The sequence below is a fragment of the Neolamprologus brichardi genome, chromosome 7 (assembly GCF_056152115.1).
Source record: "Neolamprologus brichardi isolate AB-2024 chromosome 7, ASM5615211v1, whole genome shotgun sequence".
Classification (NCBI taxonomy): Eukaryota; Metazoa; Chordata; class Actinopteri; order Cichliformes; family Cichlidae; genus Neolamprologus; species Neolamprologus brichardi.
In genome coordinates, this window is record NC_142110.1 from 10743212 (window position 1) to 10887390 (window position 144179).

The window sequence follows — 144179 nt, forward strand, 5'->3', positions numbered from 1 at the left end:
AAACACTGAAAACAAATTAATTGAGACCAAATGCCACATCCACATCATGCATTTAAGAGTCTGAGTCATACTATGTGTGTATCTTCGGGCTTGCCTCTTTCCTCTAGTAAATAGCTGTTTTAGCTGTTTCCTACATTTTTGCCACCTATAAATATCAGGCACTCTTCAAATCAACGCCACACCGTTGTCTAAATTGGGGCTTTACTTATCAAAGGGGACTAGATGGGAGGTGAACCTTCAGCGCTATCGGGGTCACTGTGCTTCAGTTGCACCCAATGAACAAACACAGTGACAAGTTGTGTATATTAGTCACTGTCAGAAATGACCCAAAGTGTGAGTTGGAACACTAGTGCTTTTTCCAGATGTGTTGTTCATTGTGGAAGAACTATCAGTTAACCTGTTAACCTGCTCTATATCACACTGACTGCTCCAAAAGACACTGTCGGTAATTTGTGTCAAAAGCTCCTGTTAATCCATCTGTCGATGTCACTGAGTTTACATTGCTCCCTAACTGATTAATAACAGTTAGCAGTCGTTTGGCCCACTATGAGACAAATTCCAGAGATATGCAGTGTAGGCTGACATATTGTGTTGACATTTTACGCGCACACCTACGTACAGAAACATGGCAGGCAGCGTCAAAACCTTGGAAAAATAAAAATGGGGTTAACATTAAAGCAATACTTTGGAATTTTCAGTGTCTTATCCAGCTAGATGAGGAGATTCATGGAGAAATTCCAAAGTTACCACCGACAGCTGGTTTTCTAAGCTTACCACAAAGACTTAAAAATGTGGAAAATGCTACAGTGGCTCTATCCAGTGTGACAAAATCTCACTGAACACATCTTATCTTATTTGCTTTAAGTGTTCAAAAGTACAAGCATAATATAAACACATTTTCAGGGATTTTGTTATGGTATTACACATATCTTTTCAAAAATCAGTCTTCCTAAAAGGCTAGTCTTTTAACTTCAGCTTGCGCCTGTCTGTAACCAAAGAAGAAAACACACAGTTTTAACAGACTAATAAAGTTTTACAGAAATACTCACAAATAAAAAATAAACTCCCTCATGCTATAAATCCATTAATAAGTTTCAGGCTGACGCCACCGTGTCAGTACTGCCAGTAAGTTTTGTGTCAGCGTGGCTGTTTCTCCACCAGCTTTGTTTGTCACTTCATCTGTCCATAATTACTGGACTTACAATTCCACAAGATCCGCTTTTGCCCTTAGAAGAGGACAGGAGATAAACACCGGACTTTTTAAAGTCACTCATTTCTGCACTTTATGTTAACTGACAAACACTTTTACTGGAACAAAACACACTTGTTATGGGTCACATATTTTTGAGCCACCAGTGTACACTCATCAGCATCATCTCACACAACCAGTAAGAACTATAAGGTGGAGGAAAAAATCTCTTCCCTTGACCACTAATTGGATAGTGTGGCAACAGAACAAAACAGAAGTGTTATTTTCACATGTTCACCACATGAAAACTTTAGCTAGTAGTTAAATTTAGACAAGAAAACATCACAAAGTTCACACCTGCATTTGAAGCGTCCGTAATTGACGCCACAATTTGTTTTCCCATCAGATTCTGACACAATCAATAAATTCAAATAATACAAAACCCCCCAGCCCAACAGTTTAATGGACTTCAGGAATGTGAGCTTAATGTGAGTCACATCTAGGGCATGCCCATTGTCTTACTCTGTTCCGTGCATGACTTAACAAGATAAAATATAGACTTTTGTTAAAACACAAAGATTGATTTCTTTTTTCACAGCACAAGATCAAAAATTAGTTTTTTAACTGTGAAGGAAAATTTATCCCTAAGTTTTACTGGTAAATGTATGACTAAAACCTTGATGCAACCATGAGTGAATTTTGCATACAAAGTCTGAAATAAAGTGTTCGGCCATTAATAAAGGAGCAACATTTGATCACTGACAGTCTTGTGTGAACTCCTTTCCAGGCTAAATTAAAAATTTAAGCAAGACAATTAAAGCCACTAAACATAAAAGAGAAAATATTCCACGGAACAATAGGCATAACATTATGCCTGAGGTTGCTATTTGTGTTGACTAAGTGATGGGTTATGCAGGGAGAGGAATAAGCGCTGGAATATTTTTGAGTGCACTTCAGAAAAAAGACTCAGATCTGTTATGTTTCTGATATATTCTCTTCAGGTTCAGTTGCTTTCATATGAAGAGACAGATATTTTTATTCTCCTTTTAAGTTTCTTGCCAGAATGACACAGCGCTGAACCCACCGTCCCACTTATGGATAATGTTTTGCAGGCGTTTGAGCTAAAGCTAACTTATGCACACTTCAATCAGTTACAGATTAGAAGTGTGCAAGGGAGCAGCCAGGCAACAGTCAAACACATAGCAGGGTACCTATACATTTTTCTCTGGATAAATTAACCTCTTGCTCCTTGGCGCACCCTCAAACCATCTCAGGGTCAGCTAAGGTCAAGCTATGGGCCTCATTCCCCCACTGTCTAATCCTATCTCATCATCAGCTTTCATGCTTTTATTTTTATTAACTTTTTTCAGCCTGGTTTCTAGTGTTTCTTAACAGCATTTCCTTTCAAGCCTCTGCAGATTTTTCTTCTTCTTTTTCTTACCCCTTTTTTTTGTTGTTGTTAAAAATACACCACATTTTTACACTCGCAACAGTACAAACTCTGTAATACCCACAAACATTTTTGCCAGTAATGCCATTTTAAAACAATAAAAGCACTGTCTGGAACTACATTACACAGAATTACACAGAGTACAGATACACTGATTTGCTGGAGTTTGTATGTCATGCTTACAAACAGGCTCAGTATAATGTACCGTCCCTAGTGACAGTTATTCTTGTGTGATTGCAGGTTTAGATGATTACTTTATGAGTCAAGTGTGAATGCTAAAGGAAGAAAAAGACATGACTCTCCTTTTATTTACTTTATTTGTAAGCTGTTGTCTGATTTGAGTTTTATGCTTTTGAGCCATCCAAATCATGAAGGTAATCCACTGCTTACAATGTCATTCAAATTTACTAAACCAATAAAACATCTCAAAATATTTGTTTTATGTCATGGCAGCTTAGCTAGCATAGATTGTTGTGTTTGTACACCCGCATGATGCGTGCTTCTTTTATTTATAGATGAATATAAATGAATTAAAATATATTTTGCTTTGAGGTTATATCTGTATATGAACCTAAACACTTATTATGTATAAATAGTAACTTGGTATGTATGTGCTAAAATAAACAGTATATAAACACCGTGATATAAGGTCAATATATGGGAAGATCATGATGCCTGTTTCTCAAGAGTTCCATAGATGTAAGAAGACTCCAAAATGAGCATTCTGTGCAATAACCATAATTACAACATTAGAGCAGGTCTTTTCCACATAGGAAATGAGCTAAAGGTCTTGTCATATCTCCAGTTTAATTTTTTGTGCCAAGCTGTCACTCATAGCAGAAAGGCCCCCAAGATTCCTGCCAACTTTATAGAGCACTACCAGGCACCACTGTTGCTAAGCTGCCACAGCTGTCACAGCTAGAAACTATGTCCTCTATTTTACCCCAGGCAACGGATATGTCCCTACATGCTTACAAAATCCAACACCCTCCCATATCTTCATCGAGAGAAGCAGACTCTACATGGTGACAGAAAAACCTGATCATGTTACAGAGCACTATCCATCGATGATCTAGTAACTCCCCACCCTCAACCCAACCTGCAAACGGAAGATTTATGGAAAATACCATCCCACTCAAATTTTCACTTCCAAGTGTGCTATTCCCAGCAGTAGGGTTACAAAGTCTTTGACTCCACAAATAAGTAACAGAGGGAAAGCAATAGATTATCACCTCACTCAGAGAGCACCTTGTACTGAAGTGACAGAACTGAGGTATGTCAAACTGATGCAGCCTGTCTAATAGGCAGGATACTGTCAGGGGCCATCATTTGGTTGAGTAAATGTGAGACATGCTGTGGTTGAGTGGTTTTGGCTGCACTGATGCTTTGGTAATGCGGCTCTCTCCACAGATCCCAACTATGCAGAATATCTTTGCCTTATATTCAGTTCGGTTTTTGAAAATAAATTGCAGGGAGCCTCTGTGTGGTTAGGCTTATGATTTGCAAATACTGACAAGCATGCATTTATGCTTAAGCTAACTGAATCTTCTGCTTTTGGAAATGTTAATCTTCCAGATAGACCAAGGTGTTGTATTTTGAAGTGATCCAGAACAGACCAGCTGGAAAGCACCTGTGATCCATACAAGTTTTTACATGTCTCCAGCTGCTGGGTGTAGTGAAGCATCAGTCTAGCAGATTGTAATAAGTGCAAAATAAGCACTCTCTGGTGCATTTTAGTTTTCCCACGAGTCCAGATTGGAGAGAATACAGTTGGCAGTAAAAACTGATGTCTGTCTTACAAAGAGTATAATATTTTCTGCAACATGTGCTCTTACCTGTGCATTCAGCTGTATGCCAGGTGACTGCTAATCTGTTTTTTATGGGAAAAATCAGTTTCAGATGATTATAGCTATTATACATGATTATAGCTAGCTTGCTATCTCATTTCTATAATACATATGCATTTCTTCTCTGGAATATTCTTTTGAAGTTCAAAAGCATCGTCAGTGCAGTAAAAATAGCAGCAAGAAAGTTTTTAACTTCTCTCTGTTTTCTTTATTCTTGCTCTGTGACTTTGTCACTTCTATGTCAGTTTTTCCACTGAGTTTAGTAGTCCTTTGTGTGAGTGTCAGGGGTGTTTTCACTCAACCATGGCCTTGGCTGCGAGTCAGAGGGAGTTTCTGTTTTCCACTGGACTGGAATGGTGGAAAGATGTCTCTCATCAGCCACTGGAGGGCAGTCACGTGCTGTATAACCACAATAGCAGAAGCAATTATATCAAGGCTCTTTGGCCATTTTTGAAAGCGCTTCTTGATCCCTTTGCTGAATCTGTGATAACATGACCAAATGGAACAATATAAGTTCAAATGTGATTGAAATACGGAAAGAGCATGTAAGAGCAGGCCATAGTAATACTCCCTTTGAAGTGTCTGCTTGAAACTCCCGTGGCCTCAGCTGAATTGACTGCAGAGGTCAAGGTCATAACAGAGGTGGGACATACACCAACCGACCTTTGACCTCAGGCCAAAGGTGTCACCAGATGCTCAAAAGTGATAAAACAAGTCTGCTGTGTTTCAAAAAGCAGCTTCAGGACCAAAAATGTATGTAAACACCTTTATGACTACAGTAAATGCTTTACAATCATATAGAAGAGAATTTTTTTTCCATTTATAAAAATTGTTTTATAAATGGAAAAAAATTCCATTTATTTTTTATATATACATATTGATGTGCTGTGATAAAATAACCACCAGAGGGCGGTAGTACAACACACTTAATATTTTGCGGCAGGCTACGCTGTCACACCCTCCACGGGTGAGTTTTGGTAACTTTTTTTTTTCTCCTCCTCATTTTTTTCCTTTTTATAATTTTTGTCTGAATTGCATATGTCAAAAGTCCAAGTTCAAACGTTTGCAGCTCACGTCGGCATGCAAATACAACAGCTAGGCTTCAGTTAGTGACTGTAGGGGTCTAATGTTTTATTCACAGCACATCACCCATCAAGGTTTTAATATCAACTTACAGTAACTCTACTGCCTGAGGCACACAAGAGTACACAGCTTCACTTTTTTCAATACACACCATAAGAGGCACTTGGGCTGTCTTTTTAAGCAACATTGATTTTTAATATTTCTTATGTTAATTACTTCAGCTATAAATCATTAATTAGTCAGTTTTGTATGTACCATACAGCAGTTCTTGTCTGCACAGAGAAAAGACAAGTACACCATTAAATGAATCCCAATATTAAGGATACGTTACATGGGGGAATAAAAGTTTTCCTCATTACTATGCAGATGTACCAAAAAGGTATTTTAAGATCTAATCTGATCATCTACACTACACGAGCTCGCTATATACCATGCAAGCAGCAGGGCATAGTATATTAAAACAGATTTAATGAAGCTAGCACTTTATGAAAAGACATTTATTAGATCAGTAGAATACATCACCATCACCATCATCATGCCAAAAAGCAGCAAGAGCAGCACTTCATTTCCTCAGAGCCACTCCATGTGCACTACAGGTCCCCCACATTTTCTCTTTATAATCATGATCTTATCATATATGCACAATCACAACTGGTGTTTAACTTGATTTGTGAGCCTCACATTTCTTGAGGCTGGCCCCAGCTGTTTCTCATCTTCCTCTGTCTTGGCTTCCAAAAGCAGATGAAGCTCACAAACACACAATGTTATCTGGCATACTAATGTGCTGCAGAGTTGAATTGGTTACTGTTGTTCACTGGTCTGTGGCCATTTCAATCCATAGAGATTATGTTTAGTTCTTGTTTTATATCAAGTATACAATTTAGAGTCCTAACAGAAATAGTATGTACAGCTTTCAAATAATAACTACTGTCCACTAGATAAGCAAACAATTGAACTCTACAACATCAGACTGGTTATCAATGCCATATTAAAACAGCAACACTACAATAGCACTGACATGCACTAGCACATACTGTCATATTTCTCAAACATATACCATAGTATTTATATTTACATGGTGTTCACAGCTACATTCCAGGTTTGTGTTTGCGTGGATATTGTTTAACATCATATTCAGAAAAAAGACTGTCACTGCTCTGTGAAGAATATGGATATGAGTCAATAAAAGGGAAAAAATAAAAGTATAGATACTGGCTTATTGCTCAGTACATTTGATATGTAATGCATTTGACACTGAACAAAACTTGTGATACTGTACTTCCAGTCCTACTGCAGACAATACAGTCATTTGATTAGATTGGTCCTGCAAATCAACTTAATCAAACCAAATATTAACCTCCAAGAAGCCTCCTGCACATGAAAAAAAGGAAACACACAATGTACAGAACTGTTTATCAATAAATACACAAGTAAAGGAGACAAAGTGTACACAAGGTATAATTAAATAAATATGGAAGAACTCAGAATGAGATTTGGCATACTGAAACGATAGAGTTGGCAGCCATCCATATACTGTGAACTGACACTTAACTTTAAATGTTGAGGCTAGAAGGAATCTGATAACTACAAAAAAAACAAAAACAAAAACACAACAGAACAAGTCTTTGTTTTGGAAGCTTATCTAGGGGTAGGACACAGACATGTACAAAACCTTGTTTACAACAGCTTTTGACAGATATTTTTTTAAAAATAAATTTCTACACGGGAAAGCAACATGAAGCAACTTGATAACTACAAGCATTCCCTTTCAGATGAGCAGATGTTACAGAATACAGTATTTACACATTTTAGTTACTTAATTCGTTTTTTTTTTTTTTTTTTTAATGAATGATAAATGCTCCTCTGGATTTCTTGCAGTGTTCGGGCATCGTGTCCTTTTGATGAGCTTCATGTTGTTGTTGTTGTTGTTGATGATGAGTCTTTTAATTTTCAAGACTTTATTTGTATAATCTCAGCTACTTTTGTTTCGTATTTCTGCAGCAGAAATTATCGGGTGTTTATCTGCACTGACAGTTAAAAGCATACCATGTAACTGCCACTGTCAGATCCACCTCCACAAGAGTCTTTAAGGTGGATATGTCACTCTGCAGTATTTAGACCACATGAGCCAACTAAGATAACATGCTCCAATGGTCTTGCGTGATACAACATCCTGATTCCTGCAGTCCTCCATACTGGTGAACTGTAAACATGGCTTCCCACGCACAGAACACTCCAGCTGACACTTCAGGGTAGTATCTACTTTTTGAGGTTTAACTTTTCTAGTTTCATTCATTGTGGAAGAAATCTGTGTCTCAGAACAGAGGATAAAAACAGGATGAGTTTACTGAATGAGAACTGAGTGTGGTTAAAAGTCTGTGCTAACAGTCAAGGTTTGTAAGTCACACACTGCGGGGAGCCCTCTCCAGTTCATGGGTCCTGCGGTTGCGACCCTTTTGCCTCTCTTGCAGGTGTTTCCACTTGGCTGCCAGCCCTTGAGCGTGCATGTGGTTGCGAGGAGTCATCGCAGTCTTCTGCTGCTGTTGCTGATGTAGTTGCACTTTCTGCACCAAGTGAGATTTTTGCCTCTTGTGCTTCCTCTCCCGTTTCCAAACTTGCTCACAGAACTCGTCCACACTATTTAGAGTTGGGTGATTGACCAAAGAGAGGAAGTCCCTGTACCACAGCCTTTGATTGGGAGTTTCTCTAGAAGAGGAAAATTCATGGGCAGGGGCACTAGCTGCTTCTTCATCACGATGCAGAAGATCTTCCAGACGCTCCGTGTCAATGACCTCTAAGTTAACTTTTAGAACTGTCTGCATGAAGCCGTGTTCCACTGCCTGGCACAGATAAATGCCTGAATCCTTCTTGTTAAGTGCGCGAATCAGGAGGCCCTGCTCGGTGTGGATAAAGCGCTCCTCTGATTTAATCTAAAGAGTGAAAGAATCAGTGATGAGAGAGGCAGAGTGAAGGACAAAGAGATAAAGGCAGAAAAAATGCATTCAGAATCTGAAATCTATTATCATATTATACTGTCCAAAAAAATCAACTATAGTATTTGATTAAAAAAAAAAAAAAGAGGTAGGCGACAGGTAAGTGATTCAAGGACAACCTGAGATAATAAGAAATATAACAGACACAGGTACTTCTACACCGATGCACTGCATGATTGCAATTATGCAATTAACATTCAACAATGGTCTAGTTTGGCAATATGTATTAAAATGCTGAGCAGGCCCAGTTGATTCTGAATTTGTATCAAGATATCAAGTAGATGTAGATACAATGTAAGTGATTTTGGAAAATAATTAGTTACTACGACACGGAGGGCTGGAGCCTCAGTCAGAAATTGCAGTCGATTTTTTGATAACCATAAAGCATTTCTGTAGGCGCAAAGTATTTGCAAAACGGTCAATACCTGCATCAGTTTTGGGGGTTTTCTTGGTTTGTTTTTTACAGTATAATAGGTTTTGGGGAAAATGCACATGGAGTATAGATTTGAGAAATCATCCGTGATGGAAAGGAATGAGTCCTTTACTATACAGTGACTATATGGTAAGTAGAGTTAACATCAAAACACCAAATACATTTTAAGAGAAGGATGTTCCATCCCTTTAACGTTCCAGTAGCCAAGGAATACCAGCACTGATTTGACAGCATAGGGTAGTTCAGTACTTTACTGAGTACTTAGATACTTAGTCTGGTTGTTTTATTGGGTTTTTTTTTTGTCACCTGTATTATGTGTTACCTAACGCAGTGTCTCTTTCTTTTCTTTATCTACTTTCTATCAAGACAAACTGTATCCGAGTCAAACTGATCCAAATGCAGTCTGAATCTATTTTTCTGAAATGAAACACATTATGTGTGCTGTGATGAAGCCCACCTCTTGTTTGTGGTCATCCGTTGTGGATTGATACTGCCAGTATGTCGTAGCTCTCTGGGACTTTGGACTACACTCCAGGAAAGTGCTGCTGTTCTCCACACCGTACACAGTTTTATCTTGGAGGGTTGACTGTCCATTTAACTCATCTGGGAAAGAAATGAATTTTGTTTAGGTATTGCAGGTTTTGGCTATGTGATGTATTTACAGACAATAAGTTAGAAATGTTAACTGAAGGTTATTCAGTTACTGCCATTCACAAAATGTTCTCCTTTCTCATCATGCTCAGTCACAAACAGCATATAAAGAGGCAGCAACAACAACAATGACATTTACTAGTCAATATCTGGGTTGTACATACAATTAAATATATACGCCACCATTTTTATTAAGGTTTTTTTTGTAGTGTCTGGTTAAACCTTGTCAACTTGGAAGCTTTTGCTAACATTTTCTTCTTTTGTCTATTTCAATTAAAGAAAGAGATGTATAATTAAGATAGTGAGTAAGTATAGTAGACCAGTCCTGCTTTTGGACTAAGTACAATTACAGTGCATTAGACTGAAGGGTTTGGCAACAGAAAGCAGACTTGGAGGATTCTTTAATGTGTTAATTACAAGCTTCACATCAACTGACCTTAATCTTTAAACCACCAGAAAACACATAAAACACGTAGATACGCCACCACACACATTCAACTCTACTATCTTCTCCACCCTTTTTGATCAGGTCAGGAAAGGCCAGTGTCATTTAAATCTGAAATACTTTGATTATAATTTGTTTTAGCACATTCTTTTGGATATTGAAATGTTATTGTCTACATTACAACATAAAATCTTAATTGAATGATATAAAACATATACATATATCAAAAAAATACCATGGTGTTGCAGATCTGAGCACTGTGTGAGTGGGTCTCCATTCCTGATATCTTGCCTCCTTGTTCTCCTGCAAAAACAAACAGACCAAAATTTTTTTATACACACACATATATATATAAACATTTTCCCAGGTCAAAAGGAGCAACGATTGCATGGGTGTGGGTGTGCTAAAGAAAATAGGCGTTCAGTCACTTTGTATGTGTGTGTGTGTGTGTGTATCTGAATGAGATTTGCAGAGATTTGCAGCTGTACTGGTGGCCAACACAAACAAATAAGCATCATTCAGCTTAAAGCTTAGCAGGAAAGCTTTAATTATAGGGTGTGTGACACAGGAATTCAAATTAATAAATCTTTCTAGCCTGTCATCTTTGTCGGTTTCACATGGAAAAGCAATAGAGTTTCATGTTTATTGTCAAGCATTACCATGAGAATATTTCAACCAACAGCAATTTAAGCAACTATGGAGACACCAAAGCAAACCGAAAAATAATTCACCTTTGTTTCCTCATGTTCCAACTCAAAGTTTTTATATTGGTGCTTAAAAAATATTAGAGTCGAATATAACACTTAGTACAGGATGCAGCTAGCATTTAAATCAATAAGCCCCATGAAGCTATGAGTGGGCGGCTGCACAAAAAGCACAACCACACAAGCGCACATCAATCAGTCCACATCTACTACGGCATAACCAAACCACCACCGAACCTACCTCACCCCTGGTTCACCCAGGCAGCCTCCAGACATCACTGACACTGGCTCTCATTTGCAGTCAACACATGAGGCAGTTTATATTTCTAGTTTTCTGCTAGAAACAGGATCCTGTACCTTCAGGGGATTTTGGCAAATACGCAAAGCCTGCACTAAAAGTGCACCCTAGCTCTAGTGCTGAATTGCGGCTACGTCCTCAGTCTATTCATATAATCAAGTTTTACCTCAAAGAAGTATAGACCGTAGATTTAACCAACACAATTTATTAAACAATCATGATTAAAACCCTAACAGGACAACACTTGTGTTTTAAAAAAGCAAGTTGCTCTAATATAATATGCTGTATTTATGTACATGCATGACAATATATAAAATGTTGTATGTGAATTGTGCTGTTGGAGCATCATTTCCATTGGGGCGAAAGTCAAGCAGGCCATTTACCAATCGGAAGGTCGTGAATGGATTCCTTGGCCACTCCAGTCTGCCTATTGAAGCATCCTTGGACCAGATACTGAACCCCGAGTGCCCCTGATGCATACATGTGACTGTGTATGTAAATGTTAAACAAAGCTCTTAATTATGGAAAAGAGTGTGTGTGATTGGGTGGATGAGGCTAGTAAAAAGCACTTTGAGTTCCCAGTTAGAGTACAAAAGTGCTATATAAGTACCAGTCCAGGCCATTGTAGGCAAACCTAAACTTGCTCTGTGTCTTACAGATCTGATTAGCTGCAACGTAAAAGATCTCAAGCAGCTTCAACACACTGGCAACATGTTAAGTATGACTGTGAAATTCACTACCTCTTAGCCATGGGAAAGTATCTGGAGCATTCTGTGCCATCCCATGCACAATAAGGGTCTCTTGCCAAGCAGCATTCAGCACAAGCCTTCCCATAAACCTCACAACGATGCAGAGGCATCTGCGAAACCCCGATGTCTGAACCCAGGTAGAGTTGTTGCTGTAAACAGAAAAACATCAAATATTTGTTATTTTATGTCTTAGGAGCTTTAGTTTAGCTATTAAGTCTGGGTGGGCAGTGTGGGTTCATTAACTACTTTTGGCTCAGATGTTGTTTCTCAATAGAGCAAGAAAAGAAAGATAGATACATTTTACTACAATTATCAATTATCCTGCTCATTTTGTCTCATCCTGCAATTTCAGTTGACAACCCAACTGTTGCGACAAACCCAACAATCAAGATGTTTCTGTGGCAACATGCTGTTGTTTAAATTGCGCAGACAAGCACGTCTTTGTCTGTCTTTTTACCCTGAAGCAAGATGTGTCACCAATAAGAGAACGCTTTCTCAGGACGGTTTTTCAGACACACTTATATAAACAAGAGTCACTTGTTTGTCATGAATGCCTAAAATATGACAGCTGTGTAAAGCTTAATCACAAGCAGTACTTTAGTCTCTACCTGTTTTGTAGATAGTTCCATAGCTGTAATGGCTGCAGGCTCCTGTAAAATATAATAAAACAAAAATAATTAAAAACAAACAACAGATCTTTCTGATTGAATATTCTCCAAAACGAAATAATATGGGTGATAGGAAAATAACCTACTCTGAAAACGGTCATTTCTTCTAATAGGACTTCCTCTAAGTCATGCCAGGAGCCTCTAGGGATGGACACCACTTTCAGAATTGTTCCTGCATCTAGGATATAATGAAAGTACACATTTTAGGTTAATACTGCTTTGTAGTTCCAAGCGATTCCTTACTACAGTATGATAATGTTTAGTTATAAATGATATAAACTTTATACTTTTTATTTGTTTTACCTGTGCCTATGAACATGACATCGTAAAGGCCATCTTCTGCCTCGACTTTGTCCACCACTATCTGGGTGAACTGGTAGTCCACATCTGTTTTGACTATGATTGGTCGATTATTAATGGGGTAGACAGGGTTGAACATGGCTGGATGGCTTCTGGCAAACTGCACAACTTCATCGGGGAGGTCCTTTGTGGTGTCAAATCCACCAAATGTCTTGCTTGGGCACTGTGGGGGCAAATAAAGGTAACAGTGTCTGTTACATTGTTGGTTGTAAAGAAGCAAGAACTCACAAGCTTCAGTACATCCTCTTGTAAAGAGGATATTGTACTCACTGTGCCGGGTCGTGGATAGGGAACACGTCCCTGGAAGGGCACCCACTGATAGCTGGGCCCATCTCTGTGGGCGTACGGACCCAGGAACACTCTTCTGATGTCTGTCATGCTGTACATGCACACAGCTGAACCTTTGAAGATGTTGCTAATAGAAGAAAGAACGAGACAGAAAAACACATGTAATTTTGAAGTTACAAATCGTGTATTAAATGGACATGAACTACTAAAAACCATTTAACTACTTCAAATGAGCCACAGTACCTGGAAGTAGTGAATACTGCATATACAACTGGGCTCTTGGGATCTTTTGTGCTCATGAGAAAAACATCCTCTGAAAGCCAAAAGAAAAGGCAAGACGTAAAAAGATATTGTGCAAATATTTCAAATTAAGGAAATAATATGTGGAGGTTTGGGAGCGATCACTTACGTAATTCATCAAAGTGTGTGTCTATTCCATTATTCCCGGGCACAGAGCAAATAAGTCGAGCTTTCAAGAAGGTTGTCCATTTATTTACCAGACTCCTGTGACCTCCCAGGTCATTCTGTTGGACATGGCAAAGATTTTATTGTCTATGCTTAGTGATACTGTCATTTTCACTTTTTTAACACTGTTTAAAGCATACTAAAGACACAATACTAGCATTCATGTTATTATTATTATTATCATATTCAGTCTCTCTAATTCCTATTTTTTATTCAGTGAATGCACAGTAAACTCTCTGTACAAAATAAACTACCAAAAAAAATCTATAACATATTAAACAAGTCTAATAAGCATCCATGTTTGGGTTTTATATATATGCAATTCTAGATGCTGTACAAAAAGAGGACAGCACATATTGAACTGTTTGTTCCAGTGCACTTCTTAATAATATGCATCTCTGTGCCTTACAGGGTAGTGTTTGTCTTCATGAACATAGCACAAAAACACAGACGCACAAAGCTCTGGCTCATAAAAATGGATTTCACTTTGTGTTGATTTATGACAGTAAATTATAGTGTATCCAAGAAATGCATATGCTGGAGTTAATACCCCATTTTACATAATGGATGGCTTGTCTTGTGTTGAAGATAGCAGATTCTTGACATTCTAGATAATCAGGCAGTCATGAAGGAGGCATGATGTGCAGCTAAACAGGGGTTTGAGGCTGACATCGCTCACTGATCTGCAGTAAGCCTACTGAATTCCTGCTAAATGAATAAGAAATGGATTTAGGCTGTGAAATTTGATACGAGGCCAGTTCTTTAACATAACCATCCCCTGGAGCTAAAGGCCCAATAAGTGCCAGAGCTTGGCATTAGGATAACAGTGCTGCCATTGATGGTGTGTTTGCCTCTCAGGTTCTGGCGACATTTGACATTTCTCTCAGGTTTCTGTCTTCCGGGGCAGTTGTACCACGCAAAACAAAGCCCACTCTTCTCCAGGCTAAAAATAATCACAGATAACAGCTCCTGAAAGCTACCATTATGAAAGCCACTCAGACACCCGTCAAGTGTTTTTTCCAGATACAGGAGCTATTTCACATAATGCTGGTGTGAACGTGTGTGTGCCTTTGTCTCTCTGCTATTGTGTATATTGGGATTTTCCTTTGTAAAGGCCATCCTGCATGTCCTCTGTGTGCGTGCGTACTTTGCAGAGCTGTCCGACGCGAGCATGTGTGGCCTTTCCAGTATGCTCTCCGTCTATCGCATTTTCTCTGAAGAACAGGTAGATTTTGTCATCTTCTGGGTTGTCACTCTCTGAAATAAGATGAATGCCTAAAAACCTAGGATCTGCAAGCGACAAAGACACACACAAAGTCAATGTTAGTTTTTGTGTTTCTTAATCTGGAAAAAAACTGCTCTGTATCTAGTTTTAAACCAAGTGCTAGATACTGTGTGAGAGTTTAAAGATGCTGTGAAATAGCAGACATGTACTCAGGGACTTCCCTCTATAGAGCCTGAAAGGCAATAACAACACTTAATATTAAATTTCACAACTCCACTGGAGACAGGCCAGCTAAATGAATTATGTGCTTCTTGTTCTTTGTCTGGACTGCAATATTTTGAGCCATGAGCAGACAAGCTGCAGCACCTTAGCTGAAGCAGAGTATGATGAATTGGAATAATATTAACTGGTGAAAAACAGTAAGTAAAACCTACATATGAAAACTTGAGGTATGCCATTCCATCAACAGAGATGATAGTTCCAGTTATTATAGGTACTTCTTGTATATTTTTCTATATTTTTCTTATATATTAGAACTCAGGGTAGTTTAATTTGAAGTTGTTTTAAGGTCAAACCCCTTTTTTTATAGTACCAAACTGTGACAAATGTAAATCAGGTGATGATACATTGAGATCCATGTCCACGAGGAGATCAGTGACGAACTCTGATCATATCTATTGGAAGCTGAGCTCAAATCAAACAAAAACACAACTGAGATCAAAGAGTCAGCTTGCAAAATTAAAAACAAGGAAAGTACTGTATAATCAGAAGGGATTTTCCTCATCTCTCTCACCATTTAACCATCGGGAGTCATGCTGCTCTGTTCTGATTGGGTGATGCTTTCCAAGAGTGCGAAAGATGGCAAAGTCCCGCCCCATGAAATCAGCTGATGTTCCTGCATACAGTTCTCCATCTGAGATTAAGAGGAATAAACAGAGTTAGCTTAGTAATGTCAGATGAGAAAACAATCTTTAGGGATTTTTCCCCAATGATGCAGGCATAAAAGTCTGAGGGATTGTACAGGGGCTTAGCAGTATAGATAAACTTGGAGTCCTGAGAGAAAACAGACAGTGACAGATGTGATGAACATCAGGAGTGTGAAATTGACATTAACACCGTAGGCAGGGCTAAGAAGGGAGGAGAGAGAAGGATGAATGAATAGGTCAGAGGAGGAGGGACAGGACAGAGGTGTGAGATAGGAGGAGTACATAATAAAGCTGGTGAGAAAGGAAAGAGAAAAGGGAGCAGAGATTAGGGGTGATGGGCTGGAAAATGGCCATCTGCTAGGTTAAACACTCAGATGTAACGCAATGTGACTGGCAATGATTGGAGTAAGAGAGAAAAGGCATGCTCACAAGTTCCCTTGCCAAAAAAATTAGATTCTATGCAAAAAAAAAAACCTCAATAAAGTGTCACTGACCCCACACCCACTACTTAAATGATGTATAGTCACGGTGAAAAGAAGTTTACAATCGTGCCAATGAGGGGTTCCCAGTGTTTAAATACAAAGCTGGTCCACTTATAATGAATGAGAAGAATGGCTGTGTTCTGTTATTTGCTTTTACTTTGCACCCTATATATCTGCTGCAATGACAGAGCAAACCAGTGGGTGTATCTTAACTTACATGTTTTTATATGACCTCACTCTAACACACACAGACAGGCAGCGCAGGGTATCCGCTCTTAAACTCACCAATTAGCATGGATGCAGTGAGCAGCTTGGGATCATAGGGACTCTTCCCACGGCCATTTTCCACGTGGGGCTCAAGTCTGAAAACACTGTCCTGTACACAGTTGAACAGACAAGCACAGAATCTTCAGTATATCATCAAGTATCAGTTTTTGGAAAAAGTTTTGTCATGAAAAAATACACAGTAGTTTCCGTTTAAGTGAAAGTTTTCTGGGAAAGTCATTTTGCTGTCAGCATTTCACAACTTCCAGAACGGCAAAGCTAGAGAGACCACAGGATAGTATTTATGTTTTTTTTGTTTTTTAGTCCAAACTATTTTGGAAATATTGCGACACGATGCAAAAGTTGTTTTTGACAAATACTTGTGTGATAACGTTAGACACTGTAGATATAATATATAATATAAATGTTAGTCATTATGTAAAATAGGTGCAGTTTAAAATATTGAAGCCTTTTGAAATTTTTACAGAACGAGTATTAAAACAATAAATTTCATTTCTCTCTAACTCTGTGACACCAAAGGACGCCCTACAGAGGAATTTCATATTTTGTTCATGATTTCTACACACGAGATAAATGGATTTCCTGCATCTAATTATCTGTAAATAGCTGTTTAATGAATTGGAAATTCACATCAGTCAGACTCAGTGACATTTGGAGGAGAAAAGAGCACGCATTAGACTGATGCACTGGAAATTCGTCAGACTATGAAACCCTGCGTTTCCACCTCATTTTGCTGAATAAAAACCACTTTTTATGCACTTATATAATCATCTGTTAGAAAGACAATTCTCTAACCCTCATGGCCACTGAGAGCTTTAAATACTTATACTTGATATGTCAGGAAACTCAGCTTTTATATTCTAAGGGATTATGTGTTTGATAGAAATTGAAATTGGAAACTTCAATGGAGGTGTAGAGTGTGCCTGTACCTCTGATTTCTTGCCCACGTCCAGGTAGGAGCACACAGGGTGGAAGGCTCCTGTCCCACACACATAGACATGGGTCTGGTTGAATGGCTGCAGCACCTTCACAAAATTTGAGCATTCTCTCTGATGTAGCAAAGACAGAAAACAGTAAAATTATTATTTTTTAAAGTGTCATTCAGAACAGAGTGTCATTCAGAAAAATCCAGTGCCTGCATAAAAAAAAACTGGAGACAAAAACAGAGCAAAGCTTAAAGTAATCTGCTGTATTTCCCGAGAGAGTGACCCATAAACCCTACCAGTGTGCCGAGTAATAAATCTGGAAATAAAATTAAGAGCAAACTAAACACTGTCATCTGATTCTGGTTTTTTTTTATTACATACTGAACTCAAAAGTAGAAGAAAACAGTGTGTTGTTGTGTTGCACAACTGTATATGAAATATTGCATTGCTCTGCAGCCATATGCCACATTTCCTCGTGTTCTTGCAGCACATGCCTGAGCGAGCCTGACCTCAAATAAAGCTGAATGTGTCACCACATTTTCACAACAGAAAATATATATATATTAAAAAAAAGAATACTGCCACAAATTATGCATGACTAAGTTATCTGGTTATACTAGGTCATGAGCAGGAAGCACCACAGTTTTTTCTATGACCCTGACTGACCTGACATTCGCTGTGATAAACTCGTAACACTTGTGCTTATTAACTTGTACTTGTCTGTCACACATATAATAATAATAATAATGGATTGCATTTATATAGCGCTTTTCGAAACCCTCAAAGCGCTTTACAATTCCACTATTCATTCACTCTCACATTCACACACTGATGGAGGCAAACTACAGTTGTAGCCACAGCTGCCCTGGGGCAGACTGACAGAAGCGAGGCTGCCATATCGCGCCATCGGCCCCTCTGGCCAACACCAGTAGGCAGTAGGGTAAAGTGTCTTGCCCAAGGACACAACGACCGAGACTGTCCAAGCCGGGGCTCGAACCGGCAACCTTCCGGTTACAAGGTGAACTGCCAACTCTTTGAGCCACGATCGCCCACGATCAGACCATATCAGACCTTCCTACTTCTCGTTGACTCTCCGTTTCATCTTGTTTGTTTTGATTGCATTAAATAAGATTAGTGAACAGACTCTTCATCTCCCATTAATTCTTACTCTCCTCCAACTATATAACACAGAGACCACCCCTCAGGATACCCTATATATCCACGACATAATGTTTATAGAATAAAATAACACAAAAGACTTTAGTACACTTCAAATCAGCCACGCAGAAGGGCTGATGATCACTGGTACAGCTGATACACATCCAGCATTTCCATGATTTCACATTCCAGCCTTTTGCTTCCGGGCCCATTTAGAGATAAAATTCATAACATAGTTTACTGGGAGCAGGGGCACAGAGTTTCACCACATCACAAAAGCTATTCTAAAACTGCACTTGGCCAGACATGTAAATGTAAGAGGTACAGAGTTAAAAAAAAAAAAAAAAAGGCCCTGAATGTAAATGCCAGAACAACTTGGATTTGTTTAAGACCAGCTTTAGTCGGGAGCAAAATTTTAGAAAGTATTTTCATCCAGAGAAATCTATAATCTAAAATTATGAAATGTTGTGTTTTATCCACAACTATGCTACTGTAGGGTTCAATATATGGATAATGTGATTTATTGTATTGTTTCTGTGGTGGTGTATGTGCTAGTTTAAAAAAAAACAGTCCCACAGAAATTATATTAGTAATGTAATGGGATTGGGTGACACTAGTTTGTCTTATTTAAATTTGGCAAATTAGTAGTCTTTCAGCTTTAAAGGCCTCCCCTGAGGTTAGTCTGTCAAATATTAAAGCAGAAACAGAGAAAAAACAAAGGCCAATAACACTGGAACACTACTGTCTGTGATCCCTGAATATATGGAAGTAGTTATTAATAACAAAGAAATGTTATACCTAAAAGTACATTTTTATAGGCTAAAACAGATCATATCAGATGCTATACCAGATCTTTTAAGGAGGAGAGAAATTATTATGGTCTCAAATATGGCTCTGAGATTATTATCAGATCTATAGCGAGTCTTTGAGTTGTCCATATAACATATTGTCAACAAACTGCTATAAACAAACTGAAAAAAAGAAAAAAAAAATCTCATATAATCTATGATTAAAATGCCATATAAAAAGAGCCCATATAACCCCAGTGCAACTCCAAGGGTGATTTGCTTTGAGACCTGCAGAACTGCACATTTTTCATCGTATGAGAGAACAAAGACATTTGAAAAAATTAGTGGGAGTAGAGGGGCAAACCGCTGACACCCACTTAAAAGGTGGATGGTTTTAGCTCTTACCGAGAGATCTTTTCCTGCCCACTTGCATTCATCTCTTCTGGTGGAAGAAGCTGGCCAAGGGATCTGCAACATAAACACAGTTCCTGCACATGTTAGAAAAGAATTACCCCCACACAAAATCAATTTTACAGAGTCAGTCGAAAGAGGAACAGCTTGTGTGCATGGATGTGTATATATGAGAGTTGAAGGGGTCACATTGCGATTTGTTATCCACTTTGTTTCGGTTTATTCTATTATTCATCCAGGTGTGCAGAGAGCAGCTTACATGCCTGGCACAGTGTGTGATCGTGTGCAACAGCCCTGCTCTGAAATATTCATGAGGCACTTTTCGGTAGAAACAGAAAAGAGATTCCCAAGACACCTGCGCCCCTGCCTGGCACTCTGGATGGAGATGCACGGATACGAGCGAGGTAATAAGTCGGTCAGAAACAGCAAACACACATGGAGTCTGTCGCAGAATGCATGAAACCAGTCATGCAGTCTATAAATTATAGGCTTCAGCTACCTGTGCAAACTCTTTGCTGATATTGAGAAGATTAAAAGAGAAGATGTGGTCCTTGGCTCCAACTACTAGTCTTCCTTTCTCCTCATCCAACAGGAAGGTGTGGTAAGCCGAGCTGTTGGGTAGGCCTTCAAATGTCACAAGGTTGTTAGACTCCAACATGTCTGCAAAGAAAAAATGGAAAGAAAAGCAGGAATCAGCATAAAATATTCATCGAAATAAAGGGTTTGTGGATTTGTGTTGCATGAAAGTCAAATCCAATTCTCCAGATTAGTATATTTTTCTGAAATGCTATTAAATTTTCAGTATCTTTTTGCTTGACCACTTGTATGTCTTTCCATATCTTAAAATCTTGCTGCTAAATTGTAATGTTCCAGACATATACCTCTATTCCCCACAGCTACACTGAGCCAATTTAATCAAATGATATTGAGTTGTTCATGCTTGTATCACCTAAGACTGCTGTTTCCATTTTTATCAACCCCTTTTTTTTTCACTTTTTTATATGTTTTGATTTTTTACACAAATGTTATTGCTTCCCCTTTTCCTTCACAAATTGCTCTCATAACTAGAGACTATACAGCTTGGCCTAGCTGACAGATAGTTTAGAGCCTCTGCCAAGCCAAATTGAACTCGGCAGGTAAAGCCAAATCTGGGAGCCAATAATCAGACAGTCTGCGCTGAGAAGTGACCTTCACCAAAGCAGCCAAGCAGAACTTTGTACACTCACAGTGGAAAACTGTGGAGCATATAGTAATGTCATATTACTCTGCTAATATTTCATAAACCAAACTGCAAGACTACTCTAAACCACATAAACTATTAGCAGACTTTATTACAGGCTACAGCTCACGTTTTGGAACTTAATGCAATGGTCTGCCAAGTCTAGCAGCGACATTTGGTTTCCCAGCAGAAAGCCAGACTTGACACAAACACTGAGGATCTAATTACTGTAACGACCTCTAAAGGTGGCACTATGACTGTAGTATTGTAACACCTTTTGTGTAATCTGTGTAGATACACACACAAACACATGCACATATTAATTCTTTCTCCTTCTCACATTTTGTTCTCACCAACAAAGTCCAACCACACCATGGCCCCCCTCCCATTGACCACCTACACAAAAGGACAGAGAGTTATGGGAGCAGAGGAGAAATGGTGCCTTCCTCTCTCACTCTCTCTTGCTTTCTCATCCTCAGTGAGGCAAACAACAAAAAACTCTCATGAATGCTTTAGCAGGGAGAATGCCCCTTCTCTTAAGTGTGTCAGAACCCAAGAGAGTGAGAAGACACAAGCTAGAGGGAAACTGGTACGAGAAGAAAAACATCAAAGAATAGAGGGCATTACACTAAATGCTTTTAGGGTGTTTTTCTCACTCATAAATTCTAATTTTATTAAGATTTTTTAGGTTAAAACCTACATGGTCATGAATATCGTGCTATGGAATCTATACATTATTTACCATTCACCTACTCCAAGGCTACATGGGTTCATACAGTATGAAGTGTAAATTTAATGGAAACATTACCATATGTCTGAGATATTTGCCTAAATGCAAATTCAATCAATATTTTGTATCACAGAAGAAGCCAAATGGCTGACATTAAGGGGGTTTGGAGGGGTGGATTTATGGGTATACTCTTGATATGGGGGCAACAATATCTACATCACAAGAAAAATTGATTGGTTTGAAAAACTGACCGACACCCTTCCAGGCCGTACCCCAGTTGGGATAGGCTATCCACCAACATGTGCTGGATTATTAGAAGAAAATGAATGGACGAATGGTTTGAAGAATTTAAAATAGTGTTAAAAGGTGCTGAAAGACACCTGTGAAAAAGAAATGCTACAAACAGACAATCAAGTTGCCTGTTACATGAAGACTTACTGTACTTGTCCTTATGTGATTTTGGTTAATGTATCATGGCATCACACACACACACACATGGATGCGCACATGGACACACATGCAAATAACAGTACTCATTGGATGGTAATACAAATAGACTGACACCCTGTCATTATCACTGTCTCTGTAATTTAGTTTGTTTCCTGTTCCTTGATGCAAACTGTGAGAAATTTGGAAAAATCATAAATAATAATAAACTAATCTTTCACTCCACTCCCCACTCCACAGTCTTATTAAAACACATCTAACCTTGATCTAACAGTCACATGAGTTTCCATTAAATTATAGAGAACAGATATTTTCTGGTGCATAACCGACTGAATCTAAACCCAAATGACACAAAGCTTTAATACAAACCACTGTGTTCAACTTACAGTCATAATTATTTGTTAAATAAATGCTTATTGTTGCAGTTTGTGAAGCATATCTTTGTAAATTATTTGTTTTCTGTTGCAAGATTGATCTAGTTGCATTTTATTGAACATATTTTGAAATATTAGACATTTATTTCCTAAACATAGTTGGAAAGAAGACTAAAGTCATAAAAAAGTACAGTCGAGCCCGCTCTGTAGCCATGGTGAGCAACCATCAGCTGATCAACTGTAAACTCTGCACTGCACAATAACATCTGCCTGCTACCTCTGACCCTTTTTTACCTGTACCGTGGACACATTCGTGTGGGGGATAACAAAGACAAAGTCAAACCAGAAGATGAAGACTTACTCTAGTTCTCAAAGTAAAAAAGCACAAAAGGATGTCTGTGTTATTTGTCATTAATAATTAGCAGTAGCAGTAGGAAACCTACTCTTCACTTTTCCCTAAATCACATCACTGTTTGACAGCAAGGGGAATGGCATCACAATATCCACCCACCAGATACATACAGACACCCACACGCACACATCTTTGGTTTGTGGAAATTGTCTATGGGAGTCGTGTCCATAGCAACAGTCCATTCAACAGAGACTACAGCTAAGTTATTAAAAGCTAATCATCCAGAGACAGATACTCTGTGGGTATTGTGTGTGGATCTGTGTGTGTATGTGTGTTTATAGAGCATACTGTGCTGTGTGTTATTGGAAAGAAAAATGTGTTTACGAGCCACACCGGAGGCAGTAGCCTATACATGTCTGAACTGGTGTCCCCTCAGGTCAAATTTATGTATACATTAAACGGCACTTGTTTTTTTTGGGGGTTTTTTGTTTATTTTTGTTTTTTAATTCTTTCCTGTTTAGAGTTTGATACTGTGCTATACAAAAACAGGTTTGGATGCAGAACAATAGAACAGCAGAGAGAAAGAGACAGACACGCAAAAAGGAGAATGTGTGGCCTATAAGAGATTTTATGTTACAACTGATGGGTACATTAGCCCAAAAAATCCCCAAATTTCTTGTTTCTCCAGCAGTTTTCTACTTCCTCCTGCTCTCTCTTTTTCTTCCTTAACATTGCTTGGTAAAAGACAAATGTACTAACTATTCTCTTCTGGGTCAGGGACGGGGAGGGCAAAAGAATGAGTTAGGGATGGGGAGGGCAAAAGAATGAGTTAGGGAACTGGAAAGCAAGCAAGTAACAGACAAAGACACAAAGGGAGAGCGAGAGATGGAATAGATGCGAAAAATCAACAGTCCCATGTGAGACTGATAAAAATAAACTCTTTTACCCTACATTCTGTCCATCTTTCTCAACTGGAGGGCACGTAGAGTGTTATCTAAGTGCTTCCTAAGAAAAATACACTTCTTAATAATAACCCACACATGGCAGCATAACGGTTCAGTAGCTTCACTGATGTTCCTTACTCGCACGACTTGTTGTATTGTTGCACACTGTCAAATCCCAACATATCATATACACTCTCCAGGTGTATACAGTTACTGATTCACCTATGCCCAAGGGTAAAAAAAACAAAGCTTCAGTCAAGAAATTTGCTCAGTGTCAAGCAGAAATGAAGGCAGACACCTAGTCTTGCTTTATTGTTGTTGGCTGAAAGAAAAATGGTTTTGAACTTTTTCTTTTTTTGGCAATGAAGTTATTTATCAAACTTGACAAGAGTGATTTCTTCAGAGCTGAACAAAATCAAATGTTGTAATATGTTGTTTTTGTAGTTAGAACTTTGCAAAATTAAATTTAAACATTGTTTTTAAACATGAAAACAAATGCAATTCTGTAGAATGTAGCGTATTGTAGAAAAAAGAACATAATTTTAGTTCGATCCCATATTTTCAAATCCGACCTGGGTCACTTTCGTATGTGGTACTGAATCCGATACATATCTGATGTTTTAGAAAGCGACTGCTGTTTGAATGGTCAGGTCGCATTAAATCTGTCTTTTACGTCACTGTCACAACACAGACGCCAATTATCAGCGCCGGAGAAGCACCCGAGAAGACATCGCGAACGCTTCCTGGCCTTCCAGTGAAATTGTTAGAAAGACAACGTCGGAGAAACGTGAACATTTTATTTGTACTGTATAATCTGAAGATTCTGACAGAAATCTGCAACTATCCTTTGAAGCACCTTTCCTCTCTAAAACAGCAATAATGATCATTATTAGGCCATGTAAATAACAAAATAACTTTATAACTTAAAGCAAAATTGGGAAACGTAAAGTCCGAAACAAGTCTTTATATTAAGGGTCATCAGTCAAACAATACTGTTTGGTCTTGGTCTAAACAGTGCTAGTTGTGTGTGACGTCTTCTTTTGCGCATGCGGGTCGCTTTGAGGGTTCACACTAGAGCGCATTTGCTGTCGCATTTTATTTGTAGTGTGAACAAGCAGACAAAAAAATCAGATTTGATCAAAAAATCGGAATTGAGCATTAAGACCTGCAGTGTGAACGTAGCCTAAATTACCTGCCCAACATGTCTTGAAGTTCTCCGGAGGCCTGAGAATGAACTAATCATTTGATTCAGGTGTGTTGACACAGGGTGAAATCTAAAACCTGCAGGACACCGGCACTTGAGGCCTGGAGTTGCTTACCCCTGGTCTAGCTGATAAATGATTTAGTTTTGGAACTGCATCCAGAAGTATTGATTAAACAGAATTAGCAGCCACTAAACTGATTCTGTGACTCCCTTCATATCACTGGAATACTAAAACCCAATCTCTTAGTCCATTTTGGTTTCTGAGACTTTCAACACATGCCCAGTAAACTGAACGAGGTCCCTTTGGCTTGTCTTGGTCACCCAATTTGAGTTTTCTGCATGTTTTCTGTATATACAATTTAGAAATAAAAGGACCCCAAATTAGTAAAACATCAGCAACTTCAGACCCTCCATGTTCATACTGATAATTCCACACCCTTTTAAGATGGTAGTTACTTTGTAGCTCTATATCTCACTATACACACATGTAAGTCAGTAGACACAGGAAATTTTGCAAGCAGACATCTTCCAAGTGAATATTTCAGATATAGATTAAGTTAACTGAAACAGCTATTGTTTTGAAAGCACTTGGAGAAACGAATTTAAAAAAAATTTTAATGAACACTGCAGAATAAATCATCCAAATCCAGTTAGAACAGAATACTGAGAACATTCAACTGCATGTATGGGATACCTTCCATGGCCATTCAAGGCCAGTCAGAGTTTATGTTGTACACACCCCAAGAAACCCAACTCCACTCCGAAGATTCTTAACATGCTCATGGATTAAAGGCCTTTAGGAGAACTTCTCCATTCTCCAACTCTGATTAAAAGTCACACCACAGTGAAAACAAGAAAAACACCATTTGAAAAAAAAACAGATGAAGTATGAATGCTGAAGAGATATTTTGTGGTTAGTGAAACTAAATGGTTTCTAGTGTAGCATCATTTTTCAGTTCTTTGCTCCTTTTCTTTCTTGCTATCCAAAGCAGGACTTTGTTGTGCTCCTCTGAATGCATTTGCCTGTACGTGTGGCTGCAGATATGTGTATGTGCTTTTGTGCAAGCCGTTGGCTCAGCTAAAGAAAGGGGTGGACAGGTCGGGGGGGAAAAAAGAGTACTTTTGGCAGAACACCCACATTCTATAAAACTCAAGTACCTTCTTTTTTTCTTTCCCTGGACAGTAAACAACATGTGCTCTGCTGCTTGTGACCCATAAACTTGAGAGCCATATGTTTAATCCCTAAAGGGCCCATTTACCCAGAGGGTGTGAATCGATCTTACATCAATTCATGCCAAAGTATAACATATGTAAAACATTCATGGTGCTTTATGGTGTTGCCGGCACTGTAGGTCCATGGCCTTCTACTCCTACTTCTTCATCATCAACTAGTCACTTAGTTGTTGATACAGTTGGACCTCAGCTCATGTTTAGGTAGCCATGGGGTACCACTGTTATCTTTCCCCTGCTCCATTGCCCTTGTGCCCCTGAACCCTTGCTTTTAAAGATCTGTTGGAAGTTTCAGCAATGTGTATGTGTGTGTGTCTGTGTGTGTTGGGGTGGGGGTGGGTGGTAGGAATTGGTAGGTGTGTCTCAGAGTAATTAACTTTGTCCACTGGGGGGTTCATACTGTGGTGGGCCAAGCTGCTGTATAGCTACACCATTCCAAGATAAAACTTTCATTCTACATTCAAATGAATGAAGTCTGCAAGAAATCCCAAAACATGTGCCAATGTGAAACCTGCATAATCAGATGCATCTAATTTGACCATAAACAGATTCACCCCTTGTTCCCGGAGACCTGTAGGGGTCAGGTTTTCTTCAACTCACAGAGCAGTATCTCACTGATCTGACACTGCTTCCTCAGGACTGGACAACTTCTCAGACTGTTTAGGCAGGTATTGCTCTTTAATCACCACAGTGAACAACCTGATTTCCTCCACGAGTAAATGTACTTCACCTACACACGGGTAATACATAATTTATATTATGGCATACATTATTCATAATTCAATAATCCCATGTCACTTGCCTAATGGGACCTACAGTGGATAATGTTTAAATTTTTTCTGCAGTATTACAGGAGCAATGTTTCAACCACAGTGCAAGCATGAAAATTATACCTGCTCACTCTCCTATTATTAAGCCCATGCTAAGCACTAAATACAAAAGATAAAGCACTGACTCCTCATATGGGAGAGGTGCAAAATCCAAATTAGTACTAATAGAAATAATAATTATAGAGGTGACTGCAAAAAACAAGCTTGCCAGACTGCTACCTGAGGATCTAACTTGAAATAGAGATATCACCACATGGGCGTGTTACACCAGTCTGACAGCATGCGGTTTTAAATGACTGATACCCTCACAGGTATCATTTGCTATCTACAGATGGTCATGCATTTATGTGCGCAAGTGAGTGAGCATCGTTGCATGTGTGTGCATGTGTGAGTGTTTATGTATGTGCATACTTGTGTGTATAATTATGGATCCCCCAGTGCTGAGCGAGAAACATTTCTCTTTGGGAGAGCCATCTGCTGAAACAGACCTGCACCATTCATCCTTAGTATAATTGCCATGCAGGAGAGAATTGAGTGGGAAAATGACATTTAGGAAAAAAAGGAAGCAAGAGAAGGATAGATGAAGCTAGATGAATCAGTTGATCAAAACAAGGACAGAGAGGCAGAAAGAGAGAATGCATTCTCTAATAACCAGTTCATTTATGCATGTGCATTAGACTTGAGGACTTTTACTAACAAGCTGGCAAAGTTACCTTACCTAATTTTATCAAACTGTTTTCTTCGCTGGATTTATATTATATAATATTTTTTATACTCATTCCTATTTGTTAGTCTCAGCTGATTACTGAGTCAAGACAGAAATATTTTTAATGGTGCAAAGGCTTTCCATGACAACACCAGAGTTTCCTGGCTACAGGTAAATTAAACATAATTGGATATAAAAAACTCCAAATAGTATGAATGCAGGTCTGTAAAAAGACTGAAACCGTATAAAACTAATATGCACAACCCTCTTAAAGGCCAGAGCCTAAATCTGATAAGTCATAAAGTTTACAACCTTGTAAAGAATTTACACTTAATTGTACTTGTTGTTTAATTTATATATATAGCATTTTTAGAAGTAATCATAACTAAAGCCTTATACAGACATCTAGGGACTCACAGTTACTGAAACTTTCTATAGACACTTTTTCAGTCACTTGACCAGCACACTATACGTGCTGAAATGATTTGAACCTGCGTGAGAAGGAGGTAAGAGTCTAAGACATAAGAGCTACCTCAAAATATTTAAGGGCAAATCACTTAAAATAATAACATTTGAAGACAATAAAAACTCACAAACGCACCTTTATAGGAGAGTTTTAGCCGGGGAACGTTGTTCTTGGTCTGCTGGGCTCCGCTGCCCCCCGTATTGAGCAAAGCCACCCCACACAGCAGCATAATGCTGCCCCAGAAAAAGCCCATGATCCTGGGGCTATAGGGGCCAGAGAGTCCTTTAAATAGCAAACTCCAGTGCCGAAAGTCTCAGATCTGGTTTAAGTTCTGGTAAGAAGAAGAAAAAAATTGTTTTCCAATAATTGTGAAAAAATGCTGACGGGTCAGTCCAGGCTGGTTCACGGCAGGTCTCGTTCACTGCCAGATCCAAAACCCTTTCCTATTCCAGGGGTCAAAAGACAAAATTAGAGTCCAGCTCAGAACCTGCAAAGCAGAGTTGGGGGTTATGGGTCAGTGTTACTGCAAGTGAGCTTCCCACACCAATAAGTCAATGCTAAAGTTAACCAAAGTAGGCACACACTAAATGCTAGGAAGAGCAAGCAGGTATGACTGCCATACTTTTCTGCCCTGGTACCTGACCAGTATGTAACCCAGTGAAAACAGCCATCTGCATTATCTACCTCTACAGCTACCTTTAGCTAAAAAAAAGAAAAACAGTTCCACTTTGTTTCAACTGTTGCCGGATAATCATAATCTTTAGTGGCTTTCTCTTTTCCTGTCCACTGTGATCCTGTCTGCCACTCTACCTAAGACTCCTCTAAACTAGTTCAGCCCCACTCAGCGCAGCTCTGCCCTGTCCCCACAGCACAAGGCACACAGTGCAACTGAGAACAGCTGAGGCAGACAGCGCAGAGTGAGCGAGAGACAGCGAGAGAGGGAGTGAGAGAGAGAGAGAGAAGGAGAGAGATTGAGAAATAAGGGGAGTGTGGTGTAGGCGGGAGAAAGTGAAGAAAGCATGAGAGAAATGAAAACTGTGAGTTGGATAGTAGAGAAAAGGTTAGGGCAAGCCAAGAGGTTATGAAGAGTGAGAAAATAGCAAAACACAGCTGATTATTACAGTGCAGTGTTTTGAGCAAACTGCTTTGTGAGAATTTTTTGAAATGATTTTTTATGCTTTGTTCATTTTTAACTGCTGTATTTTTATACAGATAAGACTTTTAGATTAGAATAATATGGCATCTTCAACACTTTACAAAAATAAGCCCTGGTTCAATACAGGTGAGCGCAAAACTGTTTGTAGATCTATTACCCTTTTGGTCAAACATGGCGTTATTTATGCCCAAACTTACATTTCAGGTAATCCCTACCTCTTTTTATTTTACTTATATTGTCTTTTGCAAAAAGTCTGTACTTATATTTTTACAGTTATCACTCATGGATGTATGAATAAGTTGGGTTTTTTTGTTTGTTTCTTTTGTATAAATCAACCAAACCCTCTTGCATTGTTCTTGCTATCTTTTTCTGAGAATCTACAACATGTTAAAAAGCATTCGTTCATTTTACATACTTATATCCTCTTTACTTTGTGACTTATATCACAGAAGAAAACCACCTACATCATTTAACTGGATCATTTGTAATATGTAACATCATCAGCTTCAATTGAATCAAATGATTCAGTCTGATGATGAAGATCTGATTAGTGATGAAGATGTGATTGCAGTGTTTCCGTGTTTAGATAAAAACAATATCTATGAACAAACAGATACAGATACCTCGTATCACGTCAGTCTGATTGGTGATGTCACAACTCAGGTTTTACAAATAAAGAAGAGAAACCAAGAATCCAAATAAACATCAAGCTAAACTTTTTGACTTTCTTATAGAATAAAAAATGGAAAAAATACAAACCTTTGAAAAACCTATTGGTCCTAGGATGGAATCCAGGGATTTTACCGAGGTGGTAATAACCTTTGACACTATGAGCAAACATAGCGTCGCGGTCTTGGTGAAAAGCTGTTTATGTCCCCCAGAAACAATGCCTAATGTACATAAACACACTTTTCAAAAGAAAAATTTAAGGGCCAAATTAGCCATCTAAAATAGTTACTTCATTTATTGGTCACTCCATCAGAGACTGAAGGGGAGTTCCCTGTCTTTTCTTTCAAACCATCCCAAATGAGATGTCACTCTCAGTCTAAACAGCAGGCCCTCAGTGAGCTGATTCCTTCTCGTGGTGAATGATAATGACTTTGGTGGCAATAGTGTGGTTAAGACCTTTAACAGGCTGTATCCATCTGGATAAAGAGCCATCAGACAGTGGGAGGAGAGCTGAACTAATCCTGTAGTGAAGGGATGGGCCTCACGGTTATGCTAATGTAAGCTGTTCTCCAGTGAGAACACTAGAATCTATGGGGAACAAGTGTCACGCCAAAGCCTGTGCTTTGCAAACAGACTGGATTAGAAGCTGGAAGAGGCAGATTCTCTCTCTCTCTCTCTCTCTCTCTCTTTTCTACTGGGATTGGCAGTGTTGGTGTAGTAGTTTAATATTCCAAGGATCATGCAACCCAATCTGCCATAACTAAGACCAGAAAGAGCGATGGTTGGGGGTGAAATAGGAAGGAATGGCCCTCTTAGGAATTTTACTCCAACTTTAGGGGGCCATACTTCTCGCATGTTGATAAGATGAAGATTTTAGTGCATTTGATGGTTAATTCTTAAAAGAGTAACAGTAACTTTCTCATACAGTGTGCGTCATCAGCAGTGCTTTTTTTTAAAGCTCAAAGTTACTGAATATTTTTAAAATTCAGATGAATTCTCCCCAAAAATGGTCACGAAGACTTGAGAATTCCATGTTAAAGCTTCATCTTCCTCATCTTTTTCAATTCTCATACTTTCCACACATGTTCCCAAACATTAGCCCGTACCCTTGTCATTTCTTTATCTGTGTTGAAATGTTATTGAGCTTTATAGACTTGTTAAAAATCTAGCTATGATTGAAAAGTGCACTGAATAACACGGGTCCAATAAAAAGAGAGACTCGTCCTTGATAGGTTTATACACCCCAAAGGAGTTGTGTGCTTCAAGGAGAATGAGCCTGTTCTGAAGCACCACTTGTATTCAGTAAGACAGACGCTTTAGAGTACCCTGACCATCAGTTCATCAACTCATACGTGTGGGCACAGCAGGGGAGGGGGGACTTCTTTAACTTGTGGAGGGGCACTGGTATGTTTAGAATTGGGGCTGATGAGGGCTGTGAAGTGGGGACAGCAGTTGAAGAGATCTGTCAATACCCCTTTGAAAGCTGGACCCCCCCCAATCAGAATTCACTTCACCCTCTTCAAATAATGGACTTCCCTTCTCACCACACACCCCCGCCTACGCAGTACACCCCTAATCGTCACAAATTTCCACTTACAAAATGCTTTCCTCTTCGGCCTCTCTAGGCATGAACTCCCCCAGTCTCCCCAAGTGGACAAGAATATACATTAAGCATGAATGGACTCAGGAAAGAAGGGATGGGAAGAGTTTTTGATGGGTGTATAGGTGCAGTAGGGTGGAAGACATGAAAGCAAACCCACAAAAATCTCTTTCAATCACTTCCTTCATTCCTGTCTATTCATCGTTTCAGACCTCCACCCACTCTTCGAACCTGAGAGTGCATGATCCTAAAAGAAAGGATTTGGCTCAGCAAAATAAACCACAAGTAAAAGGCAACCACATCTGCCTCCCACCTATCCTTTAACAACCCTTTAACAACAACAGCCTGCACCCCTAGATCCATGCATCCAGCTTTATTCGAGACTCCCTTCACACCAGATGCAAGTAAGCAATATAAATGGGCAGCCTGCAAGGCATACATGAGATCCAGAATAAAGGAAGAAATCTTTTTAAAAGTATTTTTGCCAGTTAAAGTATTGATTTAGAAAAGGATTCCTTTGCCATTTGTTTTTCACATCTTTAAATTTTAACATAAGAAAATTAAAATGTATTTAATGACTGTCTTCTCGTGTTCCAAATGAAATGAGACAATGCAGTGATGCCGTTTACTCCACTGACATAGATATTGGGTTGCTGCCTTTTTCATGCATGATGTATTGAAACTGCGGTTATTGCAGACATAATACACACATACACAAACATGCAATGATGGAAGCCAGCTGTGTGGAGCTGCAGGTCTTGGTATGAAAGAAAAAGCTGATCCCAGTGCTCTGGAAGCTACTGGAATCAGTTCAGGTCCTCCCCAAAATTACCCGAGGGGCATCTTGGAGACAAGAAAAACACATACAGATCGAACCTCGGCTGAACACTAGTAGTATTATTTAAAACACAAGTTTTGACAGAGTACAATTGTACTTCAGTATATTTGTCACCACAAAAAGTTTTAAACATTTTCTTCTCTTTGACTCTTCCATGTAAGCAGACTCATGAGAGCATGGCATAAATAGACAGCGTACGCAATACACTATTTATGATGGAATAAACCACATGCTGTTGGTGACTGACTCTTTCTTAATAAAATATGGATGAAAAAATAAAGCAACAAAAACTCTGAGCTGGTGCTACTGTATGAATAAGTGACTGAAACGGTTTTGTCTTCATCCCTGTGATGACCACACCCTTTTTGTGGTGGCAGAGGCTCTACTATGTCACTTGTAGGGGATAAACAGCATTTGTGAGTGCAGCAATATTAAAAAAAAAAGATTTATGCATTTAAAAACTTGACAACAAATAACAAGAATTTAATCTCTAATTCATCTGAAACATTCAACATTCAGAAAAATATGACGAAAACACTAGAATGAAAACTTAAAATGTCTGTTTGGTTGTTTTTTAGTTAACAACAACATGAATTTATCATCATCCATCAATATTTCAGCCTTTAGGCCTACCTGCATGTCCACAGGGACAAAAACAAACAAACAAAAAAACCCACAGTCTTTTTCTAAATCACATGCACATACCCACCAATAATACACACATGGACTGGGGGCAGGGGCAGATCCAGAAAACTGGTTGCAGCTTTCAGATTGCACACCTAAAAGATAAAGTCACATTATTAAATTCTATTCATACAAAACTTCTGAAAGAAAGACAACGCTCTGTGAAAGAGAACTTTGAAATATACATTTCCACAATTAAATATGTTGCAATCAAAAAGACAGTGGTTGTATTTACGCTCAGAAGCAGTGCTTCCTGGATTCAGATAGTTTTTATTTGAGGAGATTTTTCGTTCATGTGTCTTGATTGGGTTGTTCGTCAAAAGCTGATGAAACTTACTGTTATTATTTGAGCTTCTTTAACCTCCACTTTGACTGCTGGGTCAAATTGACCCAAACAGTATCTGTGTAATATAAACATGCAGAGGGGGTTGCACATATGTGAAAGGAACTGCTTTTATTTTATTTATATAGCACCTTTCAAGACAGAATCACAAAGTGCTGCACATAAGATTACAAGTCATAAAAAGATTTAAAAAGAGAAAATAAAACAGGCATAAAATTAACCAAAAGCAGTTTTAAAAAGGTAAGTTTTGAGTTGTTTTTTAAAAACAGCTACTGAGTCCACAGTTCTTAATGCTTGGGGGAGAGAGTTCCACAGTGTCGGGGCCACAGTGGCAAAAGCTGTCACCCTTAGTCCTCCACTTAGTATTTTTTATAGCAAGTAAGCCCTGATCAGATGACCTCAAAGACCTGCTAGGGACATAGGGCTGTAGCAGATCAAAGATGTAGGCTGGTGCCAGTCCGTGCACAGCTCTAATTACCCTTATTAAGCCAACCAGAAGAAGTTTGATACTGAAAAAATACTTTGAAATATTTTTTTTTAGATTTTTAACATTTAAAATGGGTCAATTTGACCCGCATCATAACAGGAGGCTTAGTCTTGATTTTTTTAGTCAGCGGGTCAGTTTGACCCACACTGTAAAAAAAAAAACTGTAGATTTTACGGTAAAACGCTGGCAGCTGTGGTTGCCAGAAATCTACCGTAAAATTACGGGTGAAACATTTTCTTCTTTAACGGTAAGAAGGTATTGTTATTGTTGATTTTACGGTTAAAAATAGTGCTAGGGTCAATATTTTACTGTAGAAGAAAATGTTTTAACTTGAAGAAAAAATAATATTTTTCCCTAGAATTAACATGAAAATAACATATAAAATAAAGTTTGTGCCAGAAAACACAACATTTTTTCCCTGTAAAATTAACTATCAAAAAATAATAAAATACAATTTTATTCTGTAACCGTTTTTAGACTAGAGTGCTTTTAAGTGTTCTACTCTGTAAGCTTAATACACAAAACCATGATTTTATTCAAATTACTAAATGTAACACAAAAATGTCCACCTTAAATTTCCAAAAAAGTATTTTATTTAACATCTTTTATGTTTTGAACATCAAACATTTACATTTTTACTCAACAAATCACAAATAGTTACTAGTTATCTCCATGACAGTAACAGTGAGAAATCACAGAATATTTACAAGTTCTGTTCAAACTGTGCAAAACCAGTGCTGTAAGTTGAGCACACATTATACTTCACATTACCTTTAGCAGACAATTCAGACACCTTTAAGTGTTTTGGTGCTGTTCTCACTACATAAATGTCAGTACACATAGAATCTTGACTTTTCAAATTATCCAAATACAAATATAGAGAATTAAACATTTTTTCTATAATTGAAAGAAAATCTGAATTGAAGAAATTACAGGAACAAGTTTACACCCACATATTTTGCACACAGAACTGAGCAGTAAAGCTGAAAATGTACATCTTAAAACTGCATCAGGTAACAAACAAAAACTTTACACTTGTTTTGAGAAGTTCAACTGCAAATTTTTGGATAACTACAAAATGCCAGCAATGTACATGCAGCATACTTTTACACTATTGGAATAGAAATATCTTTAAAACTGGGAAAATTAAAATCCAAGAAACAAAATCGCAGGTTTACCACATTTTTATCAGATACATTTTTCAGATATAAAACAGTGAATCAAAAGTAGAGCATGTACTTTTACAAATTGTGTCTAGTAAAACTTCACATTGTTAAAAACTTCCCCACTCACAATCAGAAATGTAATAATTGTTTCAAAAACAGAACATCTGTAGAGTATGTAACATAGTATACCTTTATCACTTCGTCTCAAACAAGAGGGGTAGGACTAGATCCACTCATGGTCAGCAATGTCTGAGATGAGAGTGAGGACTCTGGAATTGACTGAAAACACTTTTTTCTTCTTGGATTCAACCTTGGTGCCTCTCTCAGGATTTATGGAAAAGAAACACCTTCATGAAAAAAGGGCAAGAGAGATTGAGGAAATTAACAACCTGAGGTGTGACATCAAATGGCCAAGTTTGAAAAGCACAAAAATAAATCCATAATAAAATAAATTTTACCGTTGAAGGAACTCCAGTGTTGATCGTAGTTCTACAGGGTAGTGTATGTTAAAGCACTAGTAACTGCCAAACATTAGGCAGATAGCAGAGGTGAAGGTTGTGATGCGGTCGTTGACAATCTTCTTGTCAATGCTCAACATGAATGTTTCAGCAGCGAAGCAGGAGGAACCTGAGAATTAAAACAACAACAACAATTTAAAAACTTTAATAACAAGAGCTTTAATGTCAGTCATATATACAAATACAGAGATACTTGTTACATGGATCATAGGATGAGTTATGTTACTAGTTGAACTTATATGGTTGTGTTATCCAGTGTATTAGTGTGGAAGCAACAGAACATGAAACTAAACAAGCCAAGAGTACAAAAACGTGGCAGTTACAACAGAAAAAAAAAAGTTGAATTTTGCTCTTTCGGCTTACCGCAAACAATGATGAAGGTTCTTAGTGGGAGAACCAGCTTCAGGCAATGTGGGTTTTCCAGAAAAAATTTGTTTGACACAAACACGTTACCATCACAACAGTCCCTGAGAACATCTGGTCTTGACATTATTAGGATCCACTGATATGAGACCTTGCCAAAAACTTGATTCCAGCATACCCTTCAAAATATTTAGCAGAGGAATATAATAGGCAAATCTCTCCATCCTGTTCTCGTCCCTGCCCAAAAACACTTTTCTGGGTTCAACATACTTGAACACATCTTTAAAGCACTGAACTCTTGAATAAGCAGTTCTCAGGGGCCCCGTGTGACAAGCTGAGAACAAGTCAGATTGTTTTACTGTGTCACAGATTTTTATAATGTCTTCATCTGAAACTGACATATCTTTTAGAAGTGACCTTAGTCTATTCAATGTATACATCTGTCCCAATTCATGTATATTTTGTATTTCTTCAACAATGGTTTGAATGGTAGATGCTGGCAGAAGATGCTGTACCTGTAGTTTAATGTAAAACATACATACATTTCTGAGATACAGGTCACTGAAATTAGACCCATCCATACCAGGGTATTCTATATCTGATACACTGGCACCTTCCTGTATGGTGGCACTTGTAGATGGACTCTCTGACTGAGTATCTTTGTTTAAACCACAAATCACATTTTCCAAACGTTTGTGTTTTCTAGACATATGGGAGGTAAGATTTTACAGAGAACACACTGAACCGATTCTCCACATATGCTGCAAAAATACATAGTCGATATGACACAGCTGCGAGGCTAGCTAACTTAAAGCTTCAGCCGGATGTCAAACAAGGCGGGAAAATCCAGGCCGCATTTAGACAAAGCATTCAAATATTGCTATACTAATTAGACAGTTTCCATTAATACACCCGTCTCCAAAACACGTCTCAAAACGCGCACTGCTGGTTTTGCAAGGCTCTTTTCAGCCTAATGTAGCTAACGCTAATGCTAGAAACGAGCTAAAGCTAACGTAAATTTATCATTTGCGCCTTCACTGCCTGCAACACAATGCTGTCGATAAATAAACCAAGTTGGATTATTTTCTTACCGTAGTAACTGAAGACGAGCTGTGGCAGACGTTAAATTAAAAAAATGAGAAACAAGTCCACGAAAATGAAGATAGCCTGCTGTCATAGTCCAAAGCAAAACGTGTGTGGAGCTGTACAGACATTATCTGTGGTGGAGCCTGATGCAGTGCGCTGATTGGCCCATTTGAAATCAGGCGCCTTGATGTGAAACGGCGCTCTAAACGTCAGGGGAAAATGCCTAGTTTTGGGAGGAGGTGCTTTTAAAATCTTTTTTCTTCATATGATAATTAACTATGAATAAATAGAACAGACAACAGATTATTATTTTAACACTTTTGGGATTATATGAATTTACTCAATAATATAGTATGTCTATCATTAGCTGTAGGTCTCTCAAGTTGTTGTTAGCTTTTACATTTTAAACTCATGGTTTATTGAGTTCAACAGAATATAGATTTAACAGCTACATCCCATATTCTTTACAAAAACTACATCCAAAAATTGCCCTAATACATTTCTAGTATAAAGATCTTGGGACATATGTACCTGTTATATTACAATTTGAGGAAGAATATGCTGTATTAAATGTGCTATGAATCAAGAATGGATTTAATGTAAAGTGCTTTGGGCTTCTTGAAAACCGCTATCTAATCCATTATTATTATTATTATTATGTGAAATTAATGCAAAAATCACAAAGTCATATTACAGCATGTATCCATTACCAGCACAACCATGCTTACAATCAGCAATTAAAACCTGTATTTTTTTCAATAACTAAATGTAAAAAAAATTGTGTTTGCCTGTTCTAAACTTTATTGGAATCTTCCGTTAAAAAAACTATGCAAGAGTGATTTACAGCAGGTTTATGTATTTTTTTCAGAGAAAAAATGTACATATTACGGTTTTTCCACATTTCTTTATTTACGGCAATTTCACATCAAATCAACAGTTTTAACCTGTTTTATAGTTAACAGGTTTTTCCTGTCGTATTTTTACTGTCTTTCACTGTTAAATATACGGATCTTTTTTACAGTGCAGAACAGAAGAGAAGTCACATGTTATCTATATCACTACATAAAAATAAAAAAATTAAAATTATTTAAAACAATTTTCTTTAAATAATCAATGCCATGTAAAACTATTGTGTTTTATATGTAGGTCTTTCCAACTTTAAAACTTTAAAAAAGTTTTAAAATGCATTTTTTATGAAAAACAAGTGAATTATCCTCATTGAACCATGATCTGTGAGAGGTAAAGAGCACCATTACACCAAATATTAATTGAAATAGTAATGGAGTTAATAGTGAGATATAAACAATGTTTATTCCGATTTTTTGGTTTCTGACACTTTCGGATAAGTAAACATGAGGAGGGTTAAAATATGCAGCAGAAGTCATTAACATATATTTGTGCCTAAAATCTTCTTATCATGATCTTTTGAGTGCACTATTACATTAAACATGCATAATGTAGTCACACAGAGAGCAGACAGTGATAAATGAATAGCAGCATGGTGTGTGATATTTGTGAGCAGGATTTTCGTGACTTCTTCACAAATAGCCTAGACGCATTTTAATGTAATGTGTTACTTTTTGATGACCCTGCTTTCAGGAGGTTAGAGTACAAGGGTTAGCACACTGCAGACTTATAGTTTTTGTTTTGTTTTGTTCATTTGATTATGTTTTTTTTGTTTTTTTGCTTGCTTTTCTTTAATATTTCAGCGTAAACACATTTTGAGGCATCAGCTTAAGTCAATTAATAGAAAATATTCTAATTTTTCTCATATGTGAGATGTTTAACGCTATAGCAATTCCAAGGTCCTTGGCAAGGCTGTGCAGCACCTCATGTCAAACAAGTTTCATTTTCTTGACAGTATTTATTACTCTTGGTCTTCCTTTTCTGTGATCTGTTATCATTGTGAATCAGCTTCATTTCTAAACTGTATTTCTCCCAGTGAAGCTTTTACAGCTGAGAGATAAAAAACAGACAAAACAGTGCAGCTTAAGTTATTCACCACTTCTGTTTTAGTTATCTATTAATGCATTAACTGGAGAATAATGTTAGTGTTATTGCTTAGGAAAAACATTATCATGCTCTATGATCCAGTAATACATTTTAAATATACTTAAATAAACTTGGGAACTGTAAACTGTTCTTCTACTGAGAATATCACTGATAATGATCAAAACTGATTCTGGTACACAAATACTGCCTTTCCTCTAATGAAAAATCCACTTTAAAACAACATATGTGTGACTTGAACACTCTTTATCACCAAAAAAACTACTGAGTGGAATGTCATGAATGACGAGGGAGAACAGGTCAAACCAAGAAGTCATTAAATTTCAGTTTGGATTCAGTCTCTCTATTGCAAAATAGAGAACTGTTCTTGGTGTAAGAGCTGTTTGTGTCCCCTACATGTGTGCCACAGAAAAAACAAAAAAAATCATACATTAGAAAGAAATATCCAAAAACGCAAGCTGAATTTAGGTTGCACAACGGCACAAAGGGTGAAATGAAAACACTAACCCACATCCCATTCTTGTTTCAAATTGATCTTTTAGGATTGGCACAATTTCTGATTGTTCTTAACCATTAGGCTACAATTTTAACACAGCTCTGGCCTGTTTCTATACAGCGCTAATGGTAATGTGGCCACATTAGCCGTGCATTATACTTATACGATAAATTCATGATGTTGTGTGAGCAGTAACCATCAACATAAATAGCAATCCACTGGATGTTCATTTTATTACATGCAGGACGAGCATGAAAACACTTGCAAAACATTTTGTGTGTGAGACATTTTTAGAGAAGCAGCTCTGTGCAGGTAATACTGGTGGGCTGAGAACCACCGGCATGGTAGCGTTTCTCATTCTAGGTGGTCAAATACTGCAAATACTGTAGGATGAAGTCTTGCAAAGATGTTTGCAAGGTGTCCTTTCGGTATAGTGCACTGACAAACAACCCATGTACGAGTCTATATTTGGAGGTTGTGAAAAAAGAAAGCGTAAATCCAAAACAAAGTCTACACTTTCTAGAAACATTATTACAGTATCTTGTGTTGTTTGAAATACTTTCCATAATTATTTCCTATCATTCATCACACTAATTATATATAAGGTTTGAAAGGTTGTGTTTTTGCAGATTTACTGTACCAAAAAAAAAAAAAAAACTCTTGAGCATAAAACACCCACATTTAAAAACCTGATGTGTCACATTCTTTTTCCTTCAGCAAATAAAGAAAGGAAGTAGGCTGGGAGAAAGAGCAGGAGAATGAGTTACAATGTCAGTGAATGTTTCTGTGCATTAGTATGGTGGAGACAGACAAGCTGATTCTCATCACTAGTGCGGTTTATTGACTTTACTCAGAAGGATAGTCATTTCAACATCACATGGCTCATGTCCTTGACACCGTTGCAAACTGAACTCCCATATGCACTTGAAGTTTTGCCTCTGGCACACTCCTGGTGTTTAACATACTGAACTTTATCTAGTTTATGGTATAGAAAGGGAAAATGAGGAAAGAGAAAAATAGCCATAAGGCCCCAAGTAATAGCCCCGCATGTAATGGTATACCTTCTGGAAGCAGACATAACAATAACCTCTTCCAAGCTAACATGTGACAAACCCAAACATTTTTCCACTCATTGTGGGTAGTACCAGTGGCAAAATGGTTAGTGAAACACATAAGAGCTACTGTTTCTCCTCCAACCTGCTGATACATTATTCTTAGCACATTTGCACAACTCTGCCAACTCACACAAAGTCTAGAAAAAATAATTAACAGTCAATATTCTCCAGTGGGTTTTATTCTCCATGAGGGAAAAACTCAGAAACTGTACTCTAGCTTCAACATGACAGCCAAATTCAGTCACCACTCAGTTACCATTATCATTGTGTGGTGAGGCTGAGACTTAGAGCTAAAGGTCAGATTTCATTAAAAGCCATTACTGAACAGGAGTATGCCTCTGCTAAATCTTTGGTGAAAAGGGAAGGGGGTCAACAACACATGTCACTCTGGGTTAAGTCTAACATCCATGTTTGTAGCTCCAGCAGTCTGAAGACAGAATCTCTCAACACTGAAGTCAAAACATTTGAAATATTTTAAAGTAAGCAGCAAACATTCTCCACTAATATGATCACTGCAAATCTGTCAAATAAATTATGCTCAAATAATAGACTGATGCTTATTGTCTGATGGAAAAATAACAACCCTTTTTTTTATTAAAAATGTACTGATTGTTAATGAGCGATTGGTTGTCAACATGTCATTTGTATGGATCCAAGTATCCAAGTACTTGTTACCAAGCAAACATTATATAGTTGCATTAACCTTGCTTTGTCTACATGTTGATGGTTTATGTAGTGCATTATACATTTTGATCAAAATGCCTTTGCAGTTGACCCCTCAATGTGCACATCAGCAGCATCATTTCTGAATTAGCTGACCTAGTCAACACTATCTCAGGGAGCAAGGCCCTTGATAGATCCATTTGGAGCATCTTCTTTAATGGAGCGCCTGGTATTATGCCGAGGTCAAACAAAATGGATCCGTGAACCTCCGTCCATCCACGCAGATTTATATTTTCAGTCAGAACCTTGACTCTGACATGAACTCAGTGTTTCTTGTTGGACGTAGAACCATTCAGCCCTTGAATACAATCAACCTTAAATCACTGAGGGTGACACAAGAAACAAGAAAGAAGAGAGAACAAAACATAGACACAAAAAAACCAAATAAAGAAATGAAATAAATACAACGCTGATCATTTGGTTTACTTGGTGTTAGAAGCTAAAATCAGCTTTATATTTGTCCAAAGAAAGAATAATCTGTCAAATCATCAGTTAGCACTGATTTCACCTGATTTGTGCAAAAAAAAGCATCCAATTACAAGCCTGGCTCAGTCAAGGACTCATTACTCTGAACATTGCCTACTACTCATACAATTATGAGTTGCTGTTTTGCCAGTGATGTAGAAAAGGCTTTTCCTCTAGCCCACACTGTCACTTTTTGCCACATCTTTCTGCCTCTGTCTTATCTCCCATTGCCTCAGACACCTTCTGGCATTTTATAACTCAGGTCAGAAGCTCAAAGCACCATTTTCAAACTAATTAGTCAAGAGGAAATTATGCCTCATTTTAACTTATGGCTGAATGACTGTCACCCTGCCCAGTCAGCCCAGGTAATGACTCTAAATGTGTCATGGCACAAGTCCTTTACCATTATTTATGCTTTATGATTAAAGGGAAAAGGATTCTTTGCCTAAAACAAATCCTGCATGTTTCTGTGCAAGACCTGCACCCACACTCTACATGCACTCTTTGTCCTAAATTTACCTTCATCCATTGATATTCTGTAGGACATACACCCTTCAACTTCTTCCAGCTGCAACAATATAATTTTAACTGGTTTCTCAACATCCTGCTTGTAAATAAGTTTTATGATGGGGCGAGCAATTAGAAAAAGGATTCCACTTTACGAATGCCTCCCCATAATCAGAGCCTTTCAGTTGTGTTATTATTTAACTGATGTAGATACTACACAAACTGTGTTTTTAACAGATCAAATTTCTGGTTAAAAAGGGGCTTTTTTTTTTTAAACGAATCCCCTGCAGACAAAAACAAGTCATTATGAATGGGTAGTGTGTTTAGTTTCACTTCTAAGTAGAAAGACAGCATTCCTGTAAGTTAATATAGTGCACTCACTGTCTAGCAAAAGCTTCTGCTCTTCATTACCTAAAGAGAACCTCTACAAAATGCAGGAAGGGAAGGGGGTATTATTGTATGACGCCCTTTGTTAAAGTATCAGTAACTACTGAGCTTGTCACAGTCAAGTGAGAAACAGTTTCTTGGAGGGAACAGGAAAAAAAAATCAATTTTTCAATCTTCGATTACAGCACTGATCACAAGCATTCTCTCTGTGCTGAAGCAAAATCAATGCTGGGAGAAGAGTACATTAGAGAAGAGGAGAGAGGAGAAAGTAAGATAAGCTTACAACATCCTCTTTTGCAAAAATATGCAAGGAAAGGGTCCAGCTGTCCAATTATGCTTCAACCCAGATACTCATGCCCAGGAAGGAACCCTTGGCCCTGCTTTCAGTACCCAGTGTATCACGCCACATTAGCCGGGCCCCAGTCTTTGCCAAGGCATCAAACACAACACAGCAACTACTCTCCAAGTCTAAAATCTCATTTAGCCACCCTTCCTTTCTCTAATCCCTTTATCTCATCCTCTTCCAAGCCTCATGTTGTTCTGCTTGGTTGCCTCATCATGGTTCCCATAGATGTATAGTTTTAAGTGGCCCATGGGTGAACAAAGATGAAGGCAACCACTGTTACAGTGAGCGAACACATTCTGGTAATAGTGCTGATTCCATACAAACACAAACAAAGACACCCAGCAAGCCATCCCAACATGCACAGTCACCCTAATTCTGCCTGTGCCCCTATGGCCCCTACATCCAGTGTATCTGCCTCACTGCCCATGATCACACAAGGTTGAAGCGCCCAGCCTAATGGCACAAAAGTGCATTTTTGTCCAACTGGCAAAAGTTGTATCAATGCAAGTTGTGTTCATTATTGTGGTAAAGTAAATAAATATGATACTGTGAGCATTGTAATGTGGTTTAAACGGTGGTTAATGAGCTTTTGTTTTCTTTGGATGGTCTGTACAGCATTCACTGTTTCAACATACCCTTCACCGGAAACAATACAGCCATCTTTATGTGCATGAACACTGCATAAAAGTTGGCAGTCTAGGATAAGTGAAATGCTTTCCTTTAATGCATCACAAGCTAATCCAGTGCCAATCATCCTACCACTGCTAATATTTTGCCTTGTTTGTTTAACATAATCAAATCGAGTGGGAAAAGGACACAGTGAACAAAGCATAATTGAGAACACAACATTAGCTTAATTGTTAACTTGTGCAATTAACCAAACACACATCAGTGAATTATCCTTGGCTCACCCTCTGTGAGCCATGTTGTTGCATAATATACTGTTTTGAGTTCGGACACAGGGGTAGATGAGAAAGTACAGCTGGGCTAAACAGGACATTATCCACAAATGAAAAAACAACAATGTTTTGAACAAGTCCTACACTTTTTTTTCTTCTATTCTCATTTTCCTTTTCTCTCTAAGGTGTTAGTGAAACTCTCTGAAATGACTGCTGTCACTCACACCTGCACAGACAGGATTACCCTAACCTTCTCCTTGAGTGTGCACTCCACGTGGAAGAAGGTGAGCAATATAAGAGGGAGGAGCGAAAATTAATGGCACGCTTAAGAAGGGTTCTCAAACCAAAGTGAAGCTCACCTCAGGACATCAGAGTCGTTAAAACAACGTGTCAATTTCCTTTCCTAAAAAAAGGACACTCCCTTAGGCCCCGTTTTCCACAACGACTGACAAAGGCATTGGCTAGGGAATCACATAGGGTCAAACATATTATAACTTAAAAGAGTCACATTAAGCTGAACTCAGCTGACACCATGTCTGCTGCTGAAAGAGAAATGAAATGCAGCGTTCTTTGGTTTAAAGAACATGCTTGCTTATCTATGGTAACAAGCAATTTTTTGGTGATTATTACATCGTCTTTGCAGGCAAATCCCACTGTACTGCCTCTTTTATACTAACCGAAACAATTTAACTATTGTTTAATTGTACTTATTTACATTTTTTTACTCAAAATGTTTTATCTGAATATTAATAATACACCTTATTCTCATTTGAACTGGTATTTTCTTATTGACTACGTTGCTCTACACAGCAGTTAGCAGGCTAGTAGACTAGCCTGCTAACTGCTAGCCATCATTTGTTCTAGAGACATCCTCGTCTTCTTCTTCCTCATCATCTTGGCTAGTGTCACTAATGTCATTGCTAATTACAAACAGCAAGTCAGACGCTGGTATTTCTGCAGTTCTGGAGAAGCCCGAAGATGCTGATCTGTCAAAGTACTGAGCTCAGCCAAAGAAACCAACTGCAAACTTCCTGCAAATGTCAATCTCCAAGATAAATGAGCTGGATGTCATTTTAATTTAGGAAGCATTCTGCAGTAAAAGCAGATAAGTCGGAGGCGATAGATAATATGTAAATGGGTGTAACCGACATGTCAATTTATCATGTCTTAATTAGTCTTACCTTCATTAACTTTATCTTAATAACACTCCACTAAAATTAATGACTTATTAAGCTAATAGGAAATCTGTGTGAGACTGAAACAGACTGCATTTTATAATTATTTGCCTTGAGGGAACTTTAGCAAGTGCTAAGTCATCACTTAAGTTAATGTAACAGGGCTGTGTCCTTCACTGTCACAGACTAACTTTTATTATAGATAAAGACAAGCACTCACGTTTTCCTTTGTTTGTTTGGTGAATGTGTGAGAGAGCATGCGCAGGCTTGTCTGCATGCACCAGTAAATGGGTGTAATGTGTGGTGGGGGTATAATGGGTAATATAAACATACCGAGATCCCTTGTTCTTCCACGCTGCGTGCATTTAGAGAAAAGGGTAATGCTGATACTTTGTCACAGTTTGCAAACAGAAGTGTCCGGTGGCGCAGAGAAGTTCGCCTAATGGGTCAGCAAGCATGAACTAGCAGATCGTCCATCTGTGTCAGCACCAGGAGGATTTTGGTTTGAGAGATGGTGTGTGGCTGACATGAAAAGAAGTGAGTGGTGTAACAGAAGATGGGGAGAGAATAAAAGATTTGAAGTAAAGAGTGTTACGAGCAAAACATGAAGCAAATAACAGTACAAATGAAAGGCAGGGTAGTGATGAGCGAGATGAGAAAGAAACTGATGGAGATTAAATAGGAATATACAAAAGGACCTCTGAGGAAAACAGTTTAGTAAATACAGCAACACACTACTAAATGTTTGTACTAAAAGCTGCTGTTAAAGAGAACTGCCATGTAGCCCACAGTTTAAGGTAAAGCCATTAGTCGGGAAGTGAGTTAAAGGAAATTTGAGCTGGTGTGGGATTGTTGTTTCTTTTTTCAGGATAACCTTGGAGATGTTTACAGGTCAGTACAACGTTACAGTGTATGTTAAAAGGTGGAACACATTTCAAAAACAGTTAAGATACAGTACTGTGCAAAAGTTTTAGGCAGGTGTGGAAAAACGTTGTAAACAAAGAGTGCTTTCAGAAATATAATTGATTGTTTATTGGCCCCAAATGTATTCTGCAGAAGGACAATGACCCCAAACATACAGCCAAAGTGATTAAGAACTATCTTCAGCGTAAAGAAGAACAAGAAGCACTGGAAGTGATGGTATGGCCCCATCAGAGCCCTGATCACAACATCAACGAGTGTTTCTGGGATTACATGAAGAGACAGAAGGATGCGAGGAAGCCTACGTCCCCATAAGATCTGTTGTTATTTCTACCATCCAAGTTCCTTCAAAAACTGTGTACAAGTGTACCTAGAGGAATTGATTTGGGTGGTCACACCAAATACTGATTTGATTTAGATTTCTCCTTTATTCACCCACTGCACTTTGTTGATTGATGAAAACAAATGAATAACACTTCAATTTTTGAAAGCAGTCTTTGTTAACAAACTTTTGCTCAGTACTGTATGCATTTCATCACTTGATCTGTTGTCTCTTTGTTCCTTTAGAATGACTTTCAGAAGCATTTTTATGATTGATCCCTATCAGTGGGATGTGATCAGTGATTGTTGAGTTGTGGACAGTATTTTTTAGCAAGATCATGGTTTGTCATTACACAGTCCTACAGTCCTTTCGATCATTTTTTCCTCCCTGACTTCCACATGATGCAGACTGTAGAACCATTACATCACAATTAATATGCCTGCTAGAGGGCTTTATCACTTGAAAGCACAGTTATCCCAATCTAACTGATGTTTGTACTTTAAAGCAGTGCACATTTAAGTGTATTCCGGACTGTAAATCAACAATCTAGTAAATCCCCTTTAAATTTATGTTGTCATTTATTTATTTATCATATGATCTAAAGCAATTTCATGTAGTAACATTTAATTGCCCTGTTATAATGTGCGCACAGTGACGAGGTTTAACAATTACTGCTGTTTAATAAACGATTGTGACTTACGTAGAAGGAAATCATTTTATCTTTTGAGCTTAATATGTAGATCATAGCAAAACCCCAAAGCATTTCTTGGCAATTTCCTTTGTTTACACTTTTCAGAAACAAACCCGGAGACAACTCACAGTGGGCCAATTTTTCAAGAGCCCCTTCATCGCTTGTTTAAAGTTGGAGTTAAACTGTGTGATTAAATATTATTTAGTCTCAGTGAAACTATTTCAATGAAAGAGTGCTTAACAAATCTATCAGACCACCATCCAATGGGAGGTTTATGGCACAGCTGTCCTAAATTAACGGTGCTGGTAATTACCCAAATCTTGTTTTATGTTTCTATCATGGTAAATCCACCAGTATGTGCAAGCCCTTTAAACGCAGTGAAATGCATATTGATTAATTTTTGACTTATATAAAACATCCAACAGCTGTTAACGATCAAACATTAATGCAGGTTGCACGGTCAGTTGTCATTTCATTTTTGTGGGTAAAAGCAAACACAGGGCTAACTAAGCCTTAGCTACTTGTATGATGAGTGACAGAAAACCAAAGAATTGACAATGCTTTTTGCAGTTCTGTCCGGTGTTAATGGAGTTGCTTTTTTAAACTTGAACTTTATAGTGATATTACTTTTGAACCATTTAAACCTGGTTGAGAAGTAGCAGATGCGTTAAATTCACCCCTTTTACCCTCACCTCCATGTGGTAACAGTCAGCTACACTTAATGAGAGGTACTCTGTTGTATTGTGCCCACAGAAACCAGTGCTGTGTGCATGGTTCTGACTTTGAAACAGCTGACCATGTGAGAGGAAAAATTTAGACCAAATGCCAGGAGACAATGGGTTTTCAGTTCATGCTGGCCCAAATAGAATGGAGAATCAGCACGTTGTGAATCCTAGAGAGTGCATTTAGAACTTTGCAGGCGCTGGGACATTAATATTGGTGTTTGCTTTATTTGATTTTGGTTTTTAATTGTTACTTTGTGTTACTGCGTGCAAATATACAAGTGGTCCTGCTGAAATAAGTGGTCCAAGTGTCCCTGTCTTAGTTTTCCTCTTTGCTCTTCTGAAGAAAGGCAGCTGTGAGCAATCTCTAGCTGTCTATAACACATGAGGCTCTGCTCTCTGCTTGTGTGTGTACATGCGTGTCTGTGTGTGTGTGTGAGTGTACGAAGCACATGGATTTTTTTGTGTTAGAGTATTTGGGCATGCTATTTGGACCAACTTGAGCCACTGTCAGCACTCTTAACAAGTCCCCAGCATGCAACATGACAGTAAATAAGCTTCCCTGCCTTTCAGCCACTCACTTAAAGGCATACTTGAACTTAGCTTTTAATTAGAGACTTAAAAGACCACTGTTAACACACACAAACATGGGGTATACTGCCCATAGGACTGGAACATTTACACAACATATAGTCTTTTGCAGTTTTAATTCCTTTAACAATCTGAAAAATACCCAATGGGGGATGGGTCATGGGAACGGACTTACAGATTTGGGTATGTGTCTGTGGAAGGGAGAGTTTAATGTACATGCTCAACAAAGTTTATAGTGTGCAGTAGAAAGATTACTAAAATAGCAAATACGTAATGCAAAGACACTGTACTTTTGGAAGGTTACTAAGTAAATAATCTCCACAAACAGCTGCATGTGATTATGGAGAATCTGCTCTGGTGTCCATTTGCAATTTACAGTACATGAAGAATACTTTGAATCCTTTTGACCAATCAAATTTGAGCAAGCTTTGGTTGCATACAGGTAAAGTGTTCATATATAATGCAAAATAGACAAGAATTGAGCTTCCATTGATCTTTTTTTAATTTATCTGCAAAAATAAGCAATGACCAGCTAAGTGAACACAATGTCTTGGCCCTCAGTACTGTGATAGTTTCCCTTTATAAACAACAGACTCCAGAACAATATGTTAATTATCAGAATGCAGAGACTTCGTAAAAGCCTCCGGTTTATTACTGAACACTGAACTCTTCACAATTCCATTAACTGGCCGGGCATCATAAATCATGCACACACAGTGTTGCTCTCCTGGTTACCATGATGATGTTATGTACACACTCAGAAATGCACCAGGTTTTGTTATGATATCATACAGCACGTCTTCTGCCCCCCAGGCTAAATTTTCAGGCTCAGTTTCCATCACCCCAACGACACCAACAAACTGTAAATGAGACTTTTTTTATTGCCATGACAAAAGATGTGATCACTGAACTCCTTTACCCGACAGCGTGACATTAGCGACGACAAGACAATAGACCTTTCCCTGCATAACTAACAACAAGTGTCCCATCTCTTACCAAACACTGACATATCACATCTCCTCTAATAATGCTGGAAGAATGCCATTGAAACAAACAAAAGGGTGTACACTTACAATTATTAATCCAGATCGATGTTTCCACCGAGTCCATGGTATTTGAAAGAGTGTGTGTGAAAACCTTTGCCTTCAGGGTGTGTGAATGAGAGCGCATGTGGATGAGTGTGCAATGAGTCTAGCTTTGTGTTGGGGATTGGAGTAACAGAAGATGAGTTTAGACGAGCAGTAATATCAGCCCTTTCTACATTAGTATTACATCATTATTATTTCTAATTCTCTGTTTTTTTAAAGGTAAATTGCACTTGTATTTGTGTATCTTAAATAGTTATAGGCGATATTGAAAAACAAGCATACTAATGTGTAAAACTGTTATGTGTCACAAAAGCACCTGGGAGGAGAAGAGTGGCGATGTCAGCCAGTCTCAAAGGAGAAGAGGGCTGATACTGGGCATGCCCGCCTGCTACCTACCTCCTTGGGGAACCTGCGAGTACAAAGTATTTAGCAAGAGTAAGAGATTGGGAAGAAGGTGAATGAAGAGTGTAGACTGGGAACTATATTGTAGAGGCAAATGCCTCCCAAAGGAAAAAGAATGTGATGGGATATAAACAACGTACCACTGAGATTGAACCAATAAAAAAAGACTCATCAGTAAATCATTCATGGAGTATGTGTGACTGACTGTGAGTTCCAGATGCCACAGACATATAAAAGGCTGCAGTATGTACAGCTTGTGGTTCCCAAATGACAAAGATTTACAACTTTCCAAAGTGCTGTACACAGTAGAACAGCCTGCCTGGTAACCATTCAGAATATACCAACAGAGCAGCAAATATTTCCTTTCCAACTGTCCAACTCATGACTTCATGTGACCTGTTTCTTGTAAGTGCTCATTCAGAAAACACTCACACATAAAAGAATATCAACGGCTATTAAGCAGAGTTGTGTCATGACATCAAATTAGCGTAGTTCTCTGTCAGAGATCATTAATGTTATGCCCACTGGGCCTAGACTGCAATCCACTGAGCTTACCAGCTTGTACACACACACACACACACACACACACACACACACACACACACACACACACACACACACACAGAAATAGAACCACATAAAGTCATGGTGTTGCATGTGGTTTTCATCACCATCCACTGTCACCACCATGCGGCAATGGAACAGCCACATCTCCTGCACCTACAGAGCAAGCAATTTTAAAATAGCTCACATCCCAGAAAGGCCACCTCTGAGGCAGCATTTCCTACACTTAATTTATTTGCACATATTAGTCTCATAAAGTAAAAACACATGAATGACACTGTGCATGAAAATTCTGTCAACCCACATGTAATCGTAGACATTTAGATTTATTTAATTCTATCTGTTTGCATTATTAAATTAATATCAGAAGATGCAAAAACTATGATACAGGATGTCACAACTATGGCGAGTCTTATGTGTTAGTACAGTACTCCTATTGTGTTATTACAAATAGATGTGAGAGAGGAGTATAGATTCATTTTGGAATGCAATAAAATTCAAATTCGAGATTTTGACCCAACCCATCTTTGTGAGTTCTGACAAGTTCATAAACCCTGTAAGACCCCTTGAGACCATGTTAGTATTGTGAACTTAGGATACTGTTTAGCCAATGATAAGTAAAGAAACCACACAACAAGCTTTAAATTCCACAATGACAGAAAAAGAGCTGTTTTCATCATGTCTCAATAGTGGAACTAAGGTAGCTGTTTTTATATATTCAGTACTGTGGAAAATCTTGAGCCAGCTCTCATTATTTTTCTCTTTATTTTTTAAGAAAATTTTAAATACGTATAGTGATTTATTGAAACATAAGTTAACATGGCCACCTTTGTTCTTTAACACAGTCAGAACTCTTTTGGACAAGCTTTTAATTTCTTCAGGTAGCCTTCGCAAATAGTTACCTAGGATGTAGAATAATAAAAAGCTTTCTTTATTGGCTGGTTTCTGTTGTATTCTCTGTCAAGAAGATCCAACTCTGCTTCAATAATATTGAGGCCAGGGCTTTGGGTGTGCCTTACATTTGTTTGTCTATCCATGCATTAGTGTGTTTGCAATTGTGGCGTAGAAAGACACTAGTGCACGTCACTTTCCAGATAACAATGCGTGGTTGATATTATCTGACCATACTTTTCTGCATTTATAATTCCATAGGTTTTCTTTTCATCTCCAACACAACTGGCTGAAATAAAGGCTCAAATCATGACAAAGCCTCCACCGTTTTTACAGATGGCTGTGGACACTCACTGTCTTACCTCTCTTTGTGTTCATCACTCCATAATATCTGTTGCTACTGATCACTGTTTCAGCTCCTTAAGAATAGTTTCTTCCATTGAGACTATTTCCGATAAGCGTTCAAAAAACAAGCCTCTCTGGTCCTATCTTTTCTAGATTTTTTTTTTTCATTTCTTAAGGACACGACTCTCAGATACTGTTCAGCAAAATACTATTTTATGCCTGTCAAACTGTGTTAACTTTGGCATTGTTCATAGAATCAACTAGAGAAATGGGGACATAATTATGTGTTTTTCCAACAGGTTTTTGCAACTGCTAGTCACAGGTATACAATTTAAAACTGGCTCTAATCTATATTGTCTGTTATGTATAAACACAACATGCTGGAATGATTCATAGTTCAATGTGAAGTATCTTAACAAACACAAGGTATAATGAATGGACTGGAAATGAATAAAAAAGTGATTAATGTAAAAAGAAAGATCTTAAAAGACGTTCAGAAAGTCTGAGGAATTATCATTCAAGACCACTTTACAAAAATTACAAGAAAGTCTGGTTCCTTTACAGAAAAATATCAAGAGTGGGTCAAAGCTTTTGCCAGGTATTATGCGGGTCTCTTGCAGCACATTTGAAAAAAAAAAAACATCAAAAATAAAGATATGTTTTTATTTAGTACTATGCAGTCATTTCTGCTTAAGTTGTCTCCAACAATGTATACATGCATGCAGTCATTTGGGGTTGGTATTATTGCTGTCTAGTAGTGTGAGTATTTATTTCTAAAATCAGGTCATTACTAAGACCACAGCAACCAATGCAGACTTGGCACAAGGTGTGTGAGTAACTGTTAAAATTTTTTACCATTGTTATTATGTTTTTACCACATGAATGATTTCACTACATGATAAACAACTCAATTATGCCCCTAAAATAAATGGATGGAATGATTGATCAAATGGCTACAAAAGTGATTCAATGCTTACAAATTCATTTTCAGTTAAACGTGTGTCTATGTAGAGTGGGTAGAAGCTGAAATGGGTGTCTGTCCTGGTCCCTGTCCCAGGCTGCGCTCACCAGGGTCATGAAGTTATCCAGTGTCACCACAGGACTATTGGATGGCTGTCAGCGCGCTAAATTAAAAACCACAAGCACGCAGCATTTAATTCTGGTGTTTTTACCCCTAATGGAGTGGGACTGCTTGCCGCCATGGTGCTGGGAGATGTGTGTGTGTGTATATAGATGGATAAATGTGTGTGTTCTTGATTACCTGTACAAAGCCCCTCTGTACTAACTGTTTTACTGTCTTTCCTGCCTTTCTTCATAATGTAGCAGAGCCAGAAAGAATGATCCAATCTAGCACTACATAAAAAACCACAGATGAATCCTTTATTGCCTGTGACCCATTTTTTTTTTCTTATAATAGAAAAAATGTATGATGAGTTGATGAACTGAGGCCTAACCCATTCCATCAGCAATGTCTAATTTAAATCAAATTACTCCAAATGGCAGGATAATTTAAGCTCACCAAAAAGTCACGAGTCTAATGAAAATCAAGGAACAAATAGCCAAGAGACAGTACAAAGTCTTTAGAGATAATTGTATGTCTGCACAGATTAGCATAGTGTCGGTGCACTTGGTAAACAACAGCTACTCAAGGCTCCAGTGTGATTTGTGGCTTAACAACAGAAGAGCAGTAGACCCCGTTAGAATGTTTACAAGCTTAAAATGAAACTTAATCGCCTAAATTGGACACTGTTGAGTAATTAAAGTTATAAGTAAAACTTCTGTGAAATCAGCAGTTTTGATTAAATGAATAGAGTTTTGGTGTGAGGATGTTAATGTGAACTTTTAAATACTCTGCGAATTCCACATGCACGGACCATAGCAGACCTTTGACTAGTAATAAAGCATATTTGTGTTCAGCCTTTCGGATATGTGACATTTCTCCGACCTCCATTGTAAAAGAGCACCGCACAATCAAGATTCTGCAGATGGCCTTTAACTACCTTGGTAATGGAAACGTGAAGAGAGAAATGAATGTGACTGGGCATTAAAAAGGGGGATAAAATTGTGATGACATAACTTCTAACCTTTTTTGTGTGGAGTTGGCATGTTCTCCATGTGCCCGTGTAGGTTTTCTCCAGTACTCCGTAGTTTGAAACTGCAGCTTCAATAGGATATAAGATCCATTTGGGGATCCACAGGAGGATGCATGAGATAAATGATAAACTATTATTTTGTATGTAACCCAAAAAGCTGCTTTAAAGGTTTGATTTTGTACATTTTTGGGGATGTTATCTACTTTTATCCTTTTCCCTACAGTGTCAAATTGTATCTTATGGAATAGTTTTTGGAGAAGTGACAACGTTTGAAAATGTCTTTTACATCCTATCTTTATGTTCAGCATCAACAAAGTACTAAGGACTAATTGCTTGCAGCACTGAAACTGCACAGCACAAAAATATAATAATCCTGGATGAATTGAGACAAATTCTTCTTTCCTCTACTTGGGAATTTGAGACCATGACAAACTGATTATTATCTTACAGTTAATCTCTGACGAATTGCTGCATAAAGTATTTCCTCCAAGAACTTTTACACAGACATTAGCAAAAGCCTGGTCAAGCTTCAGTATATCAAATAGTCAAGATAGTGTTTATAATCTCAAGTCAAACCGTTTTATTTTTAAAAACAAAATAAAATAGAAAAAACTCTCCAAGTATGCCAGGGAAAACTTTTAATAAAGACTTGGGACAGCTTACCTGTCACCATTTGTTATATCCATGTGCAAGACATTCTGATTCCCAACTTTTCACAAGTACAAAAGCTACATCTAGAGTCTTTTCTGACCCACAGGAATACTCCTCAAGCATCACTTCAGGAGATAGTTGGTGTGACAATCACACAATTCCCGAAACATTTTTAAATTTAAACTAACCTTTCCTGTTACTTTTCGGTGAATGCCAGTATGCATTGGATATACACTGTACTATTATTATACTTCCTGTCATGAAAAAAAAAATAAACACAAGTGTATTTTTTTCACTTGTTTTTCTGACAGGTAGTGTAGTACACTTGTTAAGCACTTCAGGTTTGGGAGAAAAATCAATGATTGGGATAAAATACACCTTTTACAATGTGTGAAGTATAAGTTAAAATTCAGACTTCCCTCTGCAAGAGTCTTCTGTGAAATTCCTTGATTACCACAGTTATTGGGCATCATGTCTAAGGACACCCACAGATGTAGCTGCATGTTGAAAGCCATCTCTGACATGGTACCTTGTGTGTGCAGTCATGCAAAGAGCTGGTGTTTTCCATACAGATTTTCATCTTGTCAACAATTAGTCTGGATTTTCCTTGAGGCATTCATTTATTCCCATATGGAAAATAAATAGACAAAACTTATAAAAGACTTGCATAAGATGTGGCCTACTTCATATAGTGAATCAAATAAGGCTTATATGAAGTGGACACTTTCATATATTGTTTTAGTAAGTATTCAAAACATACAAGTTTCATTTATATAATTTTTCTAGGGATCTTATATCTGTTTTCACTCTTGTATGCTTTTCATAAAAATTTCACACAAGACAGATACAAACTTTATAAGATTTGTATATATCTTTTCCATATGGGTTATATATTACATTATCTTCTCCAGTGAGAAAACTGGAAATATCTTAAGACCATATGTTTTTATGGTATTTTCTTTACTGGGAATTTTTTCATCAGTTTTACTTATTAAGAACAGTTTCAATTAAATTCAGTTAAATTCAATTTAATTCTATTCAGTCTTATTTATATAGCGCCACTTCACAACTGTCGCTTCAAGGCACTTTATAATGCAGGATACAGACCCTAAAATTTTAAACAAAACAATAGAAGAAAAAGAAAAGTTGTTGCTTATTTCAGTTTAAATCCTGTCTGTGAGATGTAAAATATGGCAGGGAGATTGTTATTTGACATTGTAAATCCCTCTCAGGTTTTTAGAGTGCATCCTCCCATTGTGTTTACGCAGACATATCAGAGCTCTGGTCAGGCTTCAGCATATCAAATTGCTGGGATAGAGACAGGGTACCTTATGTAGCTCATTAGAGTGGAACCATCTGTAGGGCATTAGAGCTTCAGTATGCACTTCTTGTCCTCAGCTGTATATAAATACACACTGTTCTCTCTAATCTGGCCTGCTCAGCCTCACTGTTTATTTTTTTAACCTGAGACGGAAATGTTTGGTAACTGAATCTGCAGTGGACTTGTGGACTTTTTAGACTGTAGGTGACTAGAAACTGAGGAGTTTAGGTGTGTCCAATACTGATAGCAATTGCAGTCTCCTTTAAAGAAGCCATTTTGGCCTTGAGCAGGTGTTTTGGACAATAAGCTGCTTTAAAAGCACAAGAAGCTTGTTTGGTTCAATTACCAGTAAGTCATGGATTTTTTTAAATCCAGTCTAAGTGGCATTCATAAATGTTAATCTTATACATTGCATGGAGTTTATGAATAATCTGAGAAACTCTAAGTGACACATTTTTTCTAACTGTGTACACCAACAGTGTATGTGAAGTTGAGCAATTGAGATGTCATTGAGCTGACTGTAGACTTAGAGTTTTAAAATGGTCTTGGTTTAATTACTTTAACTCTTAGATTTACATACTAAGTCCTAATTGTAATCAGTGTCGAAAAGGTGGAAAGGTGGAAACAGAGAATTGTCTGCTCATCAGACAATTGTTACCTGTTGAAGTTCTGCTGGGCTGGGGTCAACGTGCGCTCAGCTTTTTGATTTGTAATGATGTCTGCTGTTTTGTTAAGAGTTTATTTAATATGGGTTATTGTGTTGTTTTCTGTTTCAGTTGAAAAATATTACTGCTTCTGTCCTTTGTCCTCTATAATTATGTGTGCATAATTATCGAACTATTATTATTAATCGCTCTGTGAATTTTAGTTAAAGCTTCCTTCAGTCTTTCCTCCTAATCCAGCCTACTTGTTCCAATGCCTGAGACCACTAGTCGCCGGGCTGGTACAAAGTGTCAACATCTTGTCAGCTTTGTTACAGACTAACACCTCTCTTAATTCCAAGTTGGCTGTGAGCTCAAATGGTTCACAGTCAGAGACAGTAAATTAAAAAATTCATCCATGTTCTGATTCCAGACAGCTACTTGGTTCTCTTGGGCTTCAGCCAGTCCACCATAGAAGAAGCAGTAATATTGGTTGGATCCAACAGATCCAACACCTAATCACAAGCACGGCTGCATGTCAACAACACTGAGGTCAATAAATAAATAAATAAATAAATATATTAGAATAACAAGAAGAAATGTCTAAAAATTAACAAATACAGAAATATTAATCTAAGTGAGCTCTGTCTGTTTGTTCTACACTGAGTTATAAGGTAACGGCAACCTGAGAGGAACTTCCTGAACTCAGATGACAAAACTTGTTCAGCATGAATAATAATGGGTTTTTTTTTTGGCTTTTTTATCACTCGATTTTCCCAGAATGAACATAAATCTTTATCTATTCATACACATAAATCCCTGCACTTTAGTTTGGTACCATGTTGGTGCAGTAGCTAGCACTGTTGCTTCACAGCACAAAAGAGTTCAGCTCCACCATCTGGCTGGGGCCTTACTGTGTGGCTTTTCCATGTTCTCCCCTGTGTTTGTGTGGGTTCTCTCTGAGTATTCAGGCTTCCTCCCAAAGTCATACAATTAATGAGTTTAGGTGAACTGATGATTCTAAATTGCCCACAGGTGTGCGTGTGAATGCTTGTCTGTCTCTGTGTGTTAGCCCTGTGATAGACTGGTGACCTGAATATTGATAGCTGGGATAGGCTCCATCCCTGTTGTGACCCTGATAAGGACAACTGGAAGATAATAGATGGGTTCTTTTTTATTTATGTGTGAGTAACTTTCACTACTGTTACTTTTTGTCCTCACTACTGCGTATACTGTATTTTGATCCTCACGAAACAAAATATTTTCACAGTGGTATAAAATAATTATTTCCTTTAACTAATGAATGTTTTGTCCAACAAAAAAAGAACAGTGGAAGAGCAGAAAAGAAGCCATGTCATCTATTCGTCCACTCTAGTTTCGCCACTCCCTCAGGGCATTTTGTCACAGGTGGTTACCGTTTGTGTCTGACAAGGGGGTGATTTATACTCAAAGCAGGAGTGCCACATGGTAGCCATGGTAGGACCAAAGAAACCCCCAAAACAACCTTGTGAACTACACAGTAAAAGCGAGAGGATAAAAAAGTGAGGGTTATTAATAAAATTGAAAATTAAGAGTGAAATATTATAAACATTTTGGGGGGCTTGGGGGCAGTTGGAGCTTAAGTGGGAGTAAGAGGGCACATAAATTTACATATTAGGACTTGCTGCCTTTTTATCCACACTTAATATTAAAGACATGTTTATGTAATGTTTTATTGCAGCGTAAGCATTTACTACCTGACAGGACCTTTTAACAAAATGAGAACCATAGGTCTTCCCACTACAATCAAAGCATGCCGGAATTAATTTCTCCTTAGTTTTACTACAAGTTTTACAAATTTTATAGTAAAAGCATCACATCTTGAATAATAAAAGTAAACAGATTTCTTTGGTATTAACGCCAGGACTGTAACTGGTAAAATGTTGCAACATGTTTATAAAAAATGCTTGCACACAAACACACAGACTGATTATAAGTCATGCAGGGGTCCCAGCTGGTCATCTGTCTAGCCTAAGAGCAAATGAGTAGTTAGCCATTTCAGGACAATGGCCACAGTGTCCATTTGGCTCTGACCCCTCACACACTCCAGGGCAGCATGGAGAAAACATTCACAGCACTGCGGGAGGCCTCAACCAAATGCACACAATACTGGCCCCTGTGACACTGTCCATGCATCCTGTTGCTGTCAGTGCTCTTTCATCTCTCACTCTCTCTGTTTCGTGCTTTCTCTCACTCTTTCCTTGAATTTAAACTCATTTCAGCTACTAATATTTTGAAGTCAAATCACTGAAAACCTTTCTAACCTTAATTGCTCAATTTCATTGAATGAAAATGAGCAATTTAACAGTTAATCAGGAAAAAAAACTATCAGGATATAAATAATTATATAAATTTGGATATCGGCAACAATGGCAGTGAATTAACTGATGCGTTTTTTTCCTTTCTTAAACTACATAATGCACTGCTTTGCCAAACCACTAACCAGAAACAATGGACATCAGAGATGTGAAACCAGAAAGAGGAAAGAGAAAAGCAGAGCCAAAGACATGGGTGTGAAAACAGGTCATATAAGCTGTTGCGTTTGTGTAGGACCAACGAAGCAGGGTGGGGTGAACAAAAACTATATATAACTACAGTGAGGGTACTTTGGTGTGGCTGCTCATCTCTTCACCCTATAACTGACTCCAGCTCTATAAACTAAAGAGGTACTATAGTACAACCACAACTTCCTCTTACCTTTCATTAAAGCCCAAGTTATACAGAGACTGAAAGCTGTGCTGGCTTTACAGAACCATTCATAAATTCATACTTGATCTCAAATAAACAGGTTTCCCACAAGTAATTTTAAAAGCAAATGATTTTTATTCACTTCACTAAAGAGTTTAGAGACAGCTTGTTCCAGTACTTTGTTAAGAAGTAGTGAAATAATCACAACCACATCCTAGTTTATAAATAGCAACACTTTTTAAACATTGGAGCATGTTGTAATGGACCCATTAAATGGTCCATGTTTTTGCAAAAGTAAAGCAAATTTTTGTTTGTTTCCCGACCCTGCAATAGAAAGCTAACCTGTGCAGCTGTCACCGTGACAGCTGGGATAGGCTACAGCCTCACTGGAAAAGATGATGAAAATGGATGAATGTTTCTTTCCAGCTTGCCAGAATGGAAGATAATATAAGAGAGAGAGCTAGGGCAGCACTTCAATCTGGCGTCCTGCTGGTGATTAATGTGTGTGAATGTGAACCTGAACTTGATGGCTCACCTTTGAACACTGGAGGCCACATGCAGACACTAGTGAAAAACGCACAGACACCACACACAGAGTGGAAGAAATAAATAGCTCAAGTGTGAGGGTGGTGAGTGTGTACAGCGTGGGTTGTATCTGTAGTGGGATAGCACTTTTACAGAATTTCAGACCATGTTAATAGAAAATTAGTTTGCCACTATTCGGCCAAGATCATGTAGTTTCATATTCAGCAAAAATCTTTTTTTCATGCACTGATGAATGTGTGCAAAGGTCGGTCTGGGGCACCTTACGCCATGACCTGAGTCCCTCCTTGTATCCATGTCAAATTCTTTATTCCCCATTTCACACAACATCATAAAAATTCTTTATTCCTACCTACTCTCATCCTGCCAACTTTCTCCTTGTCCTTACTTCAGTTCCTATGTCTCTGGGCTTCTGTACTTCTTTTTCCCCTCAAGCACCATCACTTCTTCCCCTCCTCCCTCCCACAGGCTGCACAGTAAAACAGGAGCATGCAGGCTCATGGGAGGCCATTAACCACCAGAAATGCTGTCTTACAGCTCTGCTGCAGTGCAAACGACTGCAGATTCCTTTACACATCCATGAGCCCAATGTGGTAGACCAGCACATAATGTAGCCATACTTTAAATAACTTCTGGCCCTGCATATTCAATACCTACTGAGCTGTGGTCACAAATGTTTGCAGGTGTGTAAAATTAATGGGTGCCAGGATAGAGCGTCCCAGTTAACATCCTTTTAGTATTTCCATTATAGTTTCCATGAGTGTAAGTGACTTTGAGGAGAAGAGAATTGCTTGGCCGCAGTCTTTGTTAGGACAACAATGATGAAATTAAATAAAATCTTTGTCCTCCTGGCTCTTCCTCCATAAGGCTGAAGCTGGCTCCCAATTTTGCATGTGGTCTGTAAGACAATACCATCATTATGAAGTGGTACATGCCCAATTAACCTTTAACCTTAATAGGCAATATATTTTGGGGGAGGCTCAGCTGTATCGCTGATCTCAAAATGTGTACATACACATACTGTAGACACACACAGGTTAAACCTTAAAGGAAAAACATGAGGCATTTTCTGACAGTCACATAAAATAGCTTAAAGAATATATATATGAAACATCTAGTTATGAAGCTGTCAGTGAGAGGCTTGATTAACATTAGCGGAAAATAAGAGGTAATAGCATCACGTTTGGGTTTCCTGCAGCACATGCAGAGCTGCTACCTCCACTTTTTAAATGGAGAGTTTGCAGGAACAGCAAATGTATACGAGCACAAGTACAGGCCTTTTTTTCTTTATGATCTTTGACCTTGCGCCTTTACGTTACCCTAAAAGCTACCTTTAAAAATGAGCTATAAGCTGTTTTATTTTTTACAATGTTAAAAGAATAAAAATACAAGCAATTATATATTTAAGCTCTTAGTCTAACAGCAGAGAAATATGATCTAGCTTGTAGCTAGTAAATATATGATTGCATTCCTAATTGAAATGGGAAACACATGGTACAAAATATATTGCTTTACAATAAATTGAAGTTATGTCCTGTTCTTACTACTTAATGTAAAATAGAGCTACTGTGGATTTATGCAGATGCTATTGACAATACCATAAAAATCCCACTGAGGTATCAGCTTTCTGCAAGATGAAAAATATAATAAGATAAATACTGCTTTCTCTTCATTGCATCAGATGTGAGGCCGTCACCAGTTATATTTCAAGTACAGACAGCCTGCTTAGTTAACACGATCAGCATAACACTTAGTTAATTTAAGTTTTCAATAGGAACATAAGTTTGTACTTTATGTCTTTCTTCAAATTGGCTTCACAGGTAAAGATATTATTATCTTATTAAAGAAGTGTCTTAAGACTCCTTTGTGCGTCAGTGCATGAACGTCTGTGTGTAATGTGACAGAGCCCCGCTTAACTGCTCCCCAGAGACAGGCTTGAAACTGAAGCTAAGAATAGCCCTGGCTGCATTACCTCTTGTAAAGGGGGAGATAAGGGTGAGTTGGAAGGAGAGGAAAGAGTCAAGGGGGCAAGTGACACTGTGCCGCATGGGAGATGACAAGTAGACACGGGAGCCTTAGTCCATTGCAGGACAGCTCTTTTACCTGGCACAGATAGTATATACACATGACTTAACCAGTGACCCTTCCAACCTCTCAGAGACAAGAATGCATGCATATGCACACAAACACATGCAAACACACACATTTTGAAGGTTTTTGGGCACCTTACATGTCAGACATGCTTAACTTTTGTTTTTTGGAAATTAAATTGTAATTTTTAGCATTTTATTGCTTGAGGAACAGGAAGTGGTGTTTAAGATGCCCAAATAACGTTAGGTTTGATGGCATGGCGGGTAGCAGGTAGGTGGAGATACATGAAGGAATATAGTGGCCAGATGTTAAGGAATAAGTTCTTCATTTTAGAATTGTAGTGATCCAGTATTATTAGCACTTTTTAAAAGACAGATGAAAGCTGCATTACTACTTGATCACTGCTGTAATTCCAACATGTGCTTCTTTAACAGACCAACAGGGCTCTTTTTGCTTGTTTTTTTTTTTTTCATTTTTTACAAGTGTCTGGCTTTGAGGATAGATGGATGGGCACACAGACACACACAGAGGAACGACAAAAACAACATATCTCTGGGTGCCATACGGTGTGATCTGTACTACTCGCATGTCACACTGACACATATGCACTCACAGTCTTCTCAGATGTCAGGTGAGAGGTTGTGACCCTGCACTAACAGCTCTGTTTCCTTTACCACTGAATATGAGAACCTCCTCCAGGATCTCTGAATGGTTCAAAAAAGGAAACGCTGCACTGAGTGACCTGTCAAAATAGGTACACGGCAGCACGCCAAGGAATAAATGCATATGTGTACAGTTCTGTGTGTCTGTGTTGACATTAAGAAAATGGAGACATGAATAGCTATATTCATCCCGGCAAAACAGCTACTCCTGGCGATGGTGCTACAGCAGTATTGGTAGTGATGTCTGATAATCACCTGTCATTTGAGATAATTGGGTAATTGGGGTAATGGACTTCACTGTGGTCCACTCTGAGCTCATCATTTCAAACAGGTATGGAAGGTTATATTTATACCATCTACACTAGCTGCCTAGGCATACAAAAGGATGAGCCAGAGGTAATTAGTGCCTGCCTCTGTTTTCATTTTACAGACCAGAGAATGACCACTGAGACAGATAGAAGAAAAGGATTTGAGAGAAAAGGAGAAAAAATAAAGAATGAGCTAAATACAATAAGCAGAATAAGAGCTAAATAACATAAATAAATAAATAAATGAAGCAACCGAAATGCTTTGCCAGGTGTTTAATTGGGACTCGGGGTTATTTAGTGTATGACACAGGGAAAGACAGAACGCATTACCATAGCAGTCTAACATTATGGTCCCGCTGCTATTACAGATTTAATGACACGCTGTGTGGTAGCCAACTACATTTAACCCTCTCATCTGCATAATAGTGCTGCCCTTACAACACTCACAGCGGAGTAATACCTCATTGTAATTAATCTCCCTCCCTTTATCTCTCCCTTGCACCCATTCATGTACACACACTCACACATTTACGCACAAGAGAAATTGACCATTAGCGCACATTTTGCAAAAACGAAAGCACTATAAAGTTTATTCTGCAAATTTGTCCATGTAAAATATTATCAAGCTAAACAAATGTATCCCTCTGACATTACATACCACGGGTTATTATGTGGGCTGTTAAAATCATGGCCGTGTGGGAATTTACTCTATTATCTGTAACTAAAGGTGACAAAGCATGTATAGTTGTTGGGTTGGATGCAGAAAAAATGTATTATAGAAAAAAATATTTTATTTGCAATCTCAACATTGGTGATGTAAATGAGGCAAGCAGCCCGGGTGAATGAACTTTGAGTCCATAGTCTTTGAAACTTTCTATCGTTGCCTAGATAGGTGTCAGGCACAAGTGACAGCAAAGCCAGTAACCAGTGAGCAGCAGTTAAAAACTGGAGAGACTGAATGAATCGTATAAAACGACACTTTTCGCCGAGAATGCTTTGCCATTCATCAAATTTATTGAGACGTTTATTTCTTCTCTTTCTCTTAATAACACTCAGCCACGCACACATGCCTACATACTTATATACTGTAGGGAGCAGGAATCTGAACCACCATAAAATTCATAGCAGGTTGAATGTGACCTCCATTTCTTGCGTGAAATATATTCTCTGCTTATTCCTTCACATATTTCAACTTTAAGCATGGCCAAAAGAACCATAAAAAGGCAGTGAGTGCAGTCATCTATCACTTGCAGAAGGCTACCGAACATTGTCTGTTCTGATGATAGCAGTGCCCTTCATGCTTGCCAAAACTGGTGCCTTGGTACCTCCTTATTATGCAGACACTGGATGTGATTGTAAGCATTTGGTGTTCAGATAAGGGTTAAGGTGGGCATTTGCTGATCCTAAGGACGATTTTGGATGTAAATCCTTTAACTAAATAAATAAGGCAACTTTATGCCTTTCAATATATATAGATATTTGCAAATTTCTTTAGCACATGCAGAAATATTAATCCATCAGCCATTTGTGTGTTTTGTGTTGGTTGGCCCTCATGTTGGAATGCAGGAATGTGCCTGCCATGAAGCAACATGACAACCGACATGCACATGGATTTCAGAAAGACATCAAAGACTGAGCCATATGGGTAGGGTTACCAAAACCACAGGAAGGAAGACGGCAGGAAGGAAGCCGAAATGAAAGAAAGCACATAAATATATATATAAAAAACACAATTCATTTTACAATCTAATATAAATAATAACCATAATAGACTACCATGTGCCTGGTGATGATTAAGGAAAGTAATTAGCTTGCAATGAATGTAGAATGAGCTCATTAAGACAAATGCAGGGAGACTGAGGCTTATCACAGTCAAATACACACTGGCAGCTTCTCCTTTATGAAAGCACTGAATCATCCGTCTTACAAATCTGTTTAAAAAACCAGGAAGCTGTGTGGCGACCTGCTGTGATCACCAGGCCATGACAGCAGTGTTTTGAATGATGAAGTAATGCATGGGTTGAAGAGCAATGGATGTCATTTTTCATTTACATATCTACACAAAAGGCCTGCAAACTGGACCATTTCTCCTTTGATTGCTGTTATTTTCTGAGCCATCTGAATGAATGGCAGTTCACCGAGAAAAGGAATTTCCCTCAGTATCAGCATGGCCCACCATTTATCTGTACAAGTAAAGCTGATTAATACTGAGAATGCCAATATTCACTTCTTACACTCTACTACAGTGCCGTACCAGCACCAAGCGCTGTTGGCAATTGTAAAGAAAAAAGTGTCACATCAAATATATGTCCATTTAATATTGCACTCTGCGTGCAGTAAGGTTACTGCAATATACCTACTGAGATTGTCTGATTTTTGTTATTATTAAGCATGTGGTCTCTCATTTTATTGCTTTTTCTGGAAGTGAACTTTGCCCAGCTTTGGTCTTATGTAATCTTATTGTGAATTTGGCTCGGCACCTGGCAGCTTAAATCAAATTCCCCTTGGTCTCAATAAAACAGTTCTGCTTGGAACTTATCCACTGTGAGACAGAAAGGAACATTGTGCGTGCTATTGCAAAAGAACAACTGATTCTGCGAAAAGGCCAATGTGCCAGTGGAAACCAAGGTAAGCATGCAGAAGTTCTTGCATAAATGTTTTGACTTTAAGTAAACAGACTCTCCAAATTCCTTCAATAGAGACATGAAAATCGAGGCGTGAGTACTCTTGATTGTGCTTAGCAGTACCAAGTGGAAATCCACGGCACTACAGCTGTTATGGTGACAAACATTTTATTTAAGCTTTTGATCTCCCATCACTGGCAGCTCAACACCATTCACACCTCTGGAAAATACTTAGATCATTCCATGCATGCACATACACGCATACCTTGTTTGCTAATGTGTTAAAAAGGGCAATGATACTTTTCCACTGCAAAGGTCCTTACTCTTCCTACCACTAAAATTTGGGCTCTGCAATTTTTTTTCTTTAGCTCAATGTAATTTGTAGGTCAGTGCAGGTGGAAATTGTAATAATTAAACATAACATATAGCTAGAGCAGTACAGCAAACATCAAGATCAGTGAGTATAATGCATTTAGAACTATAACGATATCGATGGATGTTTATTTTTTCTTAAATTAATAACAATAAATTTTAAATAAATCAGAGTAAGTGTAACAAAAAAGAATAAACAATAAAAATAACAATTAAGCACATGTAATATATGAAATTAAGTCCAAATAGCTGTAAAGCACTGATATACTGAAACAATTCAAACCATGTTTAAGGTGTGCACAGGTCTGTTATCAGGTTTGGTGACTTTTCACATAAAAGCTGCACCAACTTAAGCACATATCAACTGTGTATGACTCAAAATCAATCACAGAGAAAATCCAAAAATAAAATTTAATTTTTAAAAAACAAATAACAAAACAATTAAAAAGCAGTTTTGCACACGCTTAGCTCTGTCACTGAGTAAGCAAGACAAGCTTCAACGTGATTTTTTTAACCTGTTGTCACTGGTTATTCTGCTTAACAAGTCCAACAAATGTCTTACCATAGAGTAGATCGAAGGCAGAGTCAAAGAGGAGCATTGCAAGGTGTTTGGTGTCAGCTGTCAAATCCTTGGTGGCATAATGTCATGTGCTTTGACTGATAAAGGAGGAGATGCCATTACATGCCACCAGGCAGAAGAGGTATGCTACAGTAATTCCCTCAAAGTATCCACTTTTCTCTTTCACCTCTCCCTTGCTCTGCTGCCTCCTCTCCCTTTCCTCACATTAACACCTGATAGCTGTGACCACTTATCAGGTATCCTACCCAGTCTCTAAAATCAAAATGTTTAAAAACTCTCACGGTTTTCTTATGTACTCTTTTCTTTCCTTCTTTTTAGGGGGTCCCAGCGTTATTTTTCAAGCGTTTTACAACTGTCAGACAAAAACATCAAAATTACCTTTACTTCTGTGTCTGTATGTGTGTGGGGGACAAACTGACACTCATGGCTTAACCGCTTAACCACTCTATGCTGGCTGGCATTTTGTCCATGACTCCTAACCCTGTCTAACAGTAATGTAATAGACACATATCAAACATACTTCTGTAGATTAAATTAAATATAACCTGGCTGAAAAGAAATGAGAGTAGACATCTGCGCATCCTTTTCTTACAGTCAATATCTATTACATCAGGAAAATATTTTCCAAATGAATTCAGGGCAGGTCATGTGGCTTGACAGCAAAACAAGGATAAAGTAAAGATATGTGACCAATTGGAAAACCAGATTAAAAGGCTAAAGGTCAATGAGGTGTGGCATCAAACTGCACTGAGAGCCATATCGATTTCATGGATATGTACACTGTGGCCCCTGGGATCTGTGGATGCCAGCAGCAATATGAGACACACACACAAGCAAGTGTGCACACATGAGGGTGCAAACTCACATAGTCATATATAAGCGCAACTAGTTAGGAAGATTTTCTGTTCTGGTGTTACATACACAAACAGCTATACTGACACAGTGCAATTCCTAATACAATAAGCTTCATGCTGATATAGACATTCGATTTAGATTGCCATGCCATTAATCACATATGATGAACTGTATAACAAATGTTTTCTCCGGCTCTCTACCAACACAGCATCTAGAATTTCAAATATGAAACATGAGTAAAGTAGATTCAGACATAGTAATGGTCTAAAAATTTATTGACAGTAGCCATTCAATCAAAATTACAGAACCCATGGACTAAATCTTTATTACAACTTGGAATATCAGCTATGCAAATATAGTCAACAAGGGAAATTATTACAGATTTTTTTTTGTTAATATTCTAAAACTATAAAATGTTCAGTGTTACATTTATTGCTGTCTACACAACAACTAAACAACTTGGTAAAGTTGTACCTATTGGCACTTTTACTAGGAGTGCATCACAAAAACATAATTTGTTCTCATTTCTTTAATAGAACCTCTGAAAAATACCAAAGATAAGAGACTCTGACGGGCATAAAATATGTATTTTTGCACCAACAATGTGATTCCCAAAGAGCTATTTGCCAAAAACATGCCATATTTCAGTATGCTGTTTAGTGAGTCCTTCTGAAGAAATTGGAAGCAGAGGACAAAAGAAGAAAAGACAGGCCTAAACAAAACTTTCAACCTAAGGTGAATCTTCTGAAAGTCATATCCTTAAGAAATGGGAAAAAATCCAGCAAAGAACTTACATAGGACCCGAGAGATGCATCTGGCTCATCAGTTGATTCATCTACTCTTTGTCAGGCCCCATATAAAATGGCCTCAGTGGAAGGATGGCTGTCAAAAGCCATTCTTAAGGAAGGGAATTCGGGATAAAAGCTATGGTATGTCAAATTACACAAGAACTGGACTGAAAGTCAGTGGTCTTATGCACAGAAAATTCCAAGTTTGAAATTTTTGACAGGTCCGCCGGTGTCTGTAGGCATCTGCAAAACACAGTGGAGGCTCGGTCATTGTTTTTCGACATGCATGTCAGCCAGTGGTGTTGGAGAGCTTTTCTATATCGATGACTTTATGATTGCAGAAAAACACAAACAGATTTTAAACCATTTTGCAACACCATCTGCAAGAATTCATTGTTCAGCATGACAGAAATCCCAAACACATCCCCAATGTAGTAAAAGCATATCTGGAAAGAAACACACACAGTGGAAGACTATCAATCATTGACTGGCCTCCCCAGAGGCTTAACCTCAGTGTGGAATTATCTTGACAGCGAATACAAGAAAAGCCAGGACAATTAAAAGTCCTTGAAGAATTCCAGAGAGCTACTCCTGAAGACTACTTAAGGAATTGACAAGAGAGCTTATCTAAGAGATTTCAGAGTATGCTAAAAAAATAAAAATAGTCATACAAAATACTACAACAAAGCATCTTAGACAAATTTGTTCTAGCACAATGAAGAACAAACAAAAGTTTCAAGAATTATTTTTCTTCACATTCCCAGTTATCTAAATTCCAACTTCAACCACAAACAATTGTTTTTTTTAACCTTGATGAATGAAATAACCACCCAGTCATATTGAATACTAATACCTTTATACATCAGTGCGAGACTTGTCAGCAATAGATTAAAGACAACAAAGTATTAAACTGTGCCAATGCCTACCCAGAGTAACTGACAAGAATCTGACACTTTAAACACACACTGTCTATGTTTTGACATAGCTGAGTTCATTACACTGACAACCAGTCTGGAAGTTGAGCCTGAAGGCTGTTTGAAAGGAAAATATAAAGAAAGCAAGAGGGACCATTTGTATATTGATCTCAAAAATCAAGCTTGAAATCTGAGTGCTTTCGTGACACCCCAGCTTGGAAAACTGTTGAAAACCCTCCATCAGATGTTCTGGAGGTTTTCCATGTTTACTAAAGCTCATCAACTCTCTTGCTGATTCGGGGTTCCACAGTACAGAGCAGACCCTGGAGACGATTGCTTCCATTCATGCACATTAGTCCAGTGTCTTTTCCCCTTCATGTAATATTTCAGTTTCTCTTTACTCTCATTGGGACTCCTCTCTTCCTCTACAAACCAAGGTACACATGACAGTCTCACATTTAACAGATGAACCTACACCAAACAGATGAACCAAAAAAGGAGAAGAAAGATGAGAGGGGGCAAAAAGCCAAAACATGCTGGTGACAGCATGATGTGGTGGACATGACAAAAACCTCTTTCTCTCACTGAAGACTTGAATTTGTGATCATCGCCTCATCTGTGGTTGAGCTTAGGAAACAAAAATCTTTAGCAGGGCAAGGATTGCAACACAGAGTTTGTGGCTTGCCAAAAACATTTATCTAACAACATTTTCTCACTGTGTTAAATAGAAAATATTATGAGGTAACATTGGCATTTGTTCACCCATTGTGCCATTGTGTTCAATTATTATTTTAGGGCTCCAGCTCCTTTCACTGTAAACTAAGGATGTGCATATTAAGCTTTCTTTGTGATATATGTGAAATTCAAGTTAAAGAAATTGTGGAAAATTCGGAATAGTTTTAAGATTTGTGTATTTCTCATGTTCTGGTAGTGAAAACCAATTGCCAGATAAACTAGATTAAGCTATAAGAGACAGATCAAATAAAAAATATTCACCATTGGTAATCATTATGTGAGCCATGTACTGTATAATTTATTTTCATACAATTCTTCTGTGATTTTACTCAAGAAACTTGTCCGAACAACCAAATAAGAACTTGCCAGTACTTTACAGTCCCAGGGACTTTTAGACTCTGAGAAAAACTGTGACCTGATTAAAATCTCTCTTAAGGACAGTATGTTTGGTATATGATATTTAACAGCAGTAAACACACTACACCCAGTGCAGGTAAACATACATCCTGACTGAGCCCTGTTTACAAAAACTGTCCACAGCAAGGGAGACCAACAGGGCAGAGGCAGACATCTCTTCTGCAAGGAGGTTCAAAGGAGCTCTTTGTACAGCAGATGAAAACATCTATCGTAGGGGGTGTTTAGAATATTGCATGTCCTGCCACAGATCCCGGAGAGAAGAGAGATCACTTATGTCTGTAAATGAGGCCAAGGGAGCACAGGTAGTCATTACTCAGAGGAAACAACTGTTTCTACCTCTTACTCACATACCTCTCTCCTTCCAATACCCGCAGGCCACCATCAATACCGCCCAACCCGACAGCTATCATAGACCACTTGGCGGTCTCCACCCATGCTCAGAAGTTCACTGTCAACGCCTGACAAACACACATCTGCACAGCTGTAAATGCCCTGTAATATAGAACCAGAAACACCTCCTTGGTCTGACATCTCAATTCCGCTCTGTTCTCCCTCTAGTCTTCCTGTCAAAGTTTTTGATATCTTGATTCAGACATGGCACTGTGGAGGTTGTGGAACAGGGTTCATTAGAAAACACCTTTGCAAAGGAGCTTTGCACCTGGGCACATGTGCATAAAGTGATGTTAATACTTTCTCTGTGTTGTCAGGATAATGGAAGCTTACAGATTCAGGTCAACAGGTATATGTGATTTTTGTTTTTTGTTTTTTTCTTGGTCCCAACTAATGCCAGGCAGTTTCACTTACACTATTGATAACTGTTTTTGATGTGTATTTTCACTTTAAATCAATTGAAACACTGGAATGTGTTGTTCAGTTGACCCAGGCTATAAAAATGGGAAAAGCACTGCTGTTGACAGTTTTATCCTTTAACACTAGTAATGATTAATTCTTGTTGCACAAGTCAATATTAGTTCATATAGTGCCAAATCACAACAACTGCCACCTGTAGGTGCTTTATGTTGTAAGGTAAAGACACTAAAACACCTACATAGCTTTGTAGATCATGTCTAACCTGTAGATCCCATCTATAGAACCAATTCTTGCTGTAGTTGCCCATGTGGATCGCTGATCATAGAGAAACCAATTTTTACAAATGTAACTGATTGTCACGGTTCTGGGTCATTTTGACCCTGTTTTTTCGATTCTTGTATTTTGGTGTGTTTCCAGATTATGCTCATTATAATTATGTTCTGATTCTTTAGCTATCCTATGATGATGATTTCTGGGTTAGGTTTTGTTCTCTTGCCCTCATGTTTAGTTTAGGTTTTGCCTATGCTTAGTCTTCTCTGCCCGTATGTCCCTCTGTCTGTCTGGTCTTCTGTGTCTGTTAGTTTCCTGTTTTATTCTGAAGGTCCCTGTCTTATGTGAGTGTGTTCAGATTACGTTTCCCCTGTCTCGTCAGCTGTGATTTCTCCCAGGTGTGTTCCCCTCCTGTCTCTCATCCCTTGATTACTGCCGTGTGTATATAAGCCCTGTGTTTCCTTTGTCCTCTGTCGCGTTGTCAATGTCTACTCACCCTCAGTTTCCGCTGTGTGTTCTGTTACCTGTTTTTGCCTGCCTGTTAGTTTATATTTTCCAGTTTAGTTAGTCTTCTGTTTGATCAGCAGCCTGCAATAAAACAGTTTATTCTGAGTTTACTTGCGCCTCCGTGCATTTTGGGTCCTTCCTCTCTGCCTGCCTGCACACAGCCATGACACTGATGGAGAAAAATAAGTATGCTGTGTACGTGTGCCTTTGTCTGTGTGTGAATACACTGTAAGGCTTCGCTCCAGGGGATCCTAAGCACACTTGCTTGCTCATTACACCAATCACATCAAATTAACCACTTCCTTCTAGAGATTCTGGTTCCTTTCCATGGTTCTGTTTCCTCATTTAACCCCCACTGTTTCTGTCTGCCTGTCTAGAACAGCAAATCACTTCACTCATGGGTTGTTTTCCAGCCAAATGTGAGGGTCAAGTTAACTCTGAGCACACATAGTATGCTTATGTCTACAATTACGATCTCTTATGGCATCTGACAACAGATCTTCTGTGCAGGATAGCACATTATCATTCAGCCTTATATATAAATAAGGAACACTAAGTTGTAATAAATAATAAGATAATAAGTAGATGCTGTTGTAATGAAACCATTAGCAATAGCAACACCGAGCAGTGAGCTGATATTTTTGGCAGTTATCACCCTTAGTGGTCTTTCAAATAGTTTTTTTGGAGAGTGTGGTGGTACTGTGGCAGTTGGCTGTGATTGTCTAAAGAGGGGAAATGATCATGCCACAGTACAGGACAATGTGAAGTATAAATAAATGTTTGGTAAGCTGAACTAATTTTGATTTAAGAAAATACATTGTCTTATGATATGCATGTACATTTGTTTATGTGAAATAAGTTGATAAACAATATATATATATATATATATATAATTTTTTTAATGTAATAATATTTAGAAGAAAAGATTTTCTAGTTTTTATAAAGTCCTCTTGCTGTTTCCTTTTGGGAGAGATGCAGTTTATTCTTTACAGCTGACTGATAAATAAACAATAGACAGAGAGGAAGCATTTTAAATATTTATTGTCTTTGTTACAAGAAGCTCTGAAAATCACTGTGGAAAAGCACACAATGGGAGACCTATTTATACATTTAGACAGGGAGAAAGTAAGCACAATAAAATGTGTCTCTGTAAGAAAAACACAGTGCCCATCATAAAGGCAGTTATAGCTATTTATGGTGCAGTTATGGTCTATGAGGCAATGATAATAATATTTCTTAAAGTCGTATTTTTTATATATATATATATATATTTGAGTTTGAGACTAATTTTCTATGTGACTCTTCTTCCAGTATTTCAGCAGCTCACTCAAAAGGAAATTTAAGATGTTACCACTAAATCAATTAAAACAGGACTCCCATGACTGTGATGATGCCTTTCACAGAAGAGCCTTGTCATTTTATGTTCAGCCTGAAATACAAGCACCGTGTATCATATTACTTCCATTTCTTTGTAAGTCTGTACATAAAATTCAGGCCAGGCACACTGGGTTGCATAATGCTTGGTTTTCATGCTCATGCCTCTGACACTGATGCCATCTCAACTTTTTATTTTTATTTTGGGAAATCTGTAACTGGGTTTGATCACAGCCTTTTATATTTCGAATGGTTTCTACTGAAGTTGCCACTTTCTCTTCTTCCTCTTCTTGTCTTTTACACATTTACCTTTACACACTCACACACACAGGGACACACACTAAACAACAAACCAGCTGGTCCTGAATCATTCTGACATCTGCATACGGTGTACAGGGACTCGTGTTGCTATATCAGGAGAGGCTCGGCTGAGCTAACCCTAACTAATTCTGAGTATGCCTGTTATATACTTGAGCCTGCCTGTAACTGCAGCAGTAAAGTTTTTGCATACTGATTTTATCTGTGCACAGAATATAAGTAAGCAATAAATTTAAGGAACAGAGGCTCCAAGACACATTTATTTAAATAACGTTCGCAAACAGTTATAATAAAAAAAAACCCTCTATTGCACCTACAGTACATAAGAGTAAATGGATTGTACAAAAATATGTCTTTTTTTTAGAATAACATCATAAATGATTACTGTTATAAGTCAGTAATAAGACTAAACTTAGCATGCTATGTCTCCTGTACATGTCATATCAATATTTACAGTCATACATAATGAAAGTAATGCCGTCATCTTAATTCCAATATTACAAATCCTAACTTTTAATGTCATTAAGTGACCAAATGGAATATTAGCCCTATGAAACTTTGGAGTAAAACGAGCAACAGCAGTCTGTCAAACTACAGAGGCTTGAGTGATGTCAATGGATAATTTATTTACAAAGTTAACTGTGCGTTTTCCTGTAACATACCTCTACTACTTCAAGTTGTTTGCTAAGTATATTGCATTTTTGTACTGCATATTTCACTGATTGCCTTTCACGTCACTTTAAGAGTTAAAGTTTACTTGCTCATCTGACACTGCAGTTTCACAGTTCTGAGTCACATTAGCTTGATCCTTAAACCAGTTAATATAAACATCCTTAATGTTTCTGTATCCTGTCGCCTATTGTTCTGCTGTCCTCACTACCCTCCCTTGCTTCTGTTGTTCTTTCTTTTCCGCATTCTCTCTGTGGTGTCTCCTGTTCCGGCTCTTCTTCATTTCCTGGATGTGTTTCCATTTGCCATTTCCTAAGCCTCGCCCTCGAACCCTTGACGGCCTCTTATCCAGCCACAGTGCATCGCAGTACTCCTCTAGAGAGCTGAAGGGAGAGCTCATCGCTCTCAGGTAGTCTTTATATCGCTGACGTGCCTCTGTTCCATGGTGTAGCCCCCCGGCAGAGTCGTCACTCGGCTTGGCTTTTCTGTCTAGCTGTCCATTTGTAACAACTTGTAGAGTGACACGGAGGAGAGTATGGGTGAAGTGTGTGTGCTCTTGAGCTACACAGATATACACGCCGGCATCAGAAGCATGAAGGGAGCGAATTAGGAGACCTCTTTCCGTGTGAATTACTCGATCATCAAATCTGACCTGAGAGACAACAAGAAACATATAAGAGCTACATAATGCCAACCCACCACAACAAACCCCAGCTAACACATCACCCTCCTAGGGCTGTTCGATATAACGATATATATCGGATGACGATATAAAAACGTCTATCGTTCCATTTTACGCTATCGTTTGTTTCGTGGTGTCGCAAAATAAACAATATTTTTTCATTATTTTGATGGTCACTGTAGTGGCTATATTAATTTCTTAAAGTTCTCTCTTTCTCTTCATTTAATATAACCACACTACAGACAGACAAGCGCTTGTTTTTATGCCTTGTAGTTAGCAACAACGACGGTAACACCATCGCGTGTCCGCTTGTTTATGTTCCACATAAACCTTTCACAATAAAGCTCAAGATCCTGTTGAAACTTTTCAAAATAAACAGAATCATGTGAAAGATGCAGAGTATTTACGGATGAGAAGCAAAAAAGAGCCGTCAGGTGCTAAAAAATAAACCTTAGACTCAAACGTTAGAACAATCTTTTCCCCGCAACACGCCGTGTAATAAATACTCACAAAGAAAACGGCGGCCGTTACAACTTATGTCTAAAAATGTATAGTTTCATGCATCGGTTAAAACACTCGACTCCAGGTACGACGCCCAGCTGGAAACACTTCACGCAAGACGAACTGCCCGAGATTCACAGAATTTACAGAAAATGTTACGTTTTTGTGATTTATATCGTTATCGGACGATAGATGTCTTAATATCGGGATATGAGATTTTGGTCATATCGCACAGCCCTACACCCTCCTCAAACACATACATTTCTGAAGATTTGTAACCAAGTTGTGTTGAACAAGGTAATGACCCCTAAAACGGGGAGCATATGGAATTAGGTGTGGCGAGTATAGTTCACGGCGTGGGTGGGCACAGGTCATTATGTGATGAGAGATCTTTAGATGCATAATGAGAGTAAGCGTTGAGCGCTGCTGGGAATGTATGTGCTTGTCGTTAAGGTAAGTGGCATGCTAATGTTTTTGGCCCTGTTTCCGTCTAGCATCCACCACGGTTCATCGGATGATGTGACTGCTGTCAGAGCCTAAAAAAACACAGCTGTGTTAAGAGGACACAGAAAGAGCATGAGGGAGTGAGTCCAGCATGTGTGAAAGTGTGGCTGCTTCAAAGGGATACCTCCCACAGCTGCACTTTGACCCCCGGAGGTGTAACTGATAAGAAATGCAGAATATTACCATGTCTTTTGCCCATGTGCTTGCTGTGGTCTTGTTTTACCGTTTTTTTCTTACATACACAGGTGTCTCTGTGTGTGTTTATGTCTGTGTGTGTGTGTGTGTGCGTGTGTGTTTGGATAGCTCTGTGGTGGTTTCCAGATCTGACACTAATGATGTGTAGTCAAGGCAGAGGCACACCCACAGGTTTCAGAGTCTTTCTGGATGTTGTCTTTTGCACACATTAGACCTACAAGCCAGTCTCATACCACATTCTCATTTCCTGACACACCTGACTGACTTGACAAAACATATGGTATACGTATTAAAAACATAAAAATCACACTTACGTGGCTCTCTGTCCTCTCCTTTTAAAATCATCCAATTAGCATTCATGTGCCTATCTGATTGCTTTTTAAGTCGCCTGCACGCTTCCATCCAAAACCAAGGCATCTGTGACTAAATAGCAATGCCAGGCTTTTAAACTTAGCCAGATGGTCTGTCTTTATTTGTATGCCTGTGTGTGGATATGTCTGTGTGTGTCTGGGCATGCAATCACATCAGCAACTCCTACAAGGGAAAGCAATCGAGTGTATAGTGTATAGTGGTGTATAGCATTCATAAACACACTTAGATGCTCTTCTGTTTTAACAACTTTGCATGAATGTGGAGTAAGGCAATGAAATGTTATTTAATGATGATGTTTAAACTGTTAAATGAAACACAGGCGAGAATATTTGCAGTCTACCTCTAAGTTAATTTGATACTTTAAGTATCAAATTAAGAAATTCCCAACTAAGCTGAGAAATAGGTGCTTTGTGCTAATGAGCATTGTGCATCACATTTAACCTTTTCCATACTTTTCTTATTAGAGATTACCTAATGGGCTAGCATTCCAGGCTCCAGGAGGTAAACACATGTGCACAAATATGATGTGAGAAAGAGGGAAAAATTTCTTCTAGCTCACATCTTTAATAGTTTTACTAGGAGATAAGAGGAGGGACTGAATAAGGAGATTATGAGGAGAGTAAGTTTTAGACTGGGCTGCAGGTGCTATGAACAGCTGGCTGAGGTTGCCTTTATCAAAACCCAGAAACACAGGAGGGAAAACTGTGGGAAATTGTGGACACAGCATGAAAGTTATGAGGAAGCTAAGTAGGCAAGGAGTATTGGGGCAGGACGTGAGCAAAGATTAGGGTCGGGCTGAGGAGGAAGTTAACGGCCAGGGAAGATAAAAGGATGACAGAAGAAAACAGGGCAGAAAAGAAGAGATTGAAATGTGCAAGACACTTAAATGATCACATGCTTTGCAGCTGTGAGAACACATAAACCACCTTACACAACTAGAAGGCCAAGATACAACTATTACACCCAACTAATGTAATAGGGATGTCGTTTCAATTCTGCATCCAAAAAAGGCCTAAAAACATAGATCCAAACTTTATACATAACACACATATCAGCAAACACACCATTGCCACTGATTAAAACAAAGAGAAAAATAAAAATTAAGATAGTTAAAGAAATCAAATAGTATTAGTTGCAAGAATGCTATCTGAACATATTCAAGATATCGCCCACACAACTGACTATGAATTCCAACATCTGAAAAGCTTCACACAGTGTGCGCTCCTCTGACCTCCAGCTTGTTTTTCACTTGATCTCCAAACTATGATCAATGTTTGCTGCTTTGAGGTAGCACAATCTTGTGTTTACTATAATTCTACATATAAACCGACATGACAAAGAAGTAAAAATGCCAATAATTTAAGTACCAGAAATTATTATATAATTACTTTATGTTGTCTGAGTTCACAAACGAGAAAAAAAAAAGTGTTTTAAGGCAATATTGCTTATAAACTACTTTGCTCTTCCACTGTTCAGTTTGCAAATGTATTTGAAAATACTATAGTATAATATATAGTAACTATGTATAGTAACATAATCATCTCATATTCATGGTCCAGCTTTGGCCGTGTTTTTTTGTAATTATTATTAGGGATGCAACGATACCAATTTTTTCAAACCGATACGATACCAATACTTGGATCTGAGTACTTGCCGATACTGAGTACAAAAACCGATACTTCTACCACACACACACACACACACACACAAAAAAAGGTTTTCCAAAACCTGAGTTAAAGTTGGCTGTTCCGGTCCACACTGCTGACATTTTGTTTAGCCTAGCTACAGCAGCCTCCAGTTTCTCTTTTTTATCTGGAGCTGCCAGTCTCACTCGCCTAACCCTGTGCCTGTTTAGCGCGGGATGTCCCCCTAGTGACCAATCTAAAAAAACTACAACAGAAATGACCAGCCACCCTCTGACTAATGAAATAAGTTAGTATCGGTTCATGGTATCGGTTAACTTTTACGAGTATGAGTACACACACATTTTACAGTATCGGCCCCGATACCCGATACCAGTATCGGTATCGGTGCATCCCTAATTATTATTATTTTTAGCTTATATAGCTTCCCTGTATTTGTCTAATCCTTGTCATGTTTATCTTATTATCATGTTTTTCTTTTAGTCCTGTTTTCAACCTATACTCCCAATTATCTCCATTATATTTGTATTTTAACTCTTTTGCCTGAAAAGTACTTTTACGGTTTGAATCCTAAGGAGCAATGTGCTTACTTAAAATTCAAAACACCTGAAATTTTAAATCACTTTTCTTTATTTGACTCCAGCATTCAAGCCGCCATCACTTTGTCTACAGTGCAACAGGTCACATATTATTCATGCCTACACACACAAACACAGAAAACACCACATTGTGTTTATTGCACCAAAACCCGTGGCTGTCCCTGGGGAGTTCTCTGTTATAGTTTTTCACTGTAGGGGTACATAAAGAAACACAGACACATGCATTCATCCACCCACAGACAAAAAGCAGAGCTTTGTGCAGTGTGAGCCCATAAAGAAGCACATGGGTCTTTAGTGGCCTATGCACCTGTCACTGTGCTTACATTCACCCCTGAGAGAGAGGACAGAGGACAGTGGTAGGAGGAAATTAGTGTAGTGGGAAGTAGAGAGGTTAAGCACTAAAAGGGCCACTTGCAGTGGGTGCAGGATAGATTGTATGTTTGGATAGGGGGAAGGGAAGGCACTGAGGTGCTGAGTAAGCACATCTCTGTTGTCTCAATCAGGAGACAACTGTCATCATTATTTAGTTCCTTTCCACACCTCAAATACAAATATATTACCTCTTTCTGCTTTTATGCCTTTCTGTTCCCACCCTATTGTTTTTGCAATGGCTGGAAACGTTGCTGTCAAGGCCTTAGACATTATTAAAAATATGGGTATGCAGAGATTTTTAGTACAAATAATTGCTGAGAAGTTCAACACTCCAAAAGCAGTGCACATGAAGTCCGCTGTGGTGTGTTTTGATGTTTTGAAGCATTTCTGTGAGAAATTATTGCCGCTGTAGCAAACACTGTTCCTAGGCACTCTAACCTTTTACCACTTTTTGATGTAGGAAGAAAAGAAATGCAACCCCTTCAACATGAACCCAAGAAAAGCAAAAGACTTTCAGACTACAGAAGGAGAGCTGAATCTATGAAAAATGCAGTAATATTCTAACCTCCTCTCTGCGTTCAGATTCCGGTCTTTGCATGTACCATCGAATCCGGGCCTGCTGAGATTTGGGGATACACTCGAGAAATGTGGAGTTGCTCTGCACCCCAAAGAGAATTTTCTCCTCCACACTCCCAGTACCAGGACCTGTAAAAACCAAAAGTAGTGTCTATGTTTTCTCAGGTTCTAACAAAGATACAGTATCTGATGTATGTCTCATAATTAGATTATTTTTTGTGACAATTATGCAGTACCAGGCAAAGGACATCACTGTCATTAAAACATGTTTGTTGCATGACATGAAAACCCCAACAATGGATACACAAGCACACAAATTTCAGCTGTGTCAGCCAACATGAAAGTATCTTGGACATATTGTCATATTTCTTTGAAAAACTTCCGTTCTCCGTTGATTCTGTCTCTTCATGTGATCCCAAACTGACTCTGTAATCTTGACATCAGAGCTCCGTGGGAGCCATACCATCTGTTGCAGGATTTTTTGTCTTTCTTGACAATGTTTATACTTTCCTAATTTTTTTAAGAAATGCTTTACAAAAACAAACAGTGGCCGAACCCCTTAAGACATAAAGTGTACATACTGTCTTCTGTGTCCCAGCACTGCATGGCAGGGTCTCCGTTCTTGATGTCCTGTCTTCTAGCTCGCCTTGCAAGCAAACACAGAAACAAAGCAAAAAACAAAGAGGGGTATGACCACTTCAGTCTTCAGTATTGAGATGCAGAATTTAAAGTATAAAGAACTTTTATGCTTTACGCTCACAGTCCAGTATTCTCCACGAGGGGAGTTTCACAACCTTAGCATCCAGCTAATTTAATATACATTGTGTACATTATATTAGTAGATTATCCACTCATCAAGTCCTTATTAGACATTTATCTGAATTCTATTCTATGAATTACAATTTTAGCATCACCATATTATCACAGTTAAAGGTTCGACAGGAATTAGACATTATAAAACAAACAGCCATAATTAGCCAAAACCTACCTTTCTTTGTGTTTCTCAATACTGCATTTTGTAAATCAAACAAATAGTTATTAAAATGAATGTTTCTGACACACTTCACATGAATGACAAATTTGCCATTACTTGTGATAAACCCATGAAGAAATTGTCTGACAATTACTATTTTTTCAAAAGCACTTAAAATGTAAGGAGGCATTAGCTTTATAGTTGTATAGCTAAAGAAGAAGAACCACTCCATTTTATTCCATAAGATAACCTTGTCTATCACTACAATAGGATATATATACACACACACACACACAGAGAGTTGGGGGCATCATCTTGTTGGCATTTTTATCTGTTTTCCTGCAAAAACATTTAGAGTGTACCAGGTTTTTTTTAAAAGAAGAAAGAAACAAGTTTCTTTGACCTCTGACTTGTGTTGCTCACTTGGGCTCCTTCAGTTTGTATTGATTTCTTCCTCCACTTCCTGCTAGTCCTGTGTGGTGGGACATCTGTAGCCTACATTCCCTGACACTCTGAAGATCTGCTTTCAAAGAGCCCTGGAGGCCTCCACTATTGTACAAACCATAACAAAATCCCCACTGGGCAATAATATGGCACTATGAACCCAAACTGTAGGGCACAGTTTGCTCAGAGCTTGGATTCATGCAAGCAAGCTCACAAACAAAAACACAGAACAGCATTTGATTTTCACCTCAAGGACCACACTCTGCAAGTGTGGAATGACAGTGTCAGCCGAAAACACGCTGAAACATCTTTAATCATTGCCTGAGAAAAAATAATTACCTAATGGCTTGGAAAATATTGTGAGATGAAGAGAATGAAAACAGAAAAAAAAACATTTAGGGAGAGCTATGAATGTCTGAGAGTTCCAGCATTAAGAACTAGCCTTGGAAACACACACAAACAGACACACCCCCTGGCAAACTATGGAACCAACGAGTCAGTGTTCACCGGTCAACATTTGCACTCTAATGATTTCCTTTTATTTTGGGGTTTGTTCACATACTTGTTTCAGGCTTACTGCTTTAAATTAATGCATGAGAACATTTCAAAAATACAAAAGTACTACAAGTGTCATGTGCATACCTCTTCGAGGCAGGGATGTATCGTGCGCATGTGTGTCCATCCCAGGCACAGTAGGGATCTCGTGCCAGGCAGCATTCAGCACAAGCCTGGCCATATAGGTGGCATCTGCTGAGTGAAACCTGGGCTAGACCCTCACTTGAACCCACGTAGAGCTGTTGCTATGGTAAAACACAACATTGCTTCAAGACATACAAACATACAAAGCACCTTCAACTTTAACAATTGTACATCGTCCACATAAATAGTTAATTAGTTAAGTCTGCTAAAGCTAAAACTATTCTACATGGAAAAAATATTTGTTCTATATTAAAATTATATTTATTAAAAAGTTTTCCTCTTTCCACATTAACATTCTTCATCTATCAGAATATACTTTGTTGCTTGCTTTAAATGAATCACACAGAGATTTATAGATTTTCCCCTTCTTAGCATAACATTTTCTTTGTACTATTTTTATAAAGAAAAAGATTCTACGCAACATTAAATACACTACATTTAAACTGCTCTGAGTGACTAAAAACCGGTTTCCACTAAGTTCTTGATCTGTTGCAGATAAAAATCACATTACAATACAGAACGAAGATAACATTAATCAACAGAAACAAGGCTGCTAGGACAACAAAACATAAACACCTACACAGAACAGTAGACTACAGACCTACAGGCCTTGAGTGAACTGTGTGAGGTGATACTTCTGATTTGAAGGCATTTTTGCTTCAGTGTCGTATGGGATGCAATTACAGAGTTGGCACTGAAACAAGTTCATATAAAACAGATCTGGTAGTTTCTTGAAGATGTTTCACCAGCTTCGTCAGCTCTAAGCTTGGAATTAAAGAAGAAGCTTCTTGGATAAGAAGTGAAACGTCTTCAAGAAATCTTTGTTGCTCTAAAAAGTTCGGTTGCAAGATTGCTATTGATCTAGTATGCTTTAGTGCATAGTCTTCATATGGTTTCCTTTGTGGTGTAGGACCAATTTAGGATGGCGTATACTGCTGAAAGAATGGCTGCATATAGATATGAGTCTGATATATTTTTCATTTTATTAAAAGCACATGGTTAAGTTTCTTAAATGATTACTACTTTGAAAATCAGGTTATAACCTAAAGAACACTCCAAGATATTCTTAGGTTTCTGTGAAGGCTGACATTTGGCTTGCAAAATGAATAGGCTGAATTTTGCAGTTGCAACTGGATCTAGTCTGACTCGCCTCAAAACTCTAGCGGGCAGGCACACAGACACAGGTCAAACACTGCTGGTGATTAATGGAAGCTGTGATTGGGGTTGAAGTGTCTACTGACATTCCTGACCCTTATATAATGAGGCGTAAGGGTGAGAGAGCTACAAGAAAATGGGGAAGACTACAGACAGAGAGGAAAACCAAAACATGAATAACAAGATAAAAGCTATATGATGTGTGCCACACAAGCCATGTGCATATAACTTAATGCATGTGGCTTAATCGAAGCGAAGAGCAAATTTGCACGAACAATTGCACAAAGTGTGCAGAACAAACCTGTTTAGACGAGATCTCCAAACTAAGGATAGGAGAGGGATTCTGCAAAAAGAAAACAAACTCCATCAACTTTAAAAGCTAATGGATATTAATTATTGGAGGTCAGTTATGTATTCATTACATATAAATATTTCACTGTCTTATAAGTCACCGACAGCTACACTATGAGGAAACAAAACTCAGCAAATCAGTGTGTAACGTATGTGTGTATTTATTTGAATAACTGTGTTTTGAACTAAACCTGGAACACTTGAAGCTCTTCAAGAACCACTTCCTCTGTTGACCAGTTTTCTTGAGTGATGCTCACTACCTTAAGAATGGAGCCAACATCTAGGAGAGTGAGACAGAAAGAAAGAGGGGTGAAATTACCACCAGAATATGTTGTTTGAGAAGCATATCGATGTTAAAATATAGACTGCATATGTTCATTTCACCCTACACAAAATCTGTCCAATGCCAACGAAAACAACCAGTAATATACTGCCCTCTGCTGGTCAAATGTTGACTTTCACAAAAACTAGGAGGAGAGGTGTGACTCACCTGTTCCCAGGAACATAACCTCATACTGGCCATCATCTGCCAAAACTCTGTCCACCACAATGTGAGTCAAGGTGTAGTCAACTTTGACACGTGTGAACACAGGACGACCAGTGAGAGGGTAGACAGAGCGATACATCAGAGGGTGGAATCGAATAAATCTGACAACTTCATCCGGGAAGTCTTTAGTGGTCTTGATCCTTGGATCATATGTTTTGCTTGGGCACTAAAATTACAAAAAATCACAGCTGATTAGTGACCGTGTTTTCTATATTTCCTTCCACCAGTTCAACTATGGAGCAGATTCACTCAAACAATTTATTGGTATGTGTCTCCTTCTAGAGGCTAAAATAAGAACTGCAGGAGACAAAGCATATGTGAAACATCTGTTTCACACCTGATGTCAGCACCAAATTGTCCATCACATTACTTCGCTTAATTTATCTTTTTTTTAAACAAATTGAAACATGAATCTGATTAACTTGTCAAGTAACCTCATCAAAGTGTAAGTGAAGGTCATACATTATCAGGCTGCATGTGCAGATGTAAGTAGTCCCTCCAGCAAACTTTTACATTAAAGCCATGTTTATAATTTTGCAATTAGGAGGAAAATTAAACACCTTATCCAATATATGGAAACAGAATAGCTAACAGTGATAAGTACAGAAGGTACGGATGATTTCTTTTCTTTTTTTCTTTATGCTCTTCTCTTTGGCATACAACATACCGTTCCAGGACGGGGATATGGTATCCTCCCCTCATATTCTACCCAGCGGTGGTCAGGCCCCTCCTTGTGGGCATAAGGTCCATTAAACACAGCCCTTATGTCTGCCATGCTATAAACACACACTGCTGAGCCACGGAAAATGGAACTGGAGGAAAAGTAAAAAGAACAGGTCAGGTTAATGCTTGGAGAAACAGGAAAGGACCTGAGGTTGTGTTGATAAAAATCATACCTAGAGGTTGTGAAGACTGCATACACTATGGGGTTCTTGTCATCTCTGGTTGGGAGTAGAAAGACATCCTCTACAAAATCAAAAAGAATGAAAAAGTGTTTTTTTTTTGTTATCAATAACCGAACAGAAAAGATTTAGGCGAGCATCCAACAATAAATTGCAGTATTGAAGAACTGCAGTCGGTAGCACCGTTAGCCATGTGGTACTGTTGATGCATTTTCGTCCTTGTATGAAATGTTTTTAGAAAACAATTTTTAGAACATATAACTGACTTTATTGACCAGATTTTCAGTTTTTAATCTTACAGTCACTTACGGAGCTGATCAAAGTGTGTGTCCACGCCATCTGGCCCAGGGATGGAACACACAAGTCTGGCTTTGAGGAAGGTTGTCCATTTATTGGTCAGACTCCTCAGCCCACCCACATCATTCTGAAACACAACCACACACTCTGTAACAAACCATCGTCGCAGAGTGCAGCTGTCCAACGCGGCTAAACACGAACTGTAATTAATAATATACATTTGAGCATAAACACTGTAATCCAGCCAATGCGGTTGGAAAGACAACACAGAGCATCATAGACTGACTCGGGTTTCCTTCACTAATTATGAAAATAAACAAGTGAACCACATGCCTCTGGAATACATTTGCTTGTTTAACTTGCACAAAGAAGACCTTCAGTCAGGAGTAACTGAAAAGCGAAAGGAAAACACTGAGAAGGGTGAAAAACATAAAAGGAAAACGAACGAAGGGGAAGTGCAGCGTGATGAAGGGGAGAATTCAAATGCTGATTAATAATGCAGGTTTTACTTTAGCATATGAATTGCTGTTTTAAATTGAGACCTTTGACTGAGGTATGGTAAGAGGGTTCGAGTGTATCTCCTTGTCACGCATTGAAAACTTAAAAGACCCCCCTTGTTAAGCTTAGCCAAGTGGTGTAGAAAGGGCTGTTATGGTTTAACACACAAAAAACACACTTGTGCTTAAGAGACCCCCCAAAATGTAAGCACTTAATGGGGATCTTTCACAATGGTGATAATCTTCAAAGAGGATTGATGTAAGGAGCTGTCATTCACAATGCAGATAATGAATATGAACCAAAGTACAAAGTACATGAGAGACACATGGCTCAGAGAAGAAAGGGCCGTAATTCAGACGAATCTCCTTCCAGTCTGCTTTACGGCTTATTCTCAAGTCATAACCACGCTGAAAGCTTTTTTCTAAGAATGCAGTCCTGGATCGTGCATGCTAAAATTAAACTGCCATGTCACCTAGTTCCACTTGGAGAACTAATTGGACACTGTGTTATAATGCCTGGTCTGTTACATGGAGTTGAATCTTTTGATTTCTGGATTTTGTCATTTATTGGCTGTTTTCTGTTTGGTCTTATTGTTTGTTTGTTTTTTAAGTATAGGTTGAGGGCTTGATTCCTGTTTTGATTTCATTTTTCATCCTCACAGTTATGTTTAAGCATCTTTGAAAAGGTGATTTACAATGGCTTGCAAAAGTATTCGGCCCCCTTAAACTTGATCTTGTCTCCCTCTCTTGATTGCCTATAGTTTGCCCCAGCTGTCTCCACTTCTATAGTCTCTATTTTGTTATTTTTCTTATGCACTTTGTATTTATGGACTTTTCATCAGCCATAATAAATGGCTTGCTTTTTGTTGTGTTTAGTCTGCCTCTTGCGACACACTGCGTGGTGCACAGAGAGCCTCAGATCATGCATCTGCCCTGCTTCTGCCCACAGTCAGCGGTGCAGCTAAACTTATAGTTGTTTTGACGTGCTGTCAAACAGAACCTAAGTGGCAGTGACACATTATCATCAAAGGCCTTTCAGAAAAGAAATTACCTATATTGACCTCAGTGACTGACTAGGTAGTAAAAACACAGCAAACATAAGAATTATAACCACGATTTACTGCTCCAGACAGAGTTGGATGACCAGAAAAGAATTGGGATAAAATTGGGAACGGTTCCTCCCAGCCAAAGATTCACACCCGATCAGGACACCATCTCTTATTTTACAAGGTCCTATCTACTTTAGGCTGTCTTTTCAAGCACCAGTTCTCTGCTACTACCACATCACTACCTGGGCCTCAGCATCCATGTACAGCATCATACTTTCTTTCATTGGCTTTGCTGTTGCTCATTAGTTATACTGCACCAGCCCCTTCACCCCTCCACCATATATCTCCTACTTTCCACACCTCTCTCCTGTAATATCTCACCTTGCACACACGAGCCACTCGGGAGAGGATGTTTTTGTCGTTGCCTTCCCAGGACACCTCGCGGAAGAAAAAGTATACTTTATCATCATCTGGATTGTAGGTGTCTGCAATGGGATGGGCAGCTATAAACCTGGCCTCTGAAGACACAGAATGGAGAAGACAGAGGAAATAGCATTAAAATGAGTCATAATGGTTTTGGCATAAACTGCAGTCTTAAGGTAGCATTAAAACTACACTTAGCGTGTGTTTATTTACAGTCGTCTTCTATTTCTGCAGAGAGATTTGATGTATTACTCTCTCTTTACTAAGTGTAAAGCTGAAATGGGCTGAACATAAACTGCACTTAGGTACATGCAGCAATTGTAAAAGAAGATTTAATTGACTTTAAAAGCAGTTTTGTTTAAATTTACATGATTTTCAGTATGTCAGGCAGTATCAATTATGCATCAGTGCAGCATAAAGATACTCTTACACACCCTGGATTAAACATCTGATTTATATGTGAGCATCGATGACAAGTGTATATGTCGTGCACTTAAAATCTTTGTTACTGGTTTTTTTGGCCTCTTTGGGACATGAAAGCAATCTATCAACATGAAATTGACACGATACTTCTAGATTAGCAAACATTTAAAAACTGAATAATGCGAAGGGAAGTACCTGCTTTGGTTAGACACAATGCTGATGCAAAAGGTGACAGTAAAGCAGGACAGTTCCAAAATTTCTTTGATTGTGAAAAATTAAAAAATAAAACTGTCACGGGCCTATTAATAAGAATATATTATGTTTTATGTGATGATCCTGTGTGCATGTGCAAAATTTAATCTGTACACTTGCTAATTATCAAATGGATAATTAATACTTACAATACAGTTAAACTGCACAAAGCATGTTTGCCTCTGATAATTACTGGAGGGCAAATAGGTTATTTTTGGATTGATTTTAACTGTTCAAGCTACTAAGAATTATTAGTAAGCACAATTTTCAACTGCATTTACGGCACTGGACACTGTATTAAAACAGTAAGTTCTACATATGATGTAGGAAAATAGCAGTAAGGAGAAACAACAGCATGTTGCCATCAGGAGGGAACAGGCCCAAAGGTTTAAACGTTACAGTGACATTACATCAACATTAGCTCAACACCTAGAAGCCAAGCCAACCACTAGAGGGTGATTCCCCAACTGGAACGGCTTAATGCATTATAGCTAACACATGGGACAGAAGGTCATTGCTAGTCATGAAAAGAGGTTCCACTGAAACACCGAAACACTCCAAGAAATGGGAAAACAAGACGGCTGCCCTGTGTCGACACTCACTGTTTACACACACCGACGGAGAGGGAGAGAGAGAGAGCGCATTACTCCAAAAATCTCTGACTGTGTAGTTGTGAAATGTGGAGACCATGTGTAAGGATTTAGGTCCTAGTGACAACTGTTGATACATGACAGTCCATCAGTGGATATAAAACACTGCAAACAGGAGATGATGCATGCAGAGAAGGTCCCTCCTCAGTCCTAAGTGATGACTGCGCATACCCCTGGCTAACATGCGGTGTGACAAGGACTGTGAACTTTGTGGCACACTGTAAATTCCCCCATAGGCGTGGTCCCAGCTCAGCTGTGGCATTCATATAAAAGTTCCAGCTAAATGAGTAAGTGGGCTGTTTCCTTCCCTCTGGAATGCCAATAACTATCCTGAGGGCACAGAGAGGCTCTTTGTATCAGTAGAGAGGCCAGAAGTTATGCGAAAAAGCAATAACAAGTTTGGAGTGCAGTCAGCCTGTTAACGTGGATGTGTGCAAGCATGTGTGTACCATTGATCCAGTAGTCTTCAGAGATGTCTGTGCGTATGTAGTGTTGGTCAGGAGGAGGGCCTAGGGAGCGTGTGAACGTTGTATCTTTGCCCAGGAAGTCTGAAGATGTGCCCGCATACAGGTACTGATCTAAATAGAAGCACAGTAGACTTAGAAAACAAATCTTACAGTTTTTTTTTAAATATATACAGAGTGAGTAAGATTTCAATTAACATACTGAAACAAGCACATGCAAGAGACACAATTGTTTGCATTTGTCTGCCAAGTAACTTTGTTGTTGCTGCAGAGACACGTAAGCTTGTGTTTTTCTTGGCCCCCAAAAATGGGAGAAGAGGGCTGACAAACAAAGACATGAATACAAATTCATTGCAAATAACTGAGTGAAGTGAAGCGTGGCGCTCTGCAGCTGTAAAATTCTCGCTCAATAAAAGATAAGGCAGGTAGAGGACTGCTTTGTACAATGTCACCTATGTTATCTTACCTGTGAGGACTGATGTAAATGGCTGCAAGGGATCAAAAGGACATTTCAACCTGCCAGACTCCTCTGTATTAGACAGCAGCTTCAAAACGCCATCCTGAGAGACAAAATTAGGAGGATTCACAAACGTAAGCCTATTTATCGACTCTAGTCAAAATGTTTCCTGTTAAGATCCACTCATGCCCACTTTACCTTTTTGTGGCCAGTGATTTCAATGAATGCACAAGTGGGGTGGAAGGCCCCTGTCCCACAGGCATAGACATGTGTTCGGTTGTAATTGTGAAGGACCCTGATAAAATTTGCACATTCCAGCTGGAACAAGCAGGGACAGAAAAAGAACATGTATGAGGTAGACTGGAGGACTGATTGAACAGGTACATTTAGTAATCACAGAAACTTAAAATCTATAGATTGAATGGCTTTCTTTAGAAACACTTACATTTTCATTTTTGCCAGCCAGTTTGCACATTTCCACGTTTTCCTTCAGAGCAGGCCAGTGAATCTAATAACCGATAAATAAATCAGAAATATTTCACTTCTTACAATATAACCAGAATATGAGCATTCGGCTTCAATTTACAGAAGACCTGTTGCAGTTCTTTACAGTTTGCATGCTATGCTAAAATATTTAAGTTCTAAAGATTAAAATTTTTTATTTATGACAAACATTCCATGAATAGCTGTTACTTTTGAGAATATAGAGTAGGATACACGATTTTTTGGATTTCTTTTAGATCCTTTAACCTGATTCTTTTTTAATGAATCGTTAAAGTTAAAAAGTTAAAAACAAGAGCAGGCCCCTGAACGCTCAAACTTTTTTTCCTTTGTTTTAAATAGTATTTTATTTCATTCTATTTTTACACCGAAATATGCTAAACGTAAAATGAAATGAATAATAACTACACATTTTTTTCCTTTCATCTCTATCCATATCTAAATAACAAATGGCATTTTTACAGTATTTAAACACATGTAGGTGTTGTGGTAAGATATTAGCTGAGGTATAACATCCAGCCTCCCTTTAATGTATGCCACCATACTCATACATGTGTTATAACAGGCTTATGTGCTTAGCGTGTCACCTCCACTAAATCCTACCATGGAGTGCTATCCCCAAACTTATTCATGGCTGAATTATCATACAGAAAAGCAGTGTTACAATACGATGTGCTGAGCGAGAACAGTGTGCCTGTGTTAGGGTTTTAATTAGTTTTGGATAGAATTTCATGTGATCGCTGACCTTGTTTCACGTAGTAAAAATGAGTAATTTACTTTAGCATATATAGTTATTTAAAGACTTAAATTATGTGGACTTCTTTATAATAAAAGGTAAAAACAACTGGAATGCTTGTGAGCATCATAAAGCCCTGACTTTCAGGGGCTTTTAGTCCCAATCCAGGTATGCGTGTTCAGTAATTGATAAACACTGAGTTTGCAGGGGAAGATCACATTCACTGTCAAGGCTGATCTCACAGGGCTCAGAGGGTCAGACTTTCAGTTCATATCTCTCTGGCATCTATATCAATGACCCCTAAAGGCAACAGAAATGCAACACTTTAAGAGCAAGACTAAGAGTTAAAACAACCAGATAAAGATCAAATAAACACACTGTCTTCCCACCAGTGGATCAACCTCAGCTGCATAAACACACTAACATCTACAAATGTTAACATATGGCATCCATCCAAATGCATTTGTGTGTTTGTGTAAAGTCTGAGCATGCACACTCCATCAAACGTGTACATACCTGATGTATGTAATTGTGTGTGTGCTCCATGCGTGTGGGTGGGGGCAAGGACTCTCTAAGTTGATGACCCTGACCTTACTAGACAGATAACTTCAGACTGCTATTGACTGAAAGATCAGTGTTTCCCTAAAACAATACATAGCTGAGTGCATTTTGGGAAAATCCTAATGGAAAAAACGATTCTTATCGCCCCACTTAATTGCCAAACAGGTAGCAGCTAAATGTTCCATAATGCATTGTTCACATTAACTAACAGGTCAGTTAACGTGTGTGAAAGCTTTAAACTTAAATTTCTCCAAGTAATATAAGGTTTTTAAACCAATACTGAGGTATTCTTGTTTTAGTTTTACAAGTGGTCCTCGATATTTTACTCATTTATACTCTACCCAACTCATTTCAAACAGGAAGTTGGAGAGTGCCTTCTGGTGGAAAAACATCAACACTCATAAGGTTGTGTACCTGGTCTCTTCTTTATTTTTATAATTTTCATTTATTGTCCATTATAAATGCTAATACAGATATATCGGCAAACAGCTAATATCTATAAATATATTGACCCTCCTGATACATCATTCTGGCTCTACTTTACACTCCTGTAAATATATTGACGTGTACCTTGAAAAAATGTCTACATTATTACAAATGGGATGAACAAATGCAAAAATAAGCACTGCTCTTCACTTAGTACAGTGTCTTGTCTTTTTACATCTGAACCTGGATTATTCTTTATGCTATATTGATTTTACACATGCATATATAAAGCATACCTTTGTAGGGGATTCAGCCAGATTGTCAGGGTCAAGCAAGTAGATGTGGTCCCTGGCTCCCAACAGAAGACGATCCCTCTCTTCATCCAACAACAGCGACTGCGAATGAAGGCCATTGGAGGGGCTCAAAAACAGAGATACACTGCCCACCTTCAGCAGTTCTGTCCCAGTATCAGAAAGACACAGACAAACACATTAACAAATATACCCCCTGCCATGTAAAATGCAGTATTGTGAGTCAAATTAAACTAAAGTGAAAAAACATATTATAGTAGGACTACACTGTGGGGCGCAATTTATTCTCTGCAGTTTAAAACCAGTATAATCCCAAAGACAGTCACTGAGATGAAAAAAGTCTTGACTTAAAGTTGTCTAATCCTGTTTAGCTACACATGCTCATAAATAAGATTTTTTTTTTTCAATTTAGATAGCGTAGTATCTCAGTAAGTAGACTTTTAGACAGGAATACCTGTTGTTCATCCATTACACAATAGTACAATTTTGCTATTCACTTGTACATTTTTATGCAGAACACGTACTGTTTTTATATGAAATTATATATACAGTTTGCTTGCTTTAGACCTGGACTCGCAGCTTGTAAGGTCCATAGGTTTCTGAAAGCTGAATATGGTCGACATTTTTAGCTCAGGATCGTGTCTTTGATCTCCATTAGAGGAACTCTCTTCTATCACGAGGCTCTTTTCAGCGCACCACACTTGCCACATGCCTTGAGTAAACACTGGCTCGGTGCAGAGGAGTCCTGTGGGAGTCACTCTGAAAGGATTGACACTGTGATTACCCTCTTGGTGAGAATGATTGGAGAGGTTACCAACCTTCAATATTTGAACTTTTGGGACCCCTCCTCACCACACAATCTCCCTTAATACCTCCCCTTTACACTGAACCCCCACGTGCTGATGTATCTCCCTCCTACACACATATCATGCCCCAAACAGACAAAACTCACAAAGAGATTAGGCCTGCTAGCCCTTGGTGTGGTGTGCAGTAATCTGTTCTGTAAACACACAGCACTATGAGCCCATTGAAGCTTAGCGCAGTCTCTACACATTTCTTCAAAGAGGAGAGCCTTAAACAACATGAAAACCTCTTGATTAGCTTTATTATTGGAACTCAATGTTGCTTTCATGCATGCAGTTATTGGAGTAAGACTTGATCAAGCTTTAGATTTAGAGACCTCTTCAGAGCTGTAAGCAATGCCTGAATCTGCCCTTTCTCACATGTAGCACATGGCAGGAGGTCAACTGCATCAGACACATTGTCACTGCTAAAAATACCTCATATGGTGAAGGGTAGGGGTGTGCAGGATGCAGGTCACATCACACCCATATGCTTGCTATGATTTATCCAGACAATTATCCTGCTCAATTCCCATTTGTAATCAAAGACTTTGTAGCTACCAGGGCAACACGTTCATTTATTGAATGATCCATCTGGTCATTTCTGTTTTCACTTGTAGCTCCACCAGAACCTGATTATGGTGAAACAATTACAGTCTCAGGATTAAATATGCAATGTAGGATGCCTCTGGTTTCAGAATATTCAGAGGAGCATGGCAGACACTATTATATTTTAGGTCAGACAGACATATTGATTAGAAGCTAATGCTACATGTTCACTAGATGAAAACTAAAGTTCTTGGGTTTTTACTTTAAAGCAGTTTGTTTAGACGTACTCCCTCAATGAGGGATTTTTACTTTTTATAATTTCACCCTTTAGTCATTGAATCTGTATTTGGGCGTACGTAAAGCTGATGCGATGCTGGAAGTGAATTCACTGCTGGGTGGTGTTGCTTTTGAACAGTGTCCACTAATGAAATGATGACAAGAGGAGCAGGATGCATGCACTTGGTTAAGCTTTTGTTATTTTTGACAGATTTGTCTTTGCCTCAGTGATTCTCACTGAGAGAACCAAATATGGATATTGCTGTCAAATAGCCATTCACTTTAGTGAAGATTAAAGTAGTATGTAGACAAATTAAAGGCAATCAGAGTACATAACATGATAAAGTACTTTACTTTACTGGCTTGGAAGAAACATAAAATAAGACAAATTGTAGAGCTAAATACTAGGCTAACTGCTGAAAAAACAGTGTCCACAGTAATCCTTATTCCTGCAGCTACTTGCATATGTTTTTGTTGGACACATAGGACATGCATATGTATCTATTTCCAGGCATAGTTGGTTTTAGAAGCCTTGACCAAAAGACCAAAAGCTTTTGGAGGTTGAAGTCAGAGTGAGTTCACTTTCAGGTCACAGTGGGGATTCACTTTTATGGAACAAAAGTTAAGTTAATTTGTGTGGTTGCTTGTAGCTGATACACAACATTAGGGATGAAGACTTTGAAGTAAAGTTTGCACTCAGGTTTGAGGAATGTAAAAATCTAACTTCCTAACTTTTGGTGGGACAAAGCAAACACACTTGGTTTATACAAAGCCACACACATGGACACAGAGCACATTTATAAGATCAGAGCAGACTGATGGATCAGTAAGTGAGAAACCTTTCACTTTGCTTCATGTTTAAGTGCTACAGATCGTCTCCATAAACTTCACTAAATTCTCCTCTTACCATTTCCTCTGCCTGTTGCACAAGTCACATTCAAGTAAGAAAAAAAAATGCACACTGAAAGATGGAAAGATGTATGACAAGAAAGAAAAAAAATGAAAAGATAAAATCCTATGTCAAACAGCAATATTGTTTGAATTAAAACAAACATCTGCAATATTTAGTTCTTACCTCTATGGCTGAGTTTGACCCTGGGGACACTCTGTTTGATGCTTGCTCCAACAGGGAGGATGGCCAACAAAATCAGTCCAAACAGTGTGACCTCCGGATGGAATAGAGCCATAAACTTCTTCCCTTTGCCTCCATAATTACTGCCAGACAAGCAGAACATAGCCCCAACCTCATTCCAGGTCTGATTGCCCGAGTCCTCTTTCTTCATACTGTGTGGAGTCATCTTGTAGTGTTTTCACTTTGTGCTTTTCTGCAACCCTGGAGGGAGACCAGTGTAAAGAGTCAAGCTAGGGAGGAGCGATCATAAGTGTATGAGGATGCAAGCAGTCTCATCTAACTCCAGAGAGGGGGAATATACACAAACTTCTGTGGCTGTTTCGCCATGGAGCCCTACAGGCATGTCCCCTTCCTTTGCCCATCCTACATCAGCTGTTGCTTGTCACCGGCTCTCCTTTTGTTTCGCCTTTAAATCTGTTTGCCCCAAACAAAGGTCAGACTAACAAAACAGTTGCATTCTACTACTTTTCATCAGGCACGTCTCCGCTTTTCTCTCTCCTCCCATATCCTTTTCACATGGATAACTCAACTTAATTCTTTGCCTTAAGGATACTTGCCAGTAGCTTAAGGATTGGTTGATGACCCTGTCACTTCCTCCTTTATACCATGTAAAAAATGGGCCATGCCCTGTTTAGGACGTCACAATCAATTAAAAATGCCCAGACATTAGTTCACATTCTGAAAAGTTAGCTGTCTGACTAGGATTGAAAAGCTGTGCTTTTAAATAAATGTGTGGTTTAGAATAAGTAGCAGGAGCACAGACTGTTACAAGTTAAAAAAAAAAAAAAAAAAAGAAGTAAGAAGGAAAAAAGACAAGAACTAAAAATTAACTAATAACTTGTTATATTCTGAAAATCTGTGTTTTAATAAATTTATGTTTTTTTTCAGTGGTACTTGGACACCTAAAAAGGGAAACAGTGGAACTAGTATATAAAGATTTGTCAGTGAACCCTAATACTAATTTTCCTTCTTATAAATAATAAATAAATATTTTTTTATTTATATAGCACCTTTCAAGACAGAATCACAAAGTGCTGCACATAAGATTACAAGTCATAAAAAGATTTAAAAAAGAGAAAATAAAACAGGCAAAAAATTAACCAAAAGCAGTTTTAAAAAGGTAAGTTTTGAGTTGTTTTTTAAAAACAGCTACTGAGTCCACAGTTCTTAATGCTTGGGGGAGAGAGTTCCACAGTCTAGGGGCCACAGAGGCAAAAGCTCTATCACCCTTAGTCCTCCTCTTAGTATTTTTTATAGCATGTAAGCCCTGATCAGATGACCTCAAAGACCTGCTAGGGACATAGGGCTGTAGCAGATCAAAGATGTAGGCAGGTGCCAGTCCGTGCACAGCTCTGTAGGTCAAGACCAGGATCTTAAAATCGACTCTAAATTTAACAGGAAGCCAGTGTAACTGAGATAATAATGGTGTCACATGTGAGTACTTGGAGGATTTTGTCAGAAGCCTAGCCGCAGCGTTTTGCACAACCTGCAGACGATTAATTTTAATTTTCTTAAAATTAAAGTTTCTTGTCAGCACAATTCAAACAATACAAGATGATATTCAGATTAACTTTACCCGCTCAAAAAGAGTGCAGAATCATACAAAATGTTTTTTACACACATTGCAGCTTCATGAAATCTGTGCCCTTTATATCACCGTTGATGCATTCATTGCATCTTCTAAGCACAGACTGAGTACCGTCCCTGTCTTTAACCTGCATTCCTGCAAATTCCACAGCCATTAGGATACTAATTAACCAGACTATTGATGGAGAAATTAATGAATGCATTGAAAGAATGCCTCCCCTTAAGACCTTTTGCCACCATCATTACTTTCCTTCCACCCAATTTCAGAAAGCACACATCAACCTGTCAAGTGACAACATAAACAATGTCAAGCTAAAGCTAGATTAGATATGACATTCACACTCCTATATCTCTAATGTTGACAGCATGTATGCTCCTTAGAAGTCCACCACATACAGAGAATAGCCATATGATAATGTGTAAGCAGCACCTTAAAAAAAAGGTAATATCCTGAGTAAATATACTGACCCGGGTCTTTGCCCATCGATTTGTACTGCAGGGTAAAATGTGAAACAGATACTAGGTGTTCAACTACAACTCACTTAAGTTTATTTGATTTCTTTCTTCAGTCATCTGATGTTTAAAACTGTAGCTCTTTGTGCAGAAACAGGAGTGAGCGGCACCCTTCCAAGTGCCCCATAGCTTTAAAACGAAGAGGATTAGACTCTGATAAACAGACTGGTGTTTATTTAGGATGACAAATTGAGACGTGTTCACACCTTCAGGGTTAGAAATACAGATATAGAGCTCTGCGTGATGGATGGGCAATCAGCAAAGAGAGTGAGAAAGTTAGGAGTTTAAAATCCATGTAGTCTTTGCACTTTGTGAGCAACACTGATAGTGCTGATGGTGAAGCTTATCCTCCCTACAGTATTTTCAGGAGAGCAGTGACACAATTTCACTCAAGTGATAAGCACTTCAGTAATGCATCTCTTTTCACAGCTTGAGTGCCCACATCCTTCCGCAGTACAGACGTGTGCAGCACCCCGCTAGAAGAATGACCCCCAGGAAAAGAAAAGTACAAGTCTTGGAAGAAAAACAAAAAAAAAACCAACCTCAATTTCTTGAGTAATAGATGACACACACTGGAGGAGGAATGCCAGAGTACCAGTGAGTCAGTACTTTGAAAGTGTCAATAACAGAAATGAAAAGAGAAATAAGGGAAAAAGTGCGCAAGAGATGTGAGTAATGGGGGAAACCAACTTCTTGTGCCATGTAAGTTAAGCTAACACCCCTATTTCCTGGTGACTAGAGTCCTTGTTGTCTTTGGCAGCATGGCCGGCACAGTGCAGGGTGTCAGGAGAAACAATCCTGATAGAGATGGTGACAGATTTAAAGCTAGCAGCCAAGGGCTCCTGGCTTTTGATCTCTCACCAACACAAAGCACCTTTAAATATACTGACTTTTCTGTTTCGGTTTAAACAATACAGTCTTTGCATGCCATAAAACATCTACTCAGTTAGTATTATCAGTGAATCTAGTAGCCGACATGCTGTACAAGAATCGTAAAGAGAAACTAGCTCAAGTGAATACACAACAGAAGTTGCCAGCAGTCATGAGAAAAGAGCAGATGGTGAAGAAGTGCTCTGGCTATGGGCATGCTTGCACCAAGACCACCCCTAATGAGGCATTTAGCAACACCCAGGTGCCCTGTAGAGTACACTATTATCTAACTCCTCCATCTCCACAGGACGGAGTGCATTAGCACAGCTATTTGTCTTTATTCCCTGACCACAGGCACTGACCTAGCAGAACAACATAGGTAATTGTTTCTAGTTCTCAAGACATTAATTGTTTTTCTTGGCAAGAGTCAATCATCTTTTCTTTAGCCTTGTATTTAAGCAAGCATGCAACTCTCTGTGTGTGAGCTAATGTCTCACAGGAAAAATGCTAAAAATACAAACTACAAAGAATATGGAAGAAACATTACATTTTAAAGTGGGTTTACTAACTATAACTCCAGGTATAGATGGAAGTAATTAAGGAAACACGTCACTGTTCCATAAAGACAGGAATCAACCTTACTCTTTGTGTTCTAAAGAAGATGTCATGTCTTTTAGTTTTATGTTAAAATAAAATATTAAAAATAACATTAAATTAACAGTAGCACATCTGTGTCCACAAGCTGTCAATACGACTGATATAAAGGCTCATAATCAGTGACTTTAAAGTATGCTAGGAATTAACTGCTCAAAAAACGTAAATATGAGACATGTGATCCCTGAGGCATTATTCTGGATACAGATCATCCCCCCCACACACACACACACACACCACCCCCAGCTACAATACATGCTTAGAAATTAAAGCTTTTGGGGAACTTAGTATAAATGTGCAAGTTTTTTGTGTAATTTGTTTACTCATTTTATTAAGTAGACATCAAGGCCACAAACTGTGATTCATTTAGCATTTTAATCACTAACGTGATCCCACATTATCTGACTGAAACATAATATCTAACAGCGCAGCATGTGCATCTCCTGGGAAATTAGATATCGCTCCAGAAATTGAATGCAAAATAAATTGCCAAAATATCCCCTTACATGCAACATTTAATCATCCAAAACATGGCGATGGAGACAGAGATGGGCTTTGAAGTTGAAAACACTGCAGTAAATTAGTCCCAAATAATGAAGGAATACACAGTGCAAACCATGCTTGGTAAAGATGCCAAATATTTCTCCATGCAACAGAATAGGGTTGATCCCTTACTAGTCGGACAGCCTGGATTTCCTGAAACGTTTACCTTTAATTATATCGTATAACTTCTAAAATGTTTGATTACCAAATCTCTCACATAACTATACAAAATTAGACTCTATGGACTCCAGACAGTTGATTCTACTGCCCTGGTCAATGGATTTAAGTGAGGATTTCCCAGAGTAAATGACTCAGGTCTTAATTTAAACAATATAAACCCACAATTACACTTTGCTCTAAACCACTATGCATGAAATCTGTGAATGGAAATGCCTAAACAAGAGGACATTCCAGTTGATTTCCTTCCGTTCTGGTAGTGAAGAGTACGTCTGTGGGTAATACCAAAGAAGATGGATTAAATTCCAACCCTGAGGTCCTGTCTGTCTACATTTTGTCTGTATCTCAAAACACTGGAAATGGAACACTCCTGGAGGCTGCTGGTATGGAAACCAAATACACCAAAGCCAGATAATATGCCCCAGCACCTGTTATTAAAGACTCACTTTATGTTTACTGTTGGTCTTCAACAATAGAAGACACAGTTCACAGCTCCTCACAACCACATGCAGTTGTCACAGAGCCAGCTCAGGTCTCCTGTCACACACAAGGGTTAATGGAAAGCTGGGAGGAAGCAGCAAGGAGTGATACTTGATCTATGGTTTAACTCGTCCACAGAGAAAATGGCAATTAAAAAACATGAGGTGAAAACAAAGCCAGGGAATATGTAAAAGAGAGAACAGTCCATGTAACTGAGACGGTTGGATGAAGATAAACACGCAGGTAGTTTTGCCGATAATTGACAACAAAACAAGTAACTCTACTCACACAGAACAGGTCATGACGCCGGAAAGCCACTCAGAATCTGTATGAGTGCCTGCATGTATGAACAAATGTGTGCGTGTAAGCTAATACCATCCTGAGGGAGGCAGATGGGAGCAATATAGGGCATCAAAACAGTGACTGACATTTGTAAGTGCACCCACTTGTATCCTCATGGCCCGAGGATATAGGGGTACACCCATCTAGGCTATGCAACAACTCTTCTCAAGACCAAACTGTCATCTACACACTTGAGAAGCAACTGTATTGTTCTTTGTAAGTGCTGGAAAGACTCTGTTATGCAGTTTATCTCCATATGAGCCTAAGCACAGTTCATTTACAGAGTGGGGACACAGAGAGGCCACAGAAAGACAGCCAAACTGAGCCAGTCAGTCTGTCTGCAAGTCACTGGCACCTAGCTGTTGTAGACACTCTAAACATACTAACATCACTGCAGTAAAAGTGTCTTCCCAGTTGCTTTGTCTGTCAGCACTGAGGGATTTTGCAAACATGACCATATTAGGCCAGAATAGTGTGCAGCATACAAGTATGTTTTAATAACACTTTCCACCCGAAACCTGTTGAGTTTTGCGAAAGACCCCTTTAAGGTTTTAGTTTTCGTCACTATCCAGGAAAAAGCCTCAGCATGAGACTGCACTGACTTCTGACAGAGCTCAGAAGTGTTGCTGTAGGCCATTTAAAACACAGCTCAATATTGATGCTGTGGTTGTTTTAGAGAAATGTTGGATTGGTCCAGACATGCCACATAGAACTGGAATGAATTAGTGCACACAGGAGGCACAACTGTAGCACGGCATGGGAAGGGCATTGATTGGCATAGCAAACAATGGAATACACCCCTTTAATCAGTCCAACATAGTAACTTATTTTTTCACATGGAAGGTTCCTGTCACAGCCACAGCAGTCTTGAGCCTTCCCCATTCCCGGCCAAGTAAACATGGGGATGTGCGTGTATACTGCAGTGTGTATGTATTAGGTATGCCTGACAGCATCTCAATGACGCAATGTTTGGACACTGTTTAAAGGAGAAAATCAGACAAGATTTTCTGTCTTGTCTTTCTGTCGCCCAAGGCAGAAGTCATTTATTTACCTCAGTCATGCTGATCGAAACCCCTGAAACACTGCCAGAGAAATCAATGCATCCACACAAGTACAAACTCCCCTCCCTCCCTCCCTTGTTTGCCTCTCTCAGAACCACCAGATCCCAGTGCAAAGTTAGGTAAACCTTTAAAAAAAATATGGGGAGAGTGGACCATTGAGTCTAAAGAACTACATCACTACTTGTTTTCTTTTCTGCTGGACTGTAAACCACTAACACACACAAACACAAATAAATGACCTCAATGAGGTAAACGTGTCCACGTCAACATTTTACTGTATGTATGATTAATTCAGACATGTACTTGGCTTAAGTCCATATAGTCACATTCAGTTTGGGGGCATTTAGAAGTCCCACACACTCAGACCCCCTCTCCAAACACTGTGCAAAGAAGACAAAAATTCTCCCTCTTACCAACTTGTCATATATCCATATACAGTCTCTGTACTTTAAACGATCTATCAAGAAAAAAGAAAACAATAAAGAAACTTAAATATTGATTAATACGTTTAAGTTTGTAAATCCAGCTTAATAAAATGTACAAACACACATAAAGCATTAAACCCCCTTTAAAACTCTGCAGTATTAATTTATTAATTTAAACTCTACTGTGGTCCACCTGACACACGGTTATAACTTGGTGTAGATTATTACCCTCGTTATTATTATGGCGTGTTCCTCACCTGCTCGCTCGCTGACTTCGGCTCTTCTCGGGTGCAAGTGCACCACATGAATAGCACTGTCTCAGAAAGTTGTCCGTTTCAAACATACACACAAAAAACCCCGACCAAAAGTATGACACTTGGCACAACTTCAACCCGACCAAAAGGAAAGTGGATGGATAAAATGAGGTCTTCCTGCAGATATTTCCACTCCCTGTAATGTTAGTTAAACTGAAAAGCGCTCTTGAACTCTTCGTGCACTGCGTGTGTGTATTTTGGATGGCTGGGTAGTCTGTGGCAGTACGCCCCGGGAAAGACAGACGGCAAACTCCCAGTTGTGCTGCTGCTGCTGCTGGAGGGGAGGGGCCCTCAGCATCTGTACCGCCGTTTTTTTGGACGCTCCACAGCTTCAGTTTCATCCCTCCGAAAGTGCTCCGAGTATTAGAGTTACAATGGGCCTTAATAACGGTTATGTTTTTCGGCTAATAGCATGATCAAAATAGCTTAAAACTGATCTGAGATAGACTCACCAGTCACAGCTCGTGTTACTGCAAAACATGTTAGTGATCATGTGGTATTTTATAATTATTAGTGGCAAAAATATGGCTGAAAATATTATTGCAGTGGACTGACTTAACCACTGAGGACTGCCTCACATTTTTCTGTGGTGCTTTTCTCCTCTTATTGACCACTCAGTGCTTCACTCTACAATAATGCCCTCACCCATTTTTTCTTTAAGCATGCATCAATTTATCTGTCACACCAGTGAATACATTGGGGGCAAGCCTGATTTCAGTATCTTGCTAAGTGCACTTCCACCTACAAGCTGTACAGTAGGAGGTGGGGATCAAACCAATGACATTCCAGTTTACAGATGATTATCTCTTTTTAGGACCTGTATTTAATTGTTTAATTTGACATTGTTTTCAAGTAAATTGGAGTAACTCACATCGATTTAATCCCGAAAATATGTTGTAATCCCCTGGGGAAATGGTTAAACTGTCAGTGTTTTGATATATATGGCCATTTGTGTCCAGTCAAAGTCTATGCGGCTCATTTTTGTAAACTTGTGTGTACTCTGGGTTTCCCTGATCTACTAACAAGCAGTAAGAACCAAGAGCTGAATGTTGGTTCAGGCAGCAGATTTTAGCCGTGTGTCACAAAAGACTGTGCAACGAATGGAGGAGTTGATTTTGAAGTAAACATGGATTTCTTGGCACTCTCTATTCATGTACACACAGACGTGAGTCAATCCAAATCTGCACTTCTTGTGAGTTGTGGAAGGGTTAGAGCCAAACATGCACAAAAAATGAATTTATTCAAGAACAGAGCTGTAATGTTGGGCCAAGAAAAGAGAGTTGCAGGATATCCCACCCATAAACTTAGATGAAAATGCTTGTTATTGATTTTTGGTTGTGATGATCATATCACTTTTCCAGTGGTGGGTGTGTATCTTCAACAAATTCGACTGGATCCCGGTTACCCAAGAGGATTAGGTTAAAGGTCAACAGGTGAAAAGAGTATCCGCCCGCACTGTTGGGAAGTTTAGTGTCAGGGTGTGATCTTCCTCAGGATATCGTTCTCTTACGCACACTCACGCAAATACACACACACAAGCGGAAAGCAGTTAGTGATGACTTGTACTGACGACATAAGGGTGCACACTGTCCAATGTTCATTTGATCCCTGCCCATTCTCCACAGAGCTTTGTCAAAAGTGTGTGTGTGCATGTTTGTGATTGTGTGTGTGTGTGTGTGTGTGTGTGTGTGTGTGTGTGTGTGTGTGTGTGTGTGTGTGTGTGTGTGTGTACTTGTAATGTAAACCTGTTTTTGTTTTTTAGGTCAGGATAATGTTTGGAACATATGTTATATGATGAGATGATAGTATGTGGTTAGACGATATGGTATGGTTGGGGTAAATGATTGGGAAATTAATGTAAGTTCATGTGTGAAGTGATTGAAACAACTGTGTGTGCCTGTGTGTGTGAGGAATCGAGTAAAATACTTGCACAAATTGATGGATTTCCTTGGGATTTTCCCTGGGATTTGGGTTGAGTGACATAAGAGTTTAGCCTCATACTGGAATACATTACTACATTTCACAAACTCGAAGCACATATATTTGTCTCCAAAAACACCCAAATGTTTGTTTATTTATTTATCACGTACTGGACCATTATATCCCATATATAGCACATATGTTAAGTAACTCGAGACCCTTTGTGGGATTTTAAACAATGTTCAAACAATTTAAAATCTGAGGGATGCTGACGGTGATTTCAGTACCAGAACATGATTGTAGTGGACAGTTTAACAAATTGTGGGAAAGTTTCCTAGAAACTGGCTGAGTTATTTAAAAGAAACAAAGAAAAAAACAGCCCAGAGCGTTATACATTGTTCCAATTAATATTATGAGTAGAGCACTTTATACAAGCTGGAGCTAGCATATTCTACCTTATAGAATGTCCACTTAAGTCTACAGGATAAGAAGTTGTGTATAAAGGTTTTACCTCAAATTGATGCTTCTTAATGGGGCATCAGATCGGGATGAGGTGGAAAGCTGCAGCCATCTCATCCGATCTCTTCATTGAACGGTGAACATTATCCTGAAAAAGAATCTAATGCCAAAATGTAAACAGAAGATCGTGGGCAATGGAGGAGAAAGAATGTTATTTGAAGAACAATTTGCATAAATGTGTCTACAAGAATGCAAAATCACCATTCTTTAAAAGTGGAAACACTTCTCATTGGAAAAGTGTGTGTTTGGGATATGTACATGGCCAATATGTCATATTTTAGTGTGGGTTATATATTTTTATTCTTTCTTAAAGGTTTTGCTAAAGCACAAAAAGAAACTGCTGGTGTAAGATTGAAGGCTAAGTTCTCTGGTAAGTCAAATGAGACTTAGCGAGAGTGCTAAAAGTCTTATAAACTGTGACATTAAAGTTCCATTATTAGGTTCACAATCCTTACTTGTTTTTAGAGAAGGAAATGGCTTTTTCTTGCATACTTGTGGTATTCGTTGGCGAGAGGGTCGTGTGCACAGTCACACACACAGTGTTTGTCAGAGTGCAGAATGTAATGCAGTCTGTGAGTAATTTCTAACACTAATCGTGAAGATCTACAGAATAGGGCAGTTATTCAGGCCCTATTTTACTTCGGACACACACGGAGGCCTCCAAGATTTACTTCCAATAGACCTGAACTGATTAACTAATCTTGATTACAAGAACTGCCACCAGGCTTGTGGTGCTCTTAAACAACTAGAGCAGAGTTAATTGTCAACAATTGTTACTTATTGATGATTAGGGATAAGGATCATTAATTAGATCTCAACAAGACATGTCAACAAGCAATGTAAGGATTTGAATAGCCTAAGAAAATTGAACTATACAGAAACACATCAGACTCAATCTTTTCCCCAGAGATGGTATACAACTTTTATATAAGGCTAAGGCTTCTTTAAATAAAGTTGTTTGTGAATGGTAATCTGCATCATTCCTCTTCACATCTATTACTCTTCTACATATACAAAGAGGCTTACTTACTACTTCTGTTTCAATGATTTGTGGATGGGTGGACACAAACACTATGGCAAGCATTCTGATAGCTCACAATACTTAAATGTTAGGAATCCATCGAGATATCACGGCTGCTGTATCACATTACAAACGTGTGTTACTCATCATGGGTGTTTCTATGTAGCTGCATCACTGCAATGTAGTTAAAAAGAAAGCACACCCTCTTAACTCGGGGTTTCACATATCAGAACATAGTCAAAAATGAGAAATATGGGCCATACCAGATTCTGAAGTTATTAAAACAAAATCTCATGACAGGATGTAGTACACCATGTCATTATGAAACAAAAGCTAAGTTAAAATTCTGATACATTGTGTGAAAAACTAAGTATACTCCGGGATTCAGTATGTGGCCAGGGCAGTAAAAAGAGAAGAAAGAGAACCAACGATGCCACTTGAGGAATTGCACCTCAGGAATTATTAATCTAATGACTTTGTTACATAATCAGTTGGTAGTAAAAGCTCACAGGCAGGGAGCAGGTGTAACACGTTACTTTCAATTCTTTATCTGACAATAAGTTAAAAACAAGCCTGGAGCTGCAAATAAATAAATAAACAAGTTAAAACCAAAAAAAGATATTAGATATTATTCTATAATAGATTTATTTATTTTAAAAAGTAAATAGATTAAATAAAATATCAGCTCCAATAAATAAATCTATACAACTATCTGGGAGGCAAACTACAGTGCCTAGGGGTGCCACTAAGTCCTTGTCAGATGTGTCTCACTGCATTTTCTTGTGTCCCAACCCCTTCCATTCACATGTATAAGTGTGGGGAGAGAACCTCACCCAACATGCTTCCCAACAAGATGTCCCTACATTGACAACTGCATACGTCACTTGTCTTCATTTGCTTATTTTTGTACTTATTTATTTATCTTTCACTATTTTTATCCTCATTTTTACCTTATTTATCTTAATATCTTGTCTTATTTTTATCCTTATTTATCTTTTTCCTTCAACCCTACCTAACTTGGCATTTGTGTATGGACAGCAAAGGAAGAATTTCATTGCACAGAGAAATGCTATTTCTTCTGTACACATGACAATAAACACTTTGAATCTTGAATCTTTGAATCTACACCTACTAAAAGAAAAAAAAAATAAGGAGAAACAAATTAAAGAAAGACCGAATTAAAATACAAAGCGAAAAAACATCATGGTTGTTATCCAAAAATCTGGTCTGCGATCTTAATGCTGTGTTTCTACTCGCCATCATCAGGCATTGGGCAGCCAAATACAGCCATCAAACAAATAGGTCCAGTCAACAAACACTAGGATAAGACTAGAAAGAGTTTTTCTAAACACACCAAATCTATTTTCAACAAACAGAATCTATTTCAATACACCCATAACAACCACTGCAATCAGAATATATCCAAAAAGCCAAGAGAGCCTGAACAATGAGGTGCAGGTGCGACTTATTATCAAAATTGGATTGGAGCGCTAGAGAAGGAGTTAAGGTTAATACTGCATTCAAAAAGCACTTCTCGGGTGAGGAATATTTTTCACATGTTTGATAGAACTTTGATTTTCTTTTTCAGCCATTCTTTTGCAGATTTGTTGGTATGCTTGGGATTACTGTGAGTTGCATGACGCAGTTTGGGTCAAATATTTGACTCTAGAATACGTGATATGGTATACTGATGAGTTCAGGGTCGACTCGATAACTGCAAGGTGCCCAGGTCTTGTGGCTGCAAAATAAGCCTAAATCATCGCCCCTCCACCATTTTCTTGACAGCTGGTATGAGGTGTTTGTGCTGTGTTTTCTTCTTGGTTTTCTCTAAACATCTCCTATTTGGCCTTGTCTGTCCAGAAGTCCAAAAAGTCTTGCAGTTTCAGATCCATCTTTGCAAACCTAAGCTGTGCTGGAATGTTCTTTTTAGAGAGAAGAGGCTTTCTCTTGGAAAGAGAAGTCATGCTTGTTGAATCTAACTGACGCCTGATGCAACTTGAGTTTTTTTGCAGTTTCTCTGAATATTGCACGGTCTGACTTCTGGGGGAATTTACTAGGACAGCCAAAATGTTTGGAAATGGCCCTATAATTCTTCCCAGATTGAGGGGCAGCAACAAGTACTTCTTTAAGATCATTGCTGGTTTGTTGGTGTTGATGAATACACTGTCAAAACTTCTACTTTTCGTCATATGACAAAATATATCGGCTCACGAAAATAAAACATCTATCGTTTCATATTATACGCTATCGTTTGTTTCGTGGTGTTGCAAAATACAGTGTTTATGGCAATATTTTTTCATCGTTTGGATGGCCACCATGCATTGAACAGAGAATACAATCATGGCCAGTAAAGACGAGGCAGAACCAGGTAGCTCCAAAAAAAAAGGACCAGTCAAAACAAATTCCTAAACGAGGGGCTACCTCTGTAGCATGGACATGGTTTGGTTATGAAACGTCTGACACAGATCAGAAAACATGCAAATTATGCCGCAAACCGGTCCCCACCACAGACTCAAACACAACAAACCTCTTCGAGCACCTACGCAAGAATCACGTGAAAGAGTGTGGAGAGAGTTTACGGATGAGAAGCAAAAAAGAGCCGTCAGATGCTCAAAATAAACCTTAAACTCAAACTTTAGAACAGTCTTTTCCATGCAGCACGCCGTGTGATAAATACTCACAAAGAAAATGGCGGCCATTACAACTTATATCTAAAAATATATAGTTTCATGCATCGTTCAAAACACTGGACTCCAGGTACACGACGCCCAGCTGAAAACACTTCACACAAGTTGAGTTGCCTGACATTTACAGAAGATGCACTATTTTGTGATATATATTGTTATCAGGATGAGAATGGTCTTATATCGGGATATGAGATTTTGATCATATCGCACAACCCTAGATGCCATCATTTCTTGATCATCAGGTAATCAAGTGCATTTGAGGCACAAGAGGCTGTTACTTACCCTTTTAATGCCTATGGATGCAGTAAGGGTGTTTTAACACACTGATTCTACATGTTTGCTGAGTCTTTGCTAAATAATAATAATAAAAAACATGTATCATGTTGTTCATTTGAAATTGCATTTACATAATAAGACCTGGTAGAGTCTAGAATTTACTTTCTCTTTACTGTGTCCTAATATGAAAAACTTAAGAATTTAAAGAAGGTGCACTTTCTTTTTACCGTGACCATAAACTTAGGCCCTATAAACCATTTTCTCTGAAATATATTCCATTCACTCTAATAGATGTTTATCATAACTCAATAGTATTTTTAAAAAGTTCAGGGAAATGTTTTCACTGCATTAGATTTCAAAGGAACTGTTTTTCTTTTCCTTTTTGTAACTTGTCTTTGTTCCCACTGTGTGACTGTGTAAACGGATCTATATCATGAGTAATCCAAGAACACACACGGAGTTATGTATCCATGACTTTAGACGACATTACAAAGACTTACGACACATCATCGTTATGTAGACTCGCTTTTTGAAGTCCAATCACCATAATGTGATTTGATTAGTAAACAGATTTAGGTCCTCACAACACAGACAATACGTAGACCACACGCACATATGCACACTCACTAACCCCAGTAAAATACCACAAGACTGAATTTTTCTGAATAGCTAAGAGTCAAACAGTCACAGCTTCAAATATCAGCGTGTAGAACAAACAATAAACCCACAGTCCATTTAAAACCGTTTTCCAAACGCACAAACAAGTAGGCCCATTAGACTGAAAACTGTAGCAAAAACATACCTTCAGAGGCAGAAAGTGAGTCCACAGAGGAAATTAGTTTGTTTTTTCCCGTCTGCACTCTGTTTATTTTGTGTTCTGAATTTGTTAGTGATTGGCAAGTGTCTAAGCGTGGGATTATTTGTTTATTTTTAACAGGAACATGCAGCTTTGTGGTTGACAGCGCGACAGTCTCTGCAGTGGGAGTGAAGTGACCTGAAAGTAGAAACAGGTGGGCTGTATGGCGGCTGGGAGAAGAGCACGGGGGAGAACATTTGAGACACCGAGAGGTATTTTACTAAAGAAAAAGTACAGAAGAGCATATTTCAAAATAAGGACAGAACTGAAGCACAATTTGTTCCGTATTATGGATATGCGAATACATTACATGTTGTAAAATAAATACTTTAATATATAAAATAGTGTCATGAGTTATTTTGATCTCTAAATTGGGCAATGCATAATGTGTACAAAGTGCACCATTGTAATGTATTTGCTTTATTCCTTTCTTTCTTTATTACACGATATTACACTGTGAACAAGAAGTAAACTGAGGTTATTTTTGCATGAAATAACCAAGAGGAATCCACAACTTGCTCAGGTACTCCAAAAATGGTGTAGTTCAGTGTAAATTCTAGAGCTGCCAACATCAGCAGCACTTTCTCCCAAACATTTATCTCTTCTGTGGAGGAGAGAGGTGCAAAGTACCGATTAGGAAAGGAGTGACTGTCCTAGGAAATGAATGGCTGTCATCTTGCAATGACTTGTAAAAATGAATGTAATTCAAAGGAAATTCATCAGCAGAATCAACTTTGACAAAAGTCCCAACTTGATTTCCGCATAATAACTTTGAACTTAATATTCTACAGAACAGTCACTACATTTGGGGTTTTTTAAAAACCCTAACAATCCTTTTTTTGTCACCTTAACATGTCGTTTCAGTGAAATCAAGCCAAACTCTAAAGACGTCATTTTTATTTGGCATTGCATCCAGACTAAATAGTCGAGCTGAAGTCTAAGATCTTGATAGGCCTTTGCATTCCTTTCTAGTGAAAAAAACATCTGGAGAACTCGTCTGATCAGACAACAACACTCCACTAAGGAGGAGGAGAAGACAGAGAGAGAGACTTGGAAGGATAAAGTGTAAATTACACCTTCAGGGCAGGAGGCTGACGTGCAGCCTCAGATGGTCTGCAAGCCTTTGAACAAAACATACTTAACAACGTTGTCCCCTGTGTAGTTTGAGTGTAGCCTTGACGTATGCAGCTGTGAGATATAGCACAGCTGTGTTCTGTCTTTTTATCAGGCAGACCTCTCCTCCCCCGATCAGCTGTTCGTATTTTGTAAAATAAATCCCAAGCATACAGTAATGGTTTAAACACACGAGTGGTTTAAATTACTGCTCCCAGCACTGCTTACCTCAACACACATAATAATGAACAGATAGCTTTCAAACTGAAAAGACTGACAAACCCTTGTGTTATTGTTATGTTCAGTAAACTCAACGTTAATCAATCAAATAAGAACCAGAGCCAACATACAATATGCAAGGCTTTCACTTAATAAACGTAATCTCATTAAATACTGTTGTTTTACTGAGTTTACAGAAGCTATCAAAAAGAGTCAGATGATGGGATCAGGCACAGGCAGACAAGGGGAAGTGGAGATAGGAAGCATGTGAAGTTTACTTCCTGTTAGGCTATTGTAGAAAGCAGTTTTCTTAGATCATTCTCTCTAATATTCATTTTCCCCATTCTTGCCACATGTGATTCCGATCTCTCCTTTCGGGCAATTAAAGATACAGAAACCCCAAGGGGAAGGACAGGGTGGAGGGAGCTGCAGATAGAGAAACAGCAATGCCTGTGGCCCTGGATTTACTTCAGAGTTCTCACAGCTTATCAAACATCACAGTTCACTCAGTGAGGGCCTTGTCCCCTGAGGCCCACATTCATAAACACTGAGACTGGGTCCCTATAAAGATAGAGTTGATGTTTGACATGCAAGAGTAAACAGATGTAGGCCTGGGTTTAGTGAACAAATACCCTACAAATGGATGTAAAAATCCTAGAGAAAACATTTGGAATCAATAAAGCAATATTTCTTGAATTTAGGGAGGTTCCATGGAAGAGTCATCTGTCTACATACTCAATGCATTTTTTTAATGTTTACTGTATTTGTGTAGCCTGTTTAGTAAACATGATACTAAACAGTATTATAGGGTGTGTGGTAAGTGAGGTTGCATTGCGACTTTTCAGTTTTGTGTTAGCTCTCTGCATTCCCCCAAATGAGTCATTTTAAATCACTGTTTTTGTCTTGAGATGGCTTCAGGATGAGCGTGAGAGAGGGGCAGACAAAGGAGGAAAAGCAGGAAACAGAAACAGAGATGGATTCACCTCATTCCTCAGACCTTCCACTGATTTTAACAACTACCACACGCAACTTTCCTCCCTCCTTTTTTTCTTTTTAAAAATTCTTTTTTATAAGCAATGCCTTTTATTGACTCCTCTTAAAGAAATGCCAGAAACCAGAATTCCTTCCCTTCCCTTCACTGGAACTTTGAAGAGACATGCCAACATACTTCAGACCAACTTTAACCACATGATCATATTACCGATACACCATCAACTCTGCTGTTATTTCTAATCTTCTTTACTGCACGGCTGACTTCTCTGACAGTCATTATAATGCATGTGTTCCACACCTATTCATTATAACAATGTAATGCATTTACACAACTTTCATTAAGTCTCAGAGGAACTCATTGATGAGAATATGTATGCCAGTGAAGCGTGAACTTCCCAATTCCCAAAAGTGTATCTCAGGTGTGATTTTAATTCATTTTGGTGAACCCGAGTGTCAATAACTGGTGTTGGCTAGCCTGCTGGCATCTGTAAATCACTCTATTACAGTATCTAAAAACAATTTAAAGCAATTAGGAGCAGTTAAGCAATTACCACCACGTTCTGATAATGGTGGTGCCTCTTTATCATTACCAACGAGTCCATTGCTAATATAGTCACAATCTATGGTGGGGTGACTCAGTAACTAAGTTACTTCCACTATTTTAACTGACCAATTTTCTCTAATTGGAAACAATTTTCAGCAGTTAGGAGTATCAATAAAAGTCAAGCCACTTATAAAGCAGTTCTGCGGGGGCACAGCATAGAGGCACATGAAGTGTTGGGTGGAAGGTTGCCAGACGTATGAGTAATTACTGGTTTTCTGTGTGTGTGTGTGTGTGTGTGTGTGTGTGTGTGTGTGTGTGTGTGCGCGCGCGTGCATCTGTAAGCATTTGTGTAAAGACATTTGTAATAAGGCCCTCAGAGAGTGCCTAATGTGCCACCTGACTGAACAGGTCAGAATTTGCCATAAAAACACCCTCACCTTCATTAAGCCTATGAGTGTTGAAGGCTGCTGGATCCTGCATTCTGCCTGCTACCACACAGCTCACGCCGTCACTGGAGAGGAAATGAGGAGCGATTGGCACAATGACTCACTGTGATTTGGAAGTGGCAAGCCAGAGATATATGCTAGGAGTGGTGGCAGTGCTCATTAACCTGCAGGGTGTTGGTGGTGAAACAGGAAGCAGCTTGTAGCCGTTGAGCTGCTGTGCATATAACTGCGTATGGGACAGATAACAGTGGCAGCCCAGTGCTGTAAATATGGAATTTCACTCACTGGTACCAGTCCCCTATTGCTCTATGTCAGCACACCTCCCTCTTTCACACCGTCACAGACTGGTAACAGCAAATTGTGTCATGCAACAATAATCTCTAACGGTTCATTGCATGAACACAGATGGAGTACTGTGTGGAAAAACATACTTTGTGTGAGTAAACCTGAACAGCTAAATCCTTACCACTTCAACGGATGAATTCAACCTGAATTCCACTAGCAATTTCTGTAATGTCTTTTGTTTTAACTGGATCCTCTTTGTGAATTTTTCTAACACTTTGACAGTCAATGACAGTACACTCCCTGACTTTGACGCCCATAAAGAGTAAAACCAGCAATAAATAGACAGGAGAGAAGTAGGAGGCGAGTACAGAAAGGGTAACACAGTGATAAAGTTTGGAAAATGAGACGCCTTATCTGCTTTTCATCTGCAGTAATGGTCGTTAGCTGAGTTTGTGCTAGCTTGCAATAAATTTTTAACCTTTCAAATCACAGGGTCATTTCTTAGAATTCGTAAGGAGACTGTTAAATAAATCTAAAGGGTTTTATTTTTTTCCACAGGGTATAGCTCATTATTTTGGAGCAGCGGAACTGAAACCAATACCATATGGCTGTTAAAAGAAGAAACTCGATTAGAAAGCTAAAAGGGTCACATGAAGGCACTGGGTTTCAAGGGTGAGATATGCAGACAGAAAAGAGTAAGACCGAAGGACATTAGACTGTGGGTTCTATATGTTTATTTAGAGACAGAAGCTAAGTGACTTTAATTGTTTCTCAAATATTAAGAAATTAGAAAGCAAGGGGACTGGTATGGTATGGTATACACATATGTTTAAAGTACGGTAACTTTAAGCATATGACTATCAATTAGGATAAACCCATTTAGTTTAAATAACAAATAACATTCTGCTAAGAGTTAAATGAGTTGTTTTATATCTGCTAATTTACCAATAAGATCAGAAGACAGATAGAATATAAAACTGGAAACATGTGTAAAAATCCACCCTATAGTCTAAACATAAACCCTTGCAAACATGGGTAAATTTCCTCCACCTATCCCAACCCTACCCCACCTTTTGCCCCCTTCACCCCTTCAGTCAGACCACCTCAGAAACTGTCTCTACTCTGTGGTCTAACCTCTTGGAAGACCAGAGAATCGTGACCTCACTCTTGTTAGTTAATCACATCACAAAAAACAATGACCCCTGTAGGAAGCAAGACTTAAAAACCAGGAAGTTCAGATAGAGGGATAGCCCAAGGGTAGTAATCAATCATCGGGTGTCTAGTGTGAGGTCACCTGCATGTGTGTCTGTGCATGCTTAAAGCAGTCATTGCTTGAGCTTATTTTGGAATCTAGGTCTGTTTAAATCCCTGAATTTTTAGGATTGTGTCTACAAGATCTTGTCAAATCCTTGTAAAATAGCAAAATGAGTAGCATAGAGCATTTGTGTTGCCAGGTAACTGCTGGTTAGGTTTGGTCTTACTAAAATTCGGACCTATTTTGATAGTAGACCTCATAGTGACAGATATAAAGTATCAGGAAAAATACTTCTTGCTCAAACTATTATTGTTCAATGACCTTCATTCCTGTGATTTGTGATATGACCCTTTGTTTCCAAGGTTACAGCATGGCACCATCCAATTAGTGGCAATGTTTTGATTGACAGCTAGATGCACTATAGGAAGCTGATATTCTCCCAGCTTCACACCATTTTCTTCCTCTGACAGAAAAATGTTTCATATTTTCTTCCCCTTGTCAGCACACTCTTTTATTCATTTACTTTTGATTTACTTTCAAAAGCGCTGCTTCCAATTTAAATGTCAATGATTCTTGCATTTTTTGGGGGGTAATTTCTTGCATTTTTTAATTGCATTTTACGACTAAAATTTGGATGAGGTCGCTGTTGTATGAAGATGCAAAAATAGGGTCATCTAATCCTTTAAAATCATTACCCAAGCACATTGTAGTCTCACGAGAGACAGTATTCACCTTTAGAATTCACAGTAAAAGTAGAGCAGATTTCTTCAATCCCACAATCCCTTAGGGCATAACAGAAGAACACAGGCTGTCAGCGAAGAAGAAAACAACCCATCCTAGGCCCTATGGCATGTGTCATTATTTAGAGTTGAAATAGATTAATTCCCTGTACTGACTGGTGTGAAAGATCATATTTAGCCTATACAGTGGTAATATATCATAATAATATGGAATGCACTTCAGTTGATTAGCTTCCTGCCTTCACACACACTATACAGGTCCAAAATACAGGGAAATAGGCTTGTTTTTCTCAGAGAATGGCTCTGGGAGTAATTATAGTGTTCATGTTAAGTCATAGGCAGCTTGATACACCACACCTGTTCCACTGACACATCGGCTAAATGAAAGAGGAAGGCCTCCTGTAAATGCATATTCTCCTGCTGTTTATAACTACGTGTACGAAGCGCCCGAACCCTCTGTCTGCCTCTCGTTCTTTCCCCTTAAGCTGTCTTTGAGTAGCCTTTTGTAATGGGTAGATATGGTTAATGTACCGTGTCACTGCATGTGACATACCTTCCTTTCATCCTACTTCTTTACTATACAGAAAATATATACATTATGTGCTTTTAGAGCAGATTGTTTTCATAATGTCTCCATTACCGTCAGGTCTTGTGCAGTTCTGAGAAAGCACGCATCAATTCACTTGTCCAAAATAAAGTTAAAAAAAATAAAAACACAGATCCTTTTTCTGCACTGAGTCACATAGTGAAGTATCATTCAGAATTATGGAAAATACCCAGTTATTCAAGGGTTTTTTTTATTTATTTTTCACTCTTGTACTGCAGAACAATTCTCAAGGCATCAAAATTATGAAATAACACAAATAGTAGTCAAACAGTAGTAAAGAAAGTGTAAACAAAACAAATATATGTCTTAAATTCCAGCCACATTTTACTTTGATTACAGCTCTGCACACTCTTGGCATTCTCTCAAGCAGCTCTGGGGGTTGTTACCAGCAGCACTTCAGCTTTGGAGAAGTTTATCTCCACATATGCTGAGCACTTGCTGCCTGCTTTTTCCTACATCTAAACCATCTCAGCTGGATTTAGGTAAGGTGATTGTGGGGGTCAGGGGATCTAATGCAGCACTTCTTTATTCTCCTTACATAGCCTCAGGGTGTGTTTTCTGGTCATTGTCCATTGAAAACCAAATTAAGCACAAACCTGACTGCAAGATGTGTTGCTGCAGTATGAAAACCGTATCTATCGCTTTAAATTTAAAATATGACACACAAGCTGCCTTGTTTAAACTTTTTGGACTGCATGATAAATGGATGGATAAATCTTTTTTGAGCTAATTAAAGAAACAATATAAAATACGCTAACTAGTAAGATTTACAGAGAGAAACTGTTAGTACTTTTGAACAGAGCTACGATAGATGTTCCTTATTTCTAAAGTCAAGCTAAATTGATCAGCTGGTTAAAAAAGAAAGAAAGAAAAGAAAATCTCTCATGGCATAATTTCAAAGCCTAGATACAATTTTTCATGTATTTAGCTCTGGCACTAATATTTTTGTTTTTGAATCTTAAAAAGCTGACAAAAGATTTGATCAGTATATTTAAGTGTGGTCGTGACTCATGCACTTAAACAATGGCATCAATTGTAAGCCAGTCTAAACTATAGATTTTGTGTAACTGTAGCTTGGCAGTTGTGGCCCAGATTTTTTTACTCCTATATAAAATTTAGAGTTTATCAAAAACAAATGTTTACCCTTTGCCCTGGCTACAATTTAAACCTAAAACCACATGGGTTATCCATATTATGAGTGCCTGTACTGCTATACTGCTTTCAGTCATGAAAGTAAAGCATTTGTTATGATATGCTGCATGACGTGAAGCTCATTTTATTAGCCAAGTTGTACAATGTAAAGAAAATACTGTCACGGTATGGTACATTACTAACTTTCAGAGGTCTTTGGGGAGGAGTCCACAAATGATTCCCCATCTCCTTTCCCAGCAGGACGTGTCAAGGATTATAGAGCTCTGTTGTGTTAGAGCTGTCTTTGGGCTGTTGACAAAATATCTATGCAGCACCCCTGGTGACTTCAGCTGCACAAGTTTTGTAGACTGTGTCAATGAATGTCAGTGTTGTAAACCTGTTTTCATGGACTCAGTCTCCTCCTTAGGCCAATGAATTTTATGTTTACCTTTAAAAGGAAATGGTCTATTGACTGCCTATCCCGAAGAGGTGGCACTGTTTCTCTGAGCCTGGGGAGTGACTGAAAGGAATGAAAGGACAGATGGACCCAGGAAGAACTGAATCCTTTGATGTGTGGTTAGTGATAGAGCTTCAGGTTGATGTGTTTTGATGTCGGTGAGCTGAGCTGAGCCTGTCAGGTCAAACTCAGAGCATGCAGTCAAACTCGGAGGATACACTTTGAACACTGTAAAATAGATATTTTATTAAAGGATTCTGCAAATACATATACGTTCATATATTTTCTGTATTTGATTCCAAAGGACAGTCAAATTACTTAACAGATTTTAAAGTAGACAAGTGCTGTATTTGTTGTTTTAATAAGAATGAGTTTACCATTTACACTTTATAGCCTCGGACTCAAAAATGCAGAAACCAGAGTTGAAGTCCTGCTGCTTTGTTGTTTTCACATCCAGATGTTGACTTCAGGTTTTCATCTTTGGATGGCGATACTCCCTGATGTTCTTTTTGCTAAGTATACATGCTAAAGATAAAGCAGTATTAAAGAAAAAAAACAACACTGCTTTTGTCCTAGTCATAAAAGTACCGTAGCAACGTTTCTCGACCAGTAAAACAGTGGGAATTCTGTGTATATAGCTCACACATATAGCACACACACACACACACAGTATGCAGATTGAAAAGACTCCCCTGATGATGCCCCAATTAGGCCTGACCACATGGAAGCTGCTGAGTGTGAAATTGAAAAACATGGATAATAATATAATGTTAGTACTCTTACTTTCAAATACTATTAGAGCATAATCAGAGAGTCCCCATACAGGCAACTAGTCCCAAGTAAAGACCTCCGACACCTACAAAGCAATGACTCAGCGTGGTGCCGTTCCTCATAGATGTGACGTAAAGTATGATCTTTTTGTTCTTCTTCATCATCATCGTCAGCTTTAAAATGCAATAAATACAGAAATGTTTAGAACCACTGGAATGAAGCTTACTGCACAAACTCATTTAGGCAATACAATAAGTGATACTTGAACAAAGAGGTAATTACCCTTAAAATGCTCCAGCTTAGAACATCCAGCATTCAAGTGGTTCATAAAATTGCAACACAGCTGTTGCTTGGCCACAGTTTTACTCATAAATATGAAACTTTGTTGTGGAAAATGGGCATGAAATCAATTAGACAAATAATTAAAGTCAAGGAGAAAAGACTAAAGTTGTTTTTTTTTTGCTCAAGAGCGATTTGACAAAATCAGAGAGGAAGTGCAAGCATGTGTACCGAGGGCAGAGATTGACAAAATAAACAGAGTGAAACAGTGTCTTATTGATTTCAAAAGACTCAGAGGGTGGCATCATATTTCATGATGTTCAACACCCTGTGGACAACACAACTAAACACAAATTAGATACTAAGCCAGAGTTTACAGACAATTTGTTTGTAACTAAGTATTAATGTATAATATCTAATAGAAACATAATAAAACATATTTCCTTTTCTGACTGTTTCCTGTTTCCTTTGGAGATGTTATCCTCTGTGAATTCTCAAGGTTCTAAAAACAAAACCAAGACAAATTTCATCTTCTCTCCTTTTATTTCTCTCTCTCGTCCAAGTTATAAAAGCTAAGTCAAAATCATGGTTGCAGCTCAGATGGCTTAGAACATCTCCCTGGCTTTGGTCTTCAAAGAGGCCCCAAGAGAACCACAATTTTTGCCTCTTTTAACCTTCCTTCCCCTCGTTTGTCAGAGAACCACTCTGCTGACAGCAGACCCACTGCACTGCTCACACTGTCAGTTGTGTGATCCCCTAGCCAGAAGGTTCACATCTCGACACCTCCGAACCACTATTTCCCACATTCGATCTAATTATCTGACTGTCTTCACTAAGTCACTTTGGCACCAAAAATGTTGCTTCTTCTGTATTCTACCTCTCAGGATTAAACCAAAGGGACTGACCGAGAGAGCCAGAGTTGCCCGCTGGGATTCACAAGACCTCTGAGGCCCCAAACACTGATATACTGTTCTGTCATCTCTTTCTGTCTTGTTATATTCCAACTGTCTGTCTGTTCCCTGTAGGAGTTGGGGCGTGCCTCCTAATGTGTATTTAAAATCCCGTCTGCCCTGTCACCACATTGTTAGGATGATGTCTGCACTGCCGTTTTGCAGGGCGCTCTGTTTTGATTTGATGACAGTGGAACCACTGGTGTATGCTCTGCTGGGGCCTACAGACTCTGTGTCTGTCTGCTTTTTATCCCTACATCCATCCTGTTCCTCCATCCCACCACTCCTCCACTCCTGGGGTTTATGTCTCTTTTTCCCCTATTTGTCGCAGCTTGTCTTGTCATAACTCACACTGGCTATCTGATGACACAAGAACACAGAGGACAAAAAAAATATTTATGTGTGTCTGCGCGTGTAGACTCAGCATCTTGTTACACCGTAATCAGTAGTGTAGCAGCCAACAGCAGGGAGCAAATCACATTAAGATAATTGGGAAACACTTCATGTTGGACAGCTGGGGCTGTGCTGGATTGATTAAATAAATTTGGTGTCACACAGATAAAAACAGCATTCCTAGACCTAGAATCTCACTTGGGTGTGTGCATTTATGTGTGCGTGTGTGTGTGTGAGTTTGTGTTTGTAGGTGCATATGTGTGCTGTGCATGCAGGGATAAAAGACCCAGGAGAGAAACATTCTGAAAAACAAGAAAAGGTTATTTCGCCTGCAAGTTAAAAACACACAAAGAATCAAAGCTGAAATGGTACACAGGAGAGAGAAAGTCCTCTTCTTCCTTTGGGAGAAAAATTGTTACACTGAGAAATAAGCAGTGCTTTGTTTGTCATCAGCACGGAATTCTCCTCAGCGACCACTAGATGTCACTATTATCTCTGCGTCAAATTCCACTCAGACATGCTGCTTGCTGACATTGTTTGGCTCTCAAAAGATAACACTTGCCAAATCTGTGTAGACGGCTCTTTTTAACACAGTTCCCTGAATGTGTAACTAGACTTGTCTCAAAATGATAAACTGATTCGATAATTACAGCATAACTGTTTATTGTGGCATGTTAGGAAACACACCTTGATCGAACACAAGCAAAGCAGCGTAGGCGTGAAGGGGATAAATGTGCAACTTTTGCCTTCTAAGGTCACCTCATTTCCACTGGTGTGAGGCCACGGTGTCTTAAACTAAGAGTATGCAAATGAGGAGCAAGTAATCAAAGTTCAAACTGAATTGTTTAAGAGTTCACTGAACTGGAATAAAAAGATGTGCAGGAAATTACTTCAGTTTGTCATTGCTGTGGCAAATTAGGCAAGGACTGAATAAATGGATTACAAGAAATGTGTGTGTGTGTGTGTGTGTGCGTGTGTGTGCTTGAGTGAACTATGTTTTGTGTGGCTTTGGAATCATGTGCATGTGAGCATGCTTTAATTTATCCGTACACACAAATATGTTTTTGGGGTTCTTTTTCGTCTGCATGGTTTTGACTAGCGAGATACATGGCATAGCTTGGCATTTTTTAATGGCGTACATTCTACTCCTCCCTGTGTTGTCATGGTGATGTGTCCCTTCCCAACCTTTTTTTAGATAGGTATGCAGGGTCTGTTCCTTCTTTGCAATCTGACACACATAATGCAGAGCTACCATGAAGTCATAACATATTAAAGGTTCAGTGAACAAGTACACAGCATATATGTGGACCAAAATTCAAAACTTCCTTGCCCTCACTTCATGAGGATGAGCTAAACTTATGCCCAAGCTTATAAAATACTTGATGTTAAACCTAAACAAACCTTGAAGGGATTTGAATTTTAAAATAGCATTTCCCTTTGAGGTATTTACAGAAATTCAGATATTGCTCACTCAAAGTTTTTTGTCCTTTTTTTGAACTGTCCACCTCGCTCCACCCCACAAGGTGGTACATAACAAGGTAGAACTCCCATGCCAGGCATTTGTAATCCATTAGGAGAAGAAATGAGGACCTGGCTGCTGCCAGGACTTTAAACACCCAACTGATCTTATTTAGATTTAGTCAAGGAGAGGAGAAAGGAGAAAGGAGCAGTCTGGATAGACAGGCTTTACGGTCTTATCTGCAGCCTGTGCTAACATCCACTTTTCACACCTTCTGTTCTATCTGCTGCCGACATAGACATGTAAACACATGCACGCTGGTACAAGAGAACACACACGCACACTTGAGGACACGGCTGATAATAGAAACGTCACTGTATGATTAATTATCACATGTATTGAAAATGATTTTGCACAGATAATATATTTACCGGAGCAATGAATTGTCCAAGCTGCTCTGTGTGCCTTACATGAGTGTAGCATTGATTTGTTCATTACTGGTGTAGACAAAAGAACAATTATTATCCCAATGTTAGCATGCACAAAATTCAACACACCTGTAGCGACTCTATTATCTCAGTTCATAGCCGTTTTTCCTATTTACAATTTCCTGTTGTTTTCTGCAGCTGAACACAACCTTTGTCCCACACAAATACACATTCAGCATTCCCATTCAGCAAAAAACCCTTAACACATTATTATCAAGGCAGACAAAACAAACCATTTTCCTTTATGAGTGGTTTCCTATTACATTTCAACGGGAAGCAAATTAGGGTGAGGAGACTGTTGCTGATGAGAAGTGTGTGTCTGGATGCCAGGTGCAGTGGAGTGCTCGTTTTGCATATCAGAGAAGTGTGATTATGAGTAGAGCCATGCATATTCCACATTAGTGGACGTAATGACCGAATGAGGTGTGACTAAATGAGAGGTTACCGCACACACACACGCACACACGCAGTTACTTATGCAGATAGACACATTAATACACTCGCAACTTGCAATAAACTTGAAAAAACACTGTCTACTGTATGCGATGAGTGCAGGGTTATCAGTAATGGAGCAGACCAACCGAGAAAACGCGACAGCAATGGATCCACATCTCCATAAAACCTGTTCTCTCCTTACTGCCCCCATACATATTCAGATGGGCCGACTGAAGCCGTGCCACGTCGTTAGCAAATGAAAAGTAGTTTAGCATGAGAATGAGCCCAGGGGTCACAGGAAGAGAGATGCACAGACACAGAACAAATTCCACTCGGCCTGTAATTGGCACAAGGGGAAAAAGGAAGCACGGGACAATGAGGGAAAGAGGAACTTTTATTTAATTTATTTTATAAGCATTACATTCATAATGCTGCCTGTAACTGGACAGATTTTTTGTAAAGAACATCTGTTTGCATAATAGAGGCATTGTTGCTAGACTGAGCCATCTGATATTGAAATCACGGTGGCCTTGCCTTGCAGGGCTTCATATTCAGGTAAGATGATACATTTGCATCAGCAATAGATATGGGTTCTCATTTGACACAACAACTCACAACAGTTGTACAATACCGATAACAAAATCTTTTTCAAATAAGCTATACTGTAAAGACAGACTGTGAGAAATATCTGCAAGTGACAGCATGCAATCCTGTCGTTTGCTGATTTATTAACGGGGTTATTCTTATAGTTTTGGCAGCAAATAAAATCCATTAGATTTTTTATTAAGTTAGGAAATGTTTAGTGTACACCTGAAGAAAACATAGTTACAGCCGATCAGGCAAAACCTGCAGCACAATGCTTAGTGGCTACCTAACCAGAGCAAAGCCGTTCTGCAGGGAGTCTGTGTGTTTTTCTATAAGTTTGCATGACACAATGTGTTAGGTTAATGCTTGTTATCTTGCCCAAACAAACACTTTTGCAAGAGTTTCTGATCAAATAAAAACTAACACAATAATTTAGTAGTGATAAAATTCTATCTTAAATTATTGTTAACTGTTTGTACTTTCTATAAAGTAAAAATGACAATTTCTGGAGTTATTTGTAATTCAAAAGTGCAAAATCTTACTAAGTCTACTTGTTCATTATACGTGCACGAATTTAGAAAGCATGTGGTTATGCTTTAAGTCTAACTTCCAGCATTTTACATTAAAAAACGGCTGCTATGCACCGATTGTGTACTGGGTACTGAGCACTTCGTGTAGATATGGTGTAAACCTAAACCAGCAGAAATGAAAACTATCTGCTCTATTTCCAGGAAACAATATGGGAACTAACACTCGTCTGGGTTAGATTAGGCAAACAATCTGTGTGGTAGTTCAAACTGGACTTCTTGGGAAGAAGAGAACCAAGATGGATCAGTAATCAAGATCAACACCAGTCTGAACCAATTTACGCAACCTTAGAGAAACTGGCACGCTTCAGTGCTCACCATATACCTTTTTTTTTTCTCTTTCTTTGCTTTCTTTGTCTTCTCTTTCCACCCCAACTCAAATTTCTCTCTCTCTCTTTTCCCCACTCTCTCTCTTTCTATTTTTTTATATGTAATCTCTTTCGCACAAGTTTTCACGAAGCAGAAAGTCATTAAGTGAGAGGCGACAGTGATGGTTCAGCCTGAAAGAACACAGTCTCCCCAAGCAGGCTTGACCACAGCTGCACACAGATTAGCTTATTACAGGTCATACGCGTTCTTTTTTCTGGTTTTGCAGGAAAAAAAATCCAAAGAGCAGCCAGGTGATGTTCTCAGCGCAGCCTTTCGAGTTACAAATCAGTTTAACTCTTCTTTTCTTTTGTTTGTTCATTTTCTTCCATTATGAGGCATCAGCAGAGCTAATAGATTTCAATATATAGAAGTAAGACGCTCTGTTTGCTCTTAATAATGCATAACGAATCTACACATACAAGTCAATTCCAAAGAAAAGTTGTGTAAAATGTCAATAAAAACAGAATATATTGACTTGGAAAACTTTAAAGCTTTCACGCATAAAGCAGTGCAAATATAACAAATCAAGTGTGAAGAGAAAATATTTTTCTATCTATTTTTCTGTTAACACACTCTGAATGTGTATTTTAGCACTAAGAAAACCAGTTTGTTTGTTTTGGTTGGTTTTTGTGTATAAAGTCAGATCTGTGTTCACTAACAATACTTTTCAGAAATGTTGTTGATTTCATGTGATCAGTTTGCTTTTAATTCAGTTACACCTCAGGCATCAAAGATCAGTTTTTCAGGTTTGTCCCTGGTTTACAGAGATTTATTGTTATTATATAAAATAATTAATAGAATCCACAAATTCTTGATCAAATTATTTACCTTTATTGTTGACCTGGTGTATCTGCCGTCCAGAGATGGGTTACAAGTAACGCGTTACTGTTATCCGATTACTTTTTTCAAGTAAAGTAAGGGATTACTATTGCAAAAATGGTAATTAGATTACCGTTACTAAAACCGTGATTTTTTGCGAGAATGTCTCATGACAGTGACGTAAGCAAGTGCGACGTTTGTGAAAACAGCTGTGTGCAGATCAACAATGGATAATATATCGAGTGCGGGAGAGAGTATGAGCGTGCAGCATTTAAAGCGTGGAAGTACTGACCTTACTTTGAGTTTGATTCCATAAAAAGTGACAAAAACATTAGTTGTGCATGGGAAGAAAACTTCTTTTTACAGTGAAAAAAAACCCCTAAACTTCCAAGCAAACACAGAGTGCGCTACGACATAATGGGAAATTCACAGAAAAACTGGCGGATTCTTCCACTGACCGCTGCGGCACACCTGCACCAGGGTAAACCTCCGCCTACCCCACTCCTGCTTTACAGGTGAAAATAGAGCAAAAGGACCGCTAGTCTTTGACTTTATTTATTTTCTGCTGTGTTTTACTTGCATCTATTTGAAAGAGTGAGTGTAAACTGCAACATTCTCTGACTGGAAGAAATTTGTTTAATATTTAAACTTATTTTCTGCACATTCCAGCACATAAAATAATTTTTTTTTGTGTGTCATATAATTACATTTTTGCTTGATGCATAAAGTTAAAAGATTAAAACTAATAAAACAAGTTTTAAAAGGGGACTTTTCCATTTGATTACATTTTGTATGATGGATTATGCAGAATTGGGCTGAAAGATCTATCGCTTTATCACCTATTCAGGTTGTAAATCGTGTTTTTGAAAAGTAACTAAGTAATTAATTACTTTTGAAAATAAGTAATCAGTAAAGTAACGGGATTACTTTTTGGGGGAAGTAATCAGTAATTAGTTACTGATTACTTTTTTCAAGTAACTTGACCAACACTGCTGCCGTCACAGAGTGGTGAACTTGTGTCTGAAAGCCAGGCTCTGGGTTGCTCTTTTTGTCACGATCCCTGGCAGCTTCCTTTCCTCTCTCTCACCCTTCTCTCACCTGTTGCCTCTTCTCCTCTGTTGTGAATGTAGGCAATGTAGGCAAGTGAGCAACTCATCTGCTCATCTGTTTATAAAAAGATTAGTTCTTCATCTTTCCCAGATTCTAAAATCTACTTGCTTGGTGACCACTTCGGGCTTTCTTTAGCTGTCAGGAAATTTAACTGTGTTACTTAGATTCATCGTATATTGTCTCAGATTCCTCAGATGTCAGGCCTTCAGACCTCTGTTGTCTGGAGAACACTCTCTGGTTTCCTCTTTCTGCTCTGGGTGAATTTCCCCTCGCTGCCCACTCTCTGACTCTCCACCTGGCAAAGATAAACCTTAACCTGCCAATCCCCTGAGCAACTCACCTGAGCCCGTCCTCTTGTGTGCCCACTCTGAACTGAGTCTCTAACTACTAGTATCAGTAACTGCTAACTTGCCTCAATGTTTTGGCTGGCTATGACAGTTTCTCGTTATTACATGGCATTTTTCAGTAAGAGCATTATTATAACTGTACTAAGGTCAGGAATAATTGTTAGAATTGTTAGAATTATGCTGTTACTTGTGTTACAAAGGAGGAGTTAAATGGTGGAACGGTCAACAATGGGGATATGGACATTACTTTTATTTTTATTGCACAAAAGGACAAGAGCACAAACTGCGTCCAGTACAGAAACAACTGAATTATACTGCTAATACAATTTTGCCCCCTCGCAATGAATCTACAGACAGCATGCTAACAAGAAGATGTCCAAGAATCGAGAGCAATGATAAAGCTGAGTGAATGCCGACCCCAGCCTGGCAGCCAGAGCCTGAACATACAGGTAAAAAGAAGCAATTTAAAAACACGTGTAACAAATTACTTTTTCCAGTAAGTAAATACTACATTCGTTTTAAGAAAAGTTATGAATAATGTGTAATATATACTACTTGTTATTCTTACTAATTAAGAAAAACTTGCATATTTCCAAAACAATCACATTTCTCACTTTCAAAATTAGATATCGCTTACAAGATATCCCTGCAAATCATTGTTCTGTTTACAGTATTAATAGGTCCCAGCCCAGTCCAACATTTTGTAGCCTAAGATGGACTTAAATAATATTTTTCTCACAGTTAAAGATATACACAAGGGGTGAACGTGAACAACATCTCCCCACGCCCCTTAAACTTTTCCCTGTCAAATTTTATTGATTAGGCATAAAAGCACTTTTGCATGCTAATGGCCAAACAACCATCACAGATGACATCTGAAATTTCTTGCAATGTGTGTGTGCCTGTCTGTGTGTATACCTCATTAAGCCCACAGCAGAGGACAGTAGTCTGGCCAATTGCACTGAATTCTCTCCTCTCCTTCCAAACACCCCTCCGCTCCCCTCCCTCCTGCCTCTTTCCTTCCCAAACCTCCCAAACAAATACATCCATTTGCATATTGCTTAATGGTTTGCAAATCATCCGACCCCCCAAAATGAGCTTAATTGAAGTAATGCATCATATTGCCAGCTGATGTAAGAAGGATAATCATTTCTAATGTCATTTTCAAACATTTTGTCTTTTTTTTAACCCATTTGTTTATAATGAGCAAAGGGTTTGGGGGAGTATCGTCAGCCTTAGACCTTAGACAAATGTCCAAATGCAGTTTCTAAGTGCAAAGTACAAAATAATGGATTAAAGCATTATTTGACTCAAAAGTTGACAATTCCCATAAATTTCAACATTTGTGTCTTTCCTATTTAGAGTATACGTGAACCTGTTTTCCCTTTAGGAGTGTGGGACTACTGTCCCTCTGAGTTTTGATTGCAGGTTAAGGCACGTATAGCTGTAAACTAGTTGGCAAAAACAAGTGGTGCTAATCTGCTCTAGGGGCGAGTGTTGATACTGGAAGACAACTGGGAGAAGCACCCCGTCACATTACAACCGCTGATGTTGTTGTGTGTGTTTGTGTGTGATGGCCAATGGAGACCCTGAGAGAGCAGGTTCCCATGACCCATACAGCCCAATAGGAGGTCTCTTCAACTTGTAAAGACACCACTTTGCCATCGAGCGCACTCACACAATCACTGTCCTTCTCACGCACACACACACACACACACACGCATAAAACACATGATGTGACCACACACAGACCAGTTTCAGTCAGTCTAATCTGATCTCAGGCTAATTTGGCAAACGCCATGCTCTCTGTCACTGCTCCCTTTTCCTTGCTTCTCCTGAAGATTTCATCTGTCCCTGAGAGAATTCCCAGGCCTACTTATCTCCACTACTAAAATATAACCACAGAGATCATATACAGATTTATCAAGCATCTAACAACATAAGACAGAAAATGCACCGTGGTTTAACTTGGATGCGAATACATGTCCCACATAATCCTTCACCACCTTCAATGATATAAAGTTCAAAGAAACTTTTAAAGATATGGTTACATGTCTGGACAGCAGAATCTTTGACAGAGAATCTCTGTCTAGTCTGAAATCTTCTGAGGTTATCATCTGAAATGATGTGAATATTTATGAGCTGAGAGGAATGAGACACAGTCATATCTAAAATATGAATTTCCTAATCAGAGCTAATAAATATTTGACTTGTGGAGCCTATCGTGCAGATTAATAGATATTCAGGGCTAAATTCTTAATGTGAATCAGGCCATACAGTATGGTTCTCCATTAGGACCCAAGTCATCTTTGTCACTTACACATGACAGTGCCTTACCAAATCATTTCAGACATTTCCCACTTCTGACAAAAAAAAAAAAAAGACAGAACAGGATTACACAACTCAAACAGTGACTGTTGATTATTTGTTATTAAATAAATGTGTGCTTTTGAGGATTTTGCAATAAGCTGTAATGATTATCTGGATTCTTTTCCGTATTCACTGTATTATTGTCAGTCTCTTTCTCTGAATGATGAGACACCCCGTTTCTTTCATGTGGCTCCATCACTTTGTTACTTTTCCAAGGTCAGATAACAGTAAAGTGAGGTAATCAAGATTTCTATCCGTGCTAATCAAGCTGTGAATCCTTAAAGCCGCTCTTATCAATATCACCAAAAAGGGAACGAACACATCGACTTCAGTTTACCTTTTATGGTTTCATTATTGTTGTTTGTTTCATATTTACTATTTCTATTATTATTATTATTATTATTATTATTATTAATGCATAATTAATATTTTGATTGTTTCTTTGAGGAATGCACAGTTGTTGACAATCCCTGAATAGGAAAGTAAACAAAACCTACAAAAACAGGAAAAAAACATTATTCATAGGATTTTATAAATATTTGTAATACAAGTGCGCGTGAAAATACTGTTTATACCATTTTGGAATTGTCCGTTTACACAGATATGAAATAATGCTTTTCAGATAATAGGCACATTTACGAGGGTTTTGATTATAGACATTCATACATTCAAATTTTTGCATAAACACGTTTAAGCGAGAATTATTTTAACAGGCTCATATGAGCAGGGAGTAGTGGAGAACAGAAATGGAAAATGTAGTCAGGAGCATGAAGGAGAAAAAGGAAAGGTACCAAATCTCTTCGGGTCTAACAATAGAAACTCAGAGTCAGAGCCCGAGTGGAGTCAATTTGAATTCCCCCACAGACTGCCTATAAAACAGGGACACATGCTGAGAGTGATAAACCGGAGGATTCATTCATCCACCTCACCCCCGCCACTGTAGCCATCCACATGTTAGCATCCACCCTTGTGAAGTAAACTTTAAAAAAAAAAAATAGAGGAGGGAGAGATGGATAAAGTGACTCAATTACTTTGTAAAAACAGGTGGTGTGTATGTGTGTGTGTGAGAGAGAGCGTGAGAGAGAGAGAGAGAGAGAGAGAGAGCAAACACCTACAAACAGAGACACAAATAGTGTACACCTACAATATGTATACCATTGCAACAGAGGACCACACCTCACTGCATTGGTGTGTACGCAGTTAGTGTGTTTGGAAACCATAATGAACCAGGATGAGACCAGAATGTCTTGAAAGGAGCTTCCTTATGTTGCTTCTCATTTAGTATGGACTGATTATGGTCAATGTGATTATGTTAACAATGTTACAGTATAATGAGTATAATGCAGCTGTTAGCGTGCTGTGGCAGGATCTAAATCTAATTTTTTGGTTTATTTATTTGTTTGTTTGTTTAAAATTAGTAACACGGACATATTTTAATGTTTCGAAAGACAGATCAGATCAGTTGTGCTGGAAGCTTTCTTCTTCTTCCTCCTCTTTTTTTTATCATTCCGATGTGAAATTCCAATGGAATTAAAATCACTATCTTCACACTTTTTACAAAATTACTGCTCTCCCTAGGTGGGATTAGTCTTGTGTGAATGAACTATTTCTGAAGCTCAAATAAGGTTAGAGACCTCTACAAAAGTGAGAAGAATGTCTGGTAAAATTGGATAAAGAAAGTGCTTGTGCAACACATTGAGCTCTGACACAGCGGAGTGAAGCCAGTCCCTCAATCATGGATCAAGGTTATGCTAAAAGAGTCCCACTGTGCATAAAAGTGTGCACTGCTGTGGGGAAAGCAAATCAGTTGAATAAGAGTATCTTCCTCTCACCTTCACCTTTTTTTTTTGTGAGCTAAACCTCATTTTTCCATCCATCTAGAGCTGAAATCTGTGTTTTCCTTCATGAGACTGCATTCAGTACATGTATAGTCAAAAAATACTGACAAAGAAAGCAGCTGCTGTGAAAGAAACATTACAGTATATATATGTGTGTATGTTTTTATCATTCAGACAGCACACTGTTACCATGCGTTGATCTATAAGCATAATGTTTTTCCCCGGCTCACTGAAAGTGGTGTTTACTTGAAACTGTTGAGGTAAAGGACTCAAAAAGTTGCTGTTACTTCTATCCTGACATAGCTTGAGTGTTCAACAGAAGTTCAGGCAGTGACATCAGGAAAGTTAAACTCTTCAGTTAAATTCTTGCTAGATTCAAAATGTGATACGCTGCAGGAGGGTTACTTAAGTTCAGCTCTGTCTCTCCGTTTCCCTCCCTCTCGCTCTCTGTTTCATCTGGCAACAAAGCCATCCAAGAGTATGTAACACTTGGCTTGGTACTTCTGCACTTCAAACACACATCACCTATTCCCTGAACATGTGCACAAGCACAAATGCACATACAGATGTGTGAGTTGCTCACACAGCCCTCCAGAAATACACTCACTCACTTTTTTTTATAAATGCCACACCTGTTTGGTACTGTGTCTTCCAATGAGACGCTAGAAGAAACACGCTGGTTATCTAACCTATCCTCAAAGGATGGTAAGGCTTTGGGTGGTTGGCTGTGGGTGGTAAGGTTTTAAGAAAAAATGTTGTCATGTGTTTAAGAAATGGTGAGTGTTGGTCAAATGGTCAGGTCATGGTCCCCTGAAAATATTTTTACAAGACATCTCAAGCTACAAAGCCACTCTAGAAACTTACTTCCCAGATACAAGAAATACTTAATCGATGTACACACACATACGAGTATGCAGTCAGACGTTTCAGAGAGAAGAGAGGGTGAGGGCTCTATGGGCAGCAGAAAGAAATAATTTCTTGAAAAGACAAAATCAAGGCCAAACATTGCCTTTGATTTATGCTGCTAGCCACAGAATAAAAAAAATAAGCAGAATAAAGAATGAAAAAAGGAGAAGGACACTTTTAACACTTGAATTATTTTTCATTAGAAGTGCAATGGAAAATGTGTTCTTTCAACATACATTGATTTTTTAGAATTATAAAAAAAATCAGGTAAATCAATAAATTAACAAGTGAAATGATTAGTGAAATTAAAAGAATTGTCTTTTATTGCCTAAATTTGATGTATCATACATTAAATCTTCCTATGAATTTCATGCTTCTATCAGAAAAGGCCGATTTATGGTTATCAGTCTGAAAATAACACAGTGATACAGCAAAGACTGTTAGATGTGTATGTGTGTATATATAACAGAATGATGATCTATTGTAAATATGACTCATGTATGTGTTTTGGTCACGATTATAAAGCCAAAGTCAGGTTTCTGCAGCTAAAATTGTAAACTATTCCTGTTGTTTTACTTAGCATAACTGAGCAATGTCAGGGTTAGCACTTTTATCTTTTGGAATGTAAGGTAGACACGCATGTGGGTGTATATGCACACCGACGTGCACATATGCACATGCGCACGTACAGATCCCCAAAGCACAGCAAGACATGCTATCTAAATTCCACTTTCTGAAGATCAAACTCCTCACATCTCAAAGACGAGACAGTTCTGCTACCCTGCCCTGTACTCAGCGAGGAGGAAGAAGAAGGTGGGAGTGAAGAATGAGAGCTCGGGCAGAAGGAGGAAGAGGTGAAGAAGAGATGGGGAAGAGAGGGAGGGAAAGACAAGGTAGTGCTGGTTGGCAAGCATATAAACTACATCTATTCAAGGCCAAAAAGATTCAAATGACCAAAACTAAAGCACTACACAGCAAATGTGAGTATGCTTGTATTTATGTGTACATACAGAGTGATACAGTGTAATGAATATACAATAACACCTGAGGGACTTTAGAGGGAAAAAGGTGTAGGAAATTTTATGTATTGGTACTCTGGTATTTTAAGATTTATCAATTGCTCACATCTTACAAGCTACATCTTTGCCTTTGCTCTGACTAATATTGATGCTTTATGTTTATTCTATGCAGCCTGCACTGCTGTCTTCCCCTCAGGCTACAAAGAAATACACACAGACAGACAGACAGACACATGCTCAACATCAGAATGAGAAACCTAGCACATAGGGTAGCATGAACGTTCCTCCAAGGCAGTCCGGCTACAGACCTCTTTTGGTGCAGACTCTTGCACTCGGATAACAGGAAATTCCACCAAAACAAAGAACAATACATTGAACAATACCTTCACTGTTAAAACAAAGCATGTTGCACACGTTGCAATACGCAGAAAGCAATGCTTTTGCTTTTAAACATAGAATGTAGAGTTTCTTTCAAGGCAAGCGCATGTCTATCTTTGAACTTTTTCACCATTGATTCTATTGTGAAATGTGCAGGAAGTAGCTCCATTTTCAAACATGCTTAAAACAAATCAGCCTTCCAGCATAGATGACCATAACCAGCAATGCTGCACATGTATATCTGTCTGAATGAAGCCCTCATAACACACCCCCTTCAAATAAGACAGTGTGCTTTTGTGTTATTGTTAGCCTTAGGTAAAGGTTAGACTTGGGTAATGTTGGGATTAAGTTGAGTTGGATGCTCACAAACATTTCCTGACATCCCATTTTTGAAGTCAAAAAATATATATGATCTTACAACCCGCATTTTTTAATCAGTCGTTCAATTTTTCTTCTGGTCATTCATTTCATATCTATTGGTACTTTGAGCATCACTTGTGGGTCTTGTGCCAAAGTTTGAGGTATCATATTGTAGGTTGTATTTGCTAATACTATAGGTAGATTGTCATCTTTCTAGCAAATTAGTCTTCAGGGGTTTTTCCGCCACACAGATTTCTTTTGTTTCATATTTTTGAGCCATGTCACAGTTTCATTAAGTGTGGAAAAGATATTTAAAGCAACCCTGACATCACCTTACAGAATGTGTCTTGCAGTAAGCCTTGCAGGTTGACATTTTCCATATTCATTTATCTGAAGAGATTGTCATTACAACTACAAATGCAAAAATGATGTCTCAGTAAACATTCTGCAAAAAATTAGTTGCCAACAGATTTTACTAAAACATACAAATTAGAAGGTGATTTAAAAACAACAACAACAACAAAAAGTCTAATTGAAGAATGATTAGACATGCTTTTAGTCCTGTGGGTTTCACCCCAATTTCTGCTAAATGACTTCAGAGACTGGCCACAAAACACATCAGAAGCATTCTGACAGCTTTGTTTGGCCAATGGGGAAAACAGGTTGACAGTGGATGAACTGGCGTGGCTTCTACACTTCGACCTTTACCTGGATCTTCAGAATACATTGTGAAGATACATTCAATACATGTCCGTATTGACTATGGTTGTTTTTTTTTAATACATTCCTGCCATACAAACTCATCTCCAGGACTTAAGCTTCAATTCTTCACTATGCAATTAGTTGTTGAACTTTTTAATCAAACCACACAAGCACCACTCCTCAACTCTAAGCATCAGTAATGCTATTCCACAAGATTGTATGCCCAGTCCGTTACTTTACACTGTTTACATATATGTCTGCTCTCCCTCTTAACCAGACAAACCACATCTTCAAGTTTGAAGATGACACCACAGTGCTTGTACTTATCAACAATGAGTCTGCTTATAGATTGGTTGTCTGGTGCTATGACTGCAACCTCTCCCTGAACATCGGCAAAACAAAAGAGATGATTGTCGAGGGCAGGTCAGTGCAACGACCCAATGCTCTGCATTGAAGGCAAGCAGTTGGAGCATTTCACCAGCTTCAAGTTGCAGGAGCTAATCTGGTTGTTAAGTGATGATGTATTAACCCTGCTTTAGGGTCCAAACTACTCTGTGTTTATTAAGGCTGTAGTGTTCATAACATATTTTAATGCTGTGTATCCTGTCCTATTTAATCTGAACAAGACCCTAAAAGAAAGTCAGTGATCACTGTCAGCCTCTCTCATTTTTTATTACTACTATTCGTTGGCAGCATGTTTTAAAGCTCAGTTTTTAAAACCTTACGATGTAACCCAACCCATGCAGCAGTATATTAATGACTAACCTTATATTGTGGATGGAGTATCTCAGTTGTTCTCCTGACTGAAGTTTGGTCCATTTTCACCATCCTGCCATGCAACTGCATTTGCCCCTAACCATCTCAAACCCTCACGTTAACTTTTATTAGCATTCGTCCTAGGGATGCAACGATACCAATTTTTTCAAACCGATACGATACCGATACTTGGATCTGAGTACTTGCCGATACAGAGTACAAAAACCGATACTTCTACCACACACACACACAAATGCAATGAATTGGAAGACAGGTTTTATTTTATTCTCTGCCGATAATAAATAATATCTTAATAAAAATGACCACAAAAAAATTTCAAGTGAAAAATAAGCACTTCTGTTAAATTATTGCAGAGTCTCCACATTGTAATTAAACAAAATATCACTGAACTATCTCAAGCTTTCAGAATAATAAATAAACACTTCTGTTTGGAATAAAATAAACTTTTAAATTGTTGCAGAGTGTCCATATTGTAAACAAACAAACAAAATAACGAAAGTATTTGGCATTGACGAACAAACTCCTCATCTGCCCGTGGATCATCAGTCCACTGTGCCGTTAAACCAAGGACTGACATCGCGCACACACTGCTTGTCTTTACCTCTTTAGAAAGTTTTGGCACCATTATCTCCCTGATGTGTGGGCGGCTGGGAATTTCATATTGCAGCTCGAGTATGCTGAGAAGAATCCTATGTTTTCCACGACTGGCATTGGCTGGTCATCCAGAGCGATAAAATGAGTCAGAGTCTCTGTTATTTTAACTGCCCGTGGATTTTCTCTTGACATTTTTCATCGCTTTTCCAATTCGTCCTCCAGCTTCACTGTGCTAATGTGTTTAAATTATGCTAGCTGTGTAGCTAGCCATCCTTATACTACCTGCTAGTCCAACTTCAGTAACCCTACAAACGTCACTGCTGTTTAGGTTTTTTTTTCTTCATTTATGTTGCAAGTGACTGCAGAGCTGTAAGTTTTCATTTTTCATAAATTCCTCAGTTAGAACTCCCTGCTAACTTCGAACTCCGTTAAACTTCATAAATTCTGTTTTCATGGATACCTGGATGTTAAACTGGATTTTAAAATGTTACACCTGGTAGAGCAGCTACACTGATCATTTTATTTGAGAAGAAAGAATTTAGACAGTTTGTAAATCTCAGTGATACTGCAGAGTTTGTTTGATTTTTGAATCTGAAACGGAGTTTGACCTGGAAATGGCTAATGACATCAGACTTAAAGACCTGATAGTGACAGAGCAACTGTCCTGGGACTCCACAACACATCCTTGGCCATTAGAAAACCCCAACAACACCTCACAGAGGCTATTGGTCAGTTTGAATCAATGTGTAATAGAAAGTGTGCTGACATACTGTCTGGCTGCCTGGGTGTTCACCTGTACAAAGGCAAAACGTGAAGTCTTCCAGAGGGTTATTAAAACTGCTGGAAATATCATCAGGACAGAGGTGCCCGATATTACAACCTTTTCCACTGCCCGCTGTTTGCAGCAATCACTACGTATCCTCATCGACTCTTCTCACCCTGCCCATCACCTGTTCCAACATCATTTCCCATCAGGGAAAGGGTTTAGATCCATTAAAGCAAGGACCTCCAGAATATCAAACCGTTTTTATCCACAAGCAATCAGATTCCTTAATAGCTTCCCCCTGCAACTTCCCCTGGCATTACATTTCATAACATGAAATGCTATTCGTTTATTATTAGTTTTTCTTATTTTGGGGGGTACCTTGTTTTTGTGAGGATGCTGATTAACCTCTTCGTGGTAATCCAACCAGTGATGAAATATTTCACTCTGAACCAACTGAAGGACAAACTGAAAGTGCCATGCAGCTTTGGAAGAACTAGCATGTGGATATGTTAGAAAAGGCCAGATGGACTGACATAAGGGTGAAAAAACAGACACACGGATAAAGGAAAAAAAAAAAACTCTGATTCACTGAGTCTGATTTCTTCAAACATGTGTTTTCTCTTTGCCCAGCTAAGCAGCATCTTTGTTGCTTCCTTTTTTACCATAAGAAGATTAGCTGTATGAGGTGATGCAACCTCCTTAGATTAGAGTGCCTATAGTTGTTATATTCATCACATCCTTAGCAGTGTTATTAGACTGGCTCCCGTCCCTTGAACATTTTACAATAGCACTCGCACACGGATTAGTTATTTTCCTTTAAATATAGACATGCTAAATCTTCAAATGGTAAAGCACCCTCTTTTTACATTCACAAAACATTAAAAAAAAACCATCAGCAGACAATCATCCTCAGACACACGCTCAGTTAGCGATGTCAGATTGATTGTCAGTTACTCTATGCTCTTCAGCAATTGTGGTAAATTCTTGTCTGACATCATCCATACTTCATGGTACATCATTTGGATTCATACCCTGTTCCACTTGTTTATGTAAATGCTGATATGACTATCTGTCACTCAACTCAATATCATTATGATTAATGTATGCTGTCCCACATATTCAGTTACCAGATCTGTAAGTCTTCATGGCAGATGCTGCCAGCAGTTTAATAAAAATGCAAAAATAAGCATGATTTTTGTTTTTGAGTTTAGCTGCATACACGAGGATCCGAGATATTGTGCATGAAAGTCTCATAGAGAGATTTAGCATTCAGATGAGTCACGAGATGATCACTGCTGCATTCACACACGCACACGCATATGCTGACATACTACACGCCAAAAAAAGGATCTTCTACTCTACACTAAAGACATGTATTTTTACTGGGTTTTCCAGTGGCTGTAATGCTTTTAAAATCCATTATAAACGACATTTGTCTTGTTGAAAAATGATACAAATGTGTATCCAAAAGAAGACTTGCAGAGGGGTTGCAAATAGTATCTACAGATATTGTGAAAAACACACATGCAGTATTGCATACTTGGACTGAACTTTTTCATTTTGTTAGATTTGCTTTCCAGCAGTATCTTATAGTGAGCACAGCAAGCTGTCTCAGATATACACGCTTACACACAAATATATATAAAGTATATGCCTGGAGCATGCAATTACCTGTGTGTATGTGAATGACTGGTGGCAGTGTCATCATGATGGCTAGAGGATATTAGCCCCAGCAGGAGCGGCAGACATCTCACTGCTGCCATAGGGCTGTCTAACAGTGCAGAAAATAAAGGCTGGGAAACTCATTAAGACTCATTTACAATGTGTTGCTACAGAGTGCTCTAATTTAGACATGAAACTGACTCCAGATCTGCTCCTATGCTTGCGTGCAAAATATATTCATGCCAAAACCCAGCATTAACCACAAATCATCCATTTGCTACTTTGACTGCAGACGTTAGTAGAAGAAAAATCTCTGTAAACACATTTGGCATGTAAATTAATAAATCTGTAGGCAATGGACAAGATTCTTTGCATCTGATTTAAATTTGTAGTCCGAGTGCTATTGACCAATCAGGTTGCAGCAGGCTTTGGTTGCATATAGGTAAATGGTGCATGATATACCAAAAGAGGGGCGGCAATTGCTGAAAAGCATTAGATAAACACTGAATATTTCTGATAACAATGTAGCTTTGACTTGCAGACAGGACAAGAAATCTGAGCTTGATGTCCACTGGCTATAACGGATGCCCTAAGGCTACACAAACTAGCCAGTGGGATCCCAGGTTTGCAGAATATATAAAAACAAGAAGAATATATATTCTCAGAACCATTTTTTCTGGGTAGTTTAACTATCCATCATACTGCATATCAACCATATAAAAGTTGATAAGGTTCAGTATTTGTATGTCTTAATGAAGATGTATTTACGTTTTTTTAATAAACTGGTGCACATATAAATGCTAATTATCCAGATGTCTTTCTTTTCATTTTCTTAACCACATATCCAGTTCAGGGTTGTGGGAGGGCTGGAGCCCAGCTGTCACAGGACCAGAGGGAAGGTACACCCTGGACAGGTCGCCAGTCTGCCACAGGTCTGACATATTAATCATTGTGTTATATGAGATTTTGCAAATTAATAAATTAAAACAAAAAAAATCTTGGTGAAAAGTAAAAAGTACTTTACAAATACATAAAAATAGAAAAGAAAATATTTGTAAACTTCTGTTTGCCATTAAAAACATCTAAGCAGTGACTCTCACTAGTAAATAAAAGCAATCCCATCAGCAATCCCATCTTAACCATCTATTCCACATTCAGGCCCAATATTTACTGCAACCAACAAATCATATCTTCTATTCACACTGGCTCACCTGGTGCACCACAGTAACTGGCTTGTTTAACTTGATAAGTGAAGAGGCCACCTTAAGGCTGTGATTTGAAATTGTACCCCCAAGGCTCTATGCCACAGTTCACACATATCCTTTACCCAGCGTACACACACACACACACACACACACACACACCGGAACATGAACAAATGCTTTCTGAGTTATATATGGTTTGTCATCTGTGAGATTAAGCATGCAGGAAATGATTTATTACTACTTTAGTAAACTTGTGAAGGCAATCTACATGTTTGTTTGTGTGAATACAGGATACAGGATGTAAATGCCTACATGTCTGACGTTATATGTGGTCACCTGAAAGTTGCTTCAGTTTGTTTGTTATATATATATATATATATATATATATATATATATATATATATATATATATATAGAGAGAGAGAGAGAGAGAGAGAGAGAGAGAGAGAGAGAGAGAGAGAGAGAGAGAGATGTGGGCTGTTGGAATGCTACAATGCAAGTAACCCTGGAGGATGTGTGATCTCTTCAATCTTTGAGGCCCAGCATCCAGACTGACGACGAACAACTAAACGGAGTGCTCAGTGCAGTAACCACAAAATTAGGCGAGTGTCTCCAAGGACAACATCTGAGATCTTTGTCCAGAAGACTGCAGTCCTACGAACATACGTATTTCATTTTGGTAAAAATCGAATTAAGATCAAGGTCAAACGGAATGTGAAAAGGTGTCTAAATTTTATATTACCCACATTTTTTATATTGCTAGGAGTATATTTTTCACAAAAATATACTAAGCCTTGGGGGACATGCGCAAATAAATTGGCTAAGCATTTGACCTTCATTGTTAGCACACAGGATCAAAGTTGACTTGGAATTTTTTTTAAAGAAAACATAAAGAGTAATATAACATATGAAATGGCATGGAGAGAGCTGTGCAACACACTTTTTATTTTTTTTAACAGGAAGCCCTACAACATCCCAGTGATGTCATAAAAGACTTTCATCATTATATTGTAATAAAAACTGGCTGACTTCAGCATGCTGTAATAAAAAACACCCAAGTTTTTGTGTAGCCCTTCCCCTTCGAGGGGAGCTGCGCTCTCTGGGTGCTCTTGTTAGTAGGTGTGCGTATTTGCATTTACTCTTGTATATTTATCTGCTATTGTTGTATATCACTGAATGCATAGGATTTGTATTTTGTTTGTTTTTTTAGGATTGACACAAATCTTGGACAAAGCTTTTCACGAGAGTCATAGGAAATCACAAATACTGTAGCGTTAAAGAAATCAAAGCACATGTAGAATTTATTTATTCATCAAAATGTTACCAAGATATACAAAGTATAAATAGCCATAGCTGACTTGGTGGCTTACAAAGTTTTGTGAAGCAAAAAACAGCTTGGGTTGCATTACAGAGACAAACACTTTCCCATAATATCAGAAAGTATTTCTGATATTATGGGGGAAAAAACTGAAAAAAAAAAACCTAACATTGTGGTGAAGCGCTGAAGCCTTGTCCTGTGAGATAACGTCAGTCCTAACAGAGACACACACACACGTATAGACACACATCTGTCATTCGAGTGATTCAGAAAGAGAGCAGAGAGAGCAGCAGCTTTTGGAATTAACATTTAGTGCATTGTGGTGGTACCTGTAAGGTTCTGTCAAGAGCTGAGTTAAGTTTTCTCTGCACCATCATTGCCTCTCCTCAGCATCTTTGAATAGAACAGCACACCAAATTGGACACACATAATTACACATATACACACACTGGAACATATGGTCTCATATGGTCTGTAGCCTGGTTATGTTTCCGCTGATTAGGAAAGGGAGCTGAAATTAAAGGAAGATGAGAAGAAAGGTGGAGAGAAGAACTAAAGTCCAGAGAGAAAAATTAAACAGTTAGAGTGCTTAATTCTTTTTTTTTTATTATATTTTTTTAAAGGTTTGAAATGGTACCAAGGGAAAGGTTCATGCCAGACTAATTGTCTTCCTCTTTTGTTAGTCCAACTTGCTATTTTAATATGTGAACAACTAAGCGTGTGTATGAGTAAGTGTCTGCTTGTAAGAGTGTGTGCACATCCTTTGTGCACATGCAGAGAAAGCTGTAAATGGAGTTCTTGGGCATGTGTCTGTGTATGTGATTTTTGTGTGGCTAGGAGTATTATCCATAACACTGCAGGGCAATTTGAGTCCCTGAAGGGCACTCTGTGTTGTGAAAGAGCAGAAAAGCTCTGCCTTTGCCAAGCTCTCACCTGGACAGCTCTTCAAAGCACTCCTCTCAGAGCAGCCATCCTGGAGCGACTGGCATGGGCAGAAATAGCAGCGCGATGGAAGGAGATATGTGACCAGTTCCAACCAAGGCAACCTCTTAAAAAAAAAAAGTGTGTGTGTGTGTGTGTTGTGGGGGGAGGTGGGGAATAATAGCAAAGCTACAAATTCATTCAGTGTCACTATCTGCGCTGTACTTAAGATCACCTGAAATGAGAGCATGCTACATGATGTCTTAATCATTTCATTATAGGTCTAGTTGCAGCTTATTAAAAGTTTTCTCATTGACAGTCTGTGCTGCAATGTTGTGACACAGAAAATAGTGGAGAAGGAATGGAGAGGAAGAATAAGGGAAGAACCAGGCAGAGGAAGTCTACTTCAGCTGAGAGGTTTGTAATTAGTGAAAGTGATAATTAACCAAATGGGAGATTAATGGACAAGGATAAAATGATTTCTGCGCTATTTAAAGCATGCATGCACAAGCGTATATCAAAATCGCGTGCTACATAATACTCACCAGGAGATAAACTATAAATACATGTGGAAGACAGAACAACATGCCTTACCTCAGAGTAAACCAAAGATGAGAAGAAGTTTTGATATCGCAGAGCTGCCCTGGTTTAGATGACTCTTGATAGCCAGGGATGGATCACCTCATTAAAGAATCATCCTTTTTTTTTATCAAATCTCAAAATTAAATATTAAAACATGTGATAATGAACTGGTCTGCCTGCCTTACCGCTGTCAGAAGACAAGACAGATAAGACACACTTCTATGAGTACAGGCATACAAGCACCATTAGTTGATTTAAAGGAGTAAGTCTGCCTCTTATTCATTATAGAGCACCTTTGCCACCTTCGGTTCCTGCCAAGTGCTAGTGAGTTTTATCAGCACTCACTGTGGGCATATCTCACTCCATTCTCTCTCAGCCTGACATCCTTAAGGAAGCAGCCTTTTATAATTTTGGATGCTAGAACCCTGTTATTATCCTAATGTTCATTCTGTGATTTTCAGCACTTACGTGTGTGAGTCTATAATTTTACAATTTGGTGGGGACGTACATCTGTTTAGACAGTCACATAATGGAGACTCGCCTTCCTTTTGGGAACAAATAATAAATCCTCATTATGTAAATCACCAAACAGAGGTGAGGCACAGGTTAGGATTAGTCTCTAAGAAATAAATGTAAGTTCAGATAATACTCTCCTCAGTGATAATAAATAGAGTAAACACACAAGTGAACGTGTATCTACGTTCTTATCTTCTACTTTGGGTACTCACACAAAGAACAAGACTGCAAATACAAGTGGTTCCTCTCCTTTGGTCTCAAAACACAGATACCTCAGATACGTCACCTATGGTTATGCATGTGCTGAAAGAATTAAATCACGGATGCAAGTTAAAGAGGTAGAGGGAGTTGCTTGGTCATCTCTAAGGATCTCAGAGCTGCTGCTCCTCCAGAACTAAAGGAGCCAGTTGAGGTGGTTTGGGCATTTTACTAGGACACCTATTAGATGAGGTGTTTCTACTGAGAGCAGCCCAGGAGGCCAGATCCATTATACACTGGACACATGATGTGACAGTGGTGGACTGGGAATAACTTGGCATCTCCAGAAATAATGGGAGGAGGTGGCTGGGGAGACATAGACTTGGGCATCTCTGCAAAAGCTACTGCTCCTGCAACCCAGACCCAGAAACACAGAAGATGATGGATAGATGGATGAGTCCTCTTAATTTTACGGTCTATCTAAGCTTCAGATTTCTGCCTCAGATATATCAGTGCAAGTGCTTCTCTGCTGTTTTAACCTCTCCAACATCCAACCCATACAACTGTATGCTTTTAGAGACACAATTACTTATCAATTCTCAGTTTGTGTTTATTCATTTTAAAAAGCATATCTTTTTCTATCTTAAAACTTTATATTTAGGACCACCAAAATGAAAATGTTGAATTTCAAGAATTGCATATTTTTAGTGAGGAAAGCCAGAAAGTAAGACTCTCTGGATGATGCAGGCACCAAACTTCAATTACTAATTATATGGTATCAGTAGCGTTGAAACTTCCAAAGGAAACCCCTAGTGTAATCCCCTCTGTGATTTTTTTGTAACACACTAATGTAATGAATTGCTATAATAAATCCAGTAATCACATTAGATTTACTAATCTGTTATTACTTGCATTAGTCTGCAGAAATCTGCATGTGGGGTTGATATTTAAACAAATCATCAATCATGTTCTTTCACTAATTTTAAGCTCCTTATTGCATAATATTTAGATGCTGTACCACAAGGGGTTTCTCAACTTTTGGGATAAGCAAAGCATTTCTCCTAGTCCTTCTTTCAGTGTGGCTGTAGTTCAGGAGATAGGTGGTCTATCAATTGGAAAGTCAGCAGTGCGATTTCTGACTATTCTGCGTGTGGAAGTATTGGGCAAGTTACTGAATCCCGAGTTGCCCTCGATGCAGCCACTGAAATTGTGAGTGTGCATATGAAAAAGCACTTGTATGAGTGTTTCTATGTGTGGGTGAATGGCTTGTACTAAAAAGTGCTTTGAGTGTTCATTTAGAGTAGAAAAGCCCTGTACAAGTACCTGTCCATTTACTATTCTTCTTCCTCTGTTCCTATCAACTCACTTGGAGGGAGAAGAAAAATAGAATAGCAATCTGCATCTTTTGAGGAATAGAGGTATTCTTTTTATATTTGTTGCATGAAAGGGAAAAAACTGTAGTGGAAAACTGCAAACTCCACTCACACCTACATCAAGTCCTAGCAAAGTAACTAAATTAAGTAGCAGATCAGGTTATTAATTAGTTTCAGCTACTTTGTTGTCAATTAAATTAATAACAGGTGCACTAGAGGAGCAACAATGAAACAAAGCAGGAATCATTTTTCACTCTGTTTTTTCCTGATTGTTTTTTTTCCCACTAGTTTTGCATTTGGCTAGGGTCAGTGTCACTACTAGTAGCATGAGGCAATACCTGGACATTTCCGAGGTTGCACAGGTGGTCTAACTCCTACTGGCACATCAATACCTGCCATTGCCAGAAGGTTTTTGTGTCTCCTAGCACAGCCTCAAAGCATGGAAGAGATTCCATGAGACAGGGAGTTCATCTAGGACAGCTGGACAGGGCTATAGAAGTCCTTCACCTATTGATTGCTATGTCAGTCGAACTGAACTGAATTGATTCAAGCTGAATTATGTTAATGCTTGAACACTAAGTAGTGGATGCATGTAGCCTAAAATGTTATACAGTTACCTGTGACAGTGCACCTTCAGCCATTATGTAGACTAGCCCAAAGGTAATCTAACAGGTAGTGTAACAAATTATTTTCTGTAAGTAGTGAGCGATTAATAAAATTAATACAATTCTTTTTTGAGTAGCACTACCAAGCCTTATAGAAAATACTGTGTCCTACCTTAATTTTTACACTGTTTCATGCTCCAAGTCACCTTTTTCATTAAGAAAACAGAGACATCAAGTTTTGTTCTTATCATGACAGACTTAAAGTATTTATAGAAGCTCTTATGCCACATTCATGCTACATACAGTTTACAAAAACAGTACAATAATTTTGTATTTAAGTATCTTAGCTACTCTCTGAGGCAAAGCTATGTATTTGTGTCCCACTTCCAATTTGCAGCTGGGATATAGTGTGAGAAAAATTAGAAAGAGTGCCAGGAAACAGAGGGTAAAATGTGTGGGAAAGTGGTAGAAGACAGGTGTAGTGGCATGATTTTTTTTTTTTTTTAAAGTGGAGCCTTGTGCGGGAAAAATAAAAGGAGAAAGACAAAATACACACGCATGCAATCACACACATACAAATAAACACACCCCTCTTCTCCCCACCCACTCCTCCCATCTCCCACACCCAGAAACATACACTAAGAAGAACAGAGAGAAGGGCACACAAGTCCAGTGGTCCAGATAAATGGCATAATCTCTTATCTTTTAGTATACACTAAAAATGTCCCACAGACTTGAATACCACATAAGGGTCAATGCAACCCAAGTCATTTTTTGTGTCTAAAACTAACAAGACGTGTCAGACAGAAATGTCTTTATCTTTAAAGCATATATAATATTAGCAGTTTTGGACATAAGTGGCAAGTTTTATCTTCCGTACAAAAAGAAGAGCATATCAGGAAACACAGACTGTAATTCTAAAAAAAAAAAAATAA

The 144179-nt window shown here is 38.5% G+C and overlaps 2 protein-coding genes across 7 annotated transcripts; both read right to left on the reverse strand.

Moving 5' to 3' along the window:
• Window positions 1-5607: 5607 nt before the first annotated feature.
• On the reverse strand, window positions 5608-66612 carry sema3ab (sema domain, immunoglobulin domain (Ig), short basic domain, secreted, (semaphorin) 3Ab). Of its 5 annotated transcripts, none has more exons than XM_087843080.1 (19): window positions 66492-66612; window positions 33312-33368; window positions 28462-28657; window positions 20324-20484; window positions 19819-19881; window positions 17471-17590; window positions 16542-16632; window positions 15642-15761; window positions 14771-14913; window positions 13568-13682; window positions 13402-13471; window positions 13141-13285; window positions 12814-13033; window positions 12597-12688; window positions 12451-12492; window positions 11834-11991; window positions 10327-10394; window positions 9453-9598; window positions 5608-8499 (listed from the first exon to the last, which is right to left on the reverse strand). In XM_087843080.1, exons 3-19 carry the CDS (start codon window positions 28577-28579, stop codon window positions 7972-7974), a joined length of 2400 nt encoding a protein of 799 aa, XP_087699206.1. In that variant the 5' UTR covers window positions 28580-28657; window positions 33312-33368; window positions 66492-66612; the 3' UTR covers window positions 5608-7971. The 5 variants fall into 5 exon arrangements, with proteins under 5 accessions (XP_087699206.1, XP_006789493.2, XP_087699203.1 ...); XM_006789430.3 differs by having other exon boundaries at window positions 33299-33368; XM_087843077.1 differs by lacking the exon at window positions 66492-66612 and adding an exon at window positions 37242-37637 and having other exon boundaries at window positions 33299-33368.
• Window positions 66613-72901: 6289 nt separating this feature from the next.
• On the reverse strand, window positions 72902-101708 carry sema3d (sema domain, immunoglobulin domain (Ig), short basic domain, secreted, (semaphorin) 3D). 2 transcript variants are annotated; one of them, XM_087843083.1, is made up of 19 exons: window positions 101437-101708; window positions 101168-101211; window positions 94471-94728; window positions 91714-91874; window positions 89639-89701; window positions 89392-89511; window positions 89203-89296; window positions 88722-88850; window positions 86906-87042; window positions 84991-85105; window positions 84676-84745; window positions 84447-84591; window positions 83723-83945; window positions 83424-83512; window positions 83183-83224; window positions 81670-81827; window positions 80192-80256; window positions 79600-79739; window positions 72902-74818 (listed from the first exon to the last, which is right to left on the reverse strand). In XM_087843083.1, exons 3-19 carry the CDS (start codon window positions 94691-94693, stop codon window positions 74354-74356), a joined length of 2439 nt encoding a protein of 812 aa, XP_087699209.1. In that variant the 5' UTR covers window positions 94694-94728; window positions 101168-101211; window positions 101437-101708; the 3' UTR covers window positions 72902-74353. The 2 variants fall into 2 exon arrangements, with proteins under 2 accessions (XP_087699209.1, XP_087699208.1); XM_087843082.1 differs by lacking the exon at window positions 101168-101211.
• Window positions 101709-144179: the final 42471 nt, after the last annotated feature.

Excerpts from the sequence above, each read along its gene's own strand:
- sema3ab (XM_087843080.1), bottom strand. The coding sequence starts at position 28,579 with ATGGGCTTTTTCTGGGGCAGCATTATGCTGCTGTGTGGGGTGGCTTTG. Across the intron at positions 20,485-28,461 it reads GCTAAAACTCTCCTATAAAG|ACATGTTGGAGTCTAACAAC; the intron begins GTGCGTTTGTGA and ends TTTTCTTTGCAG. Across the intron at positions 15,762-16,541 it reads CACTGCATCCATGCTAATTG|ATGGAGAACTGTATGCAGGA; the intron begins GTGAGTTTAAGA and ends TCTTAATCTCAG.
- sema3d (XM_087843082.1), bottom strand. The coding sequence starts at position 94,693 with ATGACTCCACACAGTATGAAGAAAGAGGACTCGGGCAATCAGACCTGG. Across the intron at positions 85,106-86,905 it reads GAGTGGCTCGTGTGTGCAAG|AATGATGTGGGTGGGCTGAG; the intron begins GTGAGATATTAC and ends GTTGTGTTTCAG. Across the intron at positions 84,592-84,675 it reads GCAGTCTTCACAACCTCTAG|TTCCATTTTCCGTGGCTCAG; the intron begins GTATGATTTTTA and ends CTTTTCCTCCAG.